This window comes from Crotalus tigris, unplaced genomic scaffold (assembly GCF_016545835.1).
Source record: "Crotalus tigris isolate CLP2741 ecotype Arizona unplaced genomic scaffold, ASM1654583v1 scf7180000020534.110733, whole genome shotgun sequence".
NCBI lineage: Eukaryota > Metazoa > Chordata > Lepidosauria > Squamata > Viperidae > Crotalus > Crotalus tigris.
The window spans coordinates 1-110,733 of NW_024098067.1; the positions used below are offsets into that span (position 1 = coordinate 1).

General features: G+C 46.0%; 3 protein-coding genes across 3 annotated transcripts; 1 reads left to right on the top strand and 2 right to left on the bottom strand.

The window, feature by feature from the left end:
• Nucleotides 1-14,909: 14,909 nt before the first annotated feature.
• Nucleotides 14,910-89,543, bottom strand: LOC120318916 (protein FAM178B-like; the record flags this gene model as incomplete). Its single annotated transcript, XM_039367075.1, has 14 exons — nucleotides 89,270-89,543; nucleotides 87,809-87,957; nucleotides 81,699-82,240; nucleotides 80,701-80,770; nucleotides 77,365-77,745; nucleotides 76,140-76,630; nucleotides 75,636-75,697; nucleotides 72,026-72,148; nucleotides 69,445-69,600; nucleotides 60,720-60,831; nucleotides 45,003-45,084; nucleotides 33,340-33,463; nucleotides 22,331-22,424; nucleotides 14,910-15,086 (listed from the first exon to the last, which is right to left on the bottom strand). Coding segments are annotated over exons 3-14 (2,262 nt in total), but the record flags the coding sequence as incomplete, so codon positions are not given.
• A 70-nt stretch (nucleotides 89,544-89,613) lies between these two features.
• On the top strand, nucleotides 89,614-92,537 carry LOC120318918 (cytochrome c oxidase subunit 5B, mitochondrial-like). Its single transcript, XM_039367077.1, has 4 exons — nucleotides 89,614-89,778; nucleotides 90,309-90,379; nucleotides 90,872-90,971; nucleotides 92,306-92,537. The coding sequence occupies exons 1-4, from the start codon at nucleotides 89,682-89,684 to the stop codon at nucleotides 92,413-92,415; spliced, it is 378 nt and encodes a 125-aa protein (XP_039223011.1). The 5' UTR covers nucleotides 89,614-89,681; the 3' UTR covers nucleotides 92,416-92,537.
• Nucleotides 92,538-96,286: 3,749 nt separating this feature from the next.
• LOC120318917 (beta-centractin) lies at nucleotides 96,287-109,127 on the bottom strand. Its single transcript, XM_039367076.1, has 11 exons — nucleotides 108,939-109,127; nucleotides 103,718-103,782; nucleotides 103,218-103,293; nucleotides 102,670-102,795; nucleotides 101,830-101,954; nucleotides 100,234-100,450; nucleotides 99,433-99,525; nucleotides 99,004-99,178; nucleotides 98,065-98,126; nucleotides 97,773-97,813; nucleotides 96,287-96,555 (listed from the first exon to the last, which is right to left on the bottom strand). Exons 1-11 carry the CDS (start codon nucleotides 108,984-108,986, stop codon nucleotides 96,453-96,455), a joined length of 1,131 nt encoding a protein of 376 aa, XP_039223010.1. The 5' UTR covers nucleotides 108,987-109,127; the 3' UTR covers nucleotides 96,287-96,452.
• Nucleotides 109,128-110,733: the final 1,606 nt, after the last annotated feature.

The window sequence follows — 110,733 nt, forward strand, 5'->3', positions numbered from 1 at the left end:
TTCCTCCCAATTGGTTTTCCCATGTATTTTACCAGGAAACATAGATATGGCAAAAAAAAAAAAAAGCTTGAAAGGTCCCTGCTCTCCTAACCATACCAAGCAGACTCTAGTTTGTTGGCGATGTCCATTTTGCTCTAGGAGTTCACGGTGATGTAACCCTAACCCTAAGTGGAATTTTCCTCCACTGGGATTTTCCCACTTTTTTACCAGGAAACATAGATAGGGCAGCCTAGAAAAGTCAGTGCCCTCCTAACCATACCCAAGCACTCCGTGTTTGTTGGCTATGTCCATTTTGCTCTAGGAGTTCAAGGTTACGTAACCCTAACCCTAAGTGTAATTTTCCTTCAATGGGGTTTTCCCATGCTTTACCAGAACATACGCGCAGCTAGAAAGGTCAATGCTCTCTAACCATACCCAAGCAACTCCTAGTTTGTTGGCGATAGTCCATTTTGCTATAGGAGTTCATGGAGACGTCACCCTACCCTAACTGGAATTTCCCATGTATTTTAACCATGAACATAGATAAGGCAGCTAGAAAAGTCAGTGCCCTCCGACAATACCAAGCAACTCTGAGTTGTTGGCAATTTTTTGTTTCTGCTGCAATCAAAGTGCTTCATACAACGCTAACGCTGTAATCTACAAACCACATAATCAATTAAAATCGCTCTTAAATTTACACAAGAGGATTGCTCAGATTCAAAAGCTCGCCAAAGAGATCGTTCGTACCTGTTCCCTACATGCCCGAAGCGGGGCCCGTGAGCAAGCACCCCAAGATTCTGTCAGCCGGCCTGCCAGGTTTTCCAGAAAAGGCCCTTCTCCGTAGACTGCCAAGCTCTGCTAGTGGGAAGGCCCTTGGAGAGGTCCCTCCTGCTATTTCCCACCAAAACTGCAATAGTGAGAGGAGCGGTGGCAATCGCAACCTCCCACCCTGTTTTCCGCTTCCTCTTGGGGTTTTTACTGGGCTCCCAACCTTACTCCATTTCCATCCCTGTCTCTTTAAAAGGAAAAACCTTAACCGCACTGAAAGTGGCAAAAAAAAGGTTGGGGGGAATCCTCAAGGACAACTTACCTGTTTTCTCCCAGTTCCTTCTTAACAGCCACAGCAAGGGGTGGGGGGTCACCCATCCGGCGGAGGCTCTAGGCTGGAAATCCAGTGACCTCCTGTCTCCACTGCCTTTTCCAAAAAGGCTGAAGGTTTCATCCGGCAGGCGTCCCCACCCTTCCTCCTGGCCGCTACATCAGTCGATGCAGTTGTGACTGGGGGAAGTTTGCAAAATTGCAAGCCGAACTCTGCAAAGACCCGGGGCTCCTGCTTCCCCCAGAGAGACCTGCTTTACCTTTCTCTTACCTCTGGGCGGTGGGTGGGCTGTTTACGGCAACCTGGAGAGGAAAGGAAGAAATCTCCTACCCGTCCTAACCCTGACTTGTTTTGGACGAAGGTCTACAAAGTTAGATGGACGGCGAACAAAATAATAAAAGCCATTAGTTGCAACTTCTCACGTCTCATCCCTATTATCCATCCTTTAAATGATAAACCTAGAAGGGAACGATAGGTTATACACAGTTTCAAAATAAACTGCATTTATTTTTATATTGATCGTTTCTTAATAAAAATGCACACAATTTCAAATAGAGATTTGATATTGCGCCTAGATTAATACATAGGGATCTCTAAGAAATATAGTTTAGAAACATCAAACATAAATACAAACCTACATACGTACGATCTCCTTAAAGAAATAGCAGGGCAGGACAAACAAAACTATTCTTGAATAAAAACACCTGGATTTGCTTGAAGGGGGCGAGCGGGGTGCACTTTTAGGAGCAATCTCTTAAGGTGTAACACAGGGAAGCGCGATACGACTGGTTCTTCTACATCCGGGACTCGGGTGCTGGGAAAACACCATTCAACGGCTGCCTTGCTTGGCAGCCTTCGAGGAGACCCCCGAGACGGGTCGGAACCCCCTTCCCGACCCGGACGCCAAAAGCCTGGAGCGTGTCCCGCCGGCCCCGCCTCTAAAAAAGAGCTAAAAAGAAGCCGCGGCTGAGCTCGCGTAAACGACCCCGAAGTGTGTTATTAAAACAAGCTAACTTCGTCTCTACGTTCCATATTTAGCCCCTATAGCTGAAAGGGAAAGAGCGCAAAGAGACCAGGTCTCACAACCTCCGCCGCCGCCGCCGCCGCCACCGGTTCTCGGTCGCATTCTTACGGACGGGGGCGGCCAAAGGCCAGACGGACATCTTAGGGGAGAGGACCAAACGAGTGGCCGGGGAGGAGGCGGGGGAGGGGGAAGGTGGGGATCCCCCGCTAACTAGGTAACAGAGAAAGCCGGTATCTTTCTGGAATCAGGAAATGCGGGGATGGCTCGGCAAACCTGAGGCAGTAGCAGGCTTCCTTTTTTCCTTCCCGAGGCCTCGCCGGTAGACGTGCGCTCCGTCAACGTAGTGCAGAAAAGAGCACGGGAAAAAGCAAGGGAACGGACAGGAAGTTGGGGACGGCCTCGGCGGATGGACAGGAACTCGGCCGTACTGGGAACGTCGTCGTCGTCGGTGGTCATGCTACGGGACGGAAAACTCTGCCCTCCTGTGGTCAAAAACGGGTACTGCGGTCGCCGAAAAAAATAAAGCTTTTCAATGGGATTTTAAGGCTATTTATTTTCCCCCGTCTTTATTAGTAGCCTCTTATTAATATTAATAGGGCGACGGGAGGCCCTTTTGCCATTTTCAAAGGTTTATTTCTTTTGGTGGCTGCTATCCCCGGCTTGGCCACGGGAGGGCCGGTTTTCCCTCACCTTAGCGATGCGGATTGAGGCGCGTGGAAAAGGCTAGTGGCCCCTCGATGTAATGCTATGGGCGGGTATTGCGGCCGCCAAGGAAATAAGCTTTTGAATGGGTTTTCAGGCTTCCTCGTGATCGGACGGTGGAGTCCGCCTGCCCAAATAGTCCCCGAAAAAAAGAATTGGAAGGACGATTAAGAAGGACGGACAGGAAGTCGGCCATGTTGGGAAGGTCGCAATTTAAAGACCCTGGAGGACGGCGAATTTGCGCGGACAGGAAGTCGGACATACTGAGGAGGTCTACCCGAAAGGAAGTAGGGGGAAAGATTACGAACGAAGGGACGGAAGTCGGACATGATCGAAAGGTCCTTTTACCGCAGCACCTGGGGGACGGCCGATACCGACGGGCAGGAAGCCCGCCGTCCAGAGAGGGCCTCTCGCAGATTACTCGTGAAGAACCAGCCGGCCGACATACGCAGAAGGCCGAGGGAAGCGGCCCGTCCCTTTCGGAGGAGCATAGAGTGGCGACCCTTTGGCTGACGCTCTGCGCTTTGGGGCTTAGCTTCTCGGTGTCCCGATCCTGGGCAAGTGGCCTACGACGGCGTCCCTGGTAATGCTATGGGACGGGAAACACTGCCCTCCTGTGGTCAAAAACGGGTACTGCTGCCGCCCAAAGAAATAAATTGAATAGCATTTGAAGCTTATTCTTCTCTATTTTTATTCTTAACGCCTTATTATTAATATTTACGTGGCGACGGGGGGCCCGGCCGGTGCGACACGGGCGCAGACGAAATCCTGGTTCCAATCTTAAACCGAGTTAAGGCCTATCGTGGCTTATTCATATTAATAAGGTTTTAATAATCAAGAATAATCATCTTAAAGAGGTTTATTTATTTTTCTGGCCGCAGTCTCTGATTTGACCAGTTTTCCGTCCCTTAGCAGGGCTGGCTCAGGAATTCTGGGAGTTGAAGTCCACCAGTCATCAAAGAGCCAAGGTTGCCTACCCCTGCCTTAGCTATAGGATGGAGGCCATTAAAAAGGCCTAGGATGGACTCCAAGCCAAAGCTAGGGGACAGAAAACTGTGCCCTTCCGGGGTCAAAAATGGGTATTGCGGCCACCCAAAGAAATAAACCTTTTTAATGGCATTTTAACATGACCGTATTCTCTATCTTTATTAACGGTATTAACACCTTATTAATAGACGAAGGTCCACAAAGTTAGATGGACGGCGAACAAATTAATAAATGCCATGAGTTTGCAACTTCTCACGTCTCATCCCTTTTATCCATCCTTTAAATGATAAACCTATAAGGGAATGATAGGTTATATACTTTTTCAAAATAAACTACATTTATTTTTATATTGATCGTTTCGTAATAAAAATACACAATATTTCAAATAGATATTTGATATTGAGCTTATATGAATACATAGGTATCTCTAAGAAATATAGTTTAGAAACACCAAACCTAAATACAAACCTACATACGTACGATCTCCTTAAAGAAAAAGAAGGGCAGGACAAACAAAACTATGCTTGAATAAAAACATCTGGGTTTGCTGGAAGGGGGCGAGCCGGGTGCACTTTTAGGAGCAACCTCTTAAGGTGTAACACAGGGAAGTGCGATACGACTGGATCATGGAGAAAGCTAGGGAGTTCCAGAAAAACATCTACTTCTGCTTCATTGACTACGCTAAAGCCTTTCATTGTGTGGATCACAACAAATTGTGGCAAGTTCTTAAAGACATGGGAATACCAGACCATCTTATTTGTCTCTTGAGAAACCTATATGCGGGTCAAGAAGCACCAGTGAGAACTGGACACGGAACCACGGATGGGTTCAAAATTGGAAAAGGAGTCCGGCAAGGCTGTATACTGTCGCCCTGCCTATTTAACATATATGCAGAGCACATCATGAGAAAGGCAGGGCTAGATGAAACAAAAGTTGGAATTAAGATTGCTGGGAGAATATCAACAACCTAAGATATGTAGATGATACCACGCTAATGGCAGAAAGTGAAGAGGAAACTAAGGAGGCCTCCTTGATGCGGGTGGAAGAAGGAGAGTGCAAAGTTGGCTTGAACTCACACTTAGACACCAATCATGGCATCCGCCCACTCAATTTCCTGGCAAATAGATGGGAAGGATATGGAGGTGGTGACGATTTTATTTTCTAGGCTCCCATATCACCTCAGATGGGGGACTGCAAGCAAAGAAATTAAAGACCTTGCTCCTGGGAAGGAAAGCTATGGTCAATCTATACAGCGTACTAAAAAGAAAGACATCCCCTGCCAACACAAGTGCGTATAGTCCAGGCCATGGTTTTCCCAGTTGGAATGTATGGCTGTGAAAGTTGGACCATCAGAAAGGCTGAGCGCAAAAGAATGGAGGCCTTTGAACTATGGTGCTGGAGAAGACTCCTGCGAGTCCCTTGGACTGCAAGGCGTTCAAACCGGTCAGTCCTAGAAGAGATCAACCCTGACTGCTCTTTAGAAGGCCAGATCCTGAAGTTGAACTCAAATACTTTGGCCACCTAATGAGAAGGAAGGACTCACTGGAAAAGGGCCTAATGCTGGGAAAGATTGAGGGAAATAGAAGAAGGGGACGACAGAGAATGAGATGGCTGGATGGAGTCACTGAAGCAGTAGGTGTGAATTTAAATGGACTCCAGAAGATGGTAGAGGACAGGAAGACCTGAGGAACGTTGTCCATGGGTTCGCGATGGGTCGGACACGACTTCGCACTTAACAACAAAAAGAATAAACCTTTTTAAACGAGCATTTTAAAACGCGTTGATTCTCTATCTTTATTAACGATTTACAACACCTATATCATAGGGCCCATCCCTTCGCGAAGGCCGAAAGTTTACAAATTTGAGAAAATTCCACTTAGGGTTTCCTGCTTCAGCAGGCGGCTGGACTAGAAGACCTCCGAGGTCCCTTCCAGCTGTATTCTGACAGAATTTTCCTCCAATGGGATTTTCCCATGTATTTCACTAGGAAACATACATAGGGCAGCCTAGAAAAGTCAGTGCCGTCCTAACCATACCCAAGCACTTCGAGTTTGTTGGCGATGATCATTTTGCTCTAGGAGTTAGCGGTGACGTAACCCTAACCCTAACTGGAATTTTCCTGCAATGGGATTTTCCCATGTATTTTACCAGGAAACATAGAAAGGGCAGCCTAGAAAGGTCAGTGCCCTCCTAACCATACCCAAGCACTCCTAATTTGTTGGCGATGTCCATTTTGCTCTAGGAGTTAGCGGTGACGTAACCCTAACCCTAACTGGAATTTTCCTGCAATGGGATTTTCACATGTATTTTACCAGGAAACATAGAAAGGGCAGCCTAGAAAGGTCAGTGCCCTCCTAACCATACCGAAGCACTCCTAGTTTGTTGGCGATGTCCATTTTGCTCTAAGAGTTCACGGTGACGTAACCCTAACCCTAAGTGGAATTTTCCTCCAATGAGATTTTCCCATGTATTTTACCAGGAAACATAGATAGGGCAGCCTAGAAAAGTCAGTGCCTGCCTAACCATACCCAAGAACTATGAGTTTGTTGGCGATGTCCATTTTGCTCTAGGAGTTCATGGTGACGTAACCCTAACCCTAACTGGAATTTTCCTGCAATGGGATTTTCCCATGTATTTTACCAGGAAACATATATAGGGCAGCCTAGAAAGGTCAAGGCTATCCTAACCATACCCAAGCACTCCGAGTTGGTTGGCGATGTCCATTTTCCTCTAGGATTCATGGAGACGTTAACCCTAACCCTAAGTGGATTTTCCTCAATGGGATTTCCCCATGTATTTTACCAGAAACATAGATAGGGTCCAGCCTAGAAAAGTCAGTGGCCTGCCTAACCATACCCAAGCCACTCTGAGTTTGTTGGTGATGTCCATTTTTGCTCTAGGAGTTCAATGGTGACGTAACCCTAACCCGAACTGGAAATTTTCCTGCAATTGGATTTTTCCCATGTATTTTACCAGGAAACATAGATATGGCGCCTATGAAAGGTCAAGGCTATCATAACATACCCAAGCACTCCGAGTTTTGTTGGCGGATGTCCCATTTGCCTCTAAGAGTTCATGAGACGTAACTAATCCGAACTGAATTTTCCTCCAATGGGATTTTCCCTGTATTTTTCCAGGAAACATAGATAGGGCAGGCTATAAAAGTCATTGCCCTCCTAACCCTACCCAAGCACTCTGAATTTGTTGGTACTGTCCATTTTGCTGTATGAGTTCGTGGTGACCTAACCCTAACCCTAAGTGGAATTTTCCTTCAAAGGGATTTTCCCATGTATTTTGCCAGAAAACATAGATAGAGCAGACTAGAAAAGTCATACTCTTCCTAACCACACCCAAGCACTCCAAATTGTCGGCAATGTCCATTTTGCTCAATGAGATCATGGTAACCTAACCCTACCCTACAATGAATTTTCCTCCAATGGATTTTCCCATGTATTTTACCAGGAAACATAGATAGAGCAGGCCACAAAAGTCAGTGACCTCCTAACCATACACAAGCATTCCGAATTTGCTGCCAATGTCCATTTTACTCTATGAGTTGATGGTGACGTAACCCTAACCCTAAGTGGAATGTTCCTCCAATGGGATGTTTTTATGTATTTTACCAGGAAACATACATAGGTCAGGCTAGAAAATCCAACTTCCTCCTAACCATATCCAAGCACTCCGAATTTGTGGACGATGTCCATTTTCCTATGTAAGTTCATGGTGACGTAACCCTAACCCTAATTGGAATTTTCCTCCATGGGATTTTACCATGTATTTTACCAGGAAACATAGATAGGGAAGCCTACAAAGGTCAGTGCCCTCCTAATCATACCAAAGCACTCCGCGTTTTTTGGTGGTGTCCATTTTGCTCTATGAGTTCATGGGGACCTACCCTAACCCTAAGTGGAATTTTCCTCCATGGGATTTTCCCATGTATTTTCCAGGAAACATAGATAGGGCAGCCTAGAAAAGTCAGTGCCCTCCTAACCATACCCAAGCACTCCGAGTTTGTTGGCGATGTCCATTTTGCTCTATGAGTTCATAGTGACCTAACCCTAACCCTAAGTGGAATTTTCCTCCAATGGGATTTTCCCATGTATTTTCCCAGGAAACATAGATAGGGCAGGCTAGAAAAGTAACTGCCTTCCTAACCATACCCAAGCACTCCGAGTTTGTTGGCGATGTCCATTTTGCTCTATGAGTTCATAGTGACCTAAACCTAACCCTAAGTGGAATTTTCCTCCAATGGGATTTTCCCATGTATTTTCCCAGGAAACATAGATAGGGCAGGCTAGAAAAGTAACTGCCCTCCTAACCATACCCAAGCACTCCAAGTTTGTTGGCGATGTCCATTTTGCTCTATGAGTTCATGGTGACCTAACCCTAAGTGGAATTTTCCTCCAATGGGATTTTCCATTTTCCATTTTGAGGGCCCCACAACACCCCCGGGCCTGTGCTTTTCTGTTTAAACAGGGAGTCGAAAGACTGTCAAAAAGTCCTCTCAGAAGTTAAAAGGAAACCGATTAGAAGGGATTACGAAATGGATTGATTTGGATTCTTTGATAAAAGCTTGTAAAAGTTAACTAAAGAGCCCAGATCGCTGCAGGAGATTAGTGGAATTAAGTGCTTGGTTTCTACCCAGGTTCATAAATTAACTGCACTCTATTAGCCTGCTGGACTTTTCCGAAAATAACTGGAAAATGTTAGAATGATGAAATGATTGCTTAGTTCAAATAGTAATTATTTGGGAAAAATGAACTGTGCTTACAGGTAGTCTTAGTTTACTGGCCATTCATTCAGCAAATGTCTGAAGCTATGAAGGTTGAAAAAAATAACTTTATGCCCATTTATGACCATCATAGCATGCCTCAGTCATGACTGCCATTGTACTCATTACGAGGTATCCAGTGCCTGACCTATTCTTTTTCCCTATCCTCTACCCCAGAGGTGGGGAACTATGGCCCTCTTATGACTTGTGGACTTCAACTCCCAAACTTCCTAAGCCAGCCATGCTCTACCCCTTTCAGAGCAGATGGGCTGGGGAGAAAGGGATTGCAAGAAAATAAGCTGTTTGCTCTTCACCTATCAAAAGCTACGTGATCCTGCCAGCAACAGGAAAGAGTCGGGGGGGGGGGAAAGGAGAGACTGCTTAGAGAAATCACTTGCTTTTTCTCTTCTCTTCCCCCCCCCCCCCGCTAAAAGGAGAGATTGGAGAAGAAGGGATTGCAAGAGAGTACTGTACTATAAACTGCTTGCATAATGTGCTCACAGCTCCAGCCCAGGGATGCGACACAATCACATTGCTGGGCCTTTGAGCAATGTGATTGTGGGCAGGGGAGTGGTTAAGAAACCAAAAAGTGTGAAAATGAATAATCTGTTTTCAGCTGGAGCGAGACACAATCACAGTCATGTGATTTTTCCACTTAGCAACCACTTGGCTTAGCCGTGGAGTTACTATTAGGGTTGCTAAGCGAGGACTATTCCACCGTTGGAAGAGTTGAAAGGAACTGAACAAAACGTTCTATATTTAAAATGGGGGAGAGGGAGGGGTGGAAAAAAAGGGAGGAGAAAACTCTTCCAACTTGGCAATATGCCGCTGTCCCTGTGGACACAGAGCAAAAAGAATCATGGCCAGGCAAGGGAAGATTGTGGAGTCGCTTCCGATTCAATTTGTAGCTTGCAGCAGAAGTAAAATATATTTTTAACACTTGAGAGGCTTTTACCTGGAAGCTTTTGCTGAGCAAAAAAAGGACAGACAGGGCACCACTGCTGAGCAAGGATTGAACTCCCATGGAAAGCAAATGAATAATGTATGGAGTTTTTTTCCACCCGTATAAATACACTTGGTGAGGGCAATCAGTGATTCAGAGATGGTTATGCAAAACTGGCTGGAGGGAACTTAAAAGCCTAGTTTTATAGTCTTGCAAGCCAGTTACCCAGGCTGGGAGCTCATATTCAACCCAAAGCAGCAATATCACTGAGGGAGGAATGGCTTCTGTCATATAAAGCAAAAGCTGATGCCCGGTTCCGTCCTCTCCTGGATATGAAGATTCATGGGGTTTTTTTTTAAATCAAAGGGAAAATGCACCTCCTTTTCATGCAAATATCAGGTAGTTCAGGAGGATATTGTATTTCCTTTCTTTCCAATCTCTTGAGGACAGAATATTTCCTCTGCATGATGAAGAAGAGCCTGGGGGTAGCTATAACGGATCGGTGCTTTCTCATGGTCTCCTGGATTTCTTACTGTACCCACTTAGCAAAATGCTACAGATTTTAATTGGACAGACCAACCCTTTAGCTCCTGCAACATTTCACATTAAGAGTTCTGGGCTTTTCAAATTAGAGGAGTGATCTTTATATTCTTTTTTTTAAAAAATAAAGTTTGGTCTTTCTTTACGTGGTGTGAGATTGGTGTGTGTTTCCTGAGGGGCGGGCAGCGGAGGGTTTAACCCTCAGGTGACTCGGTTGATATTGTCAGAAATTGGCATTGCTGCAATTATTTTCATTGCTGTCTTTTTTCTTGCTAGGATAGGGAATGGATATGGAAGCTCCACCTCTCGCACTGGGGAAGACATCCGGTGAAACAGCCCCTTGGGGAACTGGAGACAGCAGCGGGAACCAAGTCTCTACTCCCGTGAAGACCCCAGAGAGTTTTGAGAAAAGAAGAAGCTCAAAATCTTCAGCCTTTGGAAGACCACTGCTTTCAAAGGAGCCACTCCCATTTAAGCGTGGGTAAGACTGTACAGTAATCAAGAGTCTGGGACTTCTACCTTCTCTGATTGGATGCTGAACTTCCTGCAGTCCTAGCTCACCCCAAATTCTTTAAGAGGGGATCAGGTATCACTGACGAAGAAAAAAGATCCATAGAACAGATCATAGCTCAATGGGTAGCAAGGTTTTGACAAGAACAGACATATTTGGAATTTGGATCCCGACAGGGCTCGAGGTTGACCCAGCCTTCCATCCTTCCGAGGTCGGTAAAATGAGGGCCCAGATTGTTTGGGGGCAATACGCTGATGTTGTAAAGCACGCAGAGAGGGCTGTGAAGCACTATGAGGCAATATAGAGCCTCATGGTAGCGTAGTGGTTAGAACGCAGTATTGCAGATGAACTCTGCCCACAGTCTGGAGTTTGATCCTGACAGGGATTGACTCATCCTTCTAGCCTTCCAAGGTCGGTAAAATGAGGACCCAGACTGTTTGGGGGCAATACGCTGATGTTGTAAAGCACGCAGAGAGGGCTGTAAAGCATTGTGAAGCGGTATAGAGTCATGGTGGCATACTGGTTAGAATGCAGTATTGCAGGCAAACTCTGCCCAAAGCCTGGAGTTTGATCCTGACTGGCTGGAGGTTGACTTAGACTTCCATCCTTCCAAGGCAGGTAAAATGAGGGCCCAGCTCGTTGGGGGCAATATGGTGACATTGTACACCACTCAGAGAGTGCTGTAAAGCACTACAGAACGGTATACAAGTCTAAGTGCTATTGCTAGTGCTACTGCTGCACTGGGCCTGAGCGGTAAAAAGACCTCTCTATCAAAAGGCTGCCTTTCTCTCATTCTCTCCCCCTCCCCTCCCCGACACACACACACACCCCTCTTGTGACATGAGCTACCCAGGCACACTTCCAAATAAAACACTGGAGTGTAGCCACCTGTTATTTTCATATTTTAAGTTTGCCTCCAGGCTACATTTGGAGCCTGGCGAGCTTCGCCTTTTGTTTTGCACCTTGCAAAGCTTCCTGTTTATTTATTTTTAATTAAAACGATAAACAAACAAATCCAGGAGGACATGGAGCTCGGAGGGGGCCCAAGGGAGGGTCTGCCAGCCAATTGGCACCCGTGAGGTCCGTGGTGTGGACAGAGGCCATACACCTTAGAACGTTCCCTCAAGGGAAACAATGTCTTTTCTCCCCATGAATAGCAATAAGGGCCGCTAACCCACTGATGCATTCAGATGCTGGGGAATCTTTTTCAGGTTTGGATGGTGTTCAAAATTAGGGAGGAAAGTCTCTGAAGCGTGCTTCCACTCAGCAGGTCATGGAGAACTTCGCCGAGTGGGGAGGGCCAGACTTAGCCAGAGCAAGCAATGCCAGCCATTCTGTCAAGCTTTGCAGGGAACTGAAGTATCCAAGCTTATGCCAGGGGTGTATTAAGCCGTACATTTAATTAAGAAGCTAAATGGAAGACACTATTGGCTGAGCTGCAGAGAAAAGCAGGACACCAATATGTGGTATCAAATCTTCAACATAAAGCCAATGGACCGAAATTTCCCTAAGAATAAATTTCAGCAGCACATCCATTCCAAAGATTGCAAGACAGCAACCACAGGAGCGCAAAAAGAATTTAAGTTGCTGGCAAACAGGGCCCTTCCTACTTAATATTATTCTCCAACTTACATGCTGCAGATACTGATAGTACGGCTGTTATTAGTTTATAACCACAGCACGGTATCGGTCATTAGGGAAGTTTATCGTTCAAAGTAAGAGAGCGGTGTACAAAACTAATTCTGCATAATTTCCCTATCTTCAGAATGGAAGCCGGAAAGATGATGCCGTGGCTGGGAAGAAGGACAAAAATGCCGTAGAAAAAAAAAGAGCATCCAGGGGTGTTAATTTCTCGATTCTCTATGCCAGTGGTGGCGAACCTATGGCACACGTGCCAGAGGCGGCACTCAGAGCCCTCTCTGTGGACACATGCGCCATGCCCCGGAGATGACAACCGTCCCTCTTCAACCAGTCGCCTGTTAATTTGCCGAGGTCACACATCTGGGTGCATCCCAGTACCCATGAGCTTGCTGCGGGGGCCGATGGTGTGCGGGGGCCGATGGTGTCAGGCAGCAGCCACCCCGCTCCTGACTGACCTTGCCCTGTGACAATGGCACCCCCACCCTGCCTCGCCTCACCCTGCAGGACGAGCCTCCTGCCAGAGACCCCCTGGATCTCCCCCACCCCTGCCCGGCCCCCACAGGCATCCCTCCTCATGAGCAACATTGAGGTGATCATGCCCACCTTGGCCAGACCCACCCAATCTGCCATGACCACAGCCACGTCCACCCATGGGCCATGCCCATCTGGCACCTGGCGATAAACAAGTGGGTTTTGGGTTGCAGTTTGGGCACGCGGTCTCTAAAAGGTTCGCCATCACTGCTCTATGCTCAGATTTTAAAAGGTCACCTGCCTAACACAGATGGATTCATGGGGTAATTTTTCAGTCTCTGCAAAAGGTCTGTGCAGGTAGTCCTCAACTTATAACTGAGCCCCAAATTTCTGTTGTTAACGGAGCTTTTGCCCCGTTTTATCACCTTTCTTGACACAGCTGTTAAGTCAATGGCCCTCAGTTGCCAAGTTTGAAGACCCTTGACCTACAGTATCTAGGTACCCACAACAGATCCTCTGCCATGTCGGTGTGAACATCTTTTCAAAGGGATTGCTGTAGGAATTTCCAACTGATGCCCTGGCAATTTTTAAAATTCTCGTTGGGCTCCTGTTCCTCTAACTGCCTTGTGATGGAATAAATTAAATACACAGAGCTTCCCTCCATCATTTTTCTTTCTGTCAAAAGAACAGAGATCTCGGGAGGAGAAACAGCAATCTATTTGTTGTTTGACACTTAGCACCAAATGGAAAGCACTTTCTCTGCTCAGATAGTCTAGAGGGGATTTTCATCTTCATCCTACTGAGAAGCTAGAAGGGAGGGAGGGAGGGAGGGAGGGAGGGAGGGTGGATGGAGACTCCATCTTGTCTCAAACCCTTTGTGTAAGCAACTTCTCTTTAGAATAATCCGGTGTGTATTGTGGCAGATCTCAGCATCTCATCCTGCTGGGGCCAGAATAACCCAACAACAGAGTTGGAAGACTCCTTGGAAGTTCTTCTAGTCCAGGGGTCTTCAAACTTGGCCCTTTGATGACTTGTGGATTTCAACTCCCAGAATTCCTCAGCCAGGCATGCTGGTTGAGGAATTCTGGGAGTTGAAGTCCACAAGCCATCAAAGGGCCAAGTCTGAAGACCCCTGTTCTAGTCCAACACTCTGCAACCCTATACCATTTCAGATAAATGGTTCCCCAGTCTCTTTTTGAACACCTTCAGTGATGGAGCACCCACAAGTTCTGGAGGCAAGCTATTCCACGCTGGTTAATTGTTCTCACTGTCAGGAAATGTCTCCTTATCCCTAGGTTGTTTCTCTCCATGATTAGTTTCCATCCATTGTTTCTTGTCTTGCCTTCAGGTGCTTTGGAAAATAAGATGACTCACTCTTCTTTGTGGCAGCTCCTAAAATACTAAAACACTGCTATCATGTCACTCCTAGTTCTTCTTTTTTCTAGACTAGCCAAACCCAATTCTTGCAACCACTCTTTATAGGTTTTAGCCTCCAGTCCCCTAATCATCTTTGTTGCTCTTCTCTGCACTCTTTCCAGAGTCTCTACATCTTTTTTATAGTATGGTGACCAAACCTGGATGCAATATTTCAAGTATGGTGTTCCTAAGGCTGTATAAAGTGGTACTAATACTTCCCGTGATATTGATTCTATCCTTCTGTTAATGCAACCTAGGATTGTATCGTACTGCACACTGCGGGCTCATATTTAAGTGATTGTCCACGAATACTCCAAGATCCCTCTCACCGTTATTGCTATTGAGCCAGATTTCACCTAATCTGTGCCTCTACATTTGGTTTTTCTTTTTTTTTTGCCTAAGTGTAAAATCTTATATTTCTCTACACTGGATTTCATTTTGTTAGCTAGAGCCCAGTATTCAAGTCTGTTGAGATCCATGGGGATGTAATATTGCTTCTTCTGGTCTTGTATGCTTAGTTGCCAACTGACTTAAAGGTAGTAGATTAATTTTCCCAGGAACAGAAGTGGGAGGTAAAGAAAGAGGCATCAGCTAAATTTTGGTGCTGGCCTGTGGTTCATAAGAAGGCCAGTGGCAGGCTCTTTCACATTTCACGAGAATGACCAAAGCGGCATGGGAGTATGATGTTCCTTTGGGACACGTGTAGGCTTGCGTGTTCATGCTAACCGTGCCACCTGGACCCCCTTGCCCCCCCCCCGAAGATGCTGCAATGGGCGGGCTCAGGAGAAAACAAAAATGGCAGCTGGGTTCTGTAGCCCTTACCGTTTCCTTCCATTTCTGGATGCCTTCAAGCAGAACCAACAGCAGTTGTTGCAAATCTATCAGGGGCTGTTTCCGCAGATTCCGGTCCAGGCTGACCCGACACAATAGTGCAAGGATGGCCAAGCGCTGGTGGTCCGGGTAGCAGCGCGGCTGGCTTGTCACACACAATGTCAGGAACTGGAGAGGAAAGGAGAAATCAAAACAGTTATCAGGGGGACGTGACAGTGTTTCCCTAAAGGCTGACTAAATAGCAGCAGGAAAGGTGGAGCGCGGATAAAGCAGGAGGCAAGGTCATTCCAAACATGACCCACTTGGAGTGTCCTGCCCTTTTCTGCTAACTTCCGTGCCAGCTGGGTATGTACAGCCACTGACCCCCGTGAGCCAGAAGGGGCTGGGACAATCAGCCACGTAACGGCTGAAGTCAGAGCCTGAGGAAGCCTTGCATCCGATGACAGAGCAGTCCGATAACAATATACCGGTTAACCCGTGCTTAAACCTCAGGAATGCTTTCTGCCCCTGGGTTCTCTTTGCTGATCACCATCTCTTTGGCTTGATGTTCCTGGGCTCCCTGGCCTTGTCTACGAAGCCAACATGTGGCCAGTCTTTGGGATATTCTACTCGGAGCTTTGCAGTGCAGTTTTCAGAACCGTCCAAAATATATGAAAGGTTGGTAAAGTAAATAGATCAGCTTCCAAAATAGGAGAATATCTGTAGCTCAGGGCTGACACGAGGGGTCCTTGGTGCTCGTTGAGCTTGGCTGTTTTCTTGCAGTCCTTTCATTACCCAACTAGGTAACATCACCAGTGACACGTCTGCAAGAAAACAACCAAGCTCAACGAGCACTAAGGACCCCTCACAGGAATAATTTTTGCACAGTACTGAAAGAATGAAGGACTGCCATCAGAAGAAGAAATAATCAGGAAAATATTGGAATGTGCAGAGATGGACAGATTAACTATGAGGTTGAAAGATAAAGAAGATACAGACTACTATCAAATTTGGAACTTATTTTATTCTTGGCTAGAGGAAAGAATGAAGGATTAGGAATTGAACATGTATTAGCACAGCAAACTCCAGACAACTTGTTGATTGGAAAAATTAACATATGTTGATGAAAAAAAAAACCAATAAAATCTTTACCCAAAAAAATAAAAAAATAAATAAGGACCCCTCACAGATAGGCTTGTTTAGAAAAACGCAGACCTCAGAAGGAATCGTGTTCAAGGATGTACACCTAGACATGCACACCAGTATTCCAAGTTTGTATTAGTATTGCATAAACAACAACAACAAAATGCAGGCTGACAAAAAAATGCAAACATTCATAAAAATCCGAAACGGTGTGGTCTCTTCATTTGCAGGAACGATTTTGCCCACAGTGTCAACTTTGACTTTGACAGCACGAGCTGGTTCTTGTACCGCGAACAAACAAGGGCTGCAAATTGTCGTAGTAAAGTTTAAGTTGCAGCCTATGATCTGGAGGTGTCTCCTGACAGTAAATGCTGACTGAACATGTCAAATGAGTGAAATAAAACTGACATGTTTGGTTTACACTCTGAGACAGAGGCTGATAAAGTGAAAGCAGGTAGAAGTGGCTTCATAAAAAAAGAACTGGCCAGGGAGATGAAAGCACCAACTAATATCCAAAGCATTACCTTGTAATGGATTATCCAGGTCGTAGAAAAACAACTTCCAAAACACTTTGAAAAGGTTAATCAAAGTGGTTCAGGAAAGCAGCCATGGATGGTTGAAGAATTCAAATTCTGGGTGCTCTCTGAGCTTGGCGAGGTTCTTGCAGACGTGTATGGAGATTCTCAGTCAAACGGATCATGGTTGTCCCAAAGGAGCTTTTTCAAGACTTCCTTGTTTTTCTTTGAAGACATTTCACTTCTCATCTAAGAAGCTTCTTCAGCTCTGACTAGATGTTGGGGAATGGAAGGATTTATATTCCTTGCAGACAGCTGGTCATTGGCATTCTTTTACAGAGTCATTGAGGCCACTTGGAGGTTCACCTGTGTCCTCAAGGTCACCTGAGTAGTGCAAATGGGTATGGAGCTTTCTTGGAAATGCTGAAACGTCTTGCAGACATTTCATGGCAAACAAACTCCATCCCTTACTAGCACTGATGATGTTACCTAGCTTGGTAATGAAATCACCAAGCTCGGAGAGCACCAAGGACCCCCCCCCCCCGAACTTGGATTCTTCAACCATCCATAACTGCGTTCTTGAACCATTTTGATAGACACACACACACACACACACCAGAATTCAATTCTGAGTTACAAATACCAGCTTTTCCTCTGTTCTAGTTTGACCAGCATAGGAACTTCCCCGCTTTACAGCTTTGGTCTGCTCTGATTTTTGGAGAACAGTGAACAATAAATATAGGGGATGGGTAGGTTCAACTACTGACTCTGGGATCAGATCCTACAATGGATAAAGACAGTACTTCTTTTCTTTAAACATTTGGGGGTGTTAGGAGAGCTGTCCGTTCCTCTTGCCTCCACGCACGCACACACACTCACTGCTGCTTCCTCACAAGTGCAATCCGAAACCTCAGACCGTTTCTCTTGCAAGAGCCACGAGATTGACAGGAGAGCTGAATCAAAGCCCAGCGGGGGCTTTACACACAAGCAATTGTCTTATGATTTCCTACAGACAGAAATTCTCGCTCCCCCCCCCCGCCTGTCTTTTCTTTCCACTTGTGGGATGTAAGGTGCCCTGCTGACACAGCATCTTTCTGAAGATGGTTTTAATGTGTGTTGGGGAAGGTGTACCGGTGCTGTTTTAATTACTACAAGAACAAGCGCGGAGGTAGAGAGTAGCTGTCTGCTGAGGTCTGCGTTAGCCAATTGGGAAGAATGCTCCTGAGAAGGGGGGGGGGCAGTTTGCAGCTCTGCAAGAACAGGAGCAGTGACGGTCATGGATAGGTGTGAAATAGTCAAGGAGGTTCAAATGAGTACAGGTTTACTGCATGCTAATACTCTATGACAGGGGTAGGCAAACTTGGCTCTTTTATGACTCGTGGACTTCAACTCCCAGAATTCCTGAGCCAGCATGGGGGAAACTTTGACCCCTTCATGACTCGTGGACTTCAACTCCCAGAATTCCTGAGCCAGCATGGCTCAGCTTGGAAACCTCTCCCTTTCCTCTAAGCGTAGCTGGCTCAGGAATTCTGGGAGTTGAAGTCCACGAGTCATAAAAGAGCCAAGGTTGCCTACCCCTGCTCTATGAGAATCTGAAATGCTAATGGTCAAAGCCAATTGGCAGCAGATAAGAGCCAATGGAATTCAAGGTGGGCTGGGCTTGCATCTCTGGTGGGTGCAAAGAGACTCAAAACTGATGACGCTTTTGACTCCTCCCTCGGGTTCAATCTGGTCATCTCCTACAGAAAGGTTTTATTGTGTGCGTGTGTATGACTGATTGTGTGCCACCAAGCTGTTTGTTTTTGACTTCCAGTGACCACAAAGGTATACAGGGAGTCCTCGACTTACAACAGGTCATTCAATGACCATTCGTCACTGAGAAAAGTGACTTCTGACCGTTTTTCACACTTAAGACCGTTGCAGCATCCCCATGGTCACATGATCAAAATTTGGATGCTTGACCACTGGCTGGTATTTATGACAGTTGCTGTGTCCCAAGGTTATCTTTTCCGACCTTCTGGCTTGGCAACCGATTCATATTTATGACCGTCACTGTGTCCTGGTGTCACATGATCCCCTTTGGTGACCTTCTGACAAGCTAAGTTGGCGGGGAAGCCAGATTCATTTCACAACCTCGTGACTAATTTGACAATTAAGCAGCGATTTGCTTAACAACCGTGTTGAGAGAGGTCATAAAATGGGGCAAAACTCACTTAACAAGTTTCTCACTGAGCAACAGACATTCTGGGCTCCACCGTGGTCGTGTGTTGAGGGCTACCTGTATTTTCTTCATGACCACCTGTCTCCAAACTGCTCCTTCCAATGGTTGTCCCAACATGACTGAAAGGGGTTTCCTCCACCTTCTTCTTTTCTTCCCTTCCGCCTTTCCAAGCATCAGCAACTTTTGCACAGAGATGGTTACCAGCATCAAATTCCTGGGAGTGCAGCTAATGAGCAAGCTGGCTTGATTGCTCAACAGTGAGACACTGGTGAAGCAGGCACAGCAGCGCCTGCATTTTCTGCGTCGCATGAGAAAAGCACATCTTCCTTCCTCTGTCCTGACCACTTTCTACAGGGGGACGATTGAGAGCATCCTATCATACAGCATCACAGTCTGGTTTGGAAGCATCCCTGCTTCAGACAGGAAGGCGGTGGAGAGAGTGGTGAGGACGGCTGAAAAGATCATTGGAGCATTAACCTTGTGAACTCTCAAGCTTCCTCCTTCCGTTATATATTCAAGTTGGACAGTATTTAATATTTATTTGTTATGTATATGTAGGGGTGTGGGTCTCTACCATATGTTGTATATAGATCTTTAGGTGTGTGTCATGTAAAAAAATGACAATAAAGGTTATCTTATCTTAGAGCTGGGTCGTCTCATCATGTGATCAAGCTAGGATAATTTGTGCCCGTTTCCAGTGTTCCAGGGGTGAAAATTGGAGCGGTGTGGAAGGACAGTCACGCAACTCCTCCGTGGCCAGGCGAGTATTAAAGTGGACGTACCTCCCCCGTCCTGTTTTGCCACTGCAATCAGTTGTTCAGTTGGAGAAACCGACACACAGCAGTTTTATTTTCCTTGCATTGTTGGCCCTGCAACGTCTCTGGCTTTTAAGCAGATTGCAGAAAGAGACTTTCTCAGCAGGATGGCCTTGCTTTCCTAAAAGCAGTCTTTTTTTTTTTTCTTTTTGGCAAAATGTTACAATTTCTCCACCTATCAAACTGCCACAGCTTTGTCTTCAGTAAAAAAAAAGAAAAAAGAAAGAAAGAAATAAGAAAAAGTAGTAGTGATCTTTGGCTCCCCTGAAAACACATCAATTGCAACTGTCTGCGGAATGCGATTGTGCCCTGTCACGCATTCATAGTGACAAGAAAAATTGTCCCAGCTGCATATTGCCTATGTTTCATAGTGTGGCTTTCAATTCAAGAACTCCTCTCTCTCTCTCTCTCTCTCTCTCTCTCTCTCTCTCTCTCTCTCTCTCTCTCTCTCTCTCTCTACTCTCTCTCTCTCTCTCTCTCTCTCTCATATATATATATATATATATATATATATATATATATATATATATATATATATATATATATCTCCTCCATTGCGGGTCTCTGAGGAGGATGAAAACCCTGGAAAATTATGCATTGTTGCAACGTTATAAGAAGCGCAACGGATCTTTGGGCCCATGTTCTCCGTGCCAGGAAGGCTTCTGTGTAACAAATAGCTTTTGATGCTTTAATACTATGCCAATTTGAATTATGCTTTGCCCAAGTGAAAACCCTAATCCCTTGGTTCAGTGGCACCACAATTAACTGCCACGACGAGGATTTTACTCTGCAACAAACGGAGGATTAACAAGGAAGCGACCGAAGCAGGTGGCCATAGATACGCAAAAGCAGATAATCAGTTCAGGTCGTCCTCAGCTTATCACCACCACGGAGCCCAAAATTTCTGCTGCTAAGTGAGTCATTTGTTAATTGAATTTTGCCCCGTTTTATGACATCTCTTGCTAAACGAATCACAGCTTTTCTTAAGTTAGTAACAAGGTTATTAAATGAATCTGACTTCCTCACTAACTTTGCTGGTCAGAAGACTGCAAAAGGGGATCACGTGATCCTGGAACACTGCGACCGTCGTAAATACGAGTCATTTGCCAAGCATTCGAATTTTGATCACGTCACCATGGGGGGGATGCTTCAATGGTCGTAAGTGTGAATAATGGTCACAAGTCGCTTTTTTCAGTGCCGTTGTTAACCTTGAACGGTCGCTAAATGAATTGTTGTAAGTTGAGGATTACCTGTACATCAGCGGCCCCAGATTCGGAGCTCCGTCAACGTGTTTGGACCATTACAACAATCAGGAAACCTTGACCCAGTAATACTTTGGAAGATGAATCACAAAATGTAAATAACCTCCTTCTTATACAAAAGCATCTCAAAACAGTTTCCAAAGTGCACTACGGAATCATAATAGCAGGAAATAGAAATAATACAAAACCATGCACAATGAAAGAGGGTGGGCGGGGAAAGAGAAACTACAATAAAAACAATCCATCCCTTAATACTTTCCCTTCATCTTTTTACTTCTTCTGATGATCCTAATAACTGACCAGGTTAATAAATGTGGAGGTAGTCCATCAGTCATCCTGGTTCCAAGTTACCTGAGGCCATATTATATCAGAATGAATTGTTGAGTTGATGCAAGGGCATCAAAAGAGGTGTGACGTCTATGGGAGGTGGTGGAAAGTTTGATCTATCACTTGAAGGAACTTGAAAGCTGTGAATTTCACCAGGAGAACATCCTTAGAGCCCCCGTTTTGTCTTCCACAGAAGAAAATCTCTGTACATTTTCTATACGTATGCAACTGTACTGGATTAGGAAATATTAGCATTCTGAATCTTAGCTCATAGCTGAAGAAATTGCCTCCCAAATTTTGGATGCTTCTCATCCCTTCCCTTTTTTTCTCCAGGTAAAAATTGCAGGTGTGGATCACAGTTGCCTTCAGAGAAACTTCCTGTATATATTTTTCTTGTGCGCTCCTAAAGCTAAAGTATAGCCTGGTTAATAATAAGTTTGGACTTCTGCTAAATGTTGAGGCTATCCATTCCAGAAACAGAGATGAGAATTCAGATTCCAAATAACTGGATGCCATTATATATTCTTAACACTTTATGACATCATGTATTAAAATTCCTTAGATTATTTATGTTTCTGCTACACCAACTCTGTCTCAACAAAGAGTTGGTAGCTAAATTTAAACTGGTCCATCTAAAGAAGTAGAACTAGGGGGCCTCCAGTTTGACGTCGCAGTGTAACGGGCTCAGGAAGACAGGGCTCCATGTTCCATGTTTGATTTCGCCCCACTGGGGACCCTAAAAAGAGTCAAAAGTCACCCCAAAGAGGCGACAAAGAAGGAGGGGATCCTCGTCAATCACAGATGGGTGGTGGCCCTTCTGATGGATCCAAGGAAGCCCTCCAACTGGCAGGGCTTCTTCTAAATCTTTACAATGAGAAAAAGCAACCCAAAGATTACACCTTTTAGAAGGTTAATTTCACATTTTAGAACACTTTTGGCTCTAGATAAATTACTTCTAGAAAGGGGCATCGCTTTTGGATAGATGCAAGAACTAGCCAGTCAATTCAGCTTTTGCTGCAACTTGCAGAAGCAGGGTTCTTTTCAGTTCCAATAGATAAGGTGCCTTCAAAGCAACAAACCCTACCACATTCAGCAAATGGCTAGATTTAGGTCTGCATCTGGTTGTAGCAGGAGGTTACTGAATGCCTACCTTGAATGTATCTTCCAGCATTGTTATGAAGCTAAGCTGGAAACAGATATTTTCATTCTTAATGTCTGCGGGACGAGAAGAGTATTCTGGGAATCTGCAAATGGAGAAAGAGAAAGTCAGTGGAGAGAGACCAAAGGTGGCCCTGACCATCTTCGCAACTGGAGCAGTCAGCCAATCTAAAGAGCCATGGCTCCCCACTGGAACGTCATCAACCAAGATATTCTCCTGACCAAGCTCTATCAGATTTGATGGGAACTTCCTATGTTCTCCTCTAAGCTCCTAATGAACTTCATCACTTATTTCTGTTTTGGGTTCAACTATCTTTATTCTGAAGGAAGCCACCTAAGCTCACATGTTAGAGGAAGCCAATGTTGGAATCAGCCTGGACCCCAAGAATTCTGACAAACTCTATGTGGGGCTATGGAAATTACAATTAGATTGTGCCTGGGTACAATAAGATCCAAAGGCAAGGTCTTAGATCAGTGGTTCTCAACCTTTTTAATGCCGCGACCCCCCAACCGGTCGTAAGTCGAGGACTACTCAACTGGTCGTAAGTTGAGGACTGCTCAACTGGTGCAGCACCGTTTGCAGAATGGGACTTTTGGCAGGCTCAGCAGGGCAGAGACAGCCTGGACAATTCCTATTGGCTTTTGAAAGCCAATAGAATTAGACTCTATTCTATTGGCTTTCAAAAGCGACCTCCGTCAAATGGTCATTCGACCCCAAATGGGGTCCCGACCCACAGGTTGAGAACCACTGCCTTAGATGAAGAAGTCCTTCCCGCATATTAAGCCCCACTGGAAGCTGTGAAGATGGCATGATGCCATGATTTCACAGTCAGGTGGTTTCCTCAAAAGCTGTGAGGGTGGTTCTAGGTGGCAGAGTAGACCCTCCGGGTGTATGTGTGGGGTCAGGAGAAAGAAATGATTTGAGCCCAGAGGCCAGACAGGGCGAGACCAGAGTCCAACGCTGCTTACCTAACTAAGCAGGGAATTCAAGACAACGAATTGAATTAAAAGGATTACGATCAAGGTGGCTGTTAAGACTGTCTGAGCATGTCTAGATCAAGCAGCTGGAGGAGGCTCTATGAATGGGAAGATGGGGCACTCCCAAGCCCCACAGGGCTGTGGGGTTGCAAATATTTTTCTTCCATTTTGCACTTGGGAAGTGCTGCAGTTGAGCAAGAAAAAGGTTGGTTCAGGAGCCAAGGAGGACAATGCAGGAAAATACAGTGGTACCTTGGAACTCAACTGCTTTGAAACTCACCAAATTTGGTACTCAACACAAAAAAAATTGTCTCGGTACTCATCATTTCTTTGGTACTCAATGCACAAACTAGTACTTGTCAGTGTTGGTTCCCTTATGGCTCACTGCATTATTCCTGATGTGTTACACAATTAATATCAATATCTTAGCCTTTTGTGGTACTCATTGCACCTCCCAGATCCAATTAACAATGAGTACCAAGATACCACTGTTTGGTATAACACTGGTGCTGAACTGGCTGCAGTTGGGACTAAACCAATGTTTCTCAAACATGGCACCTCAACTCAACATCTTAGACTTGCCAAGTCTGAGAAACACTGGACTAAAACAAAAGCAGATAAGCCAAATTGTGGAACAGTTCAGTAGGTAAATGTAGAAGGTGGTGTTGTAGACCCTCTTAGAAGACACATCTCTCTAAGAAGATGTCACACACTCAAACTGGGGAAACAATGGTGCCTTTCAGAGGCCAAGGATTAAATCTCTGACCAGCAAATGCATTTGGGATGGATGCTATGATTTGGTGATCTTGACCCCACTTTGACGTGTCCTGGGCGTTGAAACTAACTCCTCAGGCTCCATTTAAACCAGAGGCAGAGAATTATGGCCCCTTTATGACTTGTGGACTTCAACTACCAGAATTCCCCAGCCAACTTGGCTGTGGAATTCTGGAGATGAAGTGGAAAACGGCTATGCTTTGCTGGAGAATTCTGGGAGTTGAAGTCCACAGGTCTTAAAGCTGCCAAGGTTGATCTAAACATCTTGGCTGGGGTGGAGGCACCACAGTTTCCCAAGAGGTTTACACTTGACCCCAGCAGACCTGCAGTCTTCGCCACTCAAGGACAGAATTCATTTCAGCAGTGGCATAATAGCTCCTTCTTCCCTTGGGGTTGAGTAAATTCAGTGGAGAAGAGACAGGGATAATTGTGCTTTTGAGAGCTGCTCCCCTTCCCTCCCTCCCACCCACGCACCCACTCTTTTTATTTTATTTTCTTTTGCCGGAACCACTTGAGTCTGGCACATTGCCAGCTGCTATTTTGAGAAATAGGTCCCTCCTGTCCGATGGAGAGGGGGGGGGCACTTTTATCAGGTCAATTTCATGCTTGGCTCCAAATTCTGCTCCGCTAATCTAACCCGGGGAGGGGGCTCCAGGCTCCCCCCTTCCCCTACTCCTATGTAGGAACCTACCAATTTCAAGGCTCAACTTCTTGGCTGGCTCAGATTGCTTTGGGCTGAAACGGAAGACAGGATGAGGAATTCCCCCTCCCCTTTTTTTTTCTTTTCTTCTCTTTTCCTCATTTCTTTCCCCTTTTCAGAGCTAAATGTGATTTCAAAAGGCCTTCCCCCCCCCCCAGCTTTCAGCTCACAAATCTGACCTACATTGAAGACAGCGTAATTTAATTCACAATGAAAGTTCCTTCCACAACGCCACATTTTTAACCCTTGCTATGTTCCATGGTAGAATTTTAATTAAAAGAAGGATTATTTTTATATCATCTTGGGAAAACCCCATATACCCGAGCCCTATCTTTCGCTCATCAAAGCCTAACTGTTTTCACACACAAGGCTTAAGACGAGATGTCCTCAGTTCCTAAACCCTCTTCTGCGTGAAAATAATTTTGGCTGTACAGCAGTGTTTCTCAACCTTGACAATTTTAAGGCATGTGGATTTCAACTCCCAGAATTCCACAGCCAGCATTGCTGGCTGTGGAATTCTGGGAGTTGAAGTCCACATGCCTTAAAATTGTCAAGGTTGAGAAACACTGCTGTACAGGCTTCTACGGGTCAAAAAAAGCCAAGATGGTGGCCACCACACAGGATCAAAGTCCTCCTTTTTTGTCTGCAATGCAAGACCTTCCCATCTGCTTGATTTTTTTTTACCTCCTCTCCAAAGGACTCGGACTATTATAATCCCATAATTCACAGCCAATTAGACAGACAGATAGAGACAGAGAGGCAGGCAGGTAAACAGGCAAGCAGACAGACAGATAGAGACACAAACTAGATAGATAGATAGATAGATAGATAGATAGATAGATAGATAGATAGATAGATAGATAGATAGATAGATAGGTAAAGAGAGGGGGGGAAGACAGGTAGGCAGGCAAGCAGACAGACAGATAGACAGACAGACTAGATATAGAGATACAAACTAGATAGATAGATAGATAGATAGATAGATAGATAGATAGATAGATAGATAGATAGATAGATGAGAGAGAGAGAGAGAGAGAGAGACAGACAGACAGAGGCAGACAGGTAGGCAGGCAAGCAGACAGACAGATAGACAGACAGACTAGATAGATAGAGATACAAACTAGATAGATAGATAGATAGATAGATAGATAGATAGATAGATAGATAGATAGATAGATAGATAGACAGACAGACAGACAGAGATTCACCGAACAACTGGGGCAAAGAGAGGTCATAAAATGGGGCAAAATTCACTTAACAACAGACATTCTGGGCTCATTTGTGGTCATACGTTGAGGAGCACCTGGACAGAAAAAAAAATCTTCTCTCCTTTACATCGGGAGTTGGAACATGAAATTGTTAATGTTTAAAATTCCAAAAAGTATTAAAATATTTTACGCTGGGAACTGAAAGACTGCAGCGTTGCTGCTGCCTTGTGAGATTTCTGATGCAGAGCAATTCTCAAGCGAGGCTCTGTGATCAAAGGGGGAAAAAAAGAAATGAAATGAAATGAAATGTAAGAAATGACATTAAATGTGGAGACAGGCCGGGGACTCTGTGGGAGGGGTAGAATTTTTTTTTTTTTAAAGTCCAAACGGTAGCCACAGTTGCGTCTGCCATCTTTTTCGGTTACACAAACACACCCCACAGATGCTTCAGAAGGTAGGTTAGTACACTCCTTTGCTTGTGTTCAATCAATCAAATCTTTATTACAGCCATAAGCCAGCATAAGGAAGATGGGATACAATGACTAATTACTAACATTTTAAAAAAACTAAAAAAAAATATTCAAAGAAAAATTACGCCAAATCAAAAAAACATTTTAAAAAATACATTTTAAACAAGCTTACACACACAGAGCCGAGACTAAAAAAAACATCTATGGGGCAACCTTGGCATGCAGGCCTTATGCGAATCCAGCTTTCCCCCACTGACTTTGCCTGTCGGAAACTGACTGGGAAAGTTGCAGGTGGTGATCACGTGACCCCCAGGATGCTGCAACCATCATAAATCTACACTGGCTGCCGAGGGCTTGAATTTTAACCATGTGGCTGCAGGGACACAAGGCGGCTGTAAGTGTGAGGATCAGCCGTAAAGCCACTTTTTCCAATGCCCCTGTACCTATGAACAGTTGTGATGAGTGGTTTTAAGTTGAGGAGTACCTGTTTAGATGTCAGGTACTGGGGCTAAGTTTTTAAAGTTTCCCCCAATTTTGAGCTTCTGAATCCAGAAAATAAAATTGGATAGGAAAGGAAAAAAATTGTTCGGTTAGCCTGCTTGCTAAAAGGGTATTTTTTTAAAAAAAAAAATACACACAGAAGAATTATGCAGCTTTTCTTCCTCTGCAGACACCATAGAAATGCAAGCTCTACAGATTAATAACGTTCTGAAACCGGTGATCACAAATGTATTGTTTACCATCGGCTTTGCTCATCCTAAGTGGTCCTAAACCGCTGTCTTTTTGTTCCAGCTTAATTCCACCACATGCAATGGGGCAAATAACTCAACAAACCCACGCGGAACGTGACTGGCTCAACTTTGGGACGCAACCAGATTTTCCACCCCAAACCAATCTGTTCTGCTTGACTGGTTAAAAGCCGACTCCGCAATGGAAAAACTTAAGACTGCGGCGGCCTCCCAAACAGCGAGCGCTATCTCTGGCTGTCTGGAGCAAGCGGCTACACAGCAGATCTGATCCTCGTGTCGTGCTCAGTCAGCCCCTGGACTGCAGTTCTCCAGCAGCTCATTTAAGGGTGAAGCACCCCGAGATTTCCCACTCCTCCAGCGAACGAGAGAGAAAAAAAGAGTGAAAGGGGAGGAAAACATCAAAATCTCTCATTCCGAAGCCTTTGCGGCTAAGAAAAAAAATCAGCTCAATTCGCTCTTGCTCAGGTGCGTTAGCAAACGGGAGAGGACGGGAATCGGAGCTGGGCCAGCCACAAAAGCAAAACACAACAAGAGGCAAGCTGGCAGAGAGCCCGGGCTTGAACAACAATAGAGCCTTAATAAAACAACCTTGTCTATTAATCCTGTGGGTGGGAACCCTATTGATTGCCAGGGAAGGGTAACTACACCTGGCTCTGAATTACAGCTTTTAATTCCTCCCGTTTTGAGAACACGGGAAGGCGAGGCCAATGCAGGGTCTGTGGCTAGGTCCTCCCCTGCAGAGACCAAGGTCAAAAGTTTGAAAGGGATCTTAGATGTCAATACCTGGGCCAAAGGGAAGACTCGTCATCCAGTCGGCTCTTGATGCCCCCTCCATAAACCAAAGTAAACAAAAAAAAAACAATGCCGTGTGGATAATGAGAAACGTTGTGTACCAAGGATGGGACAGCTGCTACTAAGCAGCAGCCATTCCTTAGTCCTTCTCGCAAATAGCTGATGATCCCCTCCCCCCCAATATTCTGGGAAGGTCTAAGCTACACACAGGTTAAACGTTCATGGATCCCCCCCAACGTTAAGGGTTGAGTGTGCAAATGTTAGACTTAGTTCATTTGCATCTTGGGAACAGCCCAACACCTTCATTCGCGGCTTTCTTCTGCTTCTTCCATGTTGATCTACTTGACATGGAAAAAAACACAGACCTTTTTTAAAATGGAGAGCTAGTTTAATCTGCCCAGAGACAGATATTATGGCGTTTGGCTTTAAAAAGATAAAAGGTAAAGGTTTCCCCTGTCCAGTAGTGTCTGACTCTTAGGGGGTGGTCCTCATCTCTGTTTCCTACACGAGGGAGCCAGCGTTGTCCCAAGATGCTTCCCTGGTCATGTGGCCAGCATGACTATACGCCAAGGCGCAAGGAACACTGTTAGTTTCCCACCAAAGTGGTACCTATTTTTTCAACTTGCATTTGCATGCTTGGAACTGCTAGGTCAGGGGCAGGCAACCTTGGCCCTTTTATGACTTCTGGGAGTTGAAGTCCAGAGGCCTAAAAGGGGCCAACTTTGAAGATCCCTGCTATAGAGTCTCCTGCTTGTGCAGCGGGCTGAATTAAAGACCTCCAAGGTCCCTTTCTTCTCTTCAAAGTACTCCATGTTAATTAATTAGGCAAAGAGTGCCACTGCAGTTGTGAGGTAGGGCGCCTAAAGGTTTGGAGCTAATTTAATCCTCCCCCACTTTTTTTTTTTTTTTTTGTCAGTTGCCATTTCCTGCTTCCTGATAGTGTGCAAAGAGGACAATGAAACATAAGCCCTAGAACAGAGCTGAATGCAGATGCAGACTGTTCTCCTTGCCAAACCTCGTGCGGGCTCTCCAGAAGACAATTCCGTATGCAAATGGCTCATTCAAATTCGGCAATTGTGGTGCGCTGACTGGGAAGGGAAAAACCTCTTCCCGCTGCTATTCAACTTCTTTAGAAAAGGATGATTTGTCCTCAGCCTCCCACAAAGAGGAGTGTGCTGACACGTGCCCATCAGTCCCACCCTTTGATAGGGAAGGTCCCTAGACTACAGACACCACGGCCATCTGAGCAGCCAGCCTTCTTCCTCCTCCTCCTCCTCCTGGTGCAGTTGCATGTGATCAGGCTCCAAACAGCTGACCCACAGCCTAACGAGTCTCCCGGCACCCCTAGCCCCCCCCTTTCCGCTCAGCTTTTGTGGTTGGTTTGATGAACTTGTTATCTTCTCTCTCCAGACTCCTATAATTTACTTGCTTCTTTGCTTCCCAGCCTGTTTAATTAGGGCCCTGATGTGGAGGAACAGAAGAGAAGGGATACTTAGGCAGATAAGGGCTTGTGTTTTGTCTTCCCCCTGCTAGACTTTTGGAAACTGAAGAGGTGAGTTAAAAGAGGAAGATTTACGTCTCCATTATCTCCCTGAGGGTTGAGGACCATCGTCGGGATTTACTGCTCGCTTTGGTTCAAGCAATGTTTGAGAATCAGCCACTTATGAAAGTGAAGGATTGAGAGATGCCAGATGGAAGCCGTCCTGCATCCCTGGCCTGTAGCCACTTCTTTGTTCAAAACTTGGACTTCCCTTTTAATCACCCTCAACAGTGAACACTCCAATCCTGGTACTGATTGAGGCCAAAGCTATTTATCTACTAATCACTAGCAGTGTTTTTTGCTAGAGTCTAGAGTTACCCAACCTTCCTTGTAGCTAATATCACAGGAATAAGGGCTCTTGCGGGATGCTAGAAGATGCTGTTTCTCCCTGTATTTGCTGGCACTCAGGAAGGAAATACAGAAAAAACAGTCAGAATTCATTTAAATACTCCATCCCTACTACTGTCCTCCTTTAATACCTCTAATGCAGAGGTGTCCAACCTTGTCAACTTTTGAGACCTGTGAACTTCAGCTCCCAGAATTCCGCAGCCAACTATGCCAAGGTTAGACACCCCTTCTCTAATGTATTAAAACCATCACGCTAAAAAAATCAAATTCTGGATTTTAGGCACTCTTTCAGGACTTCGGGTCTCACTCTTCGATGTCAGCGATACACGGTAGACTTTTACTCATTTTCTACTGTGACTCTTGTGTGTTTTGCAGACTTTGAATATCAAATGTACACAAGGTGGAACTGTACTTTAAGTCTAAGACTCTTTTGATGACTCAAATGCTCCATGAAGCCTCACCTGTCAGGTGGAGAGATAGGGCTCTTCTTTAGGGAGATGGAGGGGAAAACACAGCTGTGATCTCCTTGGAGCAGGGTTAGGCAACCTTGGCTCTTTTATGACTCGTGGACTTCAACTCCCAGAATTCTTGAGCCAGCCTGGCTCAGCTTGGAAACCTCTCCCTTTACCCTCAGCGTGGCTGGCTCAGGAATTCTGGGAGTTGAAGTCTACTAGTCATAAAAGAGCCAAGGTTGCCTACCCCTGATATAGGGGAAGTGGGTTCTAGTAGCCTAATAGCCACCACCCAGTGGCCTTATTAAGAGAACAATGTAATGATGGAAGAATTTGAGCAAGTGAACGATTTTCAATTTTAAGAACCAATATTGTTATGTATACTCAAGGTGGTGGGTTTCTCACAATCTTACAGTGCAGGATAAGGGAGACAGATCTCTTTGCTGATAAAAGAGGATGTGCACAGCTGTGCGATGTTTATACAACAATGGTTTGAACAATTATCAGTCTGAAAATTAATGTTTACGCCTTGCACAGTGCAGTTTAGTAGAGCTTCTGGAAGAAAATTTTGGAGAAGGCTGTTCCACCTCCACCAGAGGAGGCCATTTGAAATGTCCAGTTTACACAATAAAATATTTGGAGCAGGACCCATCACTCTGTTTCCAATTTTCTCTATGTCTCTATGTGCATAGACAAAAACTAGCAAAGCGCTTCCGGTGCCTGTTGTATTGCAGGCAATATGCATCCCCATCTCCGAAAAAATATCCTCTCCATAGGATATACAGTCACATAGTCAGCATTGATCTACCTGTTTCTCTCAAGGGCCAGATAATTTTGATCACATGACCTTGGGGATGCTGCACCGGTCGTAAGTGTGAAAATGGGTCATAAGTCACTTATTTTCAGGGCTGTTGTAACTTCATACGATCACTAAACGCACTTTTGTAAGCCAAGGACCACCTGTATTGGATAAAATGGTATAACCAGTAATAAGGGTTGGTCACAGCTGCCTCGTTGCTGGAGACGCAACTCAGGTTTAGATGTCGTATTAGTGCCATCTCTGGGGCTAATCTTAAAAGGGATTGTCAATGTGTCTCTGAACTGATTGCTGTGTGTTAAAAATGCACCTACGGTATTCCCCAGGAAGTGGAATCTATGGAGACATCAAGAACCTCCTTTATTTCTTTCAGTTGCTGACCTAGATATTGCAACGCGTAAGGCTTAAGTAGCTCACCTAGATTATTGCCAATTTGGCTCAGTGTAAGTCTTCGCAGTCAACTAATAAAATAATCTTTGCATAAAGTGTCCAATCTGCATAATGCATTCTGCTCACAGTGAACCCAATGAATTTAAAACAGGCTTTCCTAAGCTCAGGCACCTCCTTTCATTTTAAAAGCTTTGCTGTAAACCATTATCTACACCTATAAACTATACCCAGGCATTACAGCACAGGCCCCAGACCGTCTATTATCATCACAGAGTGAAAGAACCAGAAATGAGAGCAAGATAAAATGATTTTTAAAATGAATTCAGGACCAATGGAGTTTGGTCGATTAAATCAGTTCTTAAAGGGCTTTCTCTCTCTCTCTTTTTTTTTTTTTTGCCCTCTGCTTTTAAGCATATGTATGTTTGCTTAAAAACATGCCCCTTTACAAAACAAAAAAGTAAAATAATGGTCTAATTCAGGGGTAGGCAACCTTGGCTTTTATGATTCGTGGACTTCAACTCCCAGAATTCCTGAGCCAGCATGGCTCAGCTTAGAAACCTCTCACTTTCCCCTCAGCATGGCTGGCTCAGGAATTCTGGGAGTTGAAGTCCACCAGTCATAAAAGAGCCAAGGTTGCCTACCCCTGGTCTAATTAAACTGTATAGACAATTATTTATTACTGCCGATAAGCCCTTGGTTCACAAGCATTGCAACAAGCTGGTCCATCGATCATAGAAAGTTCTATGAAGTAGTATGTGAGGTAGTCCTTGACTTATAACTGTTCATTTAGTGACTGTTCGGAGTTACATCAGTGAAAAAAGTGACTTATGATCCCTTTTTCACATGAATATTGCAGCATCCCCAGGGTCACGTGATCAAAACTGACCTGCGGTTACCGCCTAGACAATAAGAACAGAAAGAAGCTTTAAAGAGACCTGAAAACAGTTTCCTAGCAGCATCATTCCCCATTATGTGCACACCAATATTTACTATTCTGTTTTGGCCTCTAGTCAAAGCAGACTAGAGCTTCCTGGTTCTGCAAAACACACACACACACACACAAACACACACAAACTTGTGGAACGCATTTAACCGGAAGCAAAAGCAAAATGAAGATATAAAATAAGGACATTTCCAAATTACAGTCCACCCTTTTCCCATTTCCAGAGATAGCAAATTGATGAGTCCTCTGGCTGCAAACTCTTACAATTAAGAACAAAAATGATCTAACTAAGATGGTTTAGACACTTTCTTATATCACCCATATGTTTCAGAACTGGGCAAGCAACACAAGCCGGCTCCGAAATAAGAATCAATTTATGCTCTTCCCAAGGGCCAAAAATCTTGTGTGGAACATTCCCGATTTCACGGTTTGAGAGCCTCCTACAAAACTATCTATGAAGCTGCAGCATAATTGCTCCTGAAAGAAAGCAAGGCAAATTCAAGGCTCACAATCTCTGCAAGGAAATAAAGTAAACAGAAGTAAACTAGACAGGCTGAATAGATTGCAATGTGCCCACTTGTTTTTATCTGTCTAACCAGTAATTTATTCTCTTACTATTATATTTGTATGCTCAAAAGATATGCAGTCTCCGAATCTTGCCTAGACTTGCATAGCATCTCTGGATTGGCTGAGACGTTGGTCCTATCTGCCTCAATTTGTATATTCTCTCAATTCTAATACTTTTTTTTCTGTATATACGAAGAGCCTCTGTGTTGCAATAATGCATATTTAACAAGTCAGGTAGAGAGGGACAAAATACAAGCATGCATCTCAACTCACTCTAAGATTTCCGATATGAATTCATGCTGAACGAGTCCAGCAGGGAACAAGGCAGAAGCACAGGCTCCGAAATTGTACAAAGCTTGGGTGATGTCCTTCAGCTCCGGGCACCAAAGACCAGTGTCTGCTAAGAAGAGAAGAAAGGGTTGAGATCAGTAGACCAAAAGGGACAAGAAGACAACTTGTGATCGGATTTCTGGGATTAGTACCAATTTTGGGGTAAATATTCCTTGCCATACCCAGAATTACGCCTCCCAAGATTCCATGATAAAAAGATAAATCAGATTCTTGGTGTACCGATGCAATACGGTCTATTACCAAGTTGCCCGCTCTCAAAGTGAAACACATACATGACACACACCTAAACATACTATATACAACATATGTATAGACCCACACCCCTACATATACATAACAAATAAATATGAATCACTGTCCATCTTGAATACATAACAGAAGGAGGAAGCTTGAGAGTTCACAAGGTTAATGCTGTATGGAACGAAACTCTGGCTGAATCTGGATGTTCTGCTTCGGATACCACGAAGCCCCCCCTCCCAGAAGGTAACAAGGAAAACAGGTCGGATGTGTAGTGCCCCAGATAAGCAACGCTTCTGTGCTATGTCCTGGATGGGAGGGAGGGAACTGCCAATGATCTTTTCCGCCGTTCTCACCACTCTCTACACTGCCTTCCTGTCTGAGGCAGTGATGCTTCCAAACCAGACTGTGATAAGGGTCATAAGTGTGAAAACCGGTCATAAGTCACTTTTTTCAGTGCTGTTGCAACTTTGAAAGATCATTAAACAAACTCTTGTAAGTCAAGGACTACCTAACAGACATATAAGTATGTTGGCAGCTGTGACTCCACAATCAGGGCAAGAACACAGTTAATATCCTAGAAGGAAATTTCTCTCAACCCTAGGAAGAGATGGTTGTGGAAACAGTTATGGAACAGACGTGGGCTTTTTGCGCTGAGCCAATGATCTGCCAAAGAATGGCGTCTCCATCGCTTCCCCAGGGCCCACTTCCCCTCCACTACGACTCTGCTTTCATAATGAAGCATGAAAGCAATTGTAATACCGGCTGGGCAAAACGGAAGAAATATAAGACAGGTAAGCCATCTCTTCATTCATCCCACAGTGCTGCAAAGCTTCCCTCTGTCATATTTCTTCCTTAAAAGGCTAATGCATAGAGTGGTTAAAAATGACACCACTTAAGTGCCAAGTGACAGGCCAGATTAGGCTCGCCTCTCGCGCATGCCTTGCCGTGGAACCGAAGAAGCTCGGGTGAGAATAACAGACGTTATTTATGCATTTATACAGAACGTGGCGCATAATGGAGTTCCCATTGCGGGTCGCTTTTTTTTTTTTTTTGTAAGCTGCAATGTGCTCAGCAGATTGACCTTGGCAGGCCCATTCTTCAGCAGCCCAGGACACAAGCTGTGGATTCTATTTCGGCACAAACTGTGTTTGCCCAGGGCAGCTTACAACTCTTTCCAGAGCCAGTCGTGAGAATCACAAACCAAGACATTTCTCATTGTGGCAAGCCCGAATGAAATTAAGGTGCTGCTCCCACACGGATGAAGGAAAGATCAAGCTAGGAGGTCTCTCGTTCAAGGCCACGACCGGTCTTGTGAAAATTGGGGCTGCTCTGCCAAACAGTTGTGGGCATTAGTTGCTGGCCCAGATCTTTGGTCCACCGATTTCACTGCTTCGGGGAACAAGCCAAGGTAGCAATTTCATAGCTTCCCACAGTGCCCAGAGGTCCGAGTCAGCGGCTCATCCAGCTGCCAGTGGGATGGCAGAAACACAGCTACCAGTATCTTCTCTTGCCACATTGGCTTCTTGCTGGGCACAGAGTGAGAGAGGTAAAGATGCCCTTTGGAGCAACTGGGGTGGGGAAAGGAGTGCCGGGGGGGTGTGCCAAGGTGCCATAGCATCCTAGCTACGGAGGGGAGGAGACTCTAGGAGAAACGGATGGAGAGGGCCTGCTTGCTCTGTAATGCCAGGAGAAACTCTGCAAAACTCTCTTCGCAAGGGGTCATCTCAAGCTGGAGCTAATCCGAAACTTAATCAGCTTAGCTTTCTGAGCCCCAGGATGTCACAGGGAGGCATGTGGAAGCAGCCGCCGCAGCTAAAAGACCTCTCAGGAGATTTCCACCCAAATTCTGGAGCCTTTCTTTCTCCGTCTCTTCCCTTTTGCTGGAGAAGCCGATAACCTGGCAGGTCTCTCCAGGGGACTTCCAACGCTCCCTGTGCATGATTATCGGAGAGAAATGTACATTCAACTCAAACCTCTGCTTGTCTTGCAAACCATTTACAGACCTGCTTTCTGTTCAGTTGAACAACTTTTCCAAAATTGCTACAGAGGAGAAGGAGAAGGAGGAGGGGAGGGGGTACAGGAGAGAGGGAGAGGAGGAGGAAGAGGGGTGTAAGAGAGGAAGAGGAGGGGAGAGAGGGAGGAGGAGGGGAAGGGGTAGGGGAGAGAGGGGGAGGAAGGAGGAGAAGGAGGAGGAGTAGGGAGGAAACTGCTCCAGTCAAGAGCAGAGCGACAGGTTCCCCCTTTTCCTCTGTCACCTCACAATTACCTGACGCCTGGCTGGGTCCCGTCCCGTGCAATTTTGAAGATACTCACCTGGGACAGGACGCGGCGTAGGAGCAGTAAAAAACCTCTGAGGATTTGGGAGGAAAATGGAGGATATGGGCATGTCTGGGAGGCTCAGACAAAAAAGCCTTTATCTGCCGCAAATGGCGAAGGAGATGGAGTGGGAAAACAGGGAACAGAGTGCAGGAGTTAAGATTGCCAAGGCACAAGGCCTTCTTAGGACAACGGAGGGATGGGGAGAAGCATCCCTTATGTATTCACATCATTTCTATCCTGGCTCACCTTCTATGAATCGCCTTGCCATAATAAAGTAAACTTGTACAATTAATTGTGAAGTGGGACACCATGATTATCAATGTTGAAACAGATTAAAAAGGAGAAATTTTTAGAAAGGGTTAGTAGAGGGCCACCACGGTGGACCATTCAGTGCTGAGGGGGTAAATAAAATGTTGCAAATAAAGTTGGCACATGCATTGCAGGAGACAAGCCAGCTTAGAAAATGATGGTTGGTGCATCGAAGGGATTCCCCGGTTGTTTGAACTAACATCCTCGCAAGAAGCAACGGAAACCATGTGAAGGCCACCTTAGCCGTCTACTGATGACATGTTATGGCATGTAAAAGACCTGGGGCTTCAACTGTGGTCCCTATTTTGACTTTTTTGACACCCTCTCTTGCGCAGACACCCCTGGTTTAGGTATCGTGCATGATTCTACACAACAGCTTTCCCCTCAAAAATATAACCTTGATTGAATCCAGGGGTTTTCACCCTTGGCAACTTTAAGGCTTGTGGACTTCAACTCCCAGAATTCCCGAGGCAGCATGGCTGCCTCGGGAATTCTGGGAATTGAAGTCCACAAGTCTTAAAGTTGCCAAGGGTGAAAACCCCTGCTTTAACTTTTCCTAGGGTTATTGCCACACTAGATTTCACCCATATCACCCAAGAACTGAGTGGACTTTGTGCCAGAATGTCAACATCGAGATTTCATCTAGCATGAAAAAATTGCATAAGCTCTGACAATTTCACAGGAATGAGGGCTTTCTTAAAGGAGAAAACAATTCATGGAAGAGGGGACACAGATGATGCCCCATCCCAAAGGGGAAATGTGGTGCCAGCCCCTGACTCATGGCTTGTTTAACAATAACGCACGACTAAGCTCCAATTAGCCAATACAGAATGTTCTAAGTCAAAACCACATTATAGTTTAGTGCAGGAATCCCAAGCTGTTCGGGGTCACTGGACGCATTTGGCATTTTGAGAGCATCTTAGGAGCGTTCCCACACAAGGGCTGCTGAAAAACTCATAGAGCAGAAGGCAGACAAAGCAGAGCACAAAGCATTTCATTTTCTAAAAATACAAAGCTCAGATTTTTTTTTTTGAAAAATAGCAGTCATGCACAAGACAAGGTTTTGCTTTGTTGATGGAAAGAAGGAGAGAGAGAGAGAGAGAAGAGGTGAAGTTGAAGGAGGGGAGGGGAGACAGGGAGAGTGAGGAAAAGAGAGAGAGGGAGGAAGAGGAGGACGTGAATTTGGCACACCAGAAAGTTTGTGCTCCGTGGATTTTCTGTTTCCTTTTCAGAAATTTCAGAATCAAATCTGGTGCCTCTTCCATATTTGCTCACCATGATGGCCAGGAGCTGAAAACCCGACACTTTTGGAAGGCACCAGATTTGGAAAGGCTGAGATTTAATTTTTGCAGGAGACTTAAATTACAGCATCCAAATCCAGCCTGATCATCGATGTTTTTCAGTCTTGGGTGGATGAAAACGAGCACGTATAACATCCCCGTTTTCATGACAACAGCTAGCGTTTATTAAGTTCCACATTCCATTATTATATATGAAGTTTTTTAATGCTTTGTTTGATCCTCTCTGCTTTGTTTGATCCTCTCTGCCTGCTTTATTTTGCCTTTCATTAGCTAATCTTTTTTTTAAAAAGTGTTTTAATAAAAGAAAATTACAGGAGAAAAAGCGCAGAAAACCCCTAAAGTATGCTACTACTGACAAATATTCCTTATGCATGTGATACACTGTCCTTCAACAGAGTAGCTTGCAAGATACCTGAATTGTTTTGATTTGTCCTGTAGTGGCCCATTTGGCTACCACTCTCCCTCTCCTCTAGAATCACTCTTAATGTGAGCCACAAATCTGAAGGCTCTCACATCTCCACTGTAAGCTAGCCCTGGGGGAGAGAGAAGCCTGGACTTCCAGGTTAGATACCATGGCAAATATTCTAAAATTGTTCCCAAATCCTGTTGCAAATTTGTCCGAGGCTTTTTAGGCTTCGTGGAAGTTAACTCGTGATCCACACGGATGCTTCTGAGCTGCACTGATTGAATAGCCAAGTCTAATACTTTCTCCAGCTGGCAAAGGCTGTTACTTTTCCAAATGTTTATTGCTTGCGCTCTTCACCCTCTACGAGAATGATGACTCTACAGAGAACAAAAGCCAGAAAAATCAAATCCGGTAAACAGGCCCGTTCACTCATGGCTCTTGCGGTGAACGACCAGGCACATTTCTGAAGTCAAAGAAGGAAGTGGGAAGGAAATCTCTTCCTGTGCTGAGAAAGCCATTAAAGTATCTCTGCGCCTCTTCTCTACTTTCCCATCTGCTGGATGAACCTGGGGCCTTGATACTTGCGCCCACACGTCCCTCGCCAGGATGGAGAACTCGCATGTGGGAGCACAGGAGGCCCACGTTTATCGTGTCTTCAAGAACACGTCCCTCAGACCTCATGCGAGTGGGTTACTGGACACCATTTTTACTGGGGTTTTCACTGGAATAAGTTGTAATAATAGAATACAGAATAACAGAGTTGGAAGGGACCTTCGAGGTCATCTAGTCCAACCCCCTGCTCAGGCAGGAAACCCTATACCATTTCAGACAGATGGTTGTCCAATCTCTTCTTAAAAACCTCCAGTGTTAGAGCATTCACAATTTCTGGAGGCAGGTCGTTCCACTGGTTTATTGTTCTCACTGTCAGGAAGTTTCTCCTTAGTTCTAGGTTGGTTCTCTCTTTGATTAGATTCCATCCGTTGCTTCTTGTCCTGCCTTCTGGTACTTTGGAAAATAGGTTGACACCCCCCCTCATTTTTGTAGGTTCGCCACCACCGACTTAGGATCATCTTGGGCAGGAAGCAGGTCCCAGTCCTCTGCTCTCAGTCCTTCCCTTCCTTCCTTCTCCCGGCAACTCTCTCGCTCAGCCCTTAACCTTGCTTGCTCACTTTCAACCCTCCTACTGTTCCTTGCTCCCAAGGCTTCCAAGAGTTGATTTGTGCCAGATGTTCGCTTTCCTCTCTTAAAGAGCCGTGTGGCAGCTCTGCTCCTGTCCAGCTTCCCTTGCTCTGACACGCCTACTCTCCTGGCTCCAGGACAGCAGGAACTGTGTGCTCAGTTGGAGCCGAGCTTTGCAGCTGTGCTGGAGGCTTCTACTCCGATTCTTCTGATGACCACACCGGGTGTGGCCTGGAGTAAGCCTTTTGCATTTACTCCTATCTTGCAAACATTAAGTAGTAAGAACTAGAAAACTGGCCTAGTGAGGGTCTCTACCCTGGTGAGGTTCTTGGGGTATGGACCAGTTAAGAGGCCTCCCCAGTGTACTCTGTAGGACAGGGGTTCCCAACCCCTGGTCCGTGGACCGGTAGCGGGCCGCAGCACGCCAGCAACCGGTCCGCACAAACAATCAAAGCTCCATCCGTGGGATGCAAGCTGCACACAAAACCACGTACTCTCCGGTCCACAGAAAAAACTTTCTCCATGGAACCGGTCCCTGGTGCCCAAAAGGTTGGGGACCTTTGCTGTAGGACACTCCCCCCACCCCACAAGAAGCAGAGAAGATTACAAGCCTCATTTTCTGCAAACAGAACCATCCCATTCAAACATGTTTTTGCCCTTTAGCTATTTGAGACACCTTGACTCTGTTATCTGTGTCTTTCTTACACTCTACCTTTTATTTCACTCCTACCCACACAGGGTCTGTCTTGAACAGGCGGACAAAGACCTTCTCTGCTGTGGCTTCTCACACCCCAGGCCGCTCTTCCAGCAGCTGCACAGAAGTCCCGGGTGATGTCCCGGCCCCACCCGGGGCCTCCTCCACTTCATTAGAACCCAAGCTAAGTTTCCTCCCTGCGGCCATCTGCCTTGGAAGCAGCCGGAGCGCACAATGGCACCCTTTTATCCAGAATGCTTTGCAGGGGACAAGTCCACCTCTGGCGGCAGGCCCAGCTGCGGCCCAGCAGAGGTGGACACCCGATCCCATTGTGGGGTCCTCTAAAGGGAAGGTCTCTTGAAGCGGTGGCCAACGGCACTGAGGAAGCGGTCCGGATTCATTCAACCCTGAGGGAGAGTGAATGACAGGCGACATCAAGCAGACTGAGCTGAGGAGGAGGAGGAAGAAGAAGAAGTGCTGGAAGCTGACAGAGGGAGGAGGAGGAGGAGGAGGAGGAGGAGGAGGAGGAAGAAGAAGAAGAAGAAGAAGAAGAAGAAGAAGAAGAAGAAGAAGAAGAAGAAGAAGAAGAAGAAGAAGAAGAAGAAGAAGAAGAAGAAGAAGAAGAAGAAGAAGAAGAAGAAGAAGAAGAAGAAGAAGAAGAAGAAGAAGAAGAAGAAGAAGAAGAAGAAGAAGAAGTAGTAGTAGTAGTAGTAGTAGTGGTGGTGCTGGAAGCTGACAGAGGGAGGAGGAGAGGAGGAGGAGGAGGAGGAAGAAGAAGTGGTGCTGGAAGCTGGCAGAGGGAGGAGGAGGAGGTGGTGGTGGTGCTGGAAGCTGTTAGCCTCTGCTGGGACACTGGCCTTGGATGTCAGCCTGAGTTTATTGTCTCCTATCGCTTCCATTCACTGTATTAAAAAGCTTGGGGACAGAGAGGAGGCCTGCTACGGAGAAAATCAATAGCTGTCTACAAACAGATGTAAAGCCATTCACAAAATCAAGACATTTAAGCAAGAGGGACAGGGCTCAATCGATACAAGTTATTGGACTTTTTTTTTTTTAACTCTGCAGAAAATGGGCACATTTTCATGCACACTTTAACCGACAGGGACACGTTCACCTGCTCAGTATATATCTGTAGGTGTTTCAGTCTAAGGGATGCATTGATGCATGCTTTCTTAGTCTGGAAACACAGGACAAAACGTTTTCAAGGTTTTTTTTTGTTTTGGTTTGGTTTGAATTCTCCCGGAAACGAACATTTGTCAATTCATAGCAAATTGGGATGGAAGACATTTTTTCCCTGGCCAGGGAGGAAAGCTCAGCATCTTTATTCAAAATACAATCCCAGACCTACTTTGATGGGGGGGGGGGGAGAGGGAGAAATCAATAGGAAAGTTGCTCTTTACTTAGTGCAGTGTTTCCCAAACTTGACAATTTTAAGGCATGAGGACTTCAACTCCCAGAAGTCCACATGCCTTAAAATTGTCAAGTTTGGGAAACACTGACTTAGTGTATGAATAGATTGGCCATAAGGTACATTTCACTTATATACAGTGTTTCAAACCAGGCCAAAAATTTGTTGAGACAGTTTTCGAAACTAAAGCTAGCCCGACTAAAAGCAAACATTCAGTGTTATGTATCTTTAACCATCATCGTGGGACTAACTGCCCCAGAGTGATCTAAAGAAAAGCCAGCAATGAGCAAAAACGCTGAGAATCTTCTAGTAGCTAATATCTCCTTTCTCCAAGGAGCCTTCCAGATTCCTGATTGGGAGAGATCTACAAAGAGATCTGCTAAAAATGGTAGAGAAGTTCTTCAAGATTTGCAAGTTCCCGAAAATATTTCCCCCGAAAGGAAGTTTGGCATGTGAGGTTCAGCATGGAGGGACTGTGCAAAAAGCTGGCCTTGCTCAGTTCTTCCTTTAGGGATGCAATTCCGTGAACTCAGGCCAGGCTTGACAATTAGAAATAATGAGTCGGCCACTTCAGATAGCAGATGCTGAGAGGCAGGGAAGAGGGACTAAAAAAATAAAAATCAGGAGACAGGCATATGTGTGCAGGGCTGCTGCCCTCAGCTGTGCAGGAAGACGTCAGTTCACAAGTGTTATAGCCAGATTTAACTGTCAGCCAGATTAGCCTCTGCAAATGATCCAGTGAGAGAGAGAGAGGCACGTCTTAGATTTTACTGCAAATTCTACAAATGAGCTGGTCTGGCTCAAACTATTTAGAAAAATCGGCAAGATTTAAGGAGGACACGGGTTAGCAGAAGACATTCCGTTGTGTTGTTCAACCTGTTGCACAGTTAAAGATGGCCTGTATGGGTGGGCTTCTGGCATCTCAAGGGTCTCCACGGGGTATGGTCAAAAAAGTCAAAATGGTGGCTGCAATGGTCTGCAAAGCTTGCCGATTTTTAGTATGCGTAGAGTGTAGACCAGGGGTAGGCAACCTCGGCTCTTTTATGACTGATGGATTTCAACTCCCAGTCAGCTATGCTGACTCAAGAATTCTGGGAGTTGAAGTCCATCAGTCATGAAAGAGCCGAGGTTGCCTACCCCGGTGTAGACCTTGCAGTGTGGTCTGCACATTAAGAGGCATGGTGGCGCAGTGGTTAGAATGCAGTATTGCAGGCAAACTCTGCCCAGTCTGGAGTTCAATCCTGACTGGCTCAAAGTTGACTCAGCCTTCCGTCCTTCCGAGGTTGATGAAATGAGGACTCAGATTGTTGGGGGCAACATGCTGACTCTGTAAACTGCTTAGACAGGGCTGTAAAGCACTACAAAGTGGTATATAAGTCTAAGTGCTATTGCTATTAACGCTTTCGAGGGAAGAAGAGGGTGGGCTACACTGCAAAGTGAGCCATTTCACACTCACAGAGGAGGATAATGTGCTTTCTTGCAGAGCTGGGGAAGGGCACTGTGGAGTCCGTGCTTTTTTCCTTTTCAAATCATGTTAAGCTATTTTAGGACTGCTACCATTTCATGTGTTTCCCATCTCAAAATAGCAGCAACTGTGCTGCCAATTCTCAGCCAACAGGGTCCCTCTGTGGGTCTTTTTCTATAAAAAGATGAGCTTGAGAATCACGCATGGCTTTGAAGACGAAGGTGGCCACCCACAAACTAAGGCAAATACAAGAACAGTACAACGCTGCTTGACAAAAAAAAAAAATGGACCCCCACTTGGCTTCTGAATATACAGAATATATATAGTTTGTAGCCATACTAGCACTGGTGATACCGCCTAGTTTGGGTAATGAAAAATCTGCAAGAAAAGAACCAAGCTCACAAAGGACCCCTCAGTAACCTTCGCCAACAAGTGACAGGTTTCTCACACACAAGAGGTATGAAGAGTCCAAATTTGTTCAGGACTGGGCAGGAAAACCACTGCGAGATGATTAAACATTTCTTAGGGGTGTAACCGCACTAGGTTAGGAACTGAGAAAAGGTGTAAGTTGTTGTCTTGCCTTAGGCATGAACCCAGCTGGGTGGTGCTGGGCAGTCGCTCTCAGCTTAGGAATAAAGCAGTGGCAAACCACTCCCGAAAATATTGCCAAGAAAACAGCAGGGGACTATTTTGCCAGAAGTCAACATGGGCTTGAAGACATAAAAGAGCTAAGGAAGAAGGAAATCTTGGCTGAAGAGCTTCGCTAGGACCAGGAAAGTCTTAAACTTTCCTTATTTCTCTTCTGTGGCTGAAAGCAAAATAACAGGTATGCAGAAACTGACTAGCTCCACCTGTTCTTTCCCCACTTGGAATCCTCGTTCTCATTCTAGCCTGACAGTTAATTGCTAAGCAGAAGATACAGAGGTAGCCCAGAGAAGATTATGATTCCTTTGATTCCTATCTTTTCTGCCTGCTTGGATGTCTGTTTCATTTTTTTTTCCTTGTCTCATCCTCCTTCAAAGCTTGAAATGAGCCGAAGAGAGGAGGACACAGATAAGATGCTTGCTAAAATAAGCCGATTCTCTAGAAAGACGGGCAAAGTGGAAAAGGATGCTCCCAATGTGGAAATCTAGATGAGAAAATATTTGTACATGTAGACAACAAAAGCCAACCTATCATACCTGGCCGTTTCAGCTCCAAATGCACCTGCGTTCTTGCAAACAGGCTACGCCTCATTGTTCCCTCTTAAATAAAGTGGTAGATTTGCCATAAAGCCAAATGCAGCCAAACGTAAAGCCAAATGCAGCAACTATCACAAGTGGTGGCCTGAATTTGGCACCAGGATGAATTGATGATTCATTATCATCAACGAGTTGATAATGGATTGATGGTGATTAGGGGCCTGGAGGCTAAAACACATGAAGAACGGTTGTAGGAACTGGGCATGACTAGTCTAGTGAAGGGAAGGGACCAGGGTGACATGATAGCAGTGTCCCAAGATTTGAGGGGCTGTCACAGAGAGGAGGGGGTCCACCTATTCTCCAAAGCACCTGAAGGCCAGACAAGAAACAATGGGTGGAAACTAATCAAGGAGAGATTCAACCTAGAATAAGGAGAAATTTTCTGACATTGAGAACAATTAATCAATGGGATGGTTTGCCTTCAGAAGTTCTGGGTGCCCCCATCACTGGAGGCTTTAAAGAAGCGATTAGACAGGCCACTTGTCAGAAATGATATAACGTCTTCTGCTTGAGCAGGGGAGTGGAGTAGATGACCTCCAAGGTCCCTCCCAATTCTGTTATCCTGTTAATCTGTTAAAGCCCTTTATCCTGCTGCCAGTCCAGCCTGCTACCAACAGCCCTTTATGGGATGCCCTAAAGCAGGGGTGTCAAACTCACAACGTCACATGACTGGTTGCGATGTATCGTGACTTTTTTTCCATTGTCGGCAATGGGGTGGGCACGGTTTCGGCACGATGCATCCAGCCCGCGGTCTGGCAGTTTGACACCCCTGCCCTAAAGGGATTCTCACAAAGATGCAATATGAAGGTTATAGGACGGCTGGGAAAGGGGCATTATGGGAGGGGAAAGCAGCAGCTCCTTCTCCCATAATGTGTGACAATCTCTGGATTCAGTATAGGCTGTCCCAGAGCCGCACAAAACGTTGAAGTGGTCAAAAGCACCTATGCTTTTTCTGCAGACACAATTTTTTTTTTTTCCTCAATACCGTTCTTCCACCCAGCCCCTTTGTCGCTGCCAACTGACCGGAAGAGATGTTCTGGTAAGTGCTGATGTTCCAGAGGGTCTGGAAGGCATCTCTTGAGGCATCTGGGTTCAAAGACATCAACTGAAAAAAAAAATGCAGAGCATCAGTGAACAGGAAGAAAGACATCGGGGAGCAACCCGTCGTTCACACGCAACGGTTGCGGCAGTGAAGGGTCTGTCCTGCGGTCAGGGACTTCCAAGGCTAAATCTCACCTTGGCTGTAAAGGCACCAGGTCACAGGAGGGGAAGGAAAGCCGAACAACATCAGCCCCAGCTCCACAGTGGCAAGAAAACAGTGATGGCACTGGCTATCTTACAAAGCAGAGGCAGATTTTGGCCTGTCCTTTGAGGCATTTCGATGCTCCTGAGAAAGGATTTGCCCCTTTGCCTCTGATTTTTCACATGAGCTAGAGAACTTCTGAATGCCAGGAGCACTCTTGTTTACAGAGGGGTCCTGCAAACATCGGAGTCTTTGCTCATCCCGATAATAAACACACTGGCTGAGGAGGAGAAGAGAGCACCAGGTCACGGATGGCTGAGCTATATAATTGCAAACGTGGAGCATTATCTGGCCGTTCCAGCGTCAGGAGGTGACCTGCAAGCATAGTGAATTCTCTCTTTCCTGGTGGGAAGTTCCTTACTATCTTCTCCTTGCTTGCAGGTCTTGTTCCCCACCGGAATCAAGTTCGGCCATCTAGGTACCCATCTCACCCAGCCATGAGATTCCCAAGAGGCAGCCCCCACCCTGTGACATCAGAAGTGAAAGATCCTCAACAGTCATGACTGATGATCTGCCATCAAGTTGGCATTGGCTTTTAAGCAACTGCAGGGATAGATTTTTCTCCATGATCCTGAACAGTTACTGTCTTGAAAAAGTAGTGATAGGAGAACTGTATTTCTAATGCCCCCCCTCCCTGCTGAAACCCAGCACGGTGGAGCCTTCTCTGCCTGGATGTGCTTATTCTACTTGGGGAAGTTCCGCAATCTGTGATTGTCCCACCTGGAGCCAGAATTCCACCTTTCCGGAAACCCAGGGAGGGAAAAGGGCAGAAACCGGTTGTGGATATCCTAATAAGCAAAGCAGGGGGGGGGGGGAAGATGAGCAGAGACTGTGTATATCCAATGTGTGTGTGTGTGTGTGTGTGTGTGTGTGTGTGTGTGTGTCTAAACTCCCACTCCTGTCCCAACTCCTAAGCTCTTTTCCCTGGGACTGTCTTGGCTCAGATAATTTCCAGGCTGGAGGTCACTTCCACTCACCTCATCCCACCCATCCAACACCAAGTTATCAAACAAACCAACCAACCCCAATTTGACTGATATCATCCCTCCCAGGTAAACAAGAAAAACAAGAGCTAGTTGAGCTAATTCTACTTTATCACAAGGCTACATTAACGGATTCTTGCAAGTCTGAAAGTACAAAATACCCATTGCCCCTTTTAACCCCCTCATCGTTGGGGCAGGTCCTTCCTAAGTTTCTTCCTCCGGCTGTCAAGCCCTTGGGGGCTGCCCCTTCCCCTGTCTGACTGTTTCCTAGGCAGCACCTTTTCCCCTCGTCCCCCAAAGTCAGGCACACATTCCGTCCCATCAGTGAGGGTTGCAAGATGGTTTGATTCGGGTCTTCTTCCCTGGACTGCTTGTTTTGAGGATCAACCCTTTGCTCCCCCTCTCCGCACATTTGATTGCAGCACACACAGAACCCCCCAACAGTTGTGAGCCAAGAGCTGCTGCTCACCAGGGTGCTAAAATCCACCTTCCCTGTCTTGTCTTGCAGAAGGCATTTGTCCCTCCCCAGTCCTCCATCTCTAGTAGAAAGCCTTCAAAAGCTTCTGGTCCCTGCCTAAGACGCTGGCCCAGCTCCTCCAGAAGAGGTTCCCCTTCTTTGATCTCTCTCAGAGCTGGGCTCAAAACCTTCTCTCAAGTCGCCAGTGTCAAAACAACATTTATGCTGGGGCTTTCTGCCCTAAGGGGTCCTTCCCAGACCCCCCACCCCCTTCATCCTCAGACGGCGGTGCTGTAAGGCTCTGTCTAGGTAGCACTTAGCTGCATCTACAGCGGGCCTCCTGCAGAGCTGCCAGCACAGCCTTTCCCTATGATTTACTACCGGGGCGCCTCTTTTAGCGCAAATGAAACAATTAGTCAGCTCCATTTTCACACACGCGCCAGAGGGGGAGACACAGCTTAAGCCTGGCTGGGGAAGGGCGGTGCAGCCGTTTTTGTCCAAATTATTAGCAGAGAAGAACAGCAGGACCACTGACCCGCCACGTCCACCTCCTTGAACCAAGGTGGCCCGGCAGGGTGGCAGCACGAAGTCCATTAGGTTGGCAACACGTTCCTTGGTGCAGTTGACATCATGCAGTTGTAAGGGAGGGAAGAAAAAATGGATGGATGCCAACTACATTAAATTGTGGCAGTGGGGTATGTGTTGTGTGTTGTGTGTTCAGGGACAAAAAGACCACAGGAAGAAAGGGCTTTAAAAGATTTTTTTAAAAGGCAGGCAGAAGCCTGAAAATGAAGGATAAGGAGCTAAATCTCAAAATACTGTAAAATGTCCCCAATTCTCCAATAACTTTCAGGAATGCAGAATTTAGCTAGCTGTTTGGATGGTAAAAAGCAAGCTTGTAATAGTTGTAACGTTAATAGAAATACTGCAGTTTGTAATAATATCGGTTCTGTAACATTTGCGTCGAGTTACCAACAGTCAGGTTGAACACAGAATTCTGTACTCTTCTAATGCTTGGTGAGTATGTGCCGTATACTGGTATTGACTCTTTTGAGACTTGACACAGATTATCTCCATGATCTGTTCCCCAATCTTTTCGTTCAGGTCTTCCCATAGCACACCCATTTCCTCCCTTTCCTTTTCCTACCATAGTTGACTTCTTTGTAGAACTGAATTCTGTACAAAATATGATAATTTCAGCCTGATCGTTTGATCATCTTGAGTAAAAACTTTGGATTGATTTGTTTGATGAGTTAGTCCCTTGACTGTCCCTGGGGGTCTAGGGCAGGGGTAGGCAACCTTAGCTCTTTTATGACTTGTGGACTTCAACTCCCAGAATTCCTGAGCCAGCACAGCTGGCTCAGGAATTCTGGGAGTTGAAGTCCACGAGTTATAGAAGAGCCAAGGTTGCCTACCCCTACTCTAGGGCAATTGGTCGCGGCCACATGGTCGTGCCCACTTCACCTTGGCCCAGCTGACCCACCATGGGCATTCAGCCCTGACTGGCCCGCCACAGACACTTACCCACGCCCCCCCAGCAGGCCTTCATTCACAGCTGGCCCTCCCTCAATGTTATACTGCCGCTACTGCTGCCCTGCTACTGCTCCCACATTGTCTAGTCACGGGCGATGTGCCATGGTACAAATCTCGATGGCCGATTCCCCCCACAGGACAGTTAGCCCCGCTTGTGGCGTGTCCACTGGTGGGAGGCGCAGGAGTGGGGGCAGCAACAATTAAGTGGGACAAAACCCAAGAAGGGCCAGCTGGGCTAGGGAGGCCCGGATGAAGTAGGCACAGCTATGTCTCCGTGAGCAATTGTCCCATTCCGGTCCATGGTATTCTCAAGAGTCTTCCCCACCACCAGTGTTCAAAAGCATCTGTCTCGGTTCTTCGAGGTCTAACTTTCGCATCCATTAAATGTCACAGGAAAAATCATCACGGCCACAATTCTGACCTTTGTAGAGATAGACTCGGGGTGATGACTGCTTTTTCAAGGCTTTCATTCCTACTCTACAATGAAGAATAGTCATTATACTCTGCAGCACATTTCTTGGCTGCTGGTTCTTTTACTCCTGATGTCTTCATTGTCAATTCTAAGACTGGTTGCTGTACCTGCTGACATTAATCAGGCCTTCTTTATATTTAATGGAAGCTCCATTTTTTTTTTCAATGTGCTCTCTGACTTTTATTACCAGGGCTTGCAAATGATTTGCATTTTTCAGTTAGTAGAGTAATGTCACCTACATAGAACAGGTTCCTGATGCTTCTACAACCACACTCACTTTCTTCCAATCCAACTTCCCTCCGTATATATACCACATATAACTTGAATAAATGAGGGAGGGGTTTTAAGCTTTGTCCCACTCCTCATTGGCATTCATGTCGTATAAGGCCTTCAAATGGACCTTGAAATACTTTAGAGCTTCGGGAAATAATAAACGACAACCATCATCCACATGGCAGCTGTCAAACTGGTTCATTTGTTTGTTTGTTTGTTTGTTTTTAGTGTGAAAAATCAAGAATTCTATAGGGCATCCTCCTCTTACAACGGTAATTGGGACCGGAACTTCCACTAAGCAATATAGTCTTATTTTAATTTTGGTTACATAAACCAACTTTATATTTTTTCCTTTTAACAGCCTTAATCTTGAATTCAGCTGTCATAGGATTGGATTTCTTTTCCATTTTTCTTCATCCCATTACACAGATTTCTTCAAGCCTTCAACAAGCTTCATTTTCCAGGTAATTCTCCTAGTTTATCGCTTGTGTTTCCCCTTTTAATTTTCAAAACTGCATATCCAGTTTTATCCTTTTTCAAATCATTCTCTTGGCCTGTCCTTCTCTACTTTCTCATCTTTTCAGATAAAATGTATTCCGCATCTGTCACACTTCCATTAACATCTTTTTAAACATAGCCTATCCATAGAAACAGACATTATTACTGACTGTATTGATATTACAGGTCGTAATTTCTGCCCCCATTCTTCAAAGATCTCCTTTAATATTTCCAACGTTATAATGTTTTGTGACACAAAATCCCAGTATTAACATATCAAGAAAAGGCCTGTACATTTTTCCTCTTCAAATCTGCTTCAAATCTTTAGTTCCCTCTAGTGTCCAGTTTCTAAACTCAACACTTGATCTTTTGTCATAACTTGCAACAGCCAGAATTGCCAGAATACATCTGTTTCCCATAAGAATTTATTTTTAAAGTTAATTCCAAACTCTTTTAGTAAAAGTCAATGTTCCAAATTTATCTTGATCCTTAAAATGCATCCAGAATTTTCTTAGATTAAATTCTTTAGTTCTGAAGCTTAAAATTAATTTTTCTCTTGTTCAGAGTTGAAGATAAACTCGTCCGAGGAAGACTTTTCAAATGGGTCATTCTGAAGGTTTCTAATAGTTTTAAGTTGGTTAAATTTCTGAAAATGATTAAAAAGTGAGGTGTCCAATGAAAGTGGTTAGAAAGTGAGGCAAATCATTAAGAAGTGAGGTTGGCAAACTCAACTGTGCTTTAAAAGGCACCACCCTAGTTGTGAGCAAAATGGCTACCCCCTTCATCGCTCAGTGCTCAAACCCACAGAAAACTGCTATTTTGCTGTCACCTCTCAAGGAGTAGCCATCCGGAACAGTTGTGGATGATCTCCCATCCTCTCCTTATCCAGAGAGGTTCCAAGAAATGAGTCTACCCACTGGTTTTTTTTTTGTATGTGCAGTGACCATTAGTTCAATTTTTATGGAACCATCTTCAGTTGACCATACCTCGCCCAGAACTCCAGGGCAAAGAGAGGATTTTGAGTGCAAAAACAGTTTGCAAAAAGTGAGGGATGGATATAAAATAACACTATCAAGGGCAAAGTCCAGTAACTCCCCCACCGCTTGGCTCCTGCCTCCCAGAAAAGAGGAGAAATCAAGAAGTTATGGATTTCACATTTTACTCAACAGTTTTCTTTCCTCCTCTTACTCACAGACAACGATGGTTCACAAAGCTCCCCTCTTCCCTGCTCCACAAAGTCACACTGTTCTCTCCCCCCCACCATGGTTCACAGGGATTTCCCAAGTATTAGAGCAGGATGAGAATCTTGCAGTCCTTTAGTGACCGACAGGCCATGATTTAGTGGTTCTAAATTGGGTTGAGTGGATATCAAAAAAGATGGAAGGGGGGGAGACGGTCTGGAGAATTCCAAACTGCAACATTTTCTGGGAAATTTGCCTATGCAAATGAGGGTGTTTCAAATTAACATATTCATCTCAACCACTGACTGCCCAAATATTTAGGCAGCACTAATGACGTGATTAAAAATAAAATCTAGCCTATTGCATACAGTTTGGATTCAGAGCAATTAAAAGCTTTGGTATGTGGAGAAAAAAAGAACTTCTATTTTAGGAGGGGGGGTTATCCCTCCTTTATTACTTTTATAAAGAGCTCAAGGTGGCAAACACACCTACAACCCCTTTACCCCACAACAATAACTCCGTGAGGCACTTGGGGCTGAGAGAGGGATTGGCTCAAGGTTGCCCAGCTGTTTCTTTCATGCCTAAGGGGACTAGAACTCCCTTTCTCCTGATTTCTAGCCTAAGACCTTAACCGCTAGACCAGGCGTAGGCCGCCTTGGCTCTTTTATGACTGGTGGACTTCAGAATTCCTGAGCCAGCATGGCTCAGCTTGGAAACCTCTCCCTTTCTCCTCAGCATGGCTGGCTCAGGAATTCTGGGAGTTGAAGTCCACGAGTCATAAAAGAGCCAAGGTGGCCTACCCCTGCGCTAGACCAAACTTGCTGTTTTATGGGAAAACCTGATCGGATTTACTATTACTTCATGGGAATTTTAGAAACTGCAGAGCGGAAAAAACAGCTGCAACTATTTTCAGCTTCACAATGTTTTAATTGAGAAGCCAACGTTTTACAACTTTCAAACTGCCAAAGTTGCCTCACATTGAAAACTTTTCACAGGAAATTTGCTGAGCTACATTTGTTATCTGTGCTTGCAGCCAAAAGAGCTTTTGATTCTATTCCTCATCTGACACAGCCCTCCCTCCCTCCCTCCTGCTTTTGTTCTTTTCTTTCTTCCCTTTCTCCTTCCCTCCCCTTCTTGTTTCCTTCCCTTTCTCCTTTCTCTTTCTTTCCTTCCTTCCTCCTTCCCTGCCTGCCACATTTCTCCTTCTTTCCTTTCTCCCCTTTCTCCCCTCCTTCCTTCCTTCCTTTTGTGATTTGCATCACACCATCATATAAATCAGGGGTCCTCAACCTTGGCAACTTTAAGACGTGGACTTCAACTCCCAGAATTCCTCAGCTAGCCGAGGAATTCTGGGAGTTGAAGTTCACAAGTCTTAAAGTTGCCAAGGTTGAGGACCCCTGATGTAAATGATGTAACTGACTCAAATGTTGGCATTACTACCACCATGGTAAACTGCTCCTCAGTTCAACGGATTTTGGAGGTTAATGGACACATCTTCCATACAATGAGCCTTTACAAAATGAGATATTCCGCATCTTATTCTTTGGTGCCACCTCAAGCCACACCTCATTTCTAAACCAACAGGTAGACCTTGTGTAGAAAGGAGCCCTCCCCATTTCTAGACTGGCCTTCTGGGGTCAAACAGTGTGCTGGTTTACTACTTTACCGGGGACCAGCTTCCTGACTCTTCCCATAATGGCTTCACCACCCTCCAGCCCTTTTGCCCAGACCTGCTGGAGAAGCCAACTCCTCTGGCATCTTTCGAGGCGTGAAGATTTAATAGTCTTAATGCGTGGAACAGCCAGGATTTCTATTGGCTGCCTGGAGTTGTGTAGGTGAAACAAGATCACGGCAGCCCCTGCTGGATTAAGATGTATGAACCCCCGAGCAGCTCTATAAATCACACCTACACTCGGAACTTAAAAGGCTCCTTTGCCCAAATGCATTATATTACTCATAATAGCAACAAGCCGAGTAGAGAGGTAGAGCACCAGAGGAGTCCGAGAGCAAATTCAACGGCTAAGAAAAAGCACATTCCTCCCAGCTCAGAATGCAAGGGGGGGGAGATGTTTGTCTGAAAACAGCCCCTGCTTCACAATTATCCTTCCAGGTTTTTCAAGTGACAACTTGGGCTGTTTCCCCCTCTTAAGCACACAAGAAGGCATCTTCCTGGACACCAGATGACCAGATCCTCATAAAAAACCTCTGGAGTCTTTCTAGGGGTTTTGAAGGAAAGCATCACCTTCTCTACTCTGAGCTGATCACACAAGCTGGTGTGAACTCACCACCTTCGGTGCGAATGCAACCCAGATCCAGCTTATAGGCATCTACTAGATAAAGCCCACACACTGCTCACCTCCCAAGGTGGAAAGTCCCGATTGGCAACTTATTTCTAAAGAGGGACCAGGTTCCCCAGAGAAAGAGTTGCGAGACTAGTTCACATTACCACATAAGCCACAAAGATCTGGTTATGTATCCACTCAGGCGATTTGGGGCTCCTAAAGCATCTGGCTCAACTGGGATGTCATAATGTAGCTGCAAGACGCAGACTAAACCCTCTCGGTTTATACCCTTAAACCCTTTGCTCCTTCTACCTCAAGTCCTTTTTTTTGTTCTCCATCTCTGTATGAGCTTCCAACGAGTGAGCCCTCTGCAGACAAAGACACTGGACCCTCTTTTCAAAATTTCTTCCACCCCCTTAAATATGTTCTTATGACCATACTTGGAATACTGCATCCAGTTTGGGTCACCGTATTATAAAAAAGATATTAAGGCTCTGGAAAGAGTTTATTAGATACGTCTAGTGAAAAGAAGGACGAGGGGGGACATGATAGCAGTGTTCCAATATCTTAGGGGCTGCCCCAAAGAGGGAGTCAAGCTATTCTCCAAAGCTCCTGAAGGCAGGACAAGAAGCAACGGGTGGAAACTCATCCAGGAGAGAAGCAACCTAGAACTAAGGAGAAATTTCCTGATAGTCAGAACAATTAATCAAAGGAACAGCTCCCCTCCAGAAGTTATGGGTGCTCCATCACTGGAGGTTTTTAAGAAGAGATTGGACAGTCATCTGTCTGAAATGGTATAGGGTGTCCTGCTTGATCAGGGGGTGGTGGACTAGAAGACCTCTAAAATCCCTTCCAACTATTATTCTGTTATTCTTATTCGGTTACTCTTTTATTTGACTATCCTATTAATCTTAGCAGATGATCTTTCCTCACACCTGCTGAAGGCAACTGTAATCCTTAAAATCTTAGAGGATCATAAAAACATTGTTGTGGGCAGGAGAAAATGTTGCCAAGAAATAACAAAGAGGATCCAAGTATTCTGGGAGGAAGAATGTGCCCATGGACCCAATTAAACTCCCAAACTGAAATAGGCAAGTCCTATCCTCCTTTTAAATAAAAAAATAAACATTTTTCCCAGCCAGACTTCGTGAAAAATCCAGGTTTTCTGCCTTAGAATGGCTTTCTGCTTCATATGTTATCTCTGGGAAAGCATGGATTGGTTCCTGACCATCACATCTGCGGAATACAGGTAATCCTCATTTAGCAAGCTGATCGTGTTTTGAAAGGAGAAGAGCTGTCTGGTTATTTTTATGGGGGTGGCTGCTATCAACCTGGGCAGGATTGGAGAATGGGAAAATGCTGTACCCCAAGCAGCTGATGGATCCAGATGGTCTTCTAGGGAACTTCCCACTTGGTTTATCAGCAAAGCCTTGGAAAAGCACGCTAAAGCAGATGATTGAGAGGGTTGTCCCTAAGCCCCTTGAGCAGAGATAAATTGGCTCTTTGCCTTACCAGGAAGCAGAAAATAATACTAGTTTAAGAGCTGGAGCATACAAGGAGGGCTCTCTGTATGAATTAGATGGAATGAGGAATAGATGCATTTTGAAGGCCCATTTAAAATCCTAATCTGTAGTAAGCAGATGCAGCTTACGTCTCTCTTCCTCTGTTGCATCTACACAGCACAGGCTGGCCAAGCTCTTCCGTATCGTATCGTGTGGCATTTTCTCCACAAGGATGATGGGGAAGGGAGGTGGAACAATTGACGTCTTGCTGTGAGCAATTTCCATCGTTCTCCGCAGACCAGATCCACCAGGTTTGTCTTGACCCGGACTCCCAACGGTAGTCAGGTCAAAGCAAGGTAACCTTGGAAACAGCTCGTCTTCTTCATGTGGATTCTTTTCAGCTTATAGATCTTCAAAGATGTGGGAAGAGCCAGTGGAAATATGGGAGCCATCGCCAGCTTATTCAACCATTGCCCTTCTAGGCTAATTGTATCTATTAGAACAGGACTAGCCCCAAGGGATGAATGTCTTCTTGGGTGCAGAACGTTGTGCTGCCTGCTTAAAAGAGGCAGTTAGAATGAAAAGGGTCTCCCTTGATCTATAGAAGATCTCTGTAATGACAGACCAGTGTAAAATATTTCATTCAGTGGGTGAGATGATGGAGAAAGTGGCCTTGCAGCTCAAGGTGCATGTGGATGAATCTGATTATCTTGGTCCATTTAGTCCAGGGGTCTTCAAACTTGGCCCTTTGATGACTTGTGGACTTCCAACTCCCAGAATTCCTCAGTTGGTCATTTTGATGAAACTGCGGAGTTGGATACAGACTCTCAGGGGTCTTCAAACTTGGCCCTTTTATGACTGGTGGACTTCAACTCCCAGAATTCCTCAGTCAGCCATTTTGATGAAATTGCGGGGTTGGATCCAGACCAGGGGTCTTCAAACGTGGCCCTTTTATGATTGGTGGACTTCAACTTCCAGAATTCCTCAGTTGAAGTCCACCAGTCATAAAAGGGCCAAGTTTGAAGACCCCTGGTCTATACCGATTGACTTGGTAGATGAACCATGCTGGAAATTAAATGGGTAAATATGACCTTGCTGGTTCTCCTGGAGTTATTGGTGGCTTTTGATACAATCAGCTATGGTATCCTTCTCGACGAAATGGGAAATTCGCCATGGCCAACTCACTGCCAAACAACCCACCGTAGGACAATTCAACATACACAAAAATTAAATTAATTCCAACGGAACTGTGGCCAATAATAATAAAGTCAATCCAGAAACACAAGAGTTACAATGATTTCGACAAAAACAGACTGACTAATAATAAAAGTAATGGAATGAAATGGTGACGGTAATCTAGCGCTGAAAACAATTCCCATGGCGAGTTGGCCGTTGACCACTTGAAAAAGGGACTTACTGCCGTTTCCACACTCGCAACCATGCCGACATCCCCCTGGTCACGTGATCAAAATTCGGACCCCCTTGGCGATTGACTTGTATTTATGACAGCTGCAGTGCCCCGGAGTCACGTGATCCTCTTTGGTACCAAAAGTGGTGTTTATTTTTATCCTGGAAGCTTCATCCATTCTATCAGATGGTGTAGGACAGGGGTAGGCAACCTTGGCTCTTTTATGATTCGTGGACTTCAACTCCCAGAATTCCTGAGCCAGCCACACTGAGGTGAAAGGGAGAGGTTTCCAAGCTGAGCCATGCTAGCTCAGGAATTCTGGGAGTTGAAGTCCACCAGTCATAAAAGAGCCAAGGTTGCCTACCCCTGGTGTGGGAGACAGAAAGGCAGTTATTGACAGTTGACATTTGTTGATGGGAGGGCGGAAATAGGATGGCTCTGATAGGATGGTGGTGGTGAAAATGGAAATGGGAAGATTGGTGGCGATTTTTTAAAATCTTCACAGACGTCCCCTTTTGTGTCCTTCCGAGAAACAAAGTCAATGGGGAAGCCAGATTCACTTAACAACCGTGTTACTAACTTAACAACTGCAGTCATTCACTTAACAACTGTGGCAAGAAAGGTCGTAAAATGGGACGAAACTCACTTAACAAGTGTTTCACTCATAATATAGATTTTGGGCCTCAATTGTAACTCGAGGACCACCTGTAGCCCAATCATTGATCGAAGGGTTTAGCCTCCAGACCCCATTATCAGCTTTGTTGCTCTTCTCTGCACTTTTTCTAGGGCATCAGCATCTTTTCTCTATCTTGGCTCCTCTGGATTTTCCCTTTGATGTCCCCCCAAACTCCCTCTCCTTCTAAATCATAAACAACCTTTATTTTCGCAACCCGCTTCTGAACTGCTGCCAAGAAAGTTGAAAAACTCTTTCTCTCTCTCTCTCTTTTAATTAGGAGCTGACATTCGGTAAAGCAAGCGCTCTGCTTCCAGCCTCATTGTTATTTTCACCTCAGGGCCCTGAGAGGTCCACAAACATTACAATTAAAAACAAACAAACAAGGAGAGTTGCAATTCAGACCCTGGTTAGGAAAGGTGCCTGCTTTGGCGTACAAAAACAAAAAACAAAGATAACCTGACAGATGGCAGGATGAATCTGGGGGTGACCGGGGACAATCAAACAGCTCACCATCTGGAATGGGGGGGGGGCTGAGTGGCCCACAGCAGCCATTCTGCAATAGGGAAGCCCCTACCTCCCGACAGCCATTTTGTAAGCGACTGACAACGTGCTTTCAAAACTCCCACCAGCCCCAAACCTTTTATTGTCTTCGGAAAGACCAGAGTAACTCCTGCATAGCTCATCTCAAAAAATATTAGGCTCCAATAAACAGTCATGAGGGGGAGCTTAAGGAATTCGCTAACATGTTGAGCTTCTTTAAATGGTTTTAAAAGACAACTAGAGCGGCTTGTGGAAGAGAAGTTTGCCAACGGTGACGAATCTGCATAGCTAAAGGGACTCAACAGTTCAGGTTAAAAAAAAAATGATGCAGCTGCTATAGGAATTGCACTGACTAAAAGCATCAGACAGCTTGGGGGGAAAGAAGAGGTGGCCGCTTGAATGAGAAACAGAAAGAAATTGTGATTGTGTGAGATTTCAGATTCTTTTTTTTTAATCTCGCTCATTTTGAAAGTGTGCACAGCTTTATGGCTTTCTCTCCTTCCAGAGATAGATATATCTACAGCTGTTGCTGAAGACCGAAAGCTGAACAGACGCAGTAGCTACACAAGGTTCTCCTAATGACCCCATGTTCTGAGCCCATCCAAACCACAGCTTGGGAACATTCCCATCTTGAAGACTAGCCATATTTCTGCATACTGTAAACAGAGTATGAAGAAGAAACCAGCAATGGAAGCTGTAGCATTGGTCTTCTCGACTGGACCACACCAGGATCAAATACCTCCCTCATAGCTGGTCCTAGCACTAGCCCAGGGGTCTTCAAACTTGGCCCTTTTATGACTTGTGGACTTCAACTCCCAGAATTCCTCAGCCAGGCAGTCATAAAAGAAGACCCCTGGTCTGGATCCAAGCCCGCAGTTTCATCAAAATGGCCGACTGAGGAATTCTGGGAGTTGAAGTTCACAAGTCATAAAAGGGCCAAGTTTGAAGACCCCTGGCCTAGCCTCTGGTTTGACACCAAGAATGCCTCTTTCCATTTATTCAGGAGTTAAACACTTACCCTGCCTTTCCATCACTGCACATTAGCCCACCTTCCTCTTATTTTTCTCTCCACCACAACTCTATGAGGTGTGCTGGGCTGAGAAAGACCAACCTTACCTAATCAGCTTGTACAACTAAGTGCCTCTGATGGTGGCAAAGCCGGGATCAATGTCACCGCCCTAACCAATAAAGGCTTTTCTGCTCTAGAGCTAGGGAATTTGAAGAAGCAGCTTTTGCCCGCTTGTTCCTAATCTAACTGTGCCGTGAGAGGTCCTGGTCAGGATGCTGTTAATCCGCTGAGGTGTGGCAGATGGGTTCTGGCGAATCTTATCTCTCCAATAAGATGGCGCCCCCTTTCCTACCTCTGGAGCATTTCCCCCCCCCCCAGTCTACTTTATAATGTCAAACCATTTCTTCATCATCGTAGCTGTTCTTGCATTTCTGCCTCTACGACTTGCTGTTGGAGTCAATTCATCTTTGATATTTTTAGTTTTTTCTTTGGGCTGCTTATTTTAACCTCTGCTGCTTTTAATTTGCTGCTCTTCTACAATTTGGCTTTAATTGGTTTGTTGTGTTTTTGATTTGATTTACATGACTTTCATGGGGGTTTTGATGGCACCTTGCCCTGGGAGCTATTAGCTCCAGGGCGACTCTTAAATCTTCAGCCTACATAACTCAAGCTATGTCACTGGGATGGGCTGTGGTTGGGGGCTGCTCACAACCGCAGCCACTGAAAGGGATCCAGTTTCTTGGGAAAGAAACTGAAAAAGACCAGAGGGTTCACAGCCTCGTCCCTCATCTACAGAGTGAGCTCATTCTCTTTTCAAACTGAAACGACAGATGCAAGAAACCAGCAAAGGAAACACCAGCAAAAACCATCCTTCTCAAAACGCTTTACACCAACTGTCTCTTTAAAATTAATTGGCAAAATTGTTTTTGATTAATTGCTCACCCACTGCACAGATGATCCTACATTTGCTACCTTAATCATTCACCAAATAATGTTTTAAAGGTACAGTTTTGTCCCAGGCAATGGTGAGAAGTGGATTTGGGTTATGACATGGGGGCGGTATGTGTGTGTGTGTGTGTGTGTGTGTGCTTGTGCGTGTGTGTGAGCTCATTTCAGAGTCACATTTGTGCAATGTTTTTCCCCAGTTCCTTTCTGAGTGGAAAGCCTATCTTTTGAACAAAGCAGTCTCACCATTTTGGAAAAACAGGTCCTCCCCCACCTCTTCTTAGATTTCGCAAAATTTCTAACCAGGCAGGGCCAAGAAACCTGCAAAAGTTGTCTTCAACCTCACAATGTTCTCAATTCCTCCAAGCGGTGACAGCGTTCAACCCCGCTTTTGTTTTTGCTTAACTTTAACCCAGAAGCAGAAATTCATAGTTTGTTTGGGTTTTTTTTTTTGCAACAAGACACCGTCTCTCTTTGACAAAATTCCCCACCTGAGATTTAAAACAGTGGTTTCTTTTTCAGATTTCTCTCAGTTTACTGCAGGGAACAAAAAAAGCTGGAAGGGAGGGGATCAGCTGTGGCCAAGGGGAAAGACAAGGAGCAGAACACGGGGGGGGGGTGTGTGTCAAAAAAAGTCAAGGCAGGCAGTGATTGTACAATCAATGTCTCACCTCTTTTTAGGTATACAGGCAGTCCACAACTTACGACAATTTCTATTGCTAAGGGAGACATTTGTTAAGTGAATTTTGCTCCGTTTTATGACTTTTCTTGCCACAGTGGTTAAGTGAATAGGAGTTTCCCACTGACTTTGCTTGCCAGATGGTCGCCAAAGCTGGCCAGACATTGCAACCATCATAAAGCCAAGCCAGTGGTTGCCAAGCCTCTGAATGCTGATCACGTGACCACGGGGATGCTGCAATGGGTCGGATGAAAAACGCTCATAAGCCACTTTTTCCAGTGCTGCTGTAACTTCAAACGGTCACTAAACAAACTGTTGTAAGTTGAGGACCACTTGTACAGCATCCCGGGCGGAGATTTAAGAAAAGGTCCGGGCTCACGTCATAGGTGTCATCTTGACTTGTTTTGACTTTCTCCTGAAGAGGAATGAGTTGCCGTGCAGAAGAGTTCAATGAAATGATCGTTTCTTCTCAAAAGGTCATTTTAAAAAACAGTGTTTTTTCTCATCATGCTGTGCCCTGGGAGAAATGCATGCGGTTCCCTGAATTAAGTCCTGTTTACCAGTCCTTGCAAAGTGTGTGCGTGGGGGAGATGGGTTATTCATCACTTTTAAGCCTCTTTCAACTCTGACCCTATTTTACCCAGGCTGCTTGTTAACCTGGTGAAGGCAACATCCGTAGTTTTGCTGTCTCTAAATTGGCAGAAGCAAACCTCCCTTTTTGCAACGTCCTGCCTGAGTGACACCGTTCACCAGCTCGCAGATCGTTACCCTTCTCTGGAGCCGAGGGGCCTTCTGCAGCATCTGCTCCATACAAGGCTGACAACTCGGCCAATTAGCTGAACATGCCCCCTGCTGATTAACCAGGCTAACTACTAAGAACCCTGGGTGCTAGACGGTCCTAAGCCCTGTGCCAGAACCCGGAGCAAAAGGGCTGGTTCTGGTGAGTCTTGGCCACTGGGGCCATCTCGTGGCCAGCCCTGGACTTGCAAGCCTGCTTACCTGGAAAAGCCAGCGCAGAACAGGGAGGGGGCACTTGGCTATTCCGTGATAGATGAACCCAAGGCTGCCACTGTGCAGGATCGCCAACTGCTGAGAGGTGCTGGAGCTGGAGCTAGATGGAGAAAGGCAAAGAGGTCTTGACTTCAGACCCAGGCAGGCACAGGTACAGGTATGACCCTATACAGGTAGACCTCGACTTACAACCACAAGTGGAACCAGAATCTCCATTGCTAGGCAAGGTGGTGATTGTTGTTGAGCTGTGCCCAATTGTATGACCATGTTGTGCATGGTTGCTGAGTTACTGCAGTTGTTAAGTGAATCATGTGGTCATTAAGCAAATCCAGCCCCCTCCATTGTTATAAACTGGCTGAGAAGGTTGCAAATGGGGATCACATGAACCCAGGCCATTGGAACAGTCGTAAATAGGGCATATGCTGGTTGCCAAGTACCTAAATTTCACTCATATGACCATGGGGATACTGTGACGGTCGTAACTGAAGGATTGGTCGTAAGAGACTTGTTTTCAGTGCCGTTCAGTGGTGGATTCAGCTGGTTCGCACTGGTTCAGTAGATTTTATTGAGTTCGGAGAACTGGCTGAACCCATGTTGCTTCTGGAAGTCCGTTCTAGGCCTCGGAGGCCTGGAGGAGGTCTCCCAGGCCTAGAACGGCCCACCGGAAGTGCATGGATGTCACTTCTGGAAGTCCGTTCTAGGCCTCGGGGGCCCAGGCCTGCATCCACGCAGAGAACCAGATGTTCAGGTATTTGAATCCCACCACTGGTGCCGCTGAAACTTTGAACAGTCGCTAGATGAACGGTGGTAAGTCGAGGACTACCTGTAAGGTCTGCTTGAGTTGCTCTTATCGTGGCAGCTGAGCCCGTCCGCATTTCACCTAGTAAAGTACTAACAAACCAATCCCAGTTTAGCCCAACGCATGAACCATTCACAATGTGGCTCCTTTAGTCCTAGAACTGGGTGAGTCCAACCAGTTATGGCTTGGTCAGAAAACTGGCATGAAACAAATCAAGCCTGAGCCCAGAGTCAGAGGTGAGAGGGGCCCACCTTTAGTCTGTCTTGGAGGAAGACGAACCTTAACAGAGGTGCCTGATGTCTACAAGCTCAACAACCACCGCCAAAACATCCTGGCTACATTCAGACAACAGTGCTTGAACTAATTACCAGAAGAACACGTTCTCAGGTTCCACGGATTCACGACTGACCAGAAAGGATGGGTTCATGCAACTCATGAAGCTGCACAGAGTAAAGACATTAACTGTGATCAAGGGCTAGAACTTTCGTCTGATCCCTTCAAAGGGTGGAGTGCAGCCTGAAGAAGGAGCCAAGGTCAACACTAGCAGCCAATACAAGCAGGATCGGAATCCAGATCTGGGGAAAACTCAGAAGGGCTGTTCAAATGGGGAGACTGCTTGAAATAACTGCAGGAAGTTTGTTCCGGCATCAAGAAGGTCAAACGGAGCACAAAACGTTAAGTCCTTGGGAAAGGCCTCTAACCCAGCGGGGCGTCATCACTTCTGGTGACAAAGCACGCCCTTGTTCTCCGAGGCCACGCGAGGGGGCACGTTCCAAGGGGGAAATGGGAGGGCAAAAGCTAAAGCTGAGTTCACATCAATAAGAAAATGTGGGGAATATGACTCCTTGTGAATTTAATCATTCCCCCTCTGACACTCTATGAATTGAAATTTGATGACAACCTGGGGGGGGAGGAAGGAGGGGTTTCTAAGAGCCTCATTCAAGGTTTGTTGGGGGGTGGGGACACAAGCAACCCTGAGGTCAAAGGTTACACACTCCCACTACAAGACAACGCAATCCATTTGAATGCACAATGGAAAGCAATTTGCAAAGCTAAGCGGTCAGCGTGAGATACGTAGAACAGCACAAGAATCCTGAAGATCTCCAGATTCTTTAGATTGCACGGAATGGGATTAAATGCAACCTGGGGAAGCACAGTCCTGAACCACTGCTCATCAAGAAATTGTTCTGGGCATGTTTCATCTCCTCTCTCTCTCTCTCTTTAAAATAAAAGCAGGGTTGAGAAATTGTGTGAATGAGCTGTATTTCCCAAGATGGCTTATCCAGATTTTAAAAGCCTTTATCTTAAGGAATGAAATCCAACAAAAATATACAGACAAGGTAGAAAAAGAGGAAGTGACATAAAATTAGCAGCAGTGACTTAGATAAAGACGTTAAAAAGATCTCAGGTGAGAATGTTTTTTTTTCCTTAATCTAGAATATTCCAGAGTACTCTGGGTCTGCTAGGATTACAAACTCCAGTTTTCCTCCAGTTTGGCTGAGGCTGTGGTGGGACCAGAAAAAATAACCACAGGAGTCATTTTCCTGGGAAGAACCTCATGCCACTGAGATATCACCACCAAGGTGGTCACTTCCTTCAATAACCACCTTCTGGCCCAATCCTCTTACAGTTCTGTAATGGTACCTGCAACCCCCTAAATATATAGGTAATTAGTAGAATTATGGGGAAAATTTTAACTGTTAAAGAAGTTGGTGTGATGATGAACTATATACCAAAGCTTTGGAATCTGTTTAACAGGAGTAATGGTTGCGTTGGTTAAAAGAATCACAGTGAGACCCTGGAATGTATTCTTCCAAATGTTAAGGAATGATTGTTGGATATAGGTGATGTTTTGGAAAAGGCAGCATTTTCTACTAATCAAAGGACGCAGCAATACGGGTTACTGTGGCAGAACTGTCGGGATGTTCTATAATAACATTTTGTGCTGCTTAAATCACAGTAGTATATTACTGAACAAGAAACTATGGAGAAATATAAAATGCCAGAGACTGTTTTTCTTGGCTTGTGTTTGTTAAGGGTTGCTTCTTTTTCTCATTTTTCTTTCAGCTTCCATTATTTTTTTTTCTTTAAATACGGTTTTATCAGTGTGGATGTATTAAAATAAGAAAACATAGAATTCACATCGGCCCTGAAACATAAATAGCACCCAACTGGGAGAAAGCATATTCAACTAGCCTTTAAACTGTTGCTGTAAGAGCACCCGGTCTGCTGGGTTATCAGATGCGTAGAGGGCAACGGCTGCCCCATTGCTAAGGGGAATTCTGGTCTTTCCAGACAGAGGTCTATTTGTGCCCAGTTGGGAGGTTTTCACTAACTGAATGTCTTGTCCAGAGCTGCTACTGCTGTTCACCCTGCCCTTCACATAAACCAGAACTCCATTTTCATCTCTGCCAGCTCAATTGCAGCCCTCGGGCAACAGGGCTTTGGATCCGGAGAGCTGTAGCGGAAACTTGTCTAGGATCACTTGAAACCAAAGGACCTTTGTTAGATAACAGAGGTCATTTAAATTTAGGCCAGGTCAGGACGAGTCTCAATGGAGCTGTCTTGATCAGCCGCCAGAGGCCAATTCTATGCAAGAAGAGTCGAAAATGGAAATATTAAACCCGGGGCAGGGGGACAAAAAGCTGAGGGCAGAGGACAGAGCTTAAATGGGTAACGCCGGGGTCTCCCCAAAGGCTCTCTTTGACCTACTATGTTGGAGAACCCTTGCCAATACCAGCCATTTTCTCTTGCAAGCTGTTGGGTAGCAAAGCAGCTCTGGGTTTAAATGCTCTTTTTAAAGGGTTATGAATATATTGTGAGAGCACCCAAGTGCTTCGCAGGTGTTACATTTATCCCCAGTCCTTCTCAAGAGCTTTAAATGCAGGAAATCCAGAGGGGTTTGTGATAATGGTTTTGAAAAATATATTTAAAAAATGAGCTAGACGGTATCTGGTAAAGGACTATCTTCTCACTAGATATCCAGGATCAGCCTAAGTGGCCAGGACTGTTCCACAGCTAAAAACAACATAACAGAATTGGAAGGGACCTTGGAAGTCTTCTAGTCCAACCCCCTGCTCAAGCAGGAGATCCTATCCCATTTCAGACAAATGGCTATCCAGTCTCTTCTTAAAAGCCTCCAGCGATGGAGCACCCACAACTTCTGAAGGCAAAGCTATTCCATTGGTTAATTCTTCTCCACTGTCAGGAAATTCATCCTTGGTTCTAGGTTGCTTAGTTCTAGGTTTGTTTCTCCATCCTTCCCGTTGCTTCAACAATCAGCGGTGCACATCAACACAGGAACTAGAACAGGCCTTCTCAGCTGCTATTAATCCCCACCTAATAAAGGACAGCCAAGACCGAGAGACACCTACATCCATCTCTGTGCCTTTGTGACAGATGGGAGCCCAATCGGAAGGAGCTATGATGTCCCAGTTTGCACGGCGCATCAGAAAATAATCAGCATCTCCCGTAACAACGTTAGCGCCTGTCAGTTCTCTCCAATTCCGAACATGAATCCGTCTTGCCTCCATCTGCCGGAGAAGCATCCCCGTTCTGCAAAGTGGGCTTATTAATATCAGAGCCTGATACAAACGCCGATCTCCCTCTTCTCCCCCACCCCGCTCCCTTGGATCTGAGCGACGAGGCTGGCTTATTGGCAGAGCGGAAGGGCATTCACCGCCGGAGACTTGGCACGTTAGCGCCATTTATCACAGGAATGCTGTGCATGACAGATAACCTACTTTTACTAGCCTGCTAGAATATTCACAAGGCTGCCTGGTGGGCGCCCACTCATTTCTGTGCAAATCAGCACCGGGCCAAAACGAGAGAGAAGCAACCATCAGCAAAAGAAGTTGGAAGCTTCTGATGACCCGTCGGCCTGCAAGTGACCAAGTCAGCCGCGCAAGTGTCATGTGCGTCCGGAGTGACATTCAGGGGTTGACGTGGCTCTCAGCCCACAGCAAGGCACACTCTGTTCAGTTGCAATAGGGAGATTGTTAGAGAGAAAGAGGCCCTCTCAAGCCTTTCCTTGCCTGGAGTTATGACTGCTTTCTGAGTGTGAGGAAACAGGGAAGTATGCCAACCTAAAAATGAAAATACAGGTAGTCCTCGCCTATAGCCTAAGCATATAAGGAACGGCTACTGGAATTGGGTATGCCTAGTTTAACGAAGAGAAGGACGAGGGGGCACAGGATAGCAGTCTTCCACTATCTCAAGGGCTGCCCCAAAGAAGAGGGAGTCAAGCTATTTTCCAAAGCTCCTGAAGGTAGGACAAGAAGCAACGGATGGAAACTAATCCAGGAGAGAAGCAACCTGGAACTAAGGAGAAACTTCCTGACAGTTAGAACAATTAACCAGTGGAACAACCTGCCTCCAGAAGCGGTGGATGCTCCAACACTGAAAGTTTTTAAGAAGAGACTGGACGGCCATTTGTCCAAAATGGTATAGGGTTTCCTGCCTGAGCAGGGGGTTGGACTAAATGACCTCCAAGGTCCCTTCCAACTTTACTATTATTATTACTACTACTACTACTACTACCACCACCACAACTGAGCCCAAAATTTCTGTTGCTACGTTAGACATTTGTTAAGTGAGTTTAAAATAAAATAAAATAAAATAATAAAATAAAAATAAAAAATAAAAAGGCCTTCCAGCATTTTCCTCTTTCTTTGTGGTTTTTTTTTTTTTTCCAAATTATAATGTCTGGTCACCTGGACCACGTTTTCTCACCCTCAGCACCTTTAACATGGGTGGACTTCAACTCCACACAACTGTTGAAGTTCATCCATCTTAAAGTTGCCGAGGTTGGAGACACTCTGCCCTAGACGAAACCGAACTATGATAATTTAATTTCTCTGCTGGAGACAAAAAGGATGGGCCAAGTTAGGAAACTGGAAATGCATTTCTTTGAACCCCAAAAGCACGAACAGGCTTCCCACCTTCGCATCTCATCCAGGGAAAATTCATCAGCGTGCCTCACCAAAGCGCACCTGGGGACCTGGGCCTTGCTGCCCTTCCAGCGAAACAAAGGCCACCCCTGATTATTCCTCCTTCACTGGCAGGGAGCATAAAGGGAGGGGGGAGGGAGGGGAGGGGAAGCAAAGCTGTTTTTCAAGCAATTATCCAGATGCCTGCAGGTCTCCCATTTCCAGGGACGGAGAAAGCAATGAGCTGAAATGATTGGTGAGGTTCACCGCATTCAAGTCATTCACTGGAGGGAGTTAATTAACGCTTTGCGGAGACGCTGGGAGCAGGGCCTGGTTCAGCAGAGATAGCAGGTATCAAGGACTCAGAGGGATGATTAACGAGAAGCAGAGCGCTTCGGCAGACAAAGCTTTCCACCAAGGAGATTCTAGGCTCGACTCAAAGCTCCCTGTGACTGAGCTGCTTCTGAATCTATTTCCACCACTGTAGTGCTAAAATCTCAGATATTTACAACATAGAACATAATACAGGGCTGGAAGGGACCTTCAGAGATCTTAAAGTCCAACCCCTTGCTCAAGGCAGGAGAGGAGTCCTTATCCCATCCTGATCAGATGGTTGCCCAATCTTGTCTTGAAAACCTCCGGGAATGGAGCACCCACAACTCCGGGGAAGCAAGCTGTTCCATGGATTGTTCCCATTGTCAGAAAAATTTCTCTTGCGTTCCAGGTTGGGTTTGTCTTTAACAAACTTCCACCCGTTGTTTCTTTTCTGCCCTTCAGGTGCTTTGGAAAATAGATCAACCTCCTCTATGACGGCCCATCAAGTACTGGAAGACAGCTATCGTGTCCCCACTAAGTCCTTCTGTTTGTTAAACCAGAAATACCTAGTTCTAGATGAAGAACATCTAAAATTCAAGCAGGTCAAGCAGATGGGAGAAGAGTTGATTGGTGGCCTATTTATGAAATTTTGGTTCAGTCCAGGTGGAGAAGATATTCAAAGTGTTTACGGGCTCTGTCTTATTTTATTTATTTATTTATTTTATTTTTAAAATTTATAAGCCGCCCCACTCCCGGAGGACTCTGGGCGGCTAACAATAAAAACACATAAAACATAACAAAACAAATAGTACAAGAACAGTTATCCAGGGGTCAGATTTTATAAACCCCAGGCCTGCCGGAAAAGCCAGGTCTTAAGCAACTTACGGAAAACCAACAGGGTGGGAGCGGTCCTAATCTCCGGGGGGAGCTGGTTCCAAGACGTGGGCGCCATCACAGAGAAAGCCCTCCCCCGCGGCCCCGCCAAATGGCACTGCTTGGCCGACGGGACCTGAAGGAGGCCCAGCCTGTGGGATCTAACCAGACGTAGGGAACTATGAGGTAGTAGGCGGTCACGCAAATAGCCTGGCCCTGAGCCATATAGGGCTTTAAAGGTAATAACCAACACCTTGAATTGGACCCGGAGACCAATAGGCAACCAGTGCAGCTCACGGAGGATAGATATAATGTGGGTGTATCGAGGAGCACCCACTATCACTCGCGCGGCTGCATTCTGGACCAACTGTAGTCTCCGAATACTTTTCAAGTATTGATGCACTCATTGATGTCTTGATGCACTCATTAATACATGAGAACTGAAAGGCCCCACAGCAGCTTCCAAGATTCTGCTCCCTGTTCCTAAACATTGCACTGTGGAAAGTCAGCCCCCACCCCACAGAGAAAGAAATATTCCTGGAAATATTTAAAAGGCAGAATATATTTCCCTAAAGGATTTTAAAGGCAGAAACCAACCCCTCCCTCCCCAAGTCTCTCTGTCCCAAACAGAAACCAAGTTTGCAAAATGCAGGTGATAATCTTGTCAGAAAGACTGGAGTCAGGACACTAGGATTAGGAAGAAAGATCCCTAGAACCAACACCAAAAATCTAAGAGTCATCAGCCCCAGCCCCAGGGAAGCAGGATATGACCTTTGGGACATAATAGGATTAACCCACCACCATCAGAATACCAGAAAGGCATACTCAGACTCAGGTCAAAATTCATGCCACAGGAACAACTCCAAACAAAAGGCTCCAGAGGGTATAAAAACCCACTCCCTACATGTGCTCACTCTTTTTTTTTTCCAGAACTATCTTTCTGTCTGGCTCTCCTCTTCAATAAACTGCAACCTTCTTTTCTAAAGCAGTCGCTATGTTGTTTAGTCCCAGCTTGGACTGTACCATGATGAAGACTTTTCCTTCAACAGCACTAAAACTCCTTGCCGAAGTGCATGTGGTTCTTAAACTCTTGAGGGAGCCCAGCAGCAGGCGGCTTAAAGACGAACTCATGAGTTTTAGACTCCATATTATCTTCTTGAGCTCAATCAGCTTGGGAGGCAGGGGATTAATCCCACTCATTTAGAGAAGGAAATATGCTTATATTGAAGCTAACGTGTTGAAGGAAAAACCTTGTGAGGAAATTTTCTTTCTAATGTTTAAGGAAGCTTTTTTTATAAGGGTGAGACTCAGTTAAGAGAAGCCCTTGCTTAGATGAGAGAGGAAGAAACAGAAGAGTTGATGTCCTCTCAGCTTTCCATTTCTCAAAATTTATCCGTTGGGATTCTCTGGTTTTTTCATTTATCAACACAGTATTAGTTTGAGATTGCTAAAAAGAAACAATGGACTAAAATTGGAATAGGAGGGATTTGGGATGGACCTCTCTGCAAACGCAGTCCTCTTTCTTTGCAATTTGGCCAAGCATAAACCCAGTTTCTCGTAACATGTAATTTATTTTCCTGAATATAGGCAGAAAAGCGTTTCCCTGGTGCATTTCTTTTTTTCAGGAGTCAAGCCGTACTGCAAAGTTTGCAGAAGCCTGAATTTGGAAGGACAGCTGGGGACCGGTTCATGCGTCGGTTCCAACATAGGAAGCCTGCATTCAAAGGGCAACTAATTCCTCCGGCACGGGTCTAGGTCTACTTGCCCTTTCCCCACCGACTTCACTGGGGAAACTCACCTGAAGAGCAAGCTTTCCAGACGGTTCTGCGGCGCAAGCCCAGCGGTGTCAAGTACGAAAGCAGACCTCGGGTAAGGAGGAGGCCTGAAAATATGTTCACCAGGGTGTACAGTTGGGATGGAACCAGCACTGATGGAGAATTGCTCCAGGACCAACCTGAAAAAATATTTAAAAAAAGGTTTTCAGAAATGGCTCAAAGGGTGGCAGGGAGAGAGAGGGAGGAAGAAAGGAAGGAAGGAAGGAAAGAAAAAGAGGAAGGAAGGAAGGAAGGAAGGAAGGAAGGAAGGAAGGAAGGAAGGAAGGAAGGAAGGAAGGAAGGAAGGAAGGAAGGAAGGAAGGAAAAGGGGGAGGAGGGAGGGAGGGAGGAAGGAAGGAAGGAAAAAGGGGAGGGAGGGAGGGAGGGAGGAAGGAAGGAAGGAAGGAAGGAAGGAAGGAAGGGACAAATGAAAGCAAGAAGAAAGGTTTAATTGCCAAATGGCACGATTGGTCATGCTTTAATATAAAAAGTGACTTTATTAAAAATAAAAAAGGCTCAGTTCTTGTCAAGGCCTCTTCTTCTCGCATTCCCTATAGAATTTACTGACCAGCTGCCACCCAGCCAATTCCCACCTGAACCTCTAAGCCTCCTGTACAATTTATTTTCCTTATTCATTCTACCCAGCTTTATCGGCACTTCCAATCAGAAGCAACTGCTGTGGGTTTCTGAGCCCCCTTTCCAAGGAACAGCTGAGCTCCAGAAATAATGAGAGAGAAAGTGAATTGGACTTTCTTGCCTGAAGCCCAGGAAATGTGGAACTTAATAAAAATCCTGTTACCATCCAAAGGAGCAGGAGAGAGGGGGGGGGGAACAGGCAGGAACAGTCAAGACAGGATGAAATAGCAGCCTTCCGGGTACCGCACAGGCATTCATAATATCATTCTGTGTATTTCAGACCTTCATGTCTCTTATGGACAGCTCTGACAAAGCGAAGGACTTTTGGGTAAAACGCACTAAGCAATATAGTACAGGTGGTCCTCCACGTACGACCACAGTTGAGCCCCAAAGTTTTGTCGCTAAGGCAGTTGTTAAGTGAACCCCTGCAGCTGTTAAATGACGTAACACGGTAGTTAAGTGAATATTGTTTCCCCATTGACTGCTTGTCAGTGGGGTGCAACACGGGGACCACGTGACCCCCGTGAAGCGGCAGCCATCATAAAGAGGAGCCAGTTGTCAAGCGTTTGAACTCTGATCACGTGACCATTGAGGATGCTGCAACGGTCGTTAAGTGTGAAAAAGTCACTTTTTTTCAGTGGGGCTGTAACTTGGGACGGTCACTAAATGAACTGTTGTAAGTCGAGGACTACCTGTAAGTGCTTCTCGAGGGCTCTGGAATTATCTCCCCATCTTTTTCAGTAAAAGGGGTAGCTTAGCAACCACCCAACTTTGCACGGGAGAAGCTGGTGACAAAGCTCCGGGTCAATTCTGCATGAAAATACACCTTGGAGTTAAAGGGGTGTTGATGGGGCACAGCCCCGATCCAGCCCTGAGCAGCCTCCGACACTTTTTCTCACACGTTTCCTTCCTGTCACTCAGCTCCTGTCCGGGGTTTAAGATGCCGCCTCTCCACGTGTACACACCAGTTGGCCAGCTGTCCAGCCAATAAAAATAAACATCTGGATCTGACGGGGGATTAATTTAATGGCTACTGAAGGAGAATAAGCAGGGAGGGAGTCATTCTCTTTTACTAACTTCCTGCAACTCCAGCCCTCTTCTTAGGCCCATTTTTTTTTAAACTAATGCTCTTTAACTAGTTGTGCTCTTGCACAGAATGTCATAAAAGTATGAATGCAGCTGGTGAGCAAGGGATTCGTCTTTTGAGGGAGAGCCGAGAGCTACAATGTTGTTTAAAAGTTTGTGAAGCCTTCTTGTTGATCTAAACCAGATAAAGGGAACCCAGTTCAGCAAATGAATTTTTCCTGGAGGCTGGGCCTGGGGTGGGGGGAGCTATTAGATCTGGGGGGGGGAGCCTTCCAGGGGCAGGGCCTTCAACAGAAAACAGATACTTCTAAGGACAATCAGATGGCAATGTTTAATACCCATCAAATGGGGACGTATGACTTCACTGTTGGTAGTTAGCCTCTGAGTTTTACATGTCACAGGGATGCAACCTGTAGCCTCGGGCTCTGACCATAAATGTCACACTGATGCCACTTTCTTCTCTACCAGAGATATGGGAGCAGGCACACTCGAGAAGAAACATGAGAGAACAGCCTTTTTGCTCATCAAACCTTCCCCTTGTTTGAAATCTGGAATCTGCTGAGATGCAAACTGTTACAGCACCGCACATGTTAAAAACAGTTGAAAAGTTAAGCCAAAGTCACCATTCTTTTACAACTTTCTAGGGGGACACCCCCCCCCCAGAGCCTCTTCAAATGTTGACGGAGACCTTGCCTCAACCAAAATTGCACAGAGAGGAGAGGGAGTCCTACAGAGGAGCTGAAGAGGAAGAGAACCCCAAGTCTTGGACCTCTGAGGTCTTCCAGTCCACTCATTCCCTCCTGGCCCTCTCTGGGCAGCTGCAGAGCGCTCTTATACACCTACCTCTGAGTATCAAGCAATGAAGCATCGTTTTCTTCGCTGGACTCCCCAGCAGTGGACCACTTCGAGAAGAGCAGCTTGCTGCCCAGGCTTCTTTCCAGCTCTCTGTCCTCTCGTATCTGCTCTCTAAAAAGGACAAAGCCACCAGAGGGGGACAGGATGAAACGGGGCTGAGCACAGGATGTTCCTGCTCTGACAACTGATGGAAATTGCATCCATTTTTGTTTTGCTTTTAACACGCTCTTTCGCCTATTTAGAAATCAGGTGTAGAAGGGGGGTTGGGGTGAATGCATGAGCTCAGCTAGCCATAATAAGGCTGCTCTGTGGGAACTCAAGGACACAAACTGATAACGTTTTGGCGGGCTGAGGAGCTGGGGAGAGAGCCTGCGCTTCGTGCTAATTGGAGAATGTGATTAATGACTGCTTTCGTGGGGTTGGGAATTGCACTTTGCGACTTTGTACCTGGGGGAAGGGAATCTAGTTTTGGGTTCAGCTATGTAGAGCCCATACTTTGTTTCCTGAATAAAATGCTCCTTGAGGAAGAATTCTTGCCTTGAAGTTCTTTTGATGGGTTTATCGGAACCAGGAGGGAAAAGGAACAGGGGCCAGTAATCGGGCAGCTAACCCAAACTGAAAGACCTCCTTTTCCCAGACCAGGGGTAGGCCACCTTGGCTCTTTTATGACTCGTGGACTTCAACTCCCAGAATTCCTGAGCCAGCATGGCTCGGCTTGGAAACCTCTCCCTTTCCCCTCAGCATGGCTGGCTCAGGAATTCTGGGAGTTGAAGTCCACTGAGTCATAAAAGAGCCAAGGTTGCCTACCCCTGTCCCAGACCGAACTCAGGCTCAACTACATATAGCACCATATTGGTCCTTTAGTCTGACCCCCCCCCCAGATTAATGCAGAATCCACTAGATCTGCTTGACAAATGATCATTCAGCCTTCCTAGGAAGACCCCTCCGGAAACAGCCTATTGCACTGGCCAACAGCTTGCAGAGTCAAGAAGAGCTAGGGTTACAAGAAGGTTAGCAATTGGACTATTCCCCATCGGAAGTACTGGGAAAGCTACTGATTTCCTGGAATAATTAAGGCAAAGCCTTCTATAACTGCTTGCGATGCTGTGAAATTGCAAGGAGATTTGTTTTATTCGTAACAGATGAGCCTGCAGCACCTTTATCAGGTTGAAAACCATCTGTTACAAGAGAGGTCCAGCCCAACCTTCAACAGGTCATTTAAAATTGGGGAGTCAAGTATGGTGCTGGCTGGGTTCACCTAGGACAGTAAGCTGTGGTTTATTCAAGTCCCATTTCACCCTGATCGGTTAAATAAGCCATACTATTGACTTGATTCTTACAAATCATTAAGCTGGGCCCAACACACGTGGGATGCATTTGCCCAGCACGCTCCACTGGCTCAGGTAAAGATCCTTCTCTTAACAGCTTCCATTGCACAATCCTTTACACCGAGTTGTTCCTCTGATGCTCCTGGGCCAACCTGGATCCTGCCTGCTGTGTCGATGTATTGCGTGGTGGATAAACCCAATCAGCAGAAGGATGATTGACTTCAAGACTTCAAACCCTCTCAGGCCAAACTGATGAGTGACTGTGGGGTAGAGACTTGGGCAAACTTGCTGATTCAAACTGGAGGTCTTCTAGACCAGGGTCTTCAAACTTGGCCCTTTTATGACTTGTGGACTTCAACTCCCAGAATTCCTCAGCCAGGCACACTGAGGAATTCTGGGAGTTGGAGTCCACAAGTCATAAAAGGGCCAAGTTTGAAGACCCCTGCTTTAGGCTCGCTATAAAACTTCCAATGCCTGATACTGAGGAGTTACAAACCACAATTTAAACTGGAAAACCTAGCTTGCAAATGGCCATCACATGACCCCCCTGAGACACTGCAACTGTCGTAAGTAAATGCTGGTTGCCAGGCTCCTGAATTTTGATCATGTGACCACAGCGATGTTGCCCTGGTCGTAAATGTGAGGATCCGTGATAAGTCACTTCAAGGACTACTTGTATTGACATCCTCCCAACCCGGTGCCATAAACATATGCTGAGATCAAAATGGATGCCCCAGAGTTCTGTCTGGTGAGAAATATTGTATTTATTAATGGATTTAAATACCACTGCCTCATGCAGACTTGTGGCGCCTTAGCCAAACCCACAACAAATCAACCACAAAAACAGTTAAAAGCAACCCCCCCCCCAATGACTGAGCCACAATTAAAACATTCCCAGTAATGACACAACCAAACTGCTTACTGTTCAGTAGCAATAAAAGGGCAATTCATCCTCAATCACCATAAATATCATGTCGCACCAGTGACAATTGCACACAACCAAAGTGGAAACTTAATCCTGTTTAGTAAGCAGCTTAACCTACTCCATTCCAGTGTTTCCATAAATTCATCCCAAATGAATTTATGGCTTTGTAGCAAGAAGAAACGAGAGGGATTCTTGACTCACAAAGAGCAGGGACACAAATTAGGTTCCTTTCAGCTCAAGAGATGTTGCTGAGGATGAAGAGGAAGGACGACAGGGAAGAGAGATGGGAAGAAAGTCAGGAAAAGTAAAGCAAGAATGAGTGATTTTGGGATTTTCCACTGCTTCTCCAGGATGTGTTTTGGATTTTCCAGTCTATCCAGGTACTAACTCCAATCTTTTTGGGAGAAGTCAATCAAACTCATCTTATTGTAGCCACACCTTGTAACTTTCTAGGAATAGGGCTCCTTAAGCAGGGGGGCTGAACTAGAAGACCCCCAAGGTCTCTTCCAACTCTGTTATTCCATTCCATTCCATTCCATATTTTCTCTTCTCTTCTTCTATTCCATTCCATATTTTCTCTATTCTATTCTATTCTATTCCTATTCTATTCAATCTCATTCTTATTCTATTCCACTCTATTCTATTCCTATTCTATATTCTTTTCTGTATTCTATTCTCTATTCTACTCTACTCTACTCTATTCCTATTCTATTCCTATTTCTATTCCTATTTTCTACTCTACTCTACTCCTATTCTATTCTATTATTTCTATTTCTATTCCATTCCATTCCATTCCCTATTCCATTCCATTCCATTCCCTATTCCATTCCATTCTATTCTATTCGTACTTAACTAGTATACTACAAACAGTTGTAGGCTTTATCACAGTATTTTCCAGTAAGGCAATTTCCAGAGGTATGGACTTCAACTCCCAGGATCCCCCAGCCAGCAAGTTCCCTGCTAAGAATTCTGGGCATTGAACCCACACTTCTGGAAGATGCCTTGAGTTCTCGAGACCTGCCCAACTGCCACAGAGATACATTTCCCCCCATTGTGGGTTTTGAAAAATGACACATTTCTCCCCCATTTAACAGAATAAACAACAGAGTCACAGAGCTGGACGGGACCTCGGAGGTCTTCTAGTCCAACCCCCTGCTCAGGCAGAAGACATGCTGGACAGACGGTTGTCCAATCTCTTCTTGAAAACCTCCCAGGATGGAGGACCCCCAACGTTCCTCCTCCTGCTTCCTTAGGTCGATTTTTCCCCCTTCAGGAAATGAGGAAGTGGCCTCTCCTTACGCTGTGTCCCCATCCTCAGGTATGCAAATGAAAAGTTCAGTTTTACCTTTTCTCTTCAAGAAGCTTGTCCAGGCTGTTCAGGTAACTCTCCGGTCTTGGCGATGGGCACTAAAAGCAGAAGCAAGGGGGAGAGAGATTACAGGGAGGCGCCCCCAAACCTGGGACTCAATAATCAAAGAGTTCCACTCATCACCTGGCTTATTGCCAAGGCTCAAGCAGTTCCCCCCCCCACACTGCTAGCCCTAGCAATGCCCCTGCACACAGCCATGAAGTCTGCACACGATGCGTGGCGGTGATGTGAGAACCCTTGTCTCTCTCTCTCTCATGAAGGCCCAGATATCATGGCGTCTCAAGGAGATCGCTGGCTCGTTCAGAAAAAGCCTGCAGATGGCAACAGAGGCTGCCCTGGAAATAAGCTCCTCCATACGCTAGGACCCTCTGAGGAGCAGGGGTTACTCCACCATGGCTGTTTGAAGATGCGTGGACTTCAACTCCCAGAATCCCCCAGCCAAGTTGAAGGAGGTTCAACACCAGCTCACGGGGTACCCACCATGCTCATGTCCACACTGCTGGAGCTGGACTCCTCCATGTGGAGGAGGTCTCTGAGGGGCACAAGGCTGCTGTCGTCCATATCTTCCTCCTCCTCATCCGAGTCCACCATGAATCCCCCAGGATCTCCTAAAACCTCCTCAGAGGAGGCCGAGGGGCTGCTCCTGGAGGAATTCCCAGAGGGGGGCAGCAGTAGATGCAGCGGGGCGGACGAAGAGGGACCTTCCACCCTTGGAGACCCACCAGCCTCTTCCGTGACGTCTGCCGCTTCCTGGGAGCTTCGGGGTTCCGAGGGCCCAGGGACGGGGCTGAGGGGAGGCGACTCGTCATTGTACAGAAATGCAATTTGCCTCAGCGGCCAGTCCGGAAGGAACATCCCCGCGTCCTCCTTCAGGGGAGACCTGGGGCTGCTCCGTCCACGGCAGCCCTCGTCTCTTCCCAGGGCGTCGGCTGGAGGGGCAGCGTCTTCCTGCTCCAGTTCCTTTGTGGACTCTGGGAAAAGGAAAGAATGGTGACCAGGCGGCCAGGCCCTAATCAGAGCTACAGGAGGCGGAACCAAGGACTCAGTCCGGGTTTCTAAGTCGCACGGCTTTCCTTCTGAGTCTGCCCAAAACAAAACAGAAACAAAACCAGCCCTAGGAAATATTAGACGCGTTTGGCCCACACGCCTGACCGAAAGTCGGTCTCTCCTGGGAGGGTGAGAGGAAACGCCTCCTTCTGGATCCCCCAAACGGCCCCTCCCCTCCAGCTACATGGCTTTGAGGGAAAAACAGGTAGTCCTCGACTTACGTCCACAACTGGGCCTAAAATTTCTGGGGTTCAGGGAGACACGTTTGTTCAGTGGGTGTAGCCCCATTTTACGACCTCTCTTGCCACAGTTGTGAAGGGAATCACTGCAGCTGGTAAGCTGGTAGCACGGCTGTTAAGCCAATCTGGCTTCCCCCCCATTGACTTGGCTTGTCAGACGGTCGCAAAAGGGGATCACGCGATCCCCCGGGACGCTGCAACCGTCGTAAATACGAGTCAGTTGCCGAGCGTCTGAATTTTGATCACGTGACCGTGGGGATGCCGCAACAGCCAAGAGTGTGGAAAATGGCCGTCAGTCACTTTCCTCAGTGCCACCGTTAACTCTGAACGGTCGCTAAGTGAGTTGTCGTAAGTCGAGGACTACCTGTAAAGGGTCCCCAATTGGGGAGAGAGCTTGACCTCCATCCTTGGAGACCCACCAAGCCCTTCAGGGCCGTCCGGCGTTTCCTGAGAGCTTCCGGGCTCGGACAGCGGTCCAGGCCCAGGGCTGGGAGGAGGCGGCGGCTCTTCCTTGAACAGAAACGATGGAGGTGACCAGTCTGGAGGGAAGATGTCCTCGTCCTCTTCCAAGGGAGACTTGGATTCGCTCCGTTCACAGGAGGCTTCCCCTCTTCCCAGGGTCTCGGCTGGGGGAGCAGGATCTCCCTTCTTGGATTTCTTGCGGGGGCGCCTGCCAAGGCCCGTTACCCACTGCTGGCCGGAAACGGCTGCAGAGCAGACGCGTTTTGGGTGAAGCACCTCTGGAGAGGGCTGGTGCTTCTGAAGCTTCTTCTGCATCCGTCGCAGGAAATCCCGAGACTCTGGAGAAAAGGGAAGAGCTATGACCAGGAGGCCAGACATGCTACACCAGGGGTAGATCTGTCTGTGGACCGGCACCGGCATGCCAGCAACCGGGCCGCGCAAACAAGGGAAGCCCCATCCGCGGCACGCGGGCAGCAGGTGAAACCACGTCCTCTCCGGTCCATGGAAATCCCTTTCTCCACAGAACCGGTCCCTGCTGTCCGAAACGTTGGGGGCCGCAGTGCCACACTGCGTGGAGGCCAATCAAAGCTACAGAATCAAAACTGAGTGCTTAATCCAGGTTTCTATTTAGAACAGCTTTCATTCTGATTCTCCCTAGGAAAAAAAAAATCCTCTCTAAGAAATATTAAATGGCAGGCCTGTTATCACAGAGAGAAAGTCCATCTCTTTGGAGCACGAATGCTTCATACTAGATCTCCAAAATGGCCCCTCCCCAGGAATAAGAAACAAGTTAAACCCCCGATTATAAGGCTTTGAATTTCCTGCAATAAAACCAAGAAATCAGACTAGCTTTTTCTGGGGCAAATTCCAAAGGAGAAAGAGCTTCCGTGAACCCCGTCTACACTCCCAGATAGGCAGAAATGACTTACTGCCGAAAAGTGGCTGAAAGGAACCTCCTTTGGGTCTCCAAAATGCCGTCATCTCCTCTCCCCAAAGCTCTCCAGAGTTTACAAATAGCAATAGCACTTAGACTTATATACTGCTTCACAGTGCTTTACAGCCCTCTCCAAACGGTTTGCAGAGTCAGTATATTCCCCCCAACAATCTGGGTCCTCATTTTACCGGATGGAAGGCTGAGTCAACTTTGAGGTTGTCAGGATCGAACTGCCGGCAGTGGGCAGATTTGGCCTGCAACAACTGCATTCTAACCACTGTACCCACCACGGCTCTTCGCTGCTCCCATCTTTGCTTCTATCCCTTTGCTCTGGTCCCAAAGGTGCTTTTTCTAAAGGGCAACTGGACTTTTCTTGTTTTTCCTTTGAAATGTTTCGCTTCTCAGCCAAGAAGCTTCTTCAGTTCTGAACTGAAAAAAGCTTCTTGGAGGAGAAGCAAAACGTTGTCAAAGGAAAAAAAATCAAGAAAGTCCAGCTGTCTTTTGGAAAAACCACCTCTGGCACCACCGTGACCTGGATGATTGGGAATCCAGACATCCTTCACTCTTGAAACTGTAATTCAAATACCTTCATTGTCCTTTTTTCAAAACCCATTTCCCCAAGTAGCTCTTGCCGTCGTTTCCAAGTCTCCCCACAATACCTGAGCCTAAGTAACAGTTGTAACTGCACGTTATTTCTCCACACGATTTCTGCCTTAATATTCTTAATGCTTTCTCTCTTCCCTCCGTCAGGGAGCAACGGCAGTAGGGAGTAAGAGGGTAAAGGACACAGCAAAAGAGATCTGATCCTTTGCTTCTTATTCCTTGGGTAAGTCTGTAATCTCGTCCAGGTGTTCAGGGTGAACACAGGCCTGTATCCCACGGGGTGCAAAATATTTGGCCCTCTTCTCAACCTAGAGTAGCTCAGGGCTGACAGCCCACACACGTCAGGCAGAATCGGAAGGCTGACACAGCGCTTTAGGAGATAAAAAGGCCATCTCCGCAAGATAAACAGCATGTAAAACAGCTTGTGAATGTTGCTCCAGCAGATCTGAAATTCTAAGGATAGAGCTGTCTTTTGGAGAAGAAATCCTCCAGCCTAACTTTCATTCAATTGTACTTGAATTGGGGGGGGGGGGGGGGGAGAGAGAGAAATGCTAAGGTCAAATGACATTTTAGAGCAAAGACTGCCCTCTAGCGGATCTCATCTGTTGCAAGCATACTAAAAAGGGATTGTTTTTGCAAATCAGATTAACACCTGGACACAACCCTGTTAGCGACATGTTTTCTAGGATTTAAATAGTGCTGTGCCCATAATAGCGTCCCTTTCAACTTGTTACTATTTCTAGTTTCTACAGTCACTTGAGCATGCAATGTTCCTGACAGATCTTATTTTGGTAATATTCAGATCAACCCTGGGTCATACAGCGGTGTGTTCTGTAGATGAGAAATTGATCTAAAACAGCTCATCAGAAACAAATTATTTTAAGAAGCAGACTTTTCTTTGAAAGTCTAATTTCCTGCATATACAAATCTACATGTTCATTTTCTGGGTGGGAGCTGCTCTCAACTGGGGGGTGCTGGGCAGGCTAAATCACAATGATTAGCCTTTACATAAAAATCTTTTAGTACTGAGAGCCCTTTGGATTATTTTATTACATTTATTATGCATAGGTGGCATTTTATAAACCCGGGATGACAAGTGCATAAGCTACATGTCATTCTCTTGACCCCCTCCTGTGGCTTACAAATTACACTGCCAATTTTCGGGGACAAATGGTCTAAAATTGAAGATTGTTTCCCATTAATTTCCTGCCCAAAACATTAGAGAATTTTGGTAAACCTCTGATGCTCAACGGGGCTATAGAGTGCATTAAACCTTTGATTCCCCCCAAAGTAGGAGCTTTGCATCCTGCCTGCTTCAAGCACCTTTTCACAATCACATCTAAAATGTAGCACTCAACACATTTGCTTCATTAGGAACCCTGTCCCTTTGCCCCAATAATATAAAGCAAAGGCCCCCAACCTTTTGGGCACCAAGGACCAGTTTCGTGGAGAAAGGTTTTTCCACAGACCGGAGAGTACGTGGTTTTGTGTGCTGCCTGCATCCCACAGATGGGGCTTTGCTTGTTTGTGCAGACCAGTTGCTGACATGCCGCAGCCCAGTACCGGTCCATGGACCGGGGGTTGGGGACCCCTGATATAAAGTACAAGGAAACCAGGTCAAAAAGCCAAGTTTCACCCCTCCCCCGTTGAGGTTAGGTCTACTTTTGCAGCAACCATCCTAAAATTGGCCACAGGACAATGTCCCATCCCCCACCCACTCCAAGATCATCAGAAATATATTTCAGAATATTATTACCATTTCTATGGGCTGAGAGTCTTTTGCGGACTTTAGATCTATCATTTCTCGAAGATCTGTGATTATCACCCTGCAGGACAAAGGCAAGATTGAAAAAAGCTTGTTTAATAACTGGACTCATGTAAACACAATCCTTACTCCAAGTGAACAAAACACAGTCCCGGGGATATGAAAAATGCAAAGTACAAAATTCCAGACAATCTGATGGCCTGATTCACAATGAAAGAAAAAACACCTCACCTCCAACTCTCCCAATCCTATATCAGTTGAGTGTGTCCACCAATCCAGCCATTATTTATTCAAAGGTATTTTTTAAAAGGATAAATCTTGCACCTGTTGCTGCCTTAAGGCCTTGTGCTACCTTTAAATTTATATAGGATAAAAGGCCCCCAAAGCAAACTTATGACCAAGGAAACCTCAACATACATCCCTTCATATGAAGGATCTTTCAGCCTGGGGCCAATCAACATGGGCACCTCATCTTTGACCAAGAGGACAAAGAAATTGAATCGTTTTTAATACCATACAGCAGGGGTCTTCAAACTTGGCCCTTTTAGGACTTATGGACTTCCAACTCCCAGAATCATAAAAGGGCCAAGTTTGAAGAACCCTGTTCTTGATGGCGTCCTCAGTCTTTTCACAACCATTTAGTTTCCAGCATGGTTCATCTACCAAGTCAATCAATATGGACCAGGGGTCTTCAAACTTGGCCCTTCAGCCAGGCATTTTGGGAGTTGAAGTCCACAAGTCATAAAAGGGCCAAGTTTGAAGACCCCTGACATACAGTCTCACAATTCTACCAGTGAATGTCTTTTGAGGCAAGTTTACACACAATTCATCTGCATACCAAGAGATGATGAGTGGTTCGGACGTCTGCTTGCCAGTTAAAACACTGAGGAAAGAAACCTGATCGATACCGTCTCGCACTAGAGAGAGAGCTTACGTTCTCTGCTCTCTTCTCTTCTCCCAAACAAACCAATCCTGGCTTCACTGCTTACCCGCAATGCATCTGGAAACGATGGAGGATCCGTAAACGGCAAGGATAAGCTAGGGAAAGGCAGGACAGAGAAGGGCCTGCCAACTTTCAGTCGTTTTGTTTTCCGAAGCTGCTGGTACTTCTGCAGGCTGGACTGGAAGGTGAAGCTAAAGAGACCAGCTTTGGGTCTCCTCAAAGATGACAAAGGAATTTGGAACCAACGAATATCTCGCCAGGTGTTGAACAACTCTTTGCTGAACGAAGTCATCTTGGATTGGGAAATCAAGCTAACTTTAGAGGTTTCTTTGGAAAGCGGGGTCTGGCGCATCTGCTTTAAGGCATCCTTGGATGTCCCAGGTTGGCTATCCAGTGCAGAGGGTTTTCCCAAGCTTTGTTTATCTGACTTTTTCATGAGTACGGCCAATCTCTCTCCCGGTTTGAACTCGGAAAGAGAAGCTCAGACCCGTTTGTCTTCGCTTGGAAACAGCTGCAAAGAGGTTACCTCTTTGCCTCGCCTACACGCACTCTCTCTCTCTCTCTGCCCAGGAGGACAACACGGTGACCCTGTCAAAACAAACAAACAAAGTGATAAAACAGTAATTTATATTGTTCCAAGGCTGCTTGGAAGGCTTCCAGACCTACAGAAAGAAAACAAATATAAATGGATTTTTATGGTATTACGATGAATGATTGCAACTATAATTTTATAACGGATGACCTATTCACTTTGTTGTTGTCCACCGAGAGCTTATGTACCAGAGACAAATTCCTTGGGTGTCCAATACACTTGACCAATAAAGTATTCTGCTCTGCTCTTCATTTTTTTTTATGACAGAGTAGAATTCTCCCGGTTATTTGGTGTTTCCAGCTGAGAGTGTTATGCATCCAGTCCTGCTACCATCTTTCTTTTGAATCACTTTTGCATGGAAGAAGAGTTATTATTTCAGTTAATATAGTCACCTCAAATACATGACTGTGAATAGCTTACAACAATTAAAAACAATACAAAAAACAGAATACAAAAAGCATATTAAACCATATTTAAAAAACACATAAACAGACATAGACTAGAGCAGTGGTTCTCAACCTGTGGGTCGGGACCCCATTTGGGGTCGAACAACCATTTCACGGGGGTTGCCAAACAACGCAGTCCCCCATTTTTCCCCCTTTTCCTTAGCTGTGCTACTCCCTTTTATTCTATTGGCTTTTGAAAGCCAATAGAAGAGACTCTCTTGAATAGAGTCTAATTCTATTGGCTTTCCAAAGCCAATAGGAATTGTCCAGGCTGTCTCTGCTCTGCTGAGCCCGCCAAAAGTCCCATTCTGCAAACGGTGCTGCACCAGTTGAGTAGTCCTCGACTTACGACCGGTTGAGTAGTCCTCGACTTACGACTGGTTGGGGGTCGCGACATTAAAAAGGTTGAGAACCACTGGACTAGACAGATATGCTTCCACAGGATGCTTCCGTTACTCAGTGGCTATGAATACTTTACTGTGAAGTATTGTAATAATAATTGTAATAAGAGAAGACAGTATCTGCAGCTCAAGGTTGGACTACGGAGTCCTTGGTGCTCTCAGAGCTTGATTGCTCCGAAGGTTCAATTGACACTGTCATGGCTACCATCTTGATTTTTTTTTTATTTTTTGGGCTACCCCCTGGGTTGTCAAACGAACTTCACCTACAGATTATCGAGACTCTGATGCTCAAGACAGGTTGAAACTCCATCTCATTATCACAACAGCTACACAAACACGGGGACCCACAAGGAGACTGTCCTGCTGCTGATAAACAGGGTCCGTTACCACCTTAAAATGTCCAAATTTGATTCTGTGAGGCTCCCTCACAACATTTGCACTGTTTTAAGTCATCACATAAAATGTCAGCAAGCCTTCAGAGAACACTTCTTCCCCGATAATGGGCTACAACTGCAGCACTGTCTGAAACTCACCGGACTTGATTCATTAACGATGGTTGTTAAATAAATTGCAATTGGCTGAGTTCATGGACCACACTAAACCACAGTTTACAAACTGCAATGCTCAGTTTCATGCAACACATTAAGCCACAAGGAGAGGGTTTGGAAGCAAGAAGACGCTTATTTTTGCCACACCTAGAAATATCCCCGATATCTGGATATCCCAAAACAAATTCGCTTCAGGCTCGTGGTATACCCAGCAAAGTCGCTTGCTATATTTTCCGAGGAATTTTCTGAAGAGCCAGAAAGAAAGAAAGAAAAAAAAGCCCTCCATTCTAAAAATACATCTTGCTCAAAAGAGACATTATTCAATCTTATAATACATAGCCACAATCCACTTGTTCCTCCTTCTACCAAGAGAACAACACCATGGCTCTTAAATAGCCTTAATGGCCAAAAAAAGTATTCAATATTGATAGTATTTTAATCCTGCTTTTCAACACCACCAACAACAAAAAAGGTTCTTAAGGCACTCTACAAATCCATAGCAAACATAAGCTGTTCCTGCTCTCAGACGTAACTCAGCGCTACACAGACACGGAGAGGGAAAGGAGAAACGGAAGAGCTACTTCAACCGCTCAAGCACCATACTTGCCCCTTTGTTACCTGAGCCATGGTTTATGTGCAATTAAGCCACAGCAGAGAGCAGTTCTAAGTCAACCTTGGTAACCAGAGGGAACAGAAGAGATGGAGGCAGGCAGAGGCAGCTGATGACTCAACGGATGATAATCACACCATCTGTTAAATGACCATCTGCCTCTGCCACCCTTGATGGCATCATCTTTCTCTCGGCTGCAAACTGATGGACTAGCCGCCCCCTGACCTGGATAGCCCAACTGGCTAAATTGCAAAGCCGCACTGAAATGGAGGTAGTCCTCAATGTACAACAGCTTGTGACCCTTCAAAGTTACAATGGCACTGAAGTGGCTTGTGACTGTTTTTCACTCTTACGACTGCTGCAGTCACGTGATCGAAATTCAGATGCTTTGGAAACTGACTCATATTTACGACGGTCGCAAAGTCCCTTGGGTCACGTGATCCCCTTTTGCCATCTTCTGACAAGCAAAGTCAACGGGGGAAGCTAGATTCACTTAACCACCGTGTCCCTAACTGAACTGCAGTGATTCAATTAACAACTAGGGCGAGAAAGGTCCTCCAATGGGGCAAAATTCACTTAAATGTCTCACTTAACAACAGAGATATTAGGCTTAACTATGGTCATAAGTCAAGGACTACCTGTAATACAGCTCCAAGCCCTGAAGAGTACAAAGCTTCAATTCTCATTGATCTGAGCTATGCTCCTGGAACCAATACAACCACAAACCATCAAACTTAGTTTGATGTTTGTTTGCAGTGGCTACTAGTTTGAAAGCAAACCCCACCTGCTCATCTTTTACTCTCCTATCAATGTATTCTCATTGTCTTTTTCAGTGTTCATTGTTCCATTACTCTGCTGTTACGTTTACACTTTTTACTCTCCATGTTTATTGTGAAGTTGACCATAGTAAGATAAGCAGCAAATAAATTTAACAAATAACTTTTAGGCTAGCTAGTCACTTGTGTAAACCTGGGACTATCATTAGTTTAAGGTTTGGATTCTCATTGCAGATAACTGGGTGGAAGAAATCAGGGAGCTAAGCACAGATAACCATAAGTGTGTGTCAGGCACTTAAGATAGTGTAGGTCTTGGAAGGAGGGAGAGAGATTAATTCCAGTGACAAAACTAGAAAAAAAAAGTCTGGACTAATAAAACAGGTGCTTCGTAAAAAGCCATTCTTACTACTTTGGTGTCAGGATTTGCTGCATACACCTAAGCCAGCCCTTCTTAAAACTGAGCTATCCCCATTGCCACTTTTCCTGGTCTCTAGTGATGTCATTAGTCCCACAAAAAAAAAACCCAGACTGTGGCTTTAGGCAAGACCCCAGCTGGATCCTGGATTGACAAACAAACAACTTCCAATTGCTGCATTACTCCCGGGATACAAGGGGTTGGACTACTAGGGAATGGAAAGGAGAAAAGCAACCTAGAACTAAGAAGAAATTTCCGAAAACAGTGAGAACAATTAACCAGTGAAATGGCTTGCCTTCAGATGTTGTGGGGACTCCATCACTGAAGGCTTTTAAGAAGAGACTGGACAGCCACCTGTCTGAAATGGCATAGGGTTTCCTGCCTGAGCAGGGGGTTGGACTAGATGACCTCCAAGGTCCCTTCCCACTCTGTTATTGTGTTAAGACCACCCAGGTCCTTTCCAGTCCTGATTCTCTCTTCCATGGTCGCCCCAATGACCCCCCCCCCAATTTAAGAGTCACTGACCTAAAGCTACTAATTACCGGCGCTTTAATTAATTACTGGCTATGAATCGGGGCGGCAAAAGTCGGGGGCGGATCGTTCTGTAACTCTGCCGATGGGCAGCTCGGGCCAGCCGGGTTCCTTCAACACGCTGGGCTACAACTTGGGTTCCCACAACGCCCTGACCCGCAGTGGAGGCTGGGGGAGCGACCCCCCCAAAAAGGGACCCCCCCGTCCAAGGAAGAGCCACCTGGCGCTCTACCTGCCGGAGAAACGCCCCGACCGCTCGCTAACAGTCGCCGGCGTCTACCTGTTTCAAATGCCAACGCTCCTCGGGACATCCAATTGGATACCGGGAGTGACTCTTAGCCAGAAGGGAGCCAATCCCAACCCAGCTGTCCGAGCTCCTCTCCCGCAAGTGGGGAGAAGAGGCGGGACCCAGCGGAGTTTCAGCCAATCGGCGGCCTCGGTGGGAAAAAAACCCGCGCTTCGGAAAGTCAAGGCCGGCCACGTGCTCTTGGCCACCTTTGCAGGCGCGTCATTTCACAGCTGTCCGCTCGTGCTGCGGCGCGGGGTCTTATGGGAAATGGAGTCCCACCTGCGCTACCTGCACAAATAGGTTCCCCGTCTCAGTCAGAGTGTCTCAGACTTGGCAGCCTTAAGATGGATGGACTTCCAACGGCCAGAATTTGTACTTTCGAAGCGCTGATGTATCTAAGCACACTTGGCCAAAGACAGTATTTTATTCTCTTCTGTTTTATTCTCATACTCACCACTTAATTCTGCGTTGTTTTTTTAAATGAACTTTTGTGCTTGCATTGCTGTTTATTTTACAAAAGCTTACTCGGCTAAAAAAGCCATCGTGTTAAAATTTACATGAAGATTTTTTGTAAATTTGCTTTAATTAAAATGTATTTCATGGGTTGGCATTTTTTAATACAAATGGACCAAACTCTCATTTCTGCAGAGCATAATCCCCACCCCCTATTTATCAGTGACAAACTTATTATTGGAAATTGGAAAATGGAAGGTAGTAGCTTTTCCAACTAACAAGTTTTATTAAAAGGCATAAGCTTTTGTGAGCTACAGCTCCCTTTATCAAAGTCATTCTACAGTATACATCTAATGATGTGAGCTGCACAAAAGCTTATGCCTTTTAATAAAAGTTAGTTGGTTGGAAAACCTGCTATCACATTCCTGGTTTTTTGTTTTTACAACTGCAGACTTAACACAGTTCTCCTACACTGTCTTATTGGAAATTTGTATTCCATTGCTACTGATCAGCAATATTTAGATTTAGCTTCTTTTAGAAAGTTGTAGGCAAGTCTAGCATTTCTGCTGAGGTGATATGAAGTATCCATCTAACCATACTTTGAGCATCAGTAGACGTGTGAATGTTAACAAAATGCAGTATTTTAATCAATTTTACTTTATAGAATTATAAGATTCCATCCTTGTTTTATTTTATAGAATATAAGATGTAATTATTAAACAGCAATGGCAGTTTTTTAACCTTATCTTTACCCCCATGAAATCATTGGCTTTATTAAGGGGTGGGGACAGATCACATAAAATCATATTTGCTTTTATGGTTTGCAGGACGTTAGCAAATATTAGCAGACATTATGAAACCATATTTAAGATGAAAATCAGAATAAACTGACAATAGCAGACAAATATTGTCAGGGAAAGAATGAGTGAAAAGGAGTACAACTATACAATAATTAGAAACACAAATCTTTGACCAAACTGCTGTCTTGTATAAATTCCCAAAACAAGAAGCAAACTAGAAATTGATTTGTTCAATTATTATGACCGCTCACCTCAGTCAATAATCATGTATAATAAAGAAATTGGTTGCTCTTACCCAAATCAGCCACTTTGTTCCTAATGACATGTATAGAAAAGTCATGTAACCACAGTTTGAAAACGTTTGCCTTCTCGAAGTTCAGTTAGCTGCCTTAAACAGGAATTTTTTTCTATAGCGCAAGTATGGCTGAAACGGTACAAGTACCCCTATAAGACAAAATATGGAAGAAAATGTAAAAATGACCAGATATACCAGAACATCTAACTGTAATCCTAAAGCATCCTTGTGAGTACACTCAGTAACTGCCGTATAATTAATAGTTAACTGGTCATTCCAGAATGAAAAGGACCAACTATGACAGTTCATCGGAATATTCTTTATTGGAATATTCTTTACTGGCCAAATGTGATTGGACACACACAGAATTTGTTTCTGGTGCATAAACTCTCAGTGTACATACATACAAACAACAAAATGATAAATAATCACTCATAAGATACAACAATCATAAGATACAAACAAGTGATAAATCATAAGGTACCAACAGGAGAAGGTAGTAGGAAAGATGAGAAGGATAATGCAATACAGCCCTACTAGATGGGTAAATATTTTTAGGCCTAAGACAGTGCTGTGGGAATTAGGTATTTATTTAGTAGAGTGATGGCATGGAGGGAAAATGTCTTTATGTCTAGTTGTTTTGGCATGCAATGCCCTGTAGCAGCATCCTGAGGGGAGAAATTGAAACAGTTTATGTCCAGGATGTGAGGGGTCTGTAGATATTTTCTCACCGTTGTTTCTGGCTCGTGCAGTATATAGGTCCTTTATGGAAGATAGGTTGGTAGCAATTATTTCCGCAGTTCTAAGTATCCAAACTATCCGTTGAAGCCTGTGTCTGTCTTGTTTGGTTGCTGTGCCATACCAGACTGTTATAGAGGTACAAAATGGAAGACTCAATAATTCTTCTGTAGAACTGTGTTAGCAACTCCTTGGGCAGACTGAGCTTTCTGAGCTATACAATATATAATGGCTGGGAGAAGACATGAGAAAGGTGGGGTTATTTGCCTTTGTGTACATCAGTCAATCAGAATAGAGCTGGAAGAGATCTTGGAGGTCTTCTACTCCAACCCCGTTCTCAAGCAAGAAACTCTAGTCTACACCATTCCAGACAATCCCTTTTCGAAACCTTCCAGTAATGGAGCACCCAGAACTTCTGGAGGCAAGCCGTTCCACCAATTAATTGTTCAAACCGTCAGGAAATTCATTCGGGCGTGTTTCTTTAACACTTGCAACACTCCACGCTTGCCCCAACAGGGCCTTTTGTTTACTTTCTGAATAGGCTAACTTCTGCCCATTAACAGAAATAGTTTTGGCTAAAAAGGAAAACACGGTGGGGTTTTTTTTTTTTTAAACTTAAGAAGGAGCCACGGACGTCATGCTAAAACGCTAACAGGGGGTTATTAAAAAGCATTTTTTCCCCCTTCTCCTTTCGTTCAGCCGTGTCCCATTCTCCCAGACCACCTGGACAAATCCTTGCAATTTTGCAGGTAACATTTCTCGAGGAAACCATAGCAGAAAACGAGGCTAAAGGAAAGAAAACGGAGAACAATCCGGGCGGGGTGTCTATCCAAATTCAGAGGACCTCCAGAGGAGCCTAGAGGAGAGGGCAGTGCCAACTCTTTGCCCAAATAACGGGCATCTGGCTTCGGACAACCCGAACTCTCCACGTTTCAAACTTTCCCGCCTCTTCCCAGGGCGCCCCGTGGGTGGGGCCACCTTGGCCACGCCATTAGCCGTGTGGCGGCGCCGCACCGGAAAGGGCCGCGCCGCCATCTTAGGTCGAGAGGCGAGGAGGGGCACGTGACCAGAACTTCCTGCCCCGCAGAGGAGGAAGAGGCGTCTCTGAGGCGACCGCAGCTTTTGAAGGGTTGTTATGGCGTCAAGGTTACTCCGGGTCTGCGGAGCCTGGCGGGCTCTCCGCGTGGGGCCGGGGCCTCTGGCGGCGGGATCTCGCGCGGCAAGCACCGGAGGTGAGCTTTTCCCGGGCGGGCGGGCGTTCCCTCCCAGGCTAAGACTACACTTCCCATCGTTCCCACCCGGGATGGGAGTGCCTGGAAGCCACGCGGGGCGGGCGGGCTTCAGGTTGTGCAAAAGGGGGTCTTGCTGAGGCTTCTTTTCGTAATTAAAACCAAGCCAGAAATTATTACACTCGTTATAAAGGTGATGTGTCATTTTATCACAGGACTGTAGACTGGCTAAAAATAATAAGGGTTTATATACATAAAGTCAACAGTCTCAAGATAAAATGACACATCGCCTATATAACGAATAGATAGATATTCCATGGTATTAAATCTATTTTAAAAATGCTAAAAGGTGCACGTTACAGTAAAATGGCAATAGCCACCCTCCATAATAAAAATAACTGCAAACACCCATAAATCTCACTGCTGTGCCATAATTACCAAATTATCTGTATTTTCCATCAAAAAGCTGATGGGAATTTCTGACAAGAGGAGGAATCTTTCGGATTGCCTAATATTGACCTTCTCTACCCCAGGTATGCCTACTGATGAAGAACAGGCCACAGGAATGGAGAGGAAAATTATGGATACTATAAAGAAAGGAGAGGTGAGCAAAACCAAGCACAGCAACACTTCTTTGAGCAATGAAACAGTTGACCATAAGGAACCTCGCTTCTTTCTTGGAGGGGCAGCGTTTTAGCTACCTCACTTGTCATCACTCACCTTCCAGACTTAATTAAAAGGGTCAGCTACTGAGCCTGCCCAAAGTAACATATCCTCCACCATAGCCCTGTACATGAAGACAATGATTTTGTCGATCAGTGATCAACAAGGCCTTTGACAGAGAAATCTAGATTGCTTCAGAATCCAGTCTAAGCCATCATTCTTGACTGGAAATTGGTAGTTGGAAAGATGCAGTTAATCCAGGGCCTGGGGGCCTAGTTCTCCTAATGGCAGAATTGGATAATGAAAAGTTTGAGGATAAAAGTTATCAAAGGAGATTCGCTATCAATAACCTTAGAATTGGGGCTAAGGATGGTACATTGCTACATGATTTAAGAACTTTTAACTTTTCTCTCTCTCTCTCTGCTGGTTGTAGGATCCTTATGGAGTATATCCACCCAAACCATACGGGGGAACAAAAGACGACCCCCACCTTGTCCCCTCCTTGACAAACGTGAGGCTCGTGGGCTGCATCTGTAAGTGGCTCCTCATGCGATGGACTTGTTTTTTGAAGTTTTGAAGGGTCTATGGTGCTCTCTGAGTTTGTTGTTTTCTTGCAGACATTTCATTACCCACAATAGGAAGCATCAATGCATCAGCACTGATGATAGCTAATGTAGGTAATGAAACGTCCTCAAGAAAGCAACCAACTCACAGAGCATCAAGGACCCTTCAAATATTCTCCTTTATTGAGACCAGTTTCTTGAACAGTGTTTACCCCCAAAGACCATTGAGGGGAGGCATTTGAAATCTGGTTGCAGAAAGAAGTATTGTTCTTGATGCAGAAAAAAACACCCCTTTCTTTTAGAACAGGGGTGTCAAACTCGCAACGTCACGTGACGTGTCGCAACTTATGGTGACTCTTTTTCCATTGCTGGCAATGGGCTGGGCGCGGTTTCGCTATGATGCCTTTGGCAGTTTGACACCCCTGTTTTAGAAGGATGGGGAGCTCCCATCTCATTAGCTGAAATTTCTTTAGAAGTGCAAGCCCAGTGACATACAAACAGGCGTGCAAAGCATTTGAAGAGGACCCTCCAGGCAGAGTGCTGGTGTAAACAAAGCATCTCTCCTCAAAAAGGCCACATCCTCTGGACCAGGGCTGAGGAGGATCTTAAAACCACTTTCCTCTCTAGGGTTGGTAGCACTCCAAATCCAAAGCAACAAGCTGCTTTGAAGCAAACGGGGCCATCCAGACCAGTGTTTTCCATCCTCAGCCATTTTAAGGTGTGTGGATTTCGACTCTTCAGAATTACGCTAGCTCAGGAATTCTGGGAGTTGAAGTCCACGTATCTTAAAATGGCTGAGATTAAGACATACTGACCTAGAGCATTCGTCTGCAATGCCTCACATCATGTGACCATAGCTATAGCCTGATCCCACAGAAAGACCCCTTTGGATCAGGAAATTGCCAAGCACTGTGCTGTTTGCCCCTTATGCTATGAAGCACCTTTCCTATTTGCATCTGAAATATTGTGTCGTTTTGGCCATTTGGTCTTTCCCTTCCCTAAGTGTTTAACCTAGCTGCTGCCGAGCATGCTTCTCTCTCATTTGTACATCCCTGGTTACAGGAGGGATCCCTTTGAAACCCTTTCTTATGTTTGCTGCTTCACTCATTTTTTTCTGCAACCACATACATTTTCTTACCAAAATTCCAAAGGGTTCAGAAGATTGCTTTTTTTAAAAAACTTGAAACAGCTAGGTTTTGCTTATTTATTTGCTGCACATATATGGCAGCCTTTGCTTGCGTAGTGTGTATATTTTCCTAATGCTTCTGTAGCATTCTGATCACCTTGTTTCTGCCCTTTTGTAGGTGAGGAAGATGCCACTGAAACCTACTACTTTTGGCTTCACAAAGATAAAATGGAGCGCTGCCCTTCGTGTGGGGCCCATTTCAAACTGATTCCCTGCGAGTTGCACTGAAAGGCTGCAGAACCCAAATTCTTAACTTTTTGGGACACAGGCTTGAGCCAGAAATCTGAAATAAGTTATGAGGTCCTGTATTTTCTGCCGTTTAATAAAGTCTTTTGACCCACCGTGTAAAACGCATTGTTTGCGTTCTGTGCTTGCAATTAAAAATTGCATTGAAATTGAGAACTTTGAATTAAGAAAAATGGGCATTTGCCAGGTTCAAGGCAAGAAGCAGATCTTTCCCTGGAATTTTCTTCTGGAATTATGCGTACACGTGGTCAGAAATGCCATAGCTTATACGGAATCTTCCTCTCAGTGAATGTAAATATTAATGGCATTGTGTTGGGGTTAGAAGCTTGCAGAAATCCTTTTCAGGGATACACTGGTAACAGGTTGGGAGCCAGCTCTCTGGGCCTCTTGCTATCAAATTTTTGTCCAGGAGCTGTATGGCTCCCAGATTTCCTTTGGCCAATTAACTCTTACCAGCAGCCAGAACCATTCAAGTGGTTTTCAAAGAATGAAAGCAGCACCCTAAATTCCAATCTTTTGAGTCTTGGGACTGCAGACACGAAGCTTGTGTGAGTGTGCCACATTGCCTTTGTCATACTGAGAAAAGCATCATTCTGCTAGGGGACAATCAGTTAAGCCTGAGCCATTACTTTATTCCCTAGCATTTAATTCAGTCCTACTATCCTCCCTTAGCGTGGTGATTCACTAACCATAGTTATCCAAAACTGCATTTCAAAAAAGCACATCTACTAATAAACTGAAATAGTTGCTTCGATATGTGTTTATTGATATATTTGCCTCCCCCCACCCCTGCACCCCCCCCCCCCGGTAAATGGGAGTCTTAGATGATCACACAAACAAATGTGCTTTTTTATTTGCTATATATCCAGCCCTAAGTAAACTACTTTCTCATACCCGGTTTTCACATCGCTGCCGAAATATTCCACTGTCACACATGAATTCCAGACACAGCTCACCTGAAGCCAGACTAGCACAAAACCTTTTAAAGTACTTAAAGACAACCTATTTTTTACTTCCTTTCCAAAAGGAACTTCCAACCGAACAGAATATGGTTATCTGCTAGTAAGGACAGAACAACCAAGAAGAAAAGTGCAATTAGTATATTGGGACAATCCTTTGAAGCTGGAAGGGCTCTCTAAGCCAGGGGTCTTCAAACTTGGCCCTTTTATGACTTATGGACTTCAACTCCCAGAATTGCTGGCTGAGGAATTCTGGGAATTGAAATCCACAAGTCATAAAAGGGCAAAGTTTGAAGAGCCCTGCTTTAAGCCATCAGACATCCAATCTCCTCATCAGGGTAAGACTAAGCAATGTGAAATAGACTTCTGTTTTGAAAAGTGCAACCTAAGAGGTTCCTAAACCCAACCTTTGCAACACAGTGCTTCCTGGAAGAAGCGCCACCCCAATTCCTGAAAAATGTAAGGCGCTCTAACGTGTCCCCCGTGAGCACCGAGTGCCGACGGGTCTAATCCCAGAAATCTGAAACAAGGCAGTGCTTCTACCTAGCGTTACAATCAGGATCACACCTTCTTCCACCGTTAACAGAGCAGCCTCAGACACACGCCAAGCCACTGGCAGTTAATTTATAATTATTAGTATAATGAATTTACAAAATAAAAATACAGGCAACTGTGTTAAATTATTGTACATTGCAGCCCAGGAAGGTGTCTCACAGGGAAGGGAAGGGCGGGGAGTGGGGAGAAGAGGGCACTTCTGCCTCCATTTGGTTTAATTACTGTAGATGGGTAACATGGAGAAGCCGACGTACGTACACATTTTTAAGGGAACAGGGTTTTTTTTTCTCTTTTAAATAAATTCATTTGCGTACACATTAAAAACGTTGAATGCTTTTTCCAGCCAGAGGCTAAGGCCATGATCTGCAAACACAGCTGAAGTCAAGAGGAAGCTTGTCCTCTTAGCTGCTGGGCAGTTTGGATAATTATCGGAAACCTGCCCTCCACCCCCCTCACGCCCCCCCCCCCAGCTAGCAAAACCAGACCGGCTTTCAACTGGGATCGCTTTGAGTAAAACCATTTGAACTGTGGACTCTCGAGCCAATGCTAGCCAATTCCCCAGAAAGGCAGTAAGCAAGGGGGCACCGCACAGAGCTGATGGGGGGGGGGGGGGAGACAGGATTTGTCCTGCAAAGCCTGGGAAGCAACTCTTAGGCTGCTCAGCAGAGGCCACGAAGTTTGGGGGGGGGGGGATTCTCTGGATGGAAATCCCACACAGCTGAAGGGTGCCCCATTTGGGAAAGCTGGGCTAGGAGACAGGGATTGGATACACAGCTGGCAAATGTCATACAGATGCAGATGCCCCCCTCCCACAATGATACGGCTATTTTGCAATGGACAGCCACAGATTTGTGGGAGGGGGGAGAGCACATCACGGTATCAAGAGCCAAACCAGACATGGAGGAAAAAAAACCCCCAACAATATCATGTAGAGTGGGCTCAGGATAAATTTGTCTATTTCTTAGGTCAGTCTTTAAATGTTCCAGGTCCTGCTTGTTAAGCTTCCCCCTCCTCTCCCAACAGTCGCCCTCCGCTCTAGCTCAAGAGAGACCACCAAGGGCTCCAGGGCGGGATGGTTCAACTCCCGCAGCCTACATAACTCTCCAAAGCAGCCCTTTCCCATCTCTCGTTTAGCCTAACCCAGGGGTAGGCAACCTTGGCCCCTTCATGACTCGTGGACTTCAACTCCCAGAATTCCTGGGAGTTGGCTCAGCTTAGAAACCTCTCCCTGCCCCTCAACTTGGCCTAGCTCAGGAATTCTGGGAGTTGAAGTCCACGAGGCCTAAAAGAACCAAGGTTGCCTGCCCCTGGCCTAACCAGACTGAGATTTGGTTTACCATATTCTTTCCTGCTATTTGAACCCCTTCAGAAGAACAGGGAGAGAAGAACCGACAGGGGTGGTGCTAAGCACTGCCTACCTCCTCTCTGGCTTGGACCTTCCAACTTGGCTTGTGCCATCCCTGGAGCTGATCCCAAACTCTTGCCCTCGCCCTATTCCCCAAGAGACATTCAAACACCCCTCTGGACCTGCCTCTTTGTGAGTCTCCTATGTCTTAATGCCAGGGTGGGGGCTGGACTGGGGGAAGGACCTCCCAAAGGAGAGAGGCGGGGCTTAGGTTGAGGCCCTCATGGCTCTGCTCTCAGAGACCCCCCCCCCCATTGGTCCTCCGGGTGATGAGAGGACTGGAGCGTTTTTTGTGGGCAGGCTGAAGAACGTTGGAGATCCCTTCCTCCCCCAGAGATGAGGAGGCCGTGATAAAGTTGACCAGAGGGGGCAAGCAGGCCAGCAGCTCTAAGGTGCCATTCTCCCTTCCTGACTTTTTTTTTTTTGACAGGAGGCCCGAGCGTTCCTGGTTCCTCCAGAGAGGCACCGAGTGTGCGGATATCTAGGAAGATGGAGGTCAGGGTAACTTCTTGCCAAGAGGGCAGCCTTCCTCCTTGCTTGTAGCCCAAGGCAAGCGCTGGGGCAAAGCAAAAGGGTTGCTCGGGAGGGGATCAGAAGGTGGGAAGGAGCTTCAAACCCCCCCCCACCCGCCCCCCAAACAAGGCCTCGAAAGAGAGCAACACCCCCTCCGAGGGAGGGGCATGCTAGCAACATGCATTTAGGGGTAGTAAGAGAGGGAAGTGGGGGGACCGGGAGGGAGGGAGGGAGGGAATTAGGGAAGGAAGGAAGGAAATAAAAGAAAAGGAGGAAGGGAGGGAGGGAGGAAAGAAGGAAGAAAGGAAGGAAGGAAGGAAGGAAGGAAGGAAGGAAGGAAGGAAGGAAGGGAGGGAGGGAGGGAGGGAAAGAAGGAAGAAAAGAAGGAAGGAAGGGGAATTGAAGGAAGGAAGGAAAAGGAAGGAATGAATGAAGGGAAGGAAGGAAGGAAGGAAGGAAGGAAGGAAGGAAGGAAGGAAGGAAGGAAGGAAGGAAGGAAGGAAGGAACAGCCCTGGACAAGAAAGGATGACGAGAGAAGAGACACGACCCCAGCTGCTGCTTCCGGCTGCCACCACCCACCCCTGCCCTAGAACGTCTTTCGATGAATGGCCCTGGAGCCGTCCTCCTCATATTCCTTCTTGGAGACCCACATCTTCTTGAACGTGTCCAGCGAGGCCAGAATGGAGCCCCTGGGGAGAAGGCAGAAGAGAATCAAGGAGCTGCCACATTGCCTTGGTAAAATAATACAGGTGGTCCTCGACTTACAATTATTCATTTAGTGACCATTTGACGTTACAATGGCACTGGAAAAAAGCAACTTAGGACGGGCTTTCACACAACTATTGCCGCATCCCCAAATTCACGCAATCAAAATTCAGATGCAGGTACTTATGACGCTTGCCGTGTCCCGGGAGAGTCACGTGATCTCCTTTTGCGACCTTCTGATAAGCGAAGTCAATGGGGGGGGCAGATTCACGTAATAACCGTGTTATTAACTTAGCAACACACCAACTGTTTGGCTTAGCAACAGAAATGTTGGGCTCAGTTGTGTCATAGGGGAAAGACTGCCTGCACACTGGATGGGCACAGGTTTTGCAAGGGTTTCATGGAAGCGTTGCTGGTGGAAGAAGCAATGGCTGGAGCTGAACGTGGTGCTACACCCAGGGGTTGGCGAGCTACATCTTTCCACAGGGAACCAGCCAGCCCCCGTTTGAAGCCCCCAGAGCCACCCTCAGCAGAGTCTGGCTTGAAGTGTCCTACTTTGTAGGGGAGTTGGGAGTTGCGGGGTATAGAAAAGGTTGGGAGCTGCTGACTTAGTAGCACACTGGATTCCCAGAAGGCCACCTGAAGAAACTAGAAGTATTTGAAATGTGGATTTACAGGCGGCTGTTACATATAAGCTGGGTGGACAAAATCAGAAATGAGGAGGGGATAAGCCGCCTGGGAAAGCCCAGGGAAATCATCAAAACAATTAAAAAATGAAAGCTAGAATATTTCGGACATGTGATGCGACACCCAGAAAAATACGGCATACTCCGTTTAATCCTCCAGGGAAAGATTGAAGGCCAACAAGGTCCAGGCAGAAGAAGAACATCGTGGCTTCAAAATCTAAGGGACCGGTTTGGACAAAACTCAGCAGCCCCTTTTTGTGCGGCTGCTGATAAAAACATGATCGCCAACATGATAGCCAATGTCCGATAACGGATATGGCACAAGAAGAAGAAAAAGGATTCCCAAACTGGACCTGAACACGATTTGCTGAATAATGAAGCACAAGGGCTGAATTTGCAAAGAACACTCAACCAAAACCAAATAAACCACGTTCTTGCTCGGGAAAGCCCAGTTATTACAAAAATGGCTACACTGGGGCTCCCCCACTCAGGCTGAGGAAGGGGAACACTCTTACCCAATCCACGTTGAGTATAGCCTCTCCTGAGGAGCGGAAATCTGGAAAGAAGGACACAGAAGCCTGCTTAGACCAAGCCCAGAGGCCGCCTTCGGCTATACACAACAGTCCTCCCAAACAAGCCAACAACATCAACACACCAATTGACCAATAGGAAGCCACCCCCAACCAGGCACCGCATCAACACGATGGGAACTGGGACTATTTTATTTATTTATTTATTTTAAAAAGGTGAATTTTGCTCACGTGAACAGAATTAGAGCTGGAGTACAGCATTTTCCCACGGATTTACCTTGATCTTGACGTCCTTTGGAGCGAGTTTCTTCACTTCGCTGAGCAGGCGGTCCCCAAAACCTTAGGAGTTGAGAGGCAAGTTAAGACCCTCTTAAAGCGCCAGAATAAAAGCTCCCCCCAGAGATGAAGAGGTGCTCAGGTCATTAAAGCAAGGGCCTCTGACCCTGCTGGGTGGAATTCAGGAAAACTGGCACCCAGCTGCAGTCACGCACGCACGCACGCATACTCACACACACAAACTTACATACTTCTCAAAAAAAAAATCAAGTGGCAGTTTTGAAGAGGGCATTTTACTTCCCATTTACAGAATGCCCTTCCCAGTCAATCGTCTATTTTTGCTAAAGGAGTAACTTTCTAGTAGAAAATCCCGCCTGTGCCATTAGCCCCCCTTTTCTCATTCTAATTGGAATGATCTCCATCTCCTTTCCATTTCCATTTCCACTCCCTCAAAACACAAGCTTCCTGGTCTAAGATTCCCAGATGCATTGCTCTCCCAATATTTAGATACTCCTTCAATATCTCTGCTCTCTTGGACCTACACCTTGTCTGGGAAAGAAATGAAAACTGCACATCTCCTTCCAGCCAATTTTTGGGACTCCTTTATCCAGATGTTATGGGCGTTCCACCCCTGGAGGCTTTTAAGAAGAGACTGGACAGCCATTCATCTGGAATGGTATAGGCCAGGGGTGGGCAACCTTGGCTCTTTTATGACTCGTGGACTTCAACTCCCAGAATTCCTGAGCCAGCCATGCTGAGGGGAAAGGGAGAGGTTTCCAAGCTGAGCCATGAAGCTTGAAGTCCACGAGTCATAAAAGAGCCAAGGTTGCCTACCCCTGGCATAGGCCCTCCTGCATGAGCAGGTCCCATCCAACTCTGCTGTCCTGTTATCTATTATTTGTTACAAGCAGAACGTACCTCCTCTCTATCAACTAAATACCTTTAAAGAGTGTGGATCCTCCAGACAGGACAATGTTCCCAAACAGCGTCCGCCTCAGGTCCATGTCAGATTTCTGGATCGCGAATACCAGCACTTCGTGGATCCCTTCGCTTTCATCTCCTATTAGGTCTGGCTGGAAAAGCAGCTCAGGAGCTCGGAATCGGGATGGACCAACCTGTCCCAAAAGCCACAGGGTCAACTCTGCTCCAGCAGGACCGTTTGGTTACAACACTCATAAGCCAGACGAAGGTTCCTCTCCCCCCCCTTCCTTATACAGCTCACCAAATATAGCTGAATTAATCAGACTCTGATGCACAGCTAGGAACTCAAAAAGCTTTCTTGAAAATCATGACAAATTGAGACAGGAAGTTTCAGGACCCTCACTGCACATCCCAGGACCGAGACACGTTGTTTAGCTCAGGAACTTACATCTAAAGTGCTTCCGTCAGGCAGTGTGTACTGCACCTTCTCTGTCTCTAGGGCTTCATCCTTCTGAGGGTTGATGGACAGGTAGCAAGCTCTCTGTAGGGAGGAAGGAAATATGTGAAGCACCTGAACTGGCCCTGGAAGCCACCCGCTAGAGGAGCTCCTCGGAGGTCCTCCTGGCCGGGTGGGAGGTCAGCTAAGTCTCTCCTCCATCGCTCGACCGCGGCACCAGGCAAGACCTTGGACCACCTCATGCCCAAAGTCTGTCCCAGGTCTGCCGGAGTTCCTCATCTGCACGTTCCTTTTCAAGCTTGTGCAGCTCTTGACGATCTCAGGCGTGCTTTGTGTGCATTTTATCTTATTTCGCGGACACCACCACACACACTAGCTGCTGAAGCAGCCCAGCTCAAAGCGACAAGGCTGCTTGCATTCCTCTCGGCATGAGCTACCAAAGCAGCCACTTCACAGGCAAGCTTCTTTGAAGCTTCCGTTGCAGGCTTTGCGCTGGCTGAAGGCAGCAGCTTTGAGACGCGGAAACAGCGTCTGCCTTCTTTGGCATCTGACGGACACATCAGAGCAATCGCCTGCTCGGCGGCAGCTTCCAAGACAAATTGAAAACCAGTCGCCAGTTTAACACCATCTCCAGCTTGAAGCTTGCCAACTGTTCTGCCTCGGTGAGATGCTCAACACTACATTTGTCAGCATGCCGGGGAGTCCGTCCCAACTGCAATGAGGGCAAAGAGCCCCCCCCCCCAATCACACGCATATAGATATATATATATATCCCCTCTCCCTGGACCTTACCTCCTTTATTGTCTTGACCACTTCAAACTCGGCCGAGGTGTGGAAGTCATAGCCCTCTTTCCGTAGCAGCAAGCGGAGGTAGCGGGAGACATCCCGCCCGGCAATGTCAACCCGCATAATTGAGTGAGGCATGGCAAAGCCCTCGTAGATGGGCACCGCATGCGTCACACCGTCCCCAGCATCTAGCACGACTCCCGTGGTACGACCCGTGGCGTAACTGGGGAAAAGCAGAGTGAGGTGGGGAGGGCAGCCCATTAGGCTAAGGAAGGAACCCAGTGGACCAGGTCTTAGCCTGACTTAAGTTTCGGTCGGCATCTGTTATTCCTTCACACCGTGAGACAATTCCTAAAACGAGGCGTTTGCAATGGCGTTTCTTAAAAAATGGGGCTTGTCTTTTTACTTTTATTATTTCTCCTCTCTCTCAGCCAGCGTTCTCATTCTACTTGGGCTGGAGTCTTGGACCATACAAGTAGCCCTCGACTAATTGAACCCAACATTTCTGTTGTTACCGTGTTTCCCTGAAAAGACGACCGGGCCTTATATTAATTTTTGTTCCAAAAGACGCGTTAGGGCTCTGCGCTGTGTTTCATTGTTTGCTGGACCAAGGTCCCTCTTAGATGGTGAAGGAATTGGGTTCATGTGTCATGGCTCTTCAGAGGCTGGTTCGGAGGAGGAGGAGGAAGAGTTGGACCATTCGACAGAGAAGAAGGGCGAGCTGAGGACAATGCTGTCCCAGGCCCCTCAGGCATTGGGGGAGCTGGTCGACCAGACGGAGAGCTGCCTGCCTGCACAGACCCAGGGGACCATCGGCTACCCTGCAGTGGTGCTAATAGGCAGCCAATCTCCTTTGATGAGGAACAGCTGCCTGCTCCACTCATCCAAGGGCACAGAGAGGAGAGGAGAGGCAAGCCCAGAGAAGGGCTACAAGGCTAATCTGGAGGAGGTCACCCCACCCCTCCTCAGAAAGAACACCTGGAGGGGGAATAACTCAAGGCAAAGCCATGGGGAGTTAGTCTTTGCCAGGAACAATTATTTGCTTTGGCTTAAACTCCCCCGGCTTTGACTCCTGCCTGTTGCTGTTTGCTTTGCCTGGCCTTGAAGACTCGGCTTCACATTTTGTTTTGGGCCTTGCCCTTCTCTGGTGGCTATATTTGGCCTTTGCTTCCCTGGGGCTTTCAAACAGCTTCTTTTCTGGGACCTGTAAGTGGGTGGCGCTTACACTGAATTAAATTTAATTTCCGACCAAGACGTGGGCCCTTTCCAAGAGCCAAGGGTTCATTGAAATCCTTTTCAAGAGAACATACAAAGTCAACCGTCACTGAAGCCCAGAGGTGGAAAGTCACCTCCGATCCAGCCAACCTGCACTTCCAGCAATTGGAAACTGACAGACCGAGATCCCAAAGGATTTGTTCAAATGGCAACTGGACTTTCTTGGTCCAGTTTTCCCTGAAAATGTGTTGCTTCTCATCCAAGAAGCTTTCTGGATGAGAAGTGAGATGTTTTCAAGGAAAACCGGGCCAAGAAAGTCCAGTTGCCTTTTGAACACCTTTGAGACAACCGTGAGCTGGGTGACTGAGAATCTCCACAGACACTTACAGACTGAGGACGGCTTGCATGGAGATGAAGAGAGCAGGAACATTGAAAGTTTCAAAGAAAACCTCTGCAGCTTTTTCCCGGTTTTTGCTAGGATTTAGGGGGGCCTCTGTCAAGAGAACAGGATGCTGGAAGGAAAACAAGAGAGTCTACATCAAGTTACGAAACCGACTGAATGTTTACAAGCACCTTTTCATGTCAGTCTCCCCATCCAGGCCCTGAAAAGTGCCCCAATCCAATTAGAAGCCATTGGGATTTGACTGCCAAGCTAATTCTACTGACTTTTCTAAGGACACGATGTGATGTAGAGCACTGGATGTTAAGGAACTCTGTATGTAACTATGTTTTTCGCAACACTAAGTTCTTCGAGAACATGTTTAATCAGAACCAAATCTAGAGCAAAGGGCTCCTCTGGCATCAGAACTGCCCAGAGACAAAACAGGAAGGAAGCAGGATCTAGAAAACTCTGGAACCCATCCCTTTACCACAAATGTGGTTTTTCACCCCTACCGGTTAGGAAACAACCAGAAGATCTTTAAGTCTCCAACTCCCTTATCCCTGCTATATACAGTGGTACAGTACTTGGTACTCAGCTGCTTTGAAACTCATCAAATTTGGTAACTCAACGCATTTTGATGTCAAAATTTTGTCCCAGCACTCATCGTTTGTTTGGTACTCAACGCACAAGCTAGAACTTGTCAGTGTCAGCTGCCTTATGACTCACTACATTACAGTGGTACCTTGATACCCATTACTAATTGGTTCCGGGAAGCACAATTCTAAAAATACCAGAATGTATAAACAAACACAGGTTACAAATCTCCACCAGTATTGCCATATTACCTCTTCTGAAAATGTCTGCAGCTGGTCTTTGGAATAAACATACTGCCAGATTCTCTCCATGTCGTTCCAGTCTCGGACAATGCCATGCTCCATGGGGTACCGGATGGATAACAACCCTCGGTGTTCCTACAGGAGACAGAGGAGGAATTCTGCTGCAGAGGATGGCACCCAGCAGCCAGAAGATAAATCCTCTTGGGTGGGGAGAACAGATAATGCTCAAAATATATAACCCCTGGTCTAGATAGACACCATAGAAACGTTCAAAGGTTGCAAAGCAGACCAAACCTGTCTAAAAGGCACAGTTTAAAGCACAAATGCTCCTATTTGCCTATTAGTGTTGGATAAACCATTGTCCAGCTATATGGATCGGTCCTTTTTTTTTTTTGTGGCGTAAGTAAAACTCTTAATTAATAAGGAGAAAAATCAAGTCATTTACTATTTCGGGTTGGAAACAGGGTTCAAATGAAGCTGGACCCCTCTGGTTCTGGGACTATACCATCTTTGGTAGCGGAGGGTGTATCCCAGAGGTACGGTGGGTGGGTTTTTACCTCTGCTTTTGGTCCAATGAAGAGATCTCCTTCAAGTGCTCCAGCCATAACCCGGACATGCTTCGGGCGGCCCACACTAGCAAGAAAGAGAGCAATTATCACTCTGCACATGATCATGTGTCAATCTTACAAGGCAGACCAGATAGAAAACACAATTAGATGATCTAATTCAACTTTATTGTAAGATTACATTAAGGGAATCATGCAATTCTGAAAGGACAATTTTCCTAACATCTCCTTTACAGCGCAAGAAATGGATCCCTTTTGAGCCTCTTGACCTGCCCCCCCCCCTTCCTACTGTGGGCTCTGCTGCCTTTTATCCGGCTGTTCCCTTGGCTGTGTCTCTTTGCCCTCTTTCCAGAGATAATTCTTACATACTATTCTACTGGGCAACCCTTTGCAATGGATCATCAACCCTAACCCCACCCAACACCCCTCTTGTTCCCAACTGTCTCCACCTAACAGCTTATGGAGACAAGGAGCTTTGGAGCAATACTTACTAGTTTGGGAAGCAGTACTTTGGAATCTGATCTCCAGCGAAGCCAGCTTTAACGACGCCTGAACCCTATATGAAAAAACAAACAAAACCCTCATCCACAGCAAGGCGGAAGATATCTTAGTTCGAAACACACTTGGTAGCAGAGACAAATTGGCCACACGTCGCCTTAAAACTGGCGCTGAGATTTTCCTTCCCTTTTTGCAGATTTCCCTTTTCAGATTAAATGTCTCCCGCTTTGATCAGGTATGCCTCGGAGATTGAGGGGAGACACACCGTCTCGGACAAAGCAATTGAGATGTTGAAGCCCTGCGTGTTTATTTCTTCCAGATCTAACTTTTATACAGCTATATGCCCTTGTTAGCTGTAGTGGCAAAAAACCTACTATGTACTACAGGCCAATTCTTCATTCAGTCTTTGACAATATAGGTAATCCTTGTGTCAACACTGCTAACATCGAATGTTCTTGCTTTGATATATGGAGACGCAGCCATTTTCCTTTACTTTACCTTTTACTCTTAGAGTTAGAATTAGATGATACTGGGGGGGAGGGGGAGGAATGCATTTGGGAGTTTAATTAAACAAAACAATACTGTATAATGGTGGGAACCAAGGTTCTTTTTAATAAGACATGGCAGGCGGAGAACTGGTGGGAAAGCCAGCATTTCAAACTAATTGGAGAATGTGATTTATGACTGTTAGTCAGAGGAGGGAATTGGGCTTTGATACTATGTGATTAGGGAAGGGGAAGCCAGATTTTGGCTCGGACTATGTACGTGCCGATGCTATGCTACTCGAATAAAGATTCTTTAAGGTAAACAAGGCCTCGAAGTTCTTTGAAGTTTCATCTGTCAGAACCATGACACCCCGACTTAAACATTTCATTTCGTGACTGTTCAAAGTTATAACGGCACTGAAAAAAAGTGACTTGAGGCTGTTTTTCACCCTTACGACGGTTGCAGCCTCTTCATAGTCAAAATTCAGACTCCTTCTTACGACGGTTGCAGTGTCCCAGGGACACGTGATCCCCTTTTGCGATCTTCTTACAAGCAAAATCAATGGGGAGGCCAGATTCACCGAAGAACCGGGTTACTTACTTACAGTGATTCACTTAACAACTGTGGCAAGAAAGGTCGTAAAATGGGGGCAAAATTCGCTCAATGTATGTTTCCTTTAGCAACAGAAATCTGGGGCTCAGTTGCGGTCATAAGCCAAGGACTACCCGTGCCACATTAAGCGACAGTGAGAGCAGGGGGAGTCTACTGCTGCTCGTGATCGCAGAAGCCTGCCATCCGTCAGGAAAAACACTGGCCTGGATCACTGCCCAGGAACGCAAGAAGCCAGCTTCAAATGCCCATCAAGCAAGCCTGGGACCCTTTTGCTGGCTGGGAAAGATCAGGCTGACTCACTGCTGATTCACTCCTACGGAAGATCAAAATCATGACTGCAACTTTGAGGCCGGAGCACATTGAAAGAAAAGAGAATTCACAGTGCTGGAAGTCAAGAGTGAAAATCTATGAGCCACTTTCAGGCATAAGATCCACTTACGACCACTTTGCTAGGCTGGTAACAAAAACGCCCCTCTGCTACGGGTAGAGATGGGCCCTTGATCTCCCGAGAGGACCCACCATTTAATAATCCAACACAGGCCTGAGAATCACGGGATCAACTTAGCTGCAGGAAAAACCTCCCTTTCTCCCCTTTGATGGGGGCAACGGCTTGTCCGTCAGCCTCTGGGAACAGCTATGAAATTGCCCAAAATCTCTCCAGCCAGTTGATAATTATTTCTTTGCAGCATGAATCCGCAAGTCTCTTTCGTAGCCACACCCATCAGAACTACCCCCAATATACAAAATTAAGAGAGAGAGGGATGGGTCAAGTCTAATTCGTTAGCCCCAAGATATCTGTAAAATTACTTCCATCTTACCCAATATATTTCTTATATTCTTATTATAATTTACAACAAGAGCAAACATGCCTGAAAAGCCTCCAGAAAGAAAAGTGCTAAGCACTTTTGGGCAAAAAAAAAAAAAAAAAAAAAAAAAAGACACATTTTATAAAAGCGAGAGTATTCATTAATAATGACTCTTTGTATGATATTTACGTATCATGACCAGTAGGCTATTCTCAACCTCATTGCGTGGCAAAAGGGATATTTGTCTGGGCTAATCCAAGTTTTATACCACTCCACAGGGAGCAGGCCTGGCCAAGACATAAATGCAACTACTTCCCTGTATTCATAGCACATAGAACAGTGGTTCTCAACCTTTTTAATGCCGCGACCCCCCCCCCAACCGGTCGTAAGTCGAGGACTACTCAGCCGGTCGTAAGTCGAGGACTACTCAACTGGTGCAGCACCGTTTGCAGAATGGGACTTTTGGCGGGCTCAGCAGGGCAGAGACAGCCTGGACAATTCCTATTGGCTTTTGAAAGCCAATAGAATTAGACTCTGTTCAAGAGAGTCTATTCTATTATTGGCTTTCAAAAGCCAATAGAATAAAAGGGAGTAGCACAGCTAAGGAAAAGGAGGGAAAAATGGCGGACTGCGTTGTTTGGCGACCCCCGTGAAATGGTCGTTCGACCCCAAATGGGGTCCCGACCCACAGGTTGAGAACCACTGATATAGAACATAGAATTACAGAATTGGAAGGGACCGTGGAGGTCATCTAGTCCAACACCCTACTCAAACCGGAGAGTCTATACCATTTCAGGCGAATGGCTGTCCAGTCTCTTCTTAAAAGCCTCCAGTGATGGAGCACCCACAACTTATGAAGGCAACTTCTGTTCCACTGGTTAACTGTTCTGACTGTTAGGAAGTTTTTCCTTAATTCCTAGATTGCTTTTGTCCTTGATTAGTTTCCATCCATTCCTTCTTTCCCTGGCTTCTGGTGCTTTGGAAAATAGTTTGCCTCCCTCATCTTTGTGGCAGTCCTCAAATAAATTCTTAAAAATACTCTATTTATTAAATCAATTTAATCTCCAATTCTTAAAAAGATAAGAAAACACTATGCTGTATACTATAATGTAGGATTTCTATTCACATGTACAAAACAGGGAATAAATCAGAAAATGTCAGGAACTCTGAAAGTTCAACGAGACCAAACGAATAGTAGTGAGCCTGGGGGCAGGCACACTCAGTGACTATGGATTGTTAAGTGTAAAATGAAAAACAAAGGATAAAAAACAGAAGGCAAAAACACCACAAATCATCTTTTCCTCCAACTAATGTTATTTCTGGAACCATCCCCATCCTGAACACTCTGCCTGTCATATGCTGAATGAGGGACAGAAAGCTCCACACTTTGTACTTCCAACTTCCGGAATTGGGAAAAATTACTTTGCATTCTTCTAGAGAGAAGAAATGCCTAACAGCTATGAATAACATTTAATAATAGTCTACAGAAAAAAAACCTCTGGAAACCTCAGAGGGATACTTGTGGCAGAGAATTTTACATTGTTCTCTTCTGGCAACTTAGATAGGATTTTCTATTTGGTTTGCAGTCCACTTTAAAAGTCCAGACCTAGCAATAAAAACACAACAAATCCAACTGATGTGATGAATGTCAAGTTGCTGACAAGTTTGTCACTTGCAGCACAATAACCACACCACATTCACATAGGCTTAGAAGAAAGCTGCACCAAATTCAACAGGTCACACTCTCATACCCATGTGCAGACGTGCAATTGCAGCCGGAAACTGAACTATGAATTCAGGAAATCTCCAGTCCAAATTTTAGTGCTATTATGAACTCACCAAGTAGTATTCTATTCTGTGTGTAAATCACTTATTGAGGCTCACCTGGAAAGGAGCAAAAAAAGCATCCACAAGAAAACAGAGGAATTAACACAAGCCATGGCAATATTTAAGCAGCCACTACAGTAAGAATACATTCAACACAAGGAAGTTAAGCACAGGAAACAATCCTATCAGGTGGAGCACCAAAGAGCAACTGGGTCAGGGCAACTATTGCTGTCAAAAAAAAAAAAGTGCAGGGATGGAACAAAATAGTAGGAACCGCGATCAAGATCAACACAGCTGCCTTTCTCTCTCTCTCTCTCTTGCTTTTCTTATACTATACCTCCAGCCCCCCTTTTTGTGGCTCAGCAAAACCAGAAAGTGGCTTCGGCTGGAGATACTCAGGGCTTCCCAAGAACATGCAACTGGCTGCCAAGGAAAACCAGGGAGGCCTTTGGTACCCTCAAGACAAAGAAAGAGGCCCTGAGCCTCTGTGCATCACCAGGAGGCCACCTCTCCTTGGCTGCCATCAAAGGCTGGACTAAACCTTCTCCAGGCAAAGCAAAGGATGGTTCTTAGACTCCTTCCAGATCTGGATGGTTTCATAAATGTGGAGATAGACCTTAGCAAGCAACAATCTATCCTATCCCATGTTTTAAACAGAAGTACCCATGGGGGGGTGTTGGGAGAGGGATGATAATGATGACTACCCACCTTCCTCAATATCCTTAAACCCCAATAATAACCTCGCTTTCCTAGAGCAACATCATGTAAAATAAGGTAAAATAACCTTGTCATTTTTTTACTGTGAGCACAACAGCACACATCAAAAATGAAATTCAGTTGCCCGCTCTCCAAGTGAAACACATACATGACACACACCTAAGCATACTATGTACAACATATGTGTAGACTTACCCCCCCCCTCTCCATATAGATAGCAAATAAATATAAAATGCTGTCCATCTTGAATATATGACGGGAGGAGGAAGCGACGATCCATGGCATCTGCGGCCACCCCATCCTTTTTCCATCAAGGCGCACTATTTGCTCCCTGGTGCAAACCAACCCTAGTCTGAATAATCGTGATCAAACATATTTTATTAAATGCTGAGTAATCGCGCAGGGTTCAGAGCGGCTGGGCTCCTTGCAGGCAACCAAGCACGAGCCTTCTTGATCCCGGGATTCTGAACACGCATGCATTACCAGGATTCACACGACACGCTGGACCCCAAACAAACCAAGTTAGGGTTTCTGCATCCTGGCTTAACGTTGCCCCAACCTTGAGGGCCATCCTATGCAAGAATCAGCCAGGAATCCGCGGCATCTCTATTATAATCTAGAGAGCCGAGGCAGGGATCGGGCCGGCCCTCGCTGGGCCACGGCCAAGGCCCCACCCAGCTCCGGCACCTCATCCTCCGCCGCCGCCGCAGCCCTGCCGGGCGCGGCTCTTTCTTCCCCAGGCTGCTCGGCCGGGCTGCAGGCTTACGTTGTCAATGACCACGGGCTGGTTGGCGATGATATCGTAGGATTCCATGGCCGGGGCCGCTGGGCCTGGCCGAGCGAGGACTCTGGAGCGCCCGCCTGAGCCGCTGGAGCTCTGCCGCCGGCGCCCGGGAACCACCACCCAGCCCCGCGCACCCTAACCCGGCCGCCCCTTCGCCACGGAGGAAGGCGGGCACAAGGCGGATTGACAGCATGCCGCCCAGTCGGCGGCGACGACACGTGAGTGGCATCGGCCAACGGGCGGCGGCAGCTCCCGCTTTCCGCTTGAGGGTCCGCCCGCCATTGGCTTGCCGGACCGCAAAAGGGCGGGCCTTCCGTGTCAAGCTGAGTGAAACAAGCACAGGAGGGAAAGGGCGGGGGAAATGAGGTCATGGTCTGTTCTTAAAGGGACAGCGCTCTATTTTGACTTGGGGCTTCCGGAGCGGGGGAAATGGCTTGACTGGCCCGGCGACGGGATCCGCGCTTGGGAAAAGAGAGATTGCAAAGGACAATTGTACCTAATAAAGTGACGAGGCTGCAGCTGAAAGGAACCTCGCCGAAGGCCCGAGGTTTATTCTCCAACTATAGTTCCAATCATTCCCAACCAGCACGTGAGCTGGGAGCCCCCTCGCCTTGATGAAGATTCCTGCCTTTGTAATATTTCCCAAAATATTTCTTTCTCTGGATTTTTCCCACGGCTCAAGCTTGTCTTGCCAACCTGAGATCTTTGCCCGAAGGAGAGAAGCAACCTAGAACTAACTTCCTGACAGTGAGAACAATTAGCCAGTGGAACTACCTGCCTCCAGAAGCGGTGAATGCGCCAACACTGGAAGTCTTTAAGAAGAGACTGGACAGCCATTTGTCTGGAATGGCATAGGGTCTCCTGCCTGAGCAGGGGGTTGGACTAGATGACTTCCAAGCTCCCTTCCAACTTGATGATGATGATGATGATGCTCCTGGTGGCCTCCATCCTTGATGTTTAGGCTAGCAGGGACTCATGGGATTTGTCATCCAACATACCCGGGAGCCCCCGTGGCTCAGGAACCTCATCCCTGAAATCTGTTGTAGCCGCTTTTACTATTCCTGATCCCTTGCCCGTCCCCCAAATTCCACTGAGCCGCACCAAGCAAAATTGCAAACCAAGAAAAAAAATTGAGTGTTTCTATGTATTAGGAACAAATCCGTTCCTTCCCCCCATTTCGCATAAACCGCCTGGCCCTTCCCGGCCCTGCTGCAGGCGACGTACTCCAAACCTCATCATCCCCATCGCACAGCAGCGGAGGGGACGATGGGAGAGGCAGTCCCGCCTTTGCCCGGGGCGCTGGGCTCCGGGTGAAGCGGGGCGGGAGGGGGCTTGTGCGATCCCCACCCACCCACTTCTGGCCTGCCAAGAGCCCGGCTCTCCGACCTTCCTTCCGGCGGGCGCCCAGTTGCCGAAGAAGGCGCGAGCCGGCCCAACGGCGCGTCTCTCGGCGGGCCCGGAAGCTCGGAGGGCCGGGCTGGCGTCGCCGAGAGCGCGGGCTTGCGCAAGCCGAGAGGCCTCGCCGGGCTCATCCGGCCTTTGCGCGCACCTCTGCGGCGCTTCTCGGCGCGGCGATGCCCTGCGGGAGACGCTGAGCGGGACAGGCGGACTTTCCCACGGGACGGCCATGGCGGCGGCGGCGGCGCAAGAGGCTTCCGAGAGGTGCGTCTTGGCCGGGCAGGGGCGGGTGGGGCGCCTGTCCTAGACCCGGACGGCCGGACTCTGCGCGCTCCCCGTCGGACCCGGCCAACGCGGACCGGGCTGGTCCGCCTCCCCG

Excerpts from the sequence above, each read along its gene's own strand:
- LOC120318917 (XM_039367076.1), bottom strand. The coding sequence starts at position 108,986 with ATGGAATCCTACGATATCATCGCCAACCAGCCCGTGGTCATTGACAAC. Across the intron at positions 100,451-101,829 it reads ATGCAAGCCGTCCTCAGTCT|TTACGCCACGGGTCGTACCA; the intron begins GTAAGTGTCTGT and ends GCTTTTCCCCAG. Across the intron at positions 99,526-100,233 it reads TGGTCAAGACAATAAAGGAG|AGAGCTTGCTACCTGTCCAT; the intron begins GTAAGGTCCAGG and ends TCCTCCCTACAG.
- LOC120318918 (XM_039367077.1), top strand. The coding sequence starts at position 89,682 with ATGGCGTCAAGGTTACTCCGGGTCTGCGGAGCCTGGCGGGCTCTCCGC. Across the intron at positions 89,779-90,308 it reads TCGCGCGGCAAGCACCGGAG|GTATGCCTACTGATGAAGAA; the intron begins GTGAGCTTTTCC and ends TCTCTACCCCAG. Across the intron at positions 90,380-90,871 it reads ATACTATAAAGAAAGGAGAG|GATCCTTATGGAGTATATCC; the intron begins GTGAGCAAAACC and ends TGCTGGTTGTAG.